Here is a 125,254-nt window from a genome sequence, read left to right on the forward strand (position 1 = left end):
TTAAAAAATATAAATAACCAGTATTATTTATTAATATATGTGTAATAATAATTAATATATTTAGTTTATTCGGTTACTTGTTCAGATTCTTAGCTACTTTTTGCAAAACGACAAAACATATTGATCTATTATATTGACGTTAATCTGATGACTTCGTCTCGTATAGACATCTTGTGCGAAACCTCTGGGTCGTCGACGCTACTTTAGACTGATGATATTTTATATACTAACGCTATATCGGGGGAGGGATGATACAGGTCCGGACGTTCCTGCAGCCACCTATCCGAGGTGTAGTGCTCCAAACATATGGAGCTGGAAATTTACCTGGAAACCGTTCCGATATCATGGCGGAGCTGAAGGATGCCACTGACAGAGGCGTCATCGTGTTCAACTGTAGTCAATGTTTCAAAGGATCGGTGACGGCCGTATACCAAACGGGGCATGTATGTTTATAAAATATTATTCATTTATTTTAATTTTTAGCTGATAGGCGCCCGTCATATTACAATAGTGAATTAGAAGATTAATTTGATACCTATAAAAAAAATTTTAAAACTGTAACTGATACCTGCTTTTTCATACATATATTAACAGGTGCTGAATCAGGTTGGCGTTATATCAGGCAATGACATCACGCCTGAGGCTGCACTCGCAAAGCTCTCGTACGTATTATCCAAGGACGACTGGGACCTGAGCACCAAACGAATGGTAAGTGTACACAAGCGTTCGTTCTTCATTTACATGCTTTGTAGGTGTTTCACAGCTTATACCAAGTCTTTCCAATGATTTTTGTCTTCTGAGTCCTCTATTCTTGCTGATTCATCAATATTTATTAAATAATTTGTCACGTGGTTCATCTCTGTTTCAGTCGGAACCGCGTGGTCTCTTTCCGCAACTGATTTATTGATTAAGGCATTATTTATGAGATCTTGTTTTGCTCTCCGTGCATATCTAGCATATTTGATTCTTTTAGATGTAAGGAAAATTTAGATATTTTGTCTATTGAATAGTTTCTAATATCTAAGTGTTTTTTCATCACCTTTCGTTGTTGATCATCTTTTGCATCCAGCAATTGGGGGGAGGTACGTAGCGTAGAATCTTATTTTAGATTCTTTTGATAGTAATCTTGACTTGAAAATCTTGTTCATGGCGAAATTGCCCCGATTTGCTGATAATATCTTAAGATTTATTTCATTGTGCATATTATTGTTAGTGTTTATATTTATACCCAGATATTTAAAGTTATCCATTTGTTAAAAAATATATTGACCTATATAAATATTTTATTTGTTGATCATCTGCCTGGACATAACTAAATACTTAGTTTTGGTTAATTTTCAGTTCTGTTCTTTGGCTTCTATTAGCTTAAACATACTTGAAATTCTCTTAGAACATATAAATATTAAATTTACATATAAATATGAAATGAGTTTTTTACTAATGGCTTTCAAAAACTACAAAACCGATTTCATTAAAGAAAGTAATTTTAGTTAATTTCGAAAATATACCAAATCCTTTATTTAATCCATTATAGGTGGATGCATATCTCCGTCGAATTAGTACACGAAAAAAAATTACATTGATGAAAGTACCTATTTTATATATGGTTATTTTTCCTTGGCCGAAGTTGGGTTATTCAGCTATAATATAATATATAATTACCATTACGATAATATTGTTAAATTATGTAGATGCTTGGGGCAAACCTGAGGGGTGAAATGAGCAGTGGACCACCAAAACCTCCACGAAAGAATCGCGCCGCGGACGAGTGGGATTTAGTAGACGCAGTGGCCCGCACGCTGTTACACGTGAACGGTTCACAAGAATTGACCGCGCTTGGGGGCGTCTTGTTTCCAGCCATGTTGGGAAACGCCGTCGCTCGTTCTGACTTGAACAAACTGGACGAACTCAAAGGCTTCGTAAGTATATAATATATATCTATGTATATATATATACACTTAGAATTCGGCCTTCCTTCATCGGTGATATCATATAACATCACCTATATTATAATTATAATATACAGAATGGCCCACCGTATTTTTTAATTTAATTAACTCATCAAAATGGAAAAATATAGTAACTCCCTGTATAAATGGATGTTTATTGATTTTAATATGTTTCATTATACGTTTTTTCAGGGAGCTGACTTTTCCGCACAAAATGCTGACGGCCGTACAGCCTTGCACCTGGCGTGCGCTTTGGGAGACGTTCGCATCGTCCGGTACTTATTGTTGAACGGATCTAGCGTACACATAAAAGACAAGTAAGTTAATTAAATACTAACCCTCAAATACAAAAAAAAAGATAATAAAAAATTCTATAATGTATCATAATTTGATAACTTTGAGCTCACAGCTTTGGTGTACGGTACAAATATCTATTTTATGCACCTATCCATAATCACCTTCAATCACCCTTATCAATTATATAATTCTAATGACATCATTAAAGTATGACAAAGCAATAATATTGCAAATATATTTACCGATATTTTTGTTTTCACTTGTGTTTTAGATTTGATAGGACGCCGTTAATCGATGCCGTCGAAAACGACCGAAAGGACGTGGTAGCGCTATTACGAAGGTGCGGTGCTCATTTAAACTCACCCGCTAAGCACGTCGGTCAACAGCTATGCAAGTGAGTAGTTGTTGAGAAATATTTACATAAACGGTTAAAGCTTTATAATAACTACTATGATTCCTGTCTAATATTTACTCCAAATTCCATAAAACATAAATGCTTTTAATGGTTCATTAAAATCTAATGGACCAATCGTGAGACACTAAATCCTGTCATTAAAGCTGCTCACTATTAAATATTAATTCATTAAATGTTTAATGATTTTGTTGATCGATATGCATTTGTTTAAAAATAATATATATTATATATATGTTATAATTTTGTGTATAAGCTGATTTTAAATTTGTATGCAGCTTTCAATCTAATCATAAAATACTAAAATAGATAAATAGATAAATATTTGCTTCCATAAAAATTCCAAACTGATCAAAAATTATTAATTTATATTTTAAATTCAAATTGAGGATTTTATAAATCTGTCCGGATAACATTTTAAAAGTATCATGGGTTTTTAATTGATATCTGGATGCAATATATGAATAGTCCAGGTAGTACTATTTTTATTAATCTCGTTTATTCTAATAGTGCTGCGGCCAAAGGAAACTTGCAGAGGTTGCGATCTTACGCGGCCGCTGGAGCCGATCCGATTTCTGCCAAGGACATGTATGGCAGAACGCCATTGCATGCAGTACGTATTGTATTATCTACAGTAAACTATTAATATTTGTCGTGTTTGTTGTGTATACCACGTATATATTAGTCATTTTAATTTTCAATATTAACATAACAGTGTTGTGTACTATATAATTTATACGGAGATTAGAATAATCCTAATTTGTACTTTCTGTCTATCTATAACTGTCGTCACTCGACAAAGTCCTTAAAATAATTCTTCTACTGTAGATTATAAATACTATCTAGGTAATAATTGTTGTTAAGATAGCTTTTTAAATGGTTATAGAAAGGTACTCATTTAATTAGATACTTTAACAGGTACTCTATACAAATATGATTTTAATTATTTTAAATCGTATAATTATAGCATTGCATACATCTAGTATCGTGAACATGAGTAGGTACTTACTTCAATACAAATGTATAACAATATTTATAAGTTATTGTTTGAATTTTATGTTCAATACGTTTATAATAACAAAAACAATACATTTGCCTTATTTAATTTATTCTAATAGAATATACTTTCTAAGGTTAGCTCATGAAGTCTGGAGACAAATAGGTTTTTTAATCAGGTACTTATAGCCTACAGGAAGCGCTTTGACAATAGATTGAAAACGAATACGAATATTATGTCATAGAAATGTTTTGTTCTCCAATCACGTGTTCTTAGATTTTGTATTAGAGTCAATTAAAGGAAAGTTAAGATCATTTTACTATATTTGTGTATGTTGAACTTTTTACGATAAAAATTAAAAATATGAGCTAATTCCTGCTAATTATGTGCTAAAGAATTTCATAAAAAAAAATTATTAATTTTTTGTAGCTGTCTAAGCTAGTGTTTTCAAACCTACAGTATGGGCCAACTGGTAAACTAGTAGAAGAAGTGTCTAATTTTTGCTCATTATTTAAAAAAAAATAGTGTTAAAAAACATTGGGCTCTATATGCAATATATTATTTCTTCGCAGGCCGCGCTCACAGATCAAACGGAAGTGGTCGAGTACTTATTGTCGTTACACACAGCTGTCTTCACGCTTGGACATGTGGACGCCGGTCTTCCGGCTGATCTACTTGGCGTTACTCCAGTGGACGTAGCCCGGGCAGCTGGTCACGCGGTTCTCGCCGAAAGACTTCAGCAGCATTTCAATAACTGCAGCGGACGTGGAAAAAAACAGTCACCGCAGCAGTGGAATGGTAATGGAGTGGAGATCAAGGAAAAGGCGTAGCCTAATTCCTATAACTAACGCGGGACCGCTAGATCGATATAATCACCTGTATGATTATTATTATTTTTATCATCATTATTATTATTATTATAACTCGTATCACTATATTATTATTATTATTATTTTGTAAAATTATGTCGTGTGTTATTTTATAATGTTTCCTGTATTAGGCAAATATTGTATTATCTCTGATATCGCATAATTGGCGCCCGTAGAAATTACTACCTAAGTTAGGTCTCGGACGATGGGCTTCTTTTGCTCATTTCGTACCATTTTTCTCTCACTCTCTTTCCTTTGATCGTATATTCTACGACCTTATTTTAGTCTCATATTTGTCGGACCTTCGCGTCAACGTTTGTACCGATGTAATATTATAATAAGTATTTAGTATATATACGTCTAATATTATATTTTCGATTTTTTGAATAAAAAATTATTTGTTTATATTCTAACGTACCTATTTGTTGTTTAATTTTTGTGTGAATAAAACAAATGACGTATTCTGGAGGCCTTTAAGTCATTTTCCGCAGTCAATGTGATCAGATCGAAAAATTGTTATTATATATATCTTGAGAATGGAATGGGCATCAAGCCATCAATACTCAATAAAATAAAATTGTCACCTTCAATTTTGTGTCAATATTGAACAAACTGATTTATGATTATATATCAAACGAATGTGAATTCACATGACCATAATAATCATAGATTATAAGTGAATAGAGGTTCAATGTATTGCATATGGTACAGATGATGAGTAAAAGTTATAAAATACGTAATTTTATTTATATTTCATTTATGCGTGTTATTTGTACATTTTAAATTTAATAAAATTACATTTTATATTATATATTATATTATTTAATAGTATAATGTCCACCCGCACGGTCAGAATTAATTTTAATTTGTCACCCAAGTTTTGTCTATATATATGATATATATAATATAATTATATAAATTCAAAACTAAATATCTTATCGTACAGACCGTACAGTGCTTCTAAACATTTACGGTTTTTTTTTTAACAAACATGGTAAATCAATTGTCATCTATAATACGTTATACTTATATTACTTGACATGTGTGATATTATAATATTAAGTATACAATTATGTAATATAATAGTTATATAATGTAGTATGTACATATAGATTATAAATAAATAACTACGTCATGTTCTCACGCAAGGTACGATATACTATGTACTTCGATCATCATTATACCTAGGTTAAGCGTATACCCAATGCACCGAGCATAGACATTACACACAGAGTGATCTATTTAACGTAAAACGTTGTCTAAGAATGTGTTTTATGATGAGTGTCTTACGTAAATGTATCGCCCCGTATATATAATACACCCAACGGCTGGACGTTACTAGATTAGCATAAATGTATATACACGAGTAAATATAATCAACAATTATTAAGATAATAATAAATCAATTATTTAGTGTACACATTACACATTTATTATCAGTGGCATATTTATCATAATATAATATTTCAGTTGACTTCCCGAACAAATGATCCGATAAATCGTAATATAGTACCATGCACGCATTTATATATAATGTTTCTTGTTATATTAATGGATAAGCGTTATGAATCATAATATATTATGTCAACCCTGTTTTCAACGATAGATACCTATAAATTCGTTTGACGAACATAGGCGGTAGGTGATCAAATATTTTAAGGAGGTTAGGTTAGGTTTAGGGCTGAAGCCCGAACATAAAAATATAAAATGTCAACGTACTATTTCGTGGTGGGCTCTGTCCAATTAATATTAATGACATTCATAAACCATTGTTAGAACTATTAAAAATTAAACAAACTATTTTAAATTTAATATTAAATTGACGAAATGTATTTATAGCATTAACAGTTAATAGAAAAAAATTTAAAAAATACCATAATCTAGATGAAAATAAGACATTTACTTTTTCTGACTGTAATTCCAAACGACTATTATTTTTGGAGTATTATATTATATTTGGATCAATATTATTTGAAAATATCTTTCAATATTTAGTATTGCTAAGGATGAAAAACGGCCTTGTGTTATAGTTTACCGTACATATACCACATATCGTATAATATGGTGTTTCTGAAATAAATGATGTCACTAGTATTATGCATATAGGTACTCACTATGAAATGAACGGTTTTTTAAATTGTTTTTCTATCTTCAAAATCTGGATTTATTTTAACTGTAAAAATAAACATTATAGTTGTATATTTTGCAAAATTCTCATACAAATCGAGGCACATCGTTTTTGCGCTTGTCGCGCGTTTTTCACGCCCAAATTGCCGACTAAAAGAAAAGTGGTGTGACACATCGATTTGTATAAGAACATTAAGAACACTATACAAAATAATGTGTAGTGATAGTTATTTATTGTCATTTAACATACAAGATTAATTAATACATTGTAAAATAATCATAATTAAATATATTTTATTTTGAAAATCAATTTTTATTTAAAAAAGTTGTTCAATGTCACCCCCGTTAACATCGATGCAATTTGACATACGACGATGTAATAAACTCCAAGTTTTTTTCAACAAATTTGGTGTTTGATGAATGATATCAGCTACATTGTTATTCTAAAAACTGTAATTACTGTGTTTTTAATTACACAAATAGTTAGGTAGTTTCTTTTATTTCCAACTTATAACATTAAGGATGAAAGTTATCATAGTTTATAACCTAATACATATTATAACATAAATGTTTGGCAATAAAGTTGATCATTTAAAACTCTATTACTCTAATACATTTTGTTATAAATTCATTATTTTTTTATTATTTGAAATGTAAAACAATGTGTTAATTAATTATATATTTTAAATGATAACAAATAACTATAGCCACTGTTTATCTTGTAGTGTTCTCATAATCTCATACAAATCGATGTATCACACCACTTTTTTTTTAGTTGGCGATTTGAGCATGAAAAAAGCACGACAAGCGCAAGAACCTTGCGACGCCTTGATGTTTATGAGAATTTAATACAACTAGATCATTTATTTTTACATTTAAGATCGTAATTTAAAAATAATTTCTATGTACACAGATTTTGAGGATAAACAAAAAAATTTCAAAAAAAATCTTCATTGGGCCATCACAGTGAGTAAGCATACATTTCAACATTTGTGACCTTATCCACTTCAGAAACACTATTTGTATGTATCAACATAAATAAAAAAGTTTAAATACATCAAGAAAAGTTGAAACTGTTATATAGTTTTTGAATACATTTTTTTGATATTTGTTCCGGTTCATTATTATAATGTTGAATACAATTTTTAGCAACCATAATTTCAGCTTAAAGTGAATTTACATCAGATTTTATTAAATCCTATATTAATCGGAGCACATTTTTTAAAACAACTCTAAATACATTAGTTTAATAATTTTTCACTAAAATGTATTTAGTTAATTACATTTTACATACCTCATATTGTTTAATAAAAAACCCAAATGTTCTGTCAATAGTAATTTAGTAATTTTATTGCCATTTGGCCCATAATGTGGCTGTATTTGATAAGATAATGATAGGATATCCGTTTGCTAACTTCCATCGGCCATAATATTACGGCCTGTATATTAAATATTATATCGCCTATAAATAATTACAAAATTTTAAATATTATATGTTTATTAAAATATTTTATATTATTAGGTATATTGCAAACAATTACGGAGAGAGTGACGATGGCTTGTAAAAAATAATATTATATTATAATGAGTATTGTTACTTGTTAGGTACCTATTTATCGACCTTCTATTTCTTACTTACCGGTCTTGCTGGTTTCGTGTAAGTACAAACATTAATAATAATATTTAGTGTAAGACTAATATTTTAATTATAATTAAAAATGATTTCTAAAATACAATTATGGCAACTATTAAAAATCACACTTAAGTAACTACATTTACCGGTTGCATCATTTCGGTTTTTCAGTAAGGAAACTCAATAAAAAGTACGTACGCGTTGACACAAAATTTACCTGAGTAATGCATATATATATATCATTTGGAAGAGAAATTAACCGATCGTTTAGGCAAATTTATAAATAACCTATTGAATAACAAGGAAATAACATACTTACCTATACAATAATTTTTATATTAGTATTTACTACAACGTCTTCAACTCAATACCATTATTATATCGTTTCGGCTAATTGGTGATAACTATTTTAAAGTGTCAAAACTAATTTACAAATATAGATAGTGAACAATAATTTGTTAAATTGTATTAAAACGTCTAAAACGGAGACAAAACGAGTATATATTTTAAAATATTTAGTGCTGCATATACTTTAGTGCTGGTATACTTTATAATATATTAATAAAATGTATAAAATGATAATAATTATATAATAATTCAAAATTAAAATGTATATTCTAATTAATACGTGTATGTGAATATTCTATAAAATGTATAGTCAAAATTGTATAAAATAATTTAACTAAATAAATATTTTTACAAAAAAAAGTTTTCATACCAGTTAGAGTTAACTGAGAGTCCTAAATCTCTAAAAATGAGAAGGCAAACGTGTATATAAAGTCTATATACATTTCATAAATATCTCGGCTCGCTCAAACGATGTATTAGATAAATTAGGGTTCCGTGTAAATTTCATCCAAATCATATATATGAATTCGTCCAAACGTTATGTTATTTTGGGTTATTCGCTCAAATGAAAGCCGTCCGTCGAAACAGAGGTCACGAAAGAATAACAAATAACGTTACGTACTTACGCCTAACACACATGTATAGTAAGTCGCTGCCCAACACTAGTAGTATATCGTCGTTTTTTTACCATTTCTTAAGTTGTTGCCCGTGGTTCTCGAAATTATTTTGCATATAATTATTATCCATACCAAAATGAAAATATTTATTTTTATTTGTACGGATTTGAAAACGAAAATGTAAACTAACTATTTTGTATTTTGTCAATAACTATATTACTCTTTTGGCTTATGTGTTTTCTGTAAATCAATTAATTACTTGTGCATTGTTTGGCAGTCTCGGTGGAGTTTCTGGGAGTTTTGAGAAAATCTTCGCAGACATTAGTAGTTCAATTCGTCAGTTTACGTATACGTCAATTCTGGAATATTCAACCTCAATTTTCAATATACGTTCGATTCATCTGTTGAATCTATGAAAAAAGTCATATGTGATTTGATTAAATTTAAAATGATTCATAGCCTTTTTTTACATTATATTATGATCTATTATGGTCATTTGCACCATGGGTTGCGATTTGTATTATGAGCTTCACGATGATCCAAATGAAACATATGCGGATATATATTATGTAAATCCCGAAAACATGTACACGTATTACAATAGACATTTTTGGTTTGTCATATATTACACTTGATTTTATCTAACGGTTTTCTAAATGTTTTATTGTCATTTGACATGTAGATTTATAAAACTAAATAAACGTATTAACACACTAATCAAATCTTATAAATAAAAAGTTTCATTACATTTTTTGTTTAGTATTTTTTTCAAAAAAATATAAGTAAAAGTTGACATAAAATAATATATATATATATACTTGTTTTTTTTCATTGGTCTGATTTTTTCTTAATTTTTTATGCTATTGATTAATATTTAAATATTATATGATGGTATATAGGTCGATGGTAATTTAATTATGTGTAAGTGTAATGGTTCTCACTAACAGAATATATTTTACTGATATGTCCATTTTTCATTTACATTCACTTATCTTCAGAGTTCCTGTAGTTTAGCAATAACAGGTATAGATTAGATATAGGTTAAATATATTGTGGGTAAATCTGTACCTAATTTAGTACTATCGTCACCACAAAAAGATGACTACGACCAGCTTAAATAGAAAAATCGAAGGTTTTTGTGTGTAGTCTTAGGACTAGACTGCCTACATGTAAATCGATTTGTAGTCATTTAAGTCTATGTGTGACGTTGGTAATTATTTATTAAGATTATACTTACTAGTGTTGTTTAAATGTGTGTACCTATACTCTATCATTCCTTAATTCAATATTGACTGCTGAATTGGACGCGTTACAACACAAGGCATTGCTAAATATTTTTTTTTAATATATTTACACACATATTGATGTTTACAATGTGTAATCTACTTATTATTAATAATAATATAAAATAATTATTGTAGGTTTTAAATAATATCATTAATAAGTTTAGTAACACATTTAAGTGGTGCAATGCTGGTATTAGTGAATCGTGAATTAAAATTACCAATATAACATAATACAATCATCATAACACATGGTGTATACGTATAGTAAATAATAATAGGTAATATCATATTAAATTATACAAAAATAATAAACATTATTTTTAATTACCTATATCACAAAACATAATATACAGAAAAAACAGCGGACCTGTATTAGTATAGTAGTTAATTAAACGTGCATAAATAATATTAATATTAATATTGTAATTTAAAATGTTAAATGTTAAATTAAACAACGCGTATATTATATTATATGACGTGTTGTGATCGGCGACGGCAGTGCGATTAATCAAACGCATTTTATAATAGTAGAAGAATAAGAGAGCATCCCGTGTTACTCGCTCCGAGTGAGTACCCAAGGTCGGAGACACGACTTGGGAGAAACTCTAGTAAGCAGTCTAGTGGTCGCGAGTTTAGTTTTTTGGTGAAGTGGGTGATAACGATATGTCTGTGACGTCGGTACCACTCATTTGGTGGCTCGATGCTTTTGACGGTCTTGTTTTAAATGTATACGATTTTATGAAAGCCGAGTCTGAGTTTCTAGCTGTCGGCCATCAACCGATGTAAATCGATACAGTTGTTAAATGTGTTTTTAATGTGTTCGTCTGCGAATGAATGTGTATATCATGTAACAACATTGTTGTATCAACATGTGTTTATTATTCGTTAAAAAACATGCGAAAATTACTACATTTATTCAAAAATAATACTCTTACACGATGTCTATAATGTTAGTATACATAATCTCGTGGTAGCTAATTAATACTATTGAATTTACACGATGTTTCGTATTACATATTATAAAAAAAAATTAATTATAGCAACGTCGAACATACGTACATATACAGTGCCGAATCCGGGACATTTGACGCCCGGGGCTAATAAAAATGCAGCACCTTTATATAGATGGGGGGGAGCTATGTTAACATCATCAAACAAATTTTCTACGAAAAAAAAAATGATTTAATTTATTGCACAGACTGTATTATTTTTTATCAAAGTACCACATTATCACATTTGTACGACATTTTTCCACGACGTCGATCCAAATAGGTATAGTTTTCCATCTATGTAGTATCATTTTTTTTTCATTTTCGTTAGTATTGGGAAGGGTACACATTTTATTTCATTGTACCTGCTCACTGGTATTTTGTTGAACATTTAAATTATTCTTATTTTTTTTTCACGGCCAAGTTATTCAAATAATAAAGTATTAAACGATCAATTAGAATAATGGGGTAATAAGTCAAGTAGGTATACCTACTATTACACTACAGTGTATTAGTGTACAGAAATATAATATACATATAATATACATATAGTATATACAACCTACATGATATCATGTGACTATAAGAGTGATTATGTCTCAATAACGTTCCAAATGATGTCATCAAATTAAAAAAAAAAAATGTATTTGTGATTTATATTTCATACAATAAGTGTAGTATCAGTGAAATGGTTACCGTTTGGTTAGGTTATTCTTATTTCTAAACAACTAAAGTTCCAAGACGAAATTTTTTTCTATACGATTTTTCCAACATTTGTTGTTTTGAAATTATTATTATTATAATAAAAATAAAAATTTCGTGCTTACTTTACAGTATAGATACTAATTATTATAATATTGTTATTGGTTTATTTGAATACTGATCATTAAAATATGTATACAATTTTGTATTTGAAACGGAATAATACACACATCACGTGTAATAACGATTTGAGAATTATCACTCTATAGTCCTAGTAGAATAATAGGTAAATCAACTGTCATAGAAACATCGCTTTATAAGTGGCTACCAGCTATCTAAAGTCCTGAAATGATAAAATATAGGTAAATAAAAGAGTCTTTACCAGTTTTAAATAAAATATATATACTTATCATATATGTGTAAAAATATTTAAATATAATACAACTACAATCGATTGAGTATTTTTTAATATAAAAGTAGTAATTTTACTGTTTTATTGCACATATTATAGTCTGAGTCAATCACATTCATTAATATTGTACTTACTAAAATAATCGTATTATATACACATATACGTGAAAACACCGTAGATATTAGTTTAACTATTATTATTATTACTATGCTAATTATGTAGGTAAAAATATTAACTTGTAATCTTTATTTTACAACATTAAATGCGTGTTACTTATTACTTAATAAATCACTTAATATAAGTGCCTACTAATCAGTTGAAAATCAAACATATATTTATAATATTAAAAAAAAAAAAGATAGTTGCCCATGTTTAAATTACCATTAAAACAAAAAAAAATCTTTTTACTAAGATATAAAATTAAAATTATAAATATTGGTAAATTTAACAATACAAATCAAAAAATCAACAATATAGTAACAGCTCAACTGCACAGTCGTGATATCGAAAGTACATCGAATTGGGTAAGCTAATATTGTAATGGACGCGTGTTTAATTTAAATTCAATGATAAGTCATTGCATACACACACAATGTTATGAACAAAGAATATCTGTCAGCCTACTTTGCCTATAGTACATAAAATTGACTATTATAATTATTATTATATCTATTGGTGTAATGTATTTATATATTGATGTTATAGACATTTTTTTTTACTATTAGTCATATACGGTAGATGGATTTTTTTTCCGAAAACAGCATTTATTTCAATTATATATTGTATTTAAAGCATATTAATATATTATATCAAGTATATATTGTTTTCAACTTTTAAGTCAATACCGACTTGTCATTGAACAGTATGAATAAGTCCATATTCCATGCATTTTTTGTCTTACTCGGTTAGTTTGAAAACTACTGGGAATTCGAAATTGTTACCTCTCTAAAGAACAAACTATATAAATCTAATTTTCTATCCAAATGGCTTTAAAAATGATTTGACTGTTCTTGAGCTTTTGTTACAAATTATTATATATTTAAAAATGTATATAATTTTTAATATATGTTCCTAACTCCCTAAGATTTTATAATTTAATACAATATTACTCAAAAAGAAGTTCATATAAGTATAGTTCTATAATTATTAATAACAAATTTTGATCTATCAAAAAGTTAGAAAATTTAATACAAAATGTCAAATAGGGTTTTCTTGTAGATATGTCTAAACGTTTAAAATATGTAGGGACAATTTATTTTTTAAATTATTTTAAGTTAAAATTTTGACAAAATTTGTAAAAATTTATAAAAACTGTGCAAATATTATAGTTAGTGCTAAGATTTAATACTAAGTTCTTTATAAGTAGTTCATACTGAAACAAAAAAAAAATCTTAAAATGTACAAGCATACCTACATTTTTATAGACATTTTAAGTTGAAATTTGGACGTAATTGTATTTTTAATCTGCATTAATAACTTCGTACATTCATTATTTTTTATAATTCAAAAACATTTGTAGTGTCGTAAAACTTTTACATAAGTATATAATTATATATTTTTAAATGCAAAGTTTTCAGCAAAAATTAATTCGATCTACTGTATTACCTACTAATAGTAAATTTAAAATTTCTTTAATAGCCATAACATAAAACATATGAGTATATGACATATATATATATTTAATTATTGATATAGGGCTGATAGACCATCTCCGCTCAGAACCGTTTTTCGTATATACAATATGAAATGTCATTGAATTTAAATTTAACACATACCCATTCGATACCTATACTGTGCAGCAAAACGGTGCTAAACGCCCATTTTTTTTTTTTTTTTTTTTTTAATCTTAAACATTCGGTACTCTGTTTTAATATAATGTGTATCGATACGGACGAAATATTGTTTACAGCGATTAGGTGGCGTCCAAAACGACCAAAAGCACTTTGGTATTCGGAGATTATAATATTTGTATTTTAATATATTATTATATAGTGACCTTTTCAGGGTCGAAACAACTTTAGAAAACGCACAATGTACATTGTACGAGTACATAATATTATAAGTATAACATTTATAACCATTACAAATTATGCTGTTTGTTAATATCTAATTTCCGTATCGTTTTCTACGATACAAAGTTTAATCGTACCATAAAATGCAATTAATGAATTACCATTATTATTGCGCTGTTGATATAATATTATCATTTCGTATGTTTTCTATAACATATTTTAAACAAACAGTAATATTGCGTGCTAGAGAAATCGAAAGGCTAACGTTTTAACAAATTAACCTCTACGGCTGTACACTATATATTATACGTATAAATGTATAATACACGATGTTACAACGATTTTCTCAGGCGTGTTAACGAACGGATAAAATATATCATAAAATGTAATTATAATCATATTATTGTAACCGTTTTATTAGTCTATTGTAAAATGATTGATTCGGAACAATTACAGATTGTGGCTGCAGACTCTGCCCGTATCTCAATACAACGCAGCAATAATAAGGTCACAATGGTGAACACAAAACATTTCGAAATGTCAAAAACTTCTCGATAATCATAGAATGTTATACTATGACGCGTATCTACCCACACGCCCGACGCCACGTGTGTTCTTTTGATAGGAAATTGATTTTATTGTTTCGATTAAAATAAAGCCCGTCGACATTTTGCGAGAGCGTTCTGAAATTGTGGTGTTGCTAAACACTATATGCTATTTGTAGATTTATTACTGTATCAATAGTAAGTCATAAATTCAAAATGTTCCAACTAATATATCAAATAAAAGATTATAAAATTGTGATAAAACACATAAATAACACAACCAAGTTTTAGAAATTAAAGTGCTTGATGATGCTAATGTCATTTTTTCTTCAAAAACAAATAGAATAGAATAAATAAAAAATAAAAATACACTACGGGAATAATGATTCTACCTTGTAGAACCAACCAACCAAAATTAATTATTTCTTTACCATAGAAAAAATTATTCTACAATCCGTATTTAACTCCGGTTTTATATATTTTAATTTATAACTATGATATGTCTAAAAAAAAAACAAGTTTAAACTATTTTTAAAAATTATGAAATAAATTTAAAATTGAAATTCAATGTGGGTTGTAGAAAATGTTCTGCTTTCAGATAAAATAAACCAGTTATCGCAATCCGACAATTTATTCTACAAAGTCTGAGAGTTTTTCCTGTAGTTATTTTCGTACCGTATTTCATTCCCACCACACTAATACAATATCGGGTACAGCAGATAAGTTGAAAAGTACTGTAATAATAATATTAAGGTGACAACTAAAATATATGATATAATATTCATAATTTATAGAATTCCAAAATACGTTGTAAATCGGCACCGCGTTCCTCCTAACAGTCTTTCCCGCAATATTAGCATCGCGACAAGACGTGTGCGGGCATATTATTATCATTATGACAATTATGTTTGTGGCTTGTGCTCTATGACTGGACGACAAAAATTTAAACGTTCAATCGGTATGTGTATTGTCGTGAGAACTGAAGGGCAATTGTATTATAATAGTATATAATACAACCACGTTATTATTGTTTATACTCATAATATCGATGTTAAATTTAATTTGTATGCAACAATAATATTTATTATAGGTATATAATGGCTTTCCATAGAGTTATTGATTCATGTGTTCTACGGACACTGTTTATGTCTAAGACTTGATGTCTTAAAATTACTTTGCTTACTAAGTAATGCGTTTCAAAAATATAATAATAATATACCACTATAATTAGTATACCGGTGGGCTCGTGGCTAAGTATCTAAGTAATAACTAGGTCGTGAATTTCTATGAGATAAAAAAGTAAAAATACGCAAATATATTTCATGTTGTTATTTTTCCAAAATATTAATACATAATATAGAATACGGTATACCGCGTATCGTAGACGCGCAAATGGACCAAATATTTTTGGGGCGATTAAATTTCAGAATCGTCATATCAGTTGTTTGATATAATTTTTACCAAATTATTATTAGGCCAAATAAATCATTAATCGGGATAATATAATGTACAGATTTCAGATTCAACACCTATAAAAAAAATAACTTGATTCACTCCTAACGTAACTTATTAGTATAGGTATTTAAAATTAACAAATTTTATCAAAACAGGTGTGTTTTAAATAGTTTTAATTGATCTGCTACTACTATTAAAATATTTAAAACCCACAAAATGTAAGTATTAGTATTATTCATGATATTTTAATATTCGAGAGATATTTTAGTCTTGACAAACACATTATTAATTAGTTTTATTTTATATATATATAATTTAAATGATAATAGTATAAATTACAATAGTCGAGATAAAAATATATATTTATTAAAATAATAGTAGAATTAATGTAAATTACGATGTAATGATGAGATAGATCATAGATATTCAGTACAGTAAATGAACTTGTTCGTAGGATGCCGAAATTATAGATACAGTTGAAACTGTATTTTTTATTAACCGTCACTGTTAACCGGGACTGTAAATAGACGGTTAACAGAAATTGTGCATAATAAACGTATATATTTAACAATGTGTGTATTTGTAAACAAAAATAATAAAATAATAATAATGTATAATAATAACACAAATAATACCATACTAAAAAAATACCAAGCTATATATAATATAGAGGTACATACTAAACATAATATATATAATATGTAATTAACTACATGAGTTTATCGAGTCTATCGCCCCGTTAATAACTATATTATAAAGGAGAGTGACGGTTTATCGAGTTTCTATAGTTTCTGTAGTCTGTAGTGAGTGTAGATAGAGATTATATATTTATATCTAGTTAGATACGCGTTTTTATCATTTTAAAATGTAAATATACACTTATAGGCCTATTTTATAATTATTAATTATACTGGTGTTTGGTTTTACTCGTGAATCGATAAACCAATGACGAATGAACCGCATTTACACTCTACAGAATTATAAATTACGACTTACACGCGTATAAAAGTTTACATTTAAAAATAAGAAACACGTGTCTTCGTAAAATATTCACTTTTACAAATAAATTATCCATAATTTGGTATAGGATTGGCTCGGCGAATCGGCATTTAACGCAGACCATAATTTCGGTCAGTAAAAACTTAGGTTCACATATAATATGCTACACCGCAAATTACGCCCTTAAATTGAACTTTCCATAATATCGATATGAAATTACATGAAAAAAAAAACGTGGCGCGTATAGGCCGTATAGCTCCCTCTTCTCCCAACTATATATATATATATATATAGCTGTCAGCTGACGTTATACAAATACAAATTATTATTTATAACATCATCATATTTTACATTCAATATTTATTCTACACGTATATCTGTCTATTAAACAAAATATGGATAAATACGAATAAATACACAACTGACAAACACACATTTATGGTGAAATATTATACGCTGTCAGCCGTCAGATCGCATAATCATTCTCTCACCACATTTTCTATATTAAGCGCCCAACAATCATTTTGTTGTATTTACATCGAACTTACCAGAAGTGGTTACATACTAGTAGGTATCTATACTCTTGCAGCCTACTATACAGCTAGTAGTGTATGAAAGTATGAAAGAATCGTTCATGCGACGGGCTCGGATAACATTTTCCTATTACACAGTATAATACCATACACCTTCCACCCGACGGTTGCATTATACGCAGTCGAGTCCCTAATTTATTAGTCGAAATGAATCCCCCGCAATATTTGATACCGTCGAATTGTAGCCAGCTTAGAAGTACTTATAATACATCTATATTCTTGTTCAATATAAGTGTTTGTTTTTAATGACAGTCTAAACAGTGTATATAATTATTAGATAAAACTCGTATCTTATCGACACAACGATGTATATGAAATTCGAATTATATTTGAAGTTCATATTTAATGTTCGTGTAAATGCGCTCTTTCGTATTATTCAGTTGTTCGAGTTTCGTATCGATTTTTGCCAATGAATAATAAATAATTAAATAATTATTTGATTATAAATATTTAACGCAAATATTTAAAAAGCCAAACTGTAACTAAATATAAAGTTTTCCTGACGTAGACATCTATTAACTTATTATTGATTTAAATAAATAATAAACAACGTATTTTTTATTCGTACCAATTACTATGTCGAATAAAAACGCAGTTATTGAATACTACATTTTAAATTAATTTTTTTCACTTAACTGTAAGGATTCTTTGAGGATTCGACTAATAAAAAAAAAAAAATAATAATATACGGATCGTGGAACTCAATGCTAGCCTCCCAACAACAAACTAATATATAGGAACTCGATTTATTACAATGTATAAAAAAATCTGTATTGTTTGTAGATATTATTACCCGTTTACCGCTGAATTCAATTTTTAAGTTATAATATTTTTTCACATTACATTACATTCTACTAACTTTACTGTGTTGCGATAAAATAATATTTTAGACTCTGAGCAAAGCGATGAATGTATTGATTTGTGTTATTTTATTTGTTTATTTTTATGTCTGGCGTAACTTTTTAGGACAGTCAAAATGCTTTGATTTTAAACTTCGGAGTGATTTCTGAAAGTAACTACTTCTTACTAAACCGTTAGAACTTTAGAGGGTCAAAATTAAAACATGTCCAGTACTTTTCAAAATAACAAGAGAATAAAAATAAAATATAAATATAAATGTTTACGCAAAACCAATAAATTGATTTTGGTTTTTATTTTTTAGTTACTTATTTTCCCCTTTTTTTTTAAATTTGAGATATGACTATTATTAAATTATTTCAATTAATAAAAAATTGAAGATCAATAAGTGTTATAAATCGAATGAACTTAAAAATTCAATAAACTAATATTATGCTATAAAATAATAGCGTTACCATTTAGAAAAAATACACTGTTAAAAATTTGAAAATTTCACAAAATGTGTATTTTAGTACCTCATAAGTCCCCCCCAAAAAATCTTTCCAATACAACACAATTTTGCCTAAATATTAAATGTTAAGTACATGATATCACTATATCGTACTAGGTAAATATTAATAATATAATACTAGCCATCTCCGCGCACTTCGTTACCAGCACTAAATGTATTCGCGTTAAACTTGATTGCCTAATGGCAACATTTAGAGTAACACATATGTACACACGTATGTAAATAATATTTTTGGTTTTCTGATTTGTCGCATAGATAATATTTTCGATTTATCAACATAAATATATTTACATAGCTGTCTTACTCAATGTTGGTTTTCAACTTAAAACCCGCTCCACGATGTACTCTTACATTAAAAAAAATGTAATCAAGATAATTAGAAGAGTATTTTTCAGAGAACATGCGCATGACAATTAAAAATTTCTATTTTCTGCACATCTATATTTATATATTGTATATAGTATAGAACCTGTGTTATTCTAATATACGTACATAGTGTACCTGTATAATACAAAATAGCTTTTATTATGAAATATAAAATAATATAATTATAGTTAATTATATATATATAGACGGGTCTTAAGTTCTCAACGTCGATAAATAATAAATTAATCATTAGATTCAGTACAACGTTGTGTTTAAACTTTAAACTTCACGACCTCGATCTTTAACATTTTTATAACCATTGAATTTTACAGGTAAGTCGTTACACGTGCGTTGTTTCACATACATTTCTTTTTAAAAGTAATTTCGTCGCAATAATTGCGTTAATCGTAATAAAACGTGTTTATCATTATCGAAATAGCATATTATATTGTTCATCTTCTTCAGCCCACCTTCATTGCTTAAATCAATCCAATTGATTCGTCTTGTATAATATAATAACAACATCAGTATGCTTCTAGTAATTGATCGAAGAAATGTTGAAATTTTTGAACAAAAGAGAGTAGGTGTTCCTTTGTTCAAAACCCACGAAAACATAATAAATAAAAAGAACTTTTAAAATTCAGTCAAATATATTTTTTCGCCGACCTATACTAAAGCTTCTAAACATTTTAAAAATGCATATTATTTTTAAGGATAGTAAACAGTAAAAATTATTTTCAGCTTTATAACTATAGTACAGACTACAGATCTATTAAAAAAAATTATTGGTCTTCTGCAATATTCAGGAGTACATTTTAAGTTGAATTATAGCAATTAGCATCGGTTACAATATAATATTCAATGAAAAAATCGTCTATAATCGACGTAATATTATGATGACAAAATTATTGACGAATTAGCTAAATCGGGCAACTAAAAAATAACTCACATTTTCCGCAAACCACAGTTAACTTATTTCACTACGTGAATATTTCAAATCAATAGAGAGAAATAATATATTGTCGGGTAAAGCTCACTGAAGCTAATACTGCTTGTGGACTTACATAATTTACAATCAAAATAAAATAACATTTTTTTTTTTAAATCTTTGAGAAGTCATACTCGTAATGGGACATCCCGAAAAAATAGAAATCAGGCCAACTTGACAGCCAGAAACTACAGACTTGTAAATAAATTATTTTTTTTATTTTTGTTGATGAACCACCCTATAATAACCCTAATCATTCACGAATATGTCACTAAGCACCTACCTGCAATCTGTATAATTTTATGTTTCCAGTTTTCATAATGTATTTTAACTGAGACCTAAATATAGTTTTCGAATTTTTCGAAGACCACTATCAAAAAATAACAAATATTTTCTCTTACATGAAAACCTATCGTTTCTCGTCTGCTTGTTGATTCTTAACCGAGTTCGTTTGAAGATTTGATTAATAATAATTACGGCAATGAGTGGCAAACAGTAGTAGTTACCACGTGAGACGCGCACTTCACTTTCCAATTTCGTGAAACGTCATTTCCAGTGATAGACTATAACGGTAGGATATAGGGTTTTTTCCAGTGGATTGCGGAAATGGTCAGTGGACTGTTCATAAAAATAATTATTAGCGGCGTTCTTGTGTATTGTGATTGCTAATTAGAGGGCAACATTTCTACAAGACTTCAAATAAATATACCCTAAAAAAAAAATCACTTAACATATCTAGGGCGAAACGAATTTAAAGGCTGTAAAATATAATTGTTTTTCTAGCCCGCACTATTTTCACAATCCGCCACTGGTTGTTTCCAACATGCGCAAATCAAACTTCAGTGAGCATTATGTGTAGATGATGATTATCTTGTACGAAGTCCAAACAATTGAATATGATTATATTAATATCATTATTAATTATCATGTATTTAAAATAGACTGATTATTTTTAATCGCAGGCAATGTATAAAAACTATGATTGTTGGCCGAAATTAAAGTGATATTGATAGTGCGTACTATATATGAGAATATAACTACAGTTGTTAAACATAATATTATTAGTAATATATATATTATTTATAGAGAGAGAAACACGAAACGCGCTGAGTAGACGGATTTTATAAATTATAATAATAATATTTTATTATTATTTTTTTTTTTTTTAATATAAACATGTGTGTAACCAAACCAATATACGTATTGATCTGAGGTGAATGATAATTCTTTTAAACGAATTTATACCTTTAACTCGATTTATTAAAAAATATTAACGATTTTAGAAATATTTTCTTATATAATTTGTAACAAGGTTCATAAATTATTTGAACGCTACGTGCTAAAAATTACCTTTTTTTTTCTTCGAACATACCATGAAAATATTATATATATTAATATATTCAGTACTGTAAGAAAATAATTATTGTATACAATCAATGTATTAATATAATAAACAATTTTTAATTTTTCGCGTACCGTAGATTTGCCATCCCTGCTATACAATATTTATAAATCACATAATTTACTAGAAATTCGTGCAATACAAAATTATACAGTGATAAAACAAAAATGTATATGAACGGTATAATATGTTATTATAATTGAATGTTTATTTAATGTGAAGTAACACATTATATGTACTTAATGTAAAACTCTTTTATATTTACTATCAGGAACAGGCGTAACAATAGTCCTTTATGTTTGGGCGTCAGTTGTTTCCACCAAGTACTTTTAGTAAAAAATTCGATTTTTATTTCCGATAAATGTATTTCTACTCACGTATCTAAATTTTAATTCGAGAACCATTCAGTTACTCAGGAGCCACCACGAGGAGTCGGTTCACATTGACATCCGTAAAATTGTTTAACTTGATTTTCGGATTAAAGTTCAAAAATTTGTATTTGAAATAAATTAAGCCGAATAAAATTAAATTTGTATATACATATTATATTATATTAAATTATATATTATATACTCTGATATTTTTGAAAATTCTGTAAATTATTTATTATTTCAATCAATAATTGTTACATACGTTTTATAAAAATGTCATTCTTGAAATTGTTATATTTTTGTATTCATCTATTGCGTTTCAGTGCGTTTGTTATATATTAATTAATCGCCTTTATCGATAACACAGGCACTATCTACACGTGATACAGGTTAGGTTGATTTATATTTTTTTGTATTTATAATAGGTAAGAATTATTACGCGCAAAATTAATTATCTCTTATTTATCTTTAATATCAAAAGGTTTATCATACATAGATTATCGAAAGCACTGCAGACAGACTACAAAGAGTACAAAATGTTTTTAAACATTTATACGGGTATATTCGAACTATCATAGTATAATAATATAATATTATGCATTTTCATATATATTACGTTATATTACCTACTTGACACGATGGATAGTATTACAATACCGCGTACAATACTATTATATAATATAATAATTGTGTAATGTACCTATACATCATATATAACTAACTAAACTCGATGTTCTCACACAAGGTTCAATATGTAATTACTAATTACTATATGTACCTACTTCGACCATCATTATACTTTGGCTAAGCGTATACCCGAGACACAAAGTATGTATAAAGAATGCACGCGGAGTGATCTATTTAAGGTGAAACATCGTCTAAGAATGTGTGTTTTATGATGAGTTATGTCGTCTTACGTTAAATGTATCACTCCGTATATTATTATATAATACAGCACCCAACGGCTGGACGTCACGAGACTAGCATAAATTTAGATACACATATACACGAGTAAAATATATATTATATAATCATTAATCAACAATCATATATAATAATAAATAAATTATATTAGTATGTACATAAGTATACTATTATCGGTGGCGTATTTATCATAATATATATTATAATATATTTCAGTCGACTTCTCGAACAAATGATCCGATAAATCATAATAGAGTACCCAGCGAATTTTTTTATTATGCTTCCCGATATACTGATGGAAATGGGTATAATGAATCATAATATATTATACCAATCTGGTTTTAACCTATATGTATAATATAGGTACCTATAAATTCGTTTGACGAACACGACGAAATCACCCATTATAAAATATAATAATATTATATGCGTTCAACCGCGTACACAATTTATTAATACAAAGAGCGCACCTACGTCATTTTCAAAACTTAATGGAAAGAATAAATTTAAAAAAATAACCAATTTTAAATATTATATGCATATAATACATGCAACCGATTACAAAGAGAATCATGGCAGGGTGACTATGTAATGGTTTGTAAAAAATAATATTATCATAATAATAGTTGTATGGTATTTCCCGACCTTCTATTTTCTCAATAAAAAATACTCGCGAATTGAATCTAGCGGGCGTCGCGAAATAATAATATAATAACAAAATACAAGCAACGTAACGCCACACACAGAAAGTCGCGACCAAAAAGGCAAAAACCGTCGTTGTTACTCGCGGTTCTCGATATTGCTTCGCGTATTATTAGTTTATTACCACACCAATACTACCAATAATCATAGTCGTAACTATACTCTATAGGGGGGAGCTTGGGTGGGCTTCAGCTTCAGGATTTCAGCAGATAAATATTAATAAATGCAGAAACGAAGGGCAATGGATGCATGGTCGATCGCTGTCTGATAGTTTTTATATCAGTCGAAATAAAATAGATCGAAATGCTTATCTACATAGACAACGTGTGAAATATTCAGATAGATTTTGCAATTCCCAAGCTTCTGCTATGTACATTTGCAGGGACGACACGATATTGTCACTTGACTGCTGACTTATAAAACAAAATAAACGTATTAACACAAATCAAATCTTATAAATATAAAGTTTCATTACATTTTTTGTTTTGTATTTTTTTCAGAAAATAAAAGTAAAAGTTGACATAAAATAATATATATACTTGTTTATTTCATTGGTCTGATTTTTTCTTAAATTTTTATGTTTTTGATTAACTGGTATTGATTGATGGCAATGTATAAAGCTATTGTAGGTAAAAACTAAAAACACCTAATTTTTAGTGCTGTAATTTTAATTTATAAAATTTTCATAAAAAAAAAAATTGTTTCCATCGCTATTAATTTTTCGAGTACCTAACAGTATACATTTATAACTTGATTCTCTGGAGCAGAATATTTTTCTGTGAATATAAGTGATAAATTAATTCACCCCAAAGTACCTACTAAATCAACTAAATTAAATTTGCCAACAGAAACTATCTTCGATATTTTTTTTTTACTTCCAAAGTCAGACACAAAAAAAAATAAGAGCAGCTTATTAATAGATTGCCAAACAAATTATTGTCAAATTTCAAGGACGCAAACTTTGAACGACCACAACACCTAAATGTGTATACTTATAAGTTATAACATATTATTTATATAGACGTTTAATATATTATTATTGACTAACACAATAATAAAATACAATTTATAAATACTGCACAAATCAAAAGTCAAACGATAGCATACTTATTGTATTTAAATCTAATTAATTATACAAAAATGGATTTTCTCAATTCGTTGCAATCAATTGACTTACTTATTCTAGCTATGAACCACAATATGGGACCACGCCGAACTTTTATTAAATATATTTATTATTTATCTATATTAAAATATTTTGACTTGTGAAATACCCAACGACACATAACACACTACAACTCGTCCTGACACTGTTTTAGTGTTTAGATTATTGTTTAAAAATAGGTTCATAAGTCATAACAATATATGGCATAATATTACGCGGTAATACCGTTACCGTACTATGCGTTTTCATATCATATCCATTCATTCATAAATAATAACGCGTTATCATTATGTAATGTATATAATATATACATAAATATATATATAGTATATTTTATGATATTATTACGTTTTAAATTTGAACAATTGTAAGTAAATCGATAAATATTATAACTTTATGTATAATAAATTCGTATCTTGTTCACATCATAACAACTCCAAAACAATATAAGAGAACATAATAAGCAATAACTATTATATAGTGACAGATTCGTTTAAACTTTAAAGTGTTTAGACTATTGTAGTATATTATTTCGGCAGACAATTAAACAATATTGTATTATACAATGATATTATTATCTAAAACCGTTTAACAATATAATTATTTTCACGGTAATAAAAACACAGTAATTTAACTTATTGACAGTAGTGATTGTAAGTGAAATACAAGTCGATATTGCCGCAATATATACCTATATCATATTATTATTATACGAAAATAACATAGTAATTACACATAATGGTCGTGGCAATAATTTCTATAATAGTTTATATTGTATAGAATTTACTATTTGACCAAAACATCCTATTTTAATATTATATAATTCAAATGTCGTTTTCAACCTATGATAATCATGAACAATATACAATAATATAATTACAGAATTTTATATTTATAAATATATAATATTATATTATTATTGTACTTATACTACAGGTGCTTTCCATTATAAACACTACTTATAATGTAATGCGTGTACCTAAACATAACTTAAGATAAACTTTATGTTTAGTGATATTATGAATTATGATTTATTAAATCTATAAATAGCTAAAAATAACTTATTGGTATTAAGTACCCGTAAAATAGACATATTTTATAAGAGATATATAACAACAGCGGGGCCGGATTTAATTCTAATAAGCAGCTATAGTGTTCGATATAAAACGATCTCTTCCGCGCGATTCGTGCAGAAAATATTATTGTCTATGGCCTATAGGTACATTTATGTATTTAAAAAGAAAAGCAACCGAGAAAAGAATCGACAATCGACATAAAGTGAGTCACAGGTATTTTTTGAAACGTCAATAATATTTATTTTTGGAACTATAGAACTTGTGGAGGGAGAGGGGCTAACAAATATAAACATTTTCCATCTCCCTCAAAATTCACACTACGCTTGTTATGGATATGGGAGTACCTACATAATATGTAATATATTTATAATTGTTTATAAAAATAATATATATATATATATTAAAAATAAAATCTGACCTACCTTATACCTACATGGCTACATGGTTATAACTTATAATATATAGCTAAGTATAAATATCATGTTCAAGCTAGTTAATTCAATTTTTTTTTAATGCGAACTATATTTTATTTACTTAACACCTAATAAAGCTTATGAATGGGGACTTTGGTTACGATGTTTAAAACTTTTACATATTTTTTCTATTAACTATGCACATATGACATATTGCAAAAAAAGCTTTAAATTCGTTGTGTATAAAGTTTAACGTATAGAAATACTTTTCGTCTTAATTAGCTGTTAGCTGCTGTGTATAACTTTTAAAATGATGGCCACATCAATACATCATTCATATTATAATATGTATACCTATATAGTATATGCACATAGTCGCGAAAATTCAAAAATTAAGTCACGAACGACTATAATCAAATAATATTATGAAATTGTAATTTAATGTCATAAATATAAATGTATTTACTAATATTTCTTATATTTGATTACCTGTTTAATAAATATTTATAATAGATATTTATGTATTATATAATATAAGTACTTACATATTTCGTAAGGTATATTAATTATTCAGCATTAAATGTTTGGTAATGACATTCTTAACAATTTAATTAACAATTCAATAGGTAATAACATAAAGGAATGCTTATTATATTAATAGGTGCATCCCTAATAGGTGTATTAACATATTATAATTTAATTATTCATCATAAAAACAAAATATACAATTAAATATGAAAACGATCTTATCACATGCGTATTATATAATATATTATTTATTTATTTGTACACTGCAGGTTATTATATCGTATAATTATTTACTAATAAGTCGTAGGTATCAATCATTACAATTTACATTTACGCATTATTATTTAAAAAAAAAGTATATGTATACTAATAGATAACATGATAATGTGTATATATTATAGCTGGAGTAAGTACGGATAAAATATAGAATATTTATTGAATAATTTAAAAAAAAAAAAAATTATAAATTTGTAATTGCTTATACCTGCACTATTTACAGTTAGTTTGCAATAAAGAAGAATAGTAGGATGTATTTTTAACAAAATAATGTTTAGAACCTAACTATTTTCAATTAACTTATTTTTTTGCTGAATTGAAGTAATCAATATTTTTGTCCACATTAATTTTAAACTTTAAGATACGTTGTTGGCTAACTATTAACTTATAACTTTAAATGTTTAACGTTGACTAACTCGATTAATTCAAGTTAATTTTATTCGTTGATCTTTTTACCTACCTTTGTTTTTAATAATTAAAATTATACGTAGAACATTTTTTTCTACAATAAAGCACGTAATAGTCGAAAAATGGCCATATTGATTTAAAACTTTTTTAAATTTAATTCCCGATGACATTTTAAATTACTATATATACACGTTTAATGTAATATAGATATACGTCTTACAAATAATAGACTGCCGGAGGACAAAATATTAATTTACTTACCGCATCCTGAAGATATTAAACGTTGTTAAATTAATATCCTCGAATTCAATATTAACAGTAAGTATTGTTTGGGTGGATTGCATTATTAACTCTCTCTCTCTCTCTCTCTCGGCGTATTTTAATATTATTATTATTATTGAGTGTATAATATTGTAAACATCTATTATTATTGAATCATTTTCAATTAAAATGTTTCGTCGAACAAAAATTATTTATAAGTAACAAATTAAAGCTTAAAAAAAATATTTATCCTCATTGAATATTGATTTTAATTTGAATTTTTAGCATGATAAGCGGTACCTATCATCATATTGTTCACGGTACTAAATCCAGCCACGAGAGATGTGGCAGTATATGTTAGTATATCGTATACGTGTAGGTACTACAAACCAAATTTAAAAAAAATTATTGTAGCATTGAAAAGAATTCACTGAATTGGGATAATAATATAATATAGTACTAATGTACTATATAAATATATATAATATCTATTGATTATTTTAAACCTCATTTTCTCAAAAAGTAAGTATTAATTTTATTTTTTAATATTTTTCTACATTAATTTGAAGTCATTACAAATAAATATTTTTTTAAATATATTATATATTTTATTACCTATTTTTATTGGTATCATTATTTTAAGTTATTTCGTTTTTAAATAATTAGGTATAACAATAACGGACTTATTCAATTTCAAATTTCGAATATTATTTAATTAGTTATATAGTTAACTACTAGTTCGAAATTTTCAGAAAAATGATCCGATTAGGAATGTGAAATAGGTAACAAAACGAGTATTTACTTTTAATTTATTTTAGCAGTGCTAGAATTTAGGGGGGCGTGACACGAGGGCACAGTGTTGTCTATCTTCTTTTTAATACCTTTCACTAAATATCAATAATATTTATTTCTGATTTTTATTCGATAATAATAATCGATTGTCATAACAATTAATAAATCAAGTCAACATATTATAATATTACGTAAATACGTATATATAGATGAATATATAACAATACAATTTTTACAAAAAAAAAAATGTGTAGCAGGTTACTCTAGTCTCTACTCTCTAGATATTATAGGATTATTATTATTATTATTTTTTACAAAGAATATTTACAATCTGTATTACATAGTACAATAATTAAATATAATAATTTATGTACATTTTAGCTTTGAATAATATGAGGAGGGAGGCCAACCAGTAATAGAACACAACGTGATATATTATAATTATTTTTTTTTTTTTTAGATTAGTAAATCTCTGCAATATTTTCTCTTGAGATATATAGGATTAATGAGTTGATTATTTGATGAGATTTAAGATACTAATGGGTTAGTGTGGTAATGTAATTTGGAGTAAAAAGATCTGTAATGTTTGGTGGCTAGTTGGTTAAACGAATTTGGTACGGTTTAGCACAGCCCCAAATTTGGATGGCATATGCCCATATTGGTCGCAAAAGGGAATTATACAGAATAAGTTTGATGTAGTTTTAATTTCAAGATTGGACGAAGTAGATGTAGTCCTTATGTTTAAGGTGGAGCCCCAAGTTAGTCTTTTATCAAGTGTAATGCCGAGATATTTGACGTTAGGAGATAGTAAAATTTGAGTACCCTTAAAGAGGGCCTGTTAAAATATAAAATAAATGGTACATAAACAGATTTGTGTGGATTTATTTTTAATCCGCCATTTTGTTGCCCAGTTGTCAATGAAGTGGATTTGAATCAAGGTCGGATGTTTTTTCGTGACAAAAATTTATTTGCCAATGCATCCCTGGTGGGGATCGAACCCACGACCTTTGGATTAGAAGTCCAACGCGCTATCCGCTGCGCTACAGGGACTGTGAAGAATATCGGAGTATGTATAACAATAAAACTATTGAGATTTTTTATCGCGTAGGTATTTATTTCTGACTTTATATACAGTCCCAGTATAACCACAACAGTAAAAAATGTCATTAGTTTATTTTAAGTGACTAATTACCTAGATATACGCTGATAGGTACAAACGGTCTAATCACTTAAAATATTTTAATTTTTTTTTTCAAGTCAGTAATAAATTTAGTACCTACCTATGTTTTATCTCTCCTTATCAAAATGCTTAAAAATTAAACTGATTAAAGACCGCCAACAATGGACTGGCAAAATATATATATATATAATATAAAGAAGTACTAGATTATTTTAATCTGGTGATTGAAAGTTATATCGCATTACTAAACACACTGAACATAGGTAGTATATATATATTATATATAAATATATAAGTACCACCTCGTTACCGCTTATTCGCATCCTTCGACACAAAAGTACCTATACATCATAATATAATTAATATATTATTATGTGCACCAAAGCTTTGCTTAACCTTTCCGCATTAAAATATCGAAATAAATAATAATAGTTATTTTCTAATATACCTATATCTTGTGTAGATATTATATAATAGGTAGGTAGGTAGGTAGGTATATGTATAATGTATATATTATATATATATATATATATTATAATTGGAAATACGACAATAAGCGATGCAATAATTATGTATAATAATGTGGTCAAGTAACCATAAACACGCCTTATAATATACGCTGCAGCCATTATACGGATATCTCATTCTGCATCTTACGCACATCACAATGGTTAGAAATCAGAATTATTATAATGCATGTACAATCTGTATTCTATATTTGAATATTTCTATATTATGTGTAATAGATGATGAATAATAATATTAAATGTATGAACAAACGGCGATTGCGCGACAATTACACACGCGGATTCACTAGATAAATAATTGTGGCTGTTCAACGATCGAACAGTGCAGTTTTTGGAAAAATTGAATTTCTCCACAATTTACAAAAATCGCTCATAATATTATAATATTATATAAAACAGGACCTTAACGAAAAACATCATCGATGCACCGCTCTATGCGTAATGCGTTACACGTTTTATTACTGCTGCTGCAGGTACGTACTATATTATATCGTAATATTTACACGTCTGCGGATGTCGATTCGACGCCGTTCATCCGAAACGAAACGGCTACGCGACTCCGTCCGTCTTGATCGAAGTCCACAGTCTCGGTCTCCTCCCGGGGCACGGCATGGTACACTGAAACATGCGTACAATTTAAACGGGACGGAAGTAAAAGAAAAACGAAGTAATAAATCATCAGGACGACCCACTTATTATAATTGATACTTCCTACCTATTTATATACATGCATATATACTCATAGACGCATTCTAATAAGAAGCGTCATCACTCATCCTGGTTTTGATTTTGAACTTTTATTCAAAAAATTGTTTATTTGCTTTAAACATACGAATATTTAAATAATAGATTTGCGTTATCAAATTTCTGATCGAAGTAGTAGATATCTGGCATGAGGTCGGATGGATTATGTTTATGCTCCAAGATTATAACATAAAGTAATACCAATTTAAATTAGCCCCTACTCATTAAAGTTTCAAGTTATTTCATGTTAATAATAAATTTGTATTAATTCTTACCTAAGTAGACATGAATAACGTAGTATTACGAAGTCGAAGTGGTTCACTTCTCTTATACCTCACTGCTTACCTAAGTTATAAGTCGGTGATACGCGATTGTAGACAGTTACAGGATAAAAACAAATATCTAAAAGACACGATTGCGAACAAATGTTAGGTACCACATTTATAAATAATATTTCGAGAATGAGAGAATTCTGTACGTATTAAATGTAAAAATTTATAGTAAGTAATTTCAGTTGAATACTTAAACAGTTAAGACCCAAAATGAATGTAAAATGAAATATTATAATTTTTAATTTATAAAATCACACTTATTAGTTATTTTTAATCTTAATTTATTAGAAATAAAATAGTAATAAAATTAGATACATACCTATATGTTTAAATTACAATTTATTTATATATTAAATTATTTTAATTATTTATATTAAAACTGTACACTACGCCAAAAATCTTCACTAAAAACCAAAAATAGAAAATCAAAATAATTTAACACAATTCTAAAGCAAATACCTATACAATTGTAATATATATATAATATATATTTCTTTTGTTAATTTCCATAAAATGTTTGTCTCTATTTCATAAAAATTCAATAAAAAAAGTTTTAAATTTAATCATCATATTATGATTAGGTACCTCTTGTTATTAATAATGTGAATTCGCCACTACTTATTTGAGACGCCTTGACGATAAATTAATTATAAAATTGATAATCTGTACCGCATGTGTCGCACAACTTGACAATATTACACTAAATGTTGTCCGTAATCGTGTGATATCTTGGGTATAAAATAATATCTTTTGTCACAAGCCTGTTGCGGCGAAAAAAAGGTAAAGCGTCCGTCGTCCGCAATCGTGTTTCACTCATATAAGTTAGTTCTAAGGCTCATATACATGTCGTATGAATTAATTTAAAACAAAAATGAGCATAATTGCTAAATTTTGTGTCATTTTCTGTTTTCACTTATAATTTAAATTATTTATTCTGTGCGAAATTACCCATCCGTAACGAATATAAAACGGTACTCAAGTCATAAAAGAGCATACAGAAGTACCTATTGGCTATTATGGTAGGTAACATTACCGCCAGGGCCCCCACATACAATCTCGGGCTCCTGTACTAAATGTTTGTCCGGGCCCATTTCAAAAATTACAAATAAATTTCAACGGACTCACGGGCCCCTGTACTCAAGGTACATCAGCCCTCCCCCTTGTGCAGGCCCTGATTAGCGCAACTAGGTCTAAAATATTAGGGGGACTGCAGGCCCACAAATTAAATACCTAATTTAATTTACTTACTTTCATGCTTCCAAAAAACTAGGAGGATCGTCTAGATTATTTTCATATCAATAGTAATAACTACATAAATACGGATAATGTTTTTGGTATATTAAAAATACTAAATAAGTTTTTTTGTCCATTTTTAATCACCAAAATAGAACTAAAATATATTTTGAGTGGACTAAGCCCCCAAAATCCTCCCCTAGTTGCGCCAATGTTAGGTAACCTAACTAAAACAATTTAAGATTAAAACTATATGTATAGGTTAACACAAGAATAATTTGAAAACCGAACAAAAAATTCGAATTCACTACACTGTCTAAAATTAGTAAAATTTTAGAAGGTAAAAATAAAAACGATCTCGTACATATCCACGTACAGAAAAATAACATTGTGTGAAACTATTTGATACATTTTGTTTATAAGTACCTATATTTTAAAATAAAATCTACTTATGTCCTTTACCAATTTTAAATAATGTAGGAATATAGATATCTTGAGAAGCATAAACAGATGAATATTTCAGTTTTTTGTGAATACCTAATCGATTCAATAGTAACAAGCAATAATCAATAACCTAGTCACTTACCTTATATATAAAGCATATTATAAAATATATTTATGTTTTATATATAAGCTACAATATTAAATGTTCATGTATTGTTTAATGACAACTATAAAAATACGTATTTATATGGTTTAAAGATGTATTAATAAGTAACCACTCACTCATAATTCATAGTGATGCTAATTAATATTTAATTAATTAACTGAAAAACATCGACAATTTAAAGAAAATTAATAAAATATTTTAGTTGCTTACTAGTAAGTCAATGTTATACAATTGTTCAATTTTAATACATAAAGTACCTCTATAAAATTAATATTTACACTGTTATTAATAAATGATTCACAATAATTGAGTATTGTTAAATTAAATAAATGTGGTTACACTTTAAAATATTTAAAACTGGATTTAGAACTATTTGAGATACTAAAATAAAAATAAAAACAAAAGTCACATTATTCTAAGTTTTATTTAATTTTCTAGATTTGATACACTGGCGTCAGTCATATTTCATAATATGGGGAATCTATATTTCTATTCAAATACTAAAACAAATACTACAATCTAACTACTATAACACAGTAAACATACTATCTATTATCTAACATAATTTTAAAGTTATATCCTAAAAAAAAATTATAAACACCCATTTTTGTAGTATGAGTGATAAATAACATCAACTATCATAAAATGTTGAAAAGTAATATGAAAATATTTAGCATGCTTAGTATATAAAATAAGATATTTTCTTCAATACATATTAAGTCAATAAATTCGTCGCGATGCATAAAAAAAAGTTTCAGTCCATGCCATTTAAACTGAAATGAAAAACATAAAATATACAATAATAATAATAATAGTAATGTAAATTAATTTATTAACATAAATATTATATTCTTAAATATTTAGTTTTTAAAAAAACTCATAGCATAAAATATAATATTATTTCCAAATGGGAAATACAAGGAGTTTTAATCCAACATATTTTTGTAATTATTTTATTTTACAAAATAAACTGCATTGTAAACTTACTTTATCCAACTCTCAATGTGTAAAATTAGTTAACATAATAATAATTTAGTGAATTAACAAAAATAACAAAACGTTATTACCTATATTGTTTATTAATTTATTATATTGTATTATAATGAATATTTAATTACAAAAAATATTTATAATACTTTTTTTAAATTAAAGGATATATTTAAAATTTATTTTTAAATTGGAATTTATTTATACTTGTATATAATTAATATGAAGCTAATACCTATAACAATAATTAAAAAATAAAACAAGTACTAAATTAATTTTTTTTGTACCATTTATTGATAATACGATAATTTTTACTAATAATTAATTAGACTGGATAACAATATTAAAAATTGTAAAAACAAGTGAGAATATTTATAAGCCATACTTAATATTTTGAAATAATGAAATTTCTTAATTAAATAAATACTTTGTGCTAAATATATTTTAGTAAATTAAAAATTTTTCTTTTTGCATTTCTTAGTTTTTGATAATTTTATTTCATTTTTGATGATTTTAAGTTACTTATAAATAAACTTTCAAAACAAATTAATATTTAGATAAGTGAATTATTTGACTGTATATTTTAGCTACAAAAAAAAAAGAAGAAAATAATAAAGTAAAATACTAATAATATATAAATTAAATAAAGCATACTAATTTTATATAAAATATAAAAACACTATTATAATACGTATTAGGTATTGGTGATTTTTTTGTACATACATTTTTGATAATTTCTGCCACAATAACAAATGAAATATTTTTTGTTCAACGTAAAAAATATAATAGAAACAGCTATCAATATTACTGCAATAATTCCTAAAACAAAATCAAATAGGAGTAGTAGTTAAATAAGACAATTTTTAATGTATTCATATAAAAACTTTCTTGAAGTCTACCATTTAAAAAATATTCCTATTACATACTAATTGTAATCTTGTACTCAAAAACTATGTTATGTTAATTCAAACAAATTTTTTATCATTTTGTTAAATATTAAAAGGTATTTTGAATTTTTGTTTAGGTGCCTATATATTATTTCATTTAATATATAGTATATCTAAACAAATTATGATTATATATTTTACATTATGCAATATTTTTTAAGTATTTTATTAAGCATATATAACGAGAAATTACATAAATAAATGTGAAATATTTAATATATTCATTAAAACCTTGAATCTATAGTAAGGAAAAAAAATAATTTTTCAATTACCACAAGTCAGATTTTATTAATTAAAAAAAAAAACATTTTGACTGTGTTAAATATGGAATATAATCATTATAATCATTAAAATTTATAATATTCCTACTAAAGCTGTTGACGTTTTTTTTTTTTACAAACTCTTGGTCAATTAATAACTGAAATTTTGGGAGATTTAATAAAAAGAACAAAATATTAACACAACATAACTACAATATATATATATATATAAAGTAAATAAATAAACAAAACTTCTTTAAAGTTTGTTTATAAATATTTTGAATTAAGATTTTAAAATACAGTATAGCGCCTTACCAAGATAAGCCAAAACATTATTTTCATCTGACTTATTACATTCTTTATACCAGTCTGTAAGTAGAATTGGATTTACAACATCAATAAACTGGTCTAGATCACATGCTATTGAATCACAACCCGGAACATGAAGCAAATAAGGATCATGAGTAGAAGTATTTCTGTATGATACCTTTAAAAGTAAATAATTTATTACTTCTTAGTTGATACATAATTTAAAATGTTAAATAATGTATTGACTTACAGTAACAACATAAGTATTATTTGGGTTTTTACTTTTTCTAAGTTCTAAAAATACTGCAGCAGCATAAGGTGGTAATTTATAATTGTACACATTTAAGGAATGCAATAACCCAGCAACATTGGTATCATGAGCTGAGTATACCCACAATTTATAGTTAGTTTTCATAGTTCCATTCCGTTTTTGTTTCATATTTTCAACAATTTCATTAAGCAATACACCTGAAAAAAATTAAATTAAACTATTATAAAAATTTATTGATTTTGTATAAATTACATAAAGAAAATATGTAAGCAATAATTTTAACTCGAGAAAAATAATAAATTTTAATTATCATTAAAAATCTACTAACAATAAATTAAATAATTTTGTAATGTACAAAATTATCATATAATGATTTTAGCTAAATGATGATTTATTACCAAACTATAAAATAAAATAAAATAAAGTAAATAATTATTTATATTATTTATTTTATCAAAGATTAATAGATAATATTGTTTATTATTATGTATTTATCTTAAAGCAATTATATAAAAACTATATTCACTTTTTTCAAACATTTACTAGAAGAACACAATTTATTATTTAAATAACATTTTAAAAATAGTATTTTTTATATACTTATTTGTTATAGAATTAAAGTCTAGATATTTGTTATTAATTGTTTGTGAATATTGAGTAAATATATTTTCCTGTATTATTGATTTATCAACAAAAATTTAAGTACATAAGTTACTAACTTATAATGCAATTTTCTTTATTAGTTAATATATATCATAAAATATTATGTATTATAATTTATTTTAAATATAATAATTATTGTTGCATTATCAGTAAAATGATAAGAAACAAGTATTACATCAACATATAAACATCAATCATACAAAATATTTATCATAAATGTAATACTCAACAGATAATTTACATTTTTAATATAGAATACATTTTTAAATATATATCTATGTTCAATAAAATACACAGTTTTGTAGTTATATGTTGTTTTGAGTATTTCATTAAATAATAAGAAATATACCTATTTATTTTTTATAATATAATAATTATTTCTAAGTTTTAATATTTTTTGATTGTTATCAATTGTTAAATTTACACATACCACAACTTAGTTTCTTCAATATAGGTGTATATGTTGGCAATAGAAATGCCAGTTCAGAAACTTCTCTTAACTTCTCAGGGAATACAGAATTGGTCCAATTGGGTAAAGTATAATTAAATTGTGTCTAAAAAATAAATAAATAATATAAATTAAATAACTATTGAAATAATATTTACATTATTAGGGTGAAGTGCCATGTAGGGTGAATTGACCCAACAATAACTTTGATGAGATCACCATGATTATTTTTCATGAATTCTTGTATTTATATTTTTGATTTATATTAAAAATATCATAAGACAATATTTCATTATATTGCTTTGTTGAGTACTATTAAACCATAATAAATTAATAAGTGTGTGGAGCTTATATACCCTACATGGCTTAAGTGGAATAAGTGGGTGATTAAACCCAATGTAACAAAAACTTATATACATATAACCTATACTAAGCAATGCTGTAACTTCTAGGTGTGAAAGGCGTACACCACACATAAACTCCAAGTTTTAAAGAGCCACTTTTGTGAGACAATTTTATTCTCAAATAAAAAAAATAAGTCATTTTTTAATAAAGAATAATCAGTATCAATACTGTATATGATATTTGTGTAGTTAAGAAATTAGTTTATAAATTATGACTTGGTGGTAGTTGGTTAAAATTCCGTTATACTATAGTTGATTGTAGTGCATGGGCAAACACATAGTTGCAGCACTAATATTAAATAATATTTTTATAATCCAAGTTTGATGATAACATTTTAAATTTGTATACATTATAATATCACTATGTAACAAAAAATCCAAAATAATTTAAAAGATATATATATATTAAAAGAATATTTTTTTTTTTAATCATTTTCAAACAAAAAATTTTTTTTGATTGATATTTTTATATTCAACTAAACAAAGTTTGACCACGCATATATTGAAATTGTGTATAAAAACTAATTAATTAAATTAATTAATTGATTTTGATTACTTTTTAAAAATTAAATTATTATTACCTCAACCAACAATATATCATATAAAGTTAATGTGTCATCAATTAAATTAGTAAAATTCATGCCACTGTTTTCTTTAAGGTAATTATATAATTTTTGATGATCTTCATTAAATCGTTGGATTTCTGGTAAGTTTTGAAGGTCATCAAAATTTTTTGTGAACCGAGGACAATTATTACCAAATGACAAAGACTGAAAAATAAATATATTTTGATTAATTATAAATAATCCAAAAATACAAAAAAAAAAAACAAATTTATAACAGCATAAAATTCAAGCAAAATTTACTTCATCAAGATCTCGTGGAATTGAATGAATAGGAATTGGTTGCCATAGAGTTCCCACATTGTTATTCCATATTTGATCTCTAGTTGGTGCATACAAACCAGCTAGATTAGCAGCAGCACTCATTAAAGCACGATCCACACTAGTACTACGAATATATATATCTGCACTTGAATATTCAACGGGCAAAAAATCACTATATCTATTTCTTATCCATTTCCCAAATTCATAATGCCTTTCTTTACCTTGCTAAAATTGAATACATTTAAATAATTATAATGTATGTCAAAATAAAAATATAGTAACCGATATAACCAATATTTGTAGAAATATTTACTATACTTAAAAAGTACCAATAACTTGAAATTAATAATTATAGCTTAATACTTATTACTTATTAATAATAAATTAATAAGTAATAAGTTATTATCATTGTTATTTTACTTAACATATTATATCATTCATAGTAAGGTATAATTTTAAAATATTATTTTAGTTAATAATGTGTCCAAAACACATTAAGTATAAAAATAGAAATATTTTCATGATGTATTGAATATCAAAATTAATACCTTGATAACCTTTTTTTTAAAAATATATCTTTTTTGTGTCACACAATTATTGAAAAAAAACTTACATTAGTCAATTGTCCAAAACCCATGGGCCAGTAAGATGTATTTCTATAAGGATCTTTAGGGTAAGATAAATCAGTTATTGCTCGATCACCGTGTCTATAAAGCTGAAATTAAAATTAAAAATTTATCAGATACCTAAACAAATAGGTAGTAATACAACTTTAAATTAAAATGTTGAGTTAGGTATACAGTATACACATATTATACTAATATAAGTATATTGCAGTATTCATGACTCAATCCATAGAAAGTCAAATAACAATAAATAAATATTATTAGGTACCTATTTTAAATTACATGTTCTAGTAATTTAAAATAATAAATGGAACCAGTTTTGAGATTTATAATTAAAAATAAAAATGTATTATGGTCATACTATTATAAAAGATTTATTATATTATTTTTCTGCAATATGTAGCCAATTACAGGAATATTATTATCTTCTAAATACTATACAATATATTTACTGCATACAGGTATACCATCATAATTATTGACTTATTGTTACTTATAAAAAATATAAAGTATAATAATTCCTACTGTTGGTTACTTTTTTACTATAACTGTAGGTAATCATCTACTACTTTTAGTTTTGTTTGTTGGCAGGAATGATTTCCTAGATGCCTTGTTTTGAAATTTTCTTTTATAAATACCAGAAATTCTGAATGTGCTAATAAGGATTGTCAATTGAATTTATTTTATAAGCTATTTTCTAGTTATTTGGCCATTACTCATTATCATTGAAAATAAAATCATTTAGATTACTGCTTTAGATGTGTCCCATTAACATGTAATCAATTAACTCAATTTATTTTTACATATGTATGATACATTTTTAATTTTTAGATGAATTTATTATCAATTTATTCAAATATTTACCTACATTATGAGACTCTACTGTGATATAGCTTTATGCTGTAATTTGTAGATAGATTACCTACTAGGTTGACCATAACGTCTATAACCAATTAAACTCCGTACCTAGACTCGCTTGGACATTATTATTTTTTCACCAAATCGCAATTGACTCAAACTATTTTGCATGAGTAAAAAAAATTTTTATAACTACTCACCAGAGATGAAAACACCAGTTCGCCATATTCTTCGGCCAGTGGATCGGTGGCCGAACAGACATCGGTCGTCACGAGCGAGATGGCCGTCAGTAATAACGTGAAACGCATCGTATTACGCAGGGCGATGGAGAAAATAAATACGATTATGATATCAGTGATGTAGTGTTGCCCGAATTCGAATAGGTAGGCAGTACCTATCGCAGTTTTTTATTTAATATTCATATTGTCGTGGCGGTGTGGCTTGTCCCACGTATTTGTGGCCTGTGTTTAACAAACATGTCATTGTTCCAATCATCGTTATTAAAACAGACGTATATATTCGCACGACTAAAAATTGGGTATGTAATGCATATGCGTGCCAAACAATAATTATTATACGTAAAACAAATAACAGAACCGCATAATAGAGGAGACTGTATAATGTGTAGCCTGTAACGGAATATTGAAATGTAAATATTTATTTAATTCTTTTTCGTTTTCATTTCGCGGGGCACTGACTGGATGCGGTGGCGGTCGGTGTCGCGAAAAACTTTTGCGCTCCGTGCGAAATAATATTTCCGATTGTTTATCGTCGGTGATACGTTAAAACATAATGTTGTTATTATTTCGTAATCGTTATCAACTATCGTGTGCCACATGCAGCTGTTGCTAAACACACGATTTAAGATAATATACCGTTTTGTCCATTATCTTGCATAGCAGTTGGCGCGCGCCAAACACCGCCAACAGTTTTGCCCAACTGCCAATTATTATTATTATTATTATTATTGCTATCGTCGGTAGTCGGTACGGCGGCGTCGGCTTTTAATCTAACACGCCGCCGCCGCCGCCGACGACGACGGTCGACGACAAAGTTACCTGTAGATTATTGTATTCACAGAGGTGGATTTCCGGATCGATGGTGGAGGGAGAGTCAAGGGTACTTGGACAATGTTAAAATGACGATATTGTGTTGAATACAAATATTATGTTTAATTATTATATTGTTTCGTAAAATATATAGATAGGCACAAGGTCGTAACTGAAAACAAATTTGGGGGGGTTAGACATTTTTTAAAATATAAATACTGAAAATTTTTAGTCAATAAACGGCCTTAGGTAAGTACCTAACTATAAATGTTCACTTTTATATATTTATCTAGATAATGCTATATAAATCGAAATATAGTCAATACTTTTATTTTTATTATTATAGAACAGTCTTTGAAATAAAGTATATATATATATGTATATATATATGTAAATTATTTTTCAAAACCGCTCGCCACGAAATAATATTTTGAAAATCCCGCCACTGACTGTATTTATATGTATTTTACGATAAAAGTATGAATTGTGAGAACGGAAATTTTAAATGATACAGACTGCTGCGGCGGCGTGTATAAAAAAAGAACACGGCGAGAGGATTATAATTATTCATGATGGATAGACCCCGCCCTCACTTCTTAGATCAAAACGTCTCTATAGAAATATAAATAAATAATAAGCCACTATTATTTTTAAATTTTTAAATTAATTCCGAACCACTCAATTATATATATTATTAACCGCATAATTGTGTGTACGGTATGTTATACCAATAATTACAATAATTACATAGGTAATATTACAATACATAATAATACTAAATACATTATTACTTATATATTATATATATATAGGCGTAACTACTAACTAGAGGGGGGCTTGGGTGGGCTTCAACCCTCCAGAATTTTTGGGTAAATGTATATGCTTATAAACATAATAGTATTAACTTTATTTTTGTCTACAATAAAAAAAATTATAATGTTTCATATAAACAAATAATCATTCAAGTCAGTTGTAAACACCAATAGAAACAATAAATAATAATGTAATTAAAACAAATTTGATATAAAACATTCTTAGGAATCTAGCCCCTCCTAACTCAAAGAATTAGTTACGCCTATATATATCTATATATATATCTATATATATTATATTTAATTTGGTGTAGAATTATAATAATATTATAATATGCGATCTCATTGATCACATTGTTCGTTTACCTCGATATTATTTTATAAGAAAAAATATTACGTACAAAGATGTAATAATATGATATTTTATGAAAATATAATATTATTATAGCGGCGTTCAGCAGTTTTATGGGTAGAGGTACTTGAGATATCGCGTCACAGTTCGCGGCGGACGGACTGAAATCCGAAAGCGGAAATGAGATTCCGTCACTGTGGAGGCTGAGAGACACGCCGAGACTGCAAACTATATCGCGACCGGGTCGGGTCGAACCGACTGATGACGACGACGGCGACGACGACGACGACGACGACGACGAGTGATAAATTGTAATGAAGCTGCGTGCGCGTGTACTCGCCGATAGATTATATCTACCGACGACGACGCCGCGTATAAAAAAAGAAAACGCTCTCTGGTGCTAAATTTGGTGTTGAATAACGAAAAATTATTGTTATGCGGTGGGTATTGGTCGGTGGCAACGCGAAGCAACGATAATTGTAATGCACATTATACAGGGCAGAGGACTTCTGGCATTTGCATATTTGTTTTGTAAGATAGTAAAAGCAGGCTATCTACGTAGAAACGAAATTTCGCGTAGGTAACGTCAAAAACGAATTTGTAATTTTATACGTTGCATATTTGTGTATTTTTGGTTTTTGATTAAGTAGGAGCTTATTACAATAATATATGGTTTTCGAGGTATATTACATTTTTTGAATCATTTCTACACGTCATTTTCCTTTAAATAAGGTCTTTCAAATTTCAATACGGCAATCAGTTCTAATACATACTATGATTATTATTGAAAGCCGCTTCAAGCCGGCTTTGTCGCAGTAGTATCGGAAATTAGAGTTAAGGTCATATACCTATCGATTTAAGAGTTTTCCGCGTCTTATTAACTTCGGTCTTATTTTAGACGCTTTTTTAATTAATTTATTAATTAAATTTTCTAAGAGAACATTTTTAATGCTTACATATTATTTTGTGTATATTTTTCAAAGAATTATAATATGTCCATTGCCCTAGTACCTATAATAAACCGTGTACAACAATAATCGAACATTATAATTGGTAATGTTATTAAGTACGTACGATGCGAATTACCTACCTAAACGAGTATTCCTCTGCAAAATATTGTTCCGATTAATTATCGTTAATTTATTCAACTGCAAACGGACGGTGAATGTATATACTGTGAAATACACAAATAACCCGCAATCGTCGACTAAAATAATATTATATAATCGTGTTTTATTGGCAGTTGTGGTGTACCGTGTACATAAACATAATACTTATGTAGGTAGATTGTAGATAATAATATACAGAGCCGTATTCATGAGAGGAACTGACTGTTGCCGCGGACGGCTAATTTTGAGGGGATGGACTTTTTTTTTTAAATTTTCATTGTTTTAATGCTCTCATAACTCCATTCACTTATTCCCTACAATTAGTGATATATTTTGATATTTTGATATTTGTTACCATAATTTATGATACCTATTATCATTATCATTAGCAAAAACTTGCTTTAGTCATATTAAACAACGAAAGTAATTTTCCTCCATCCATCAATTATGTATTATGATACTGCCATCAAAGAATTTTGTGTGTCACAATCCAGGAAGAACATTTAAATTTTTAATTATCATTTTTTTTTTTTTCTTATCACGCCACTTATAGTAATTAGTATTAATATAATAATAATAATAATAATAATAACAAAAAGTTCATAAGTTCATTGTATTACAAAAATTGTATTTTTAAAATTAATACTTACATTATTTGTTTTTTTAAATACAGGGCGTATTTAGAAATTTTCCACGCAGTTACAACTTGTAACAAACATAATCACCCAGGGCGGGTACCTACCCAGGTGCAGACATAATATTGCAGAAAGCTCATAAGTTTGATTTCAGTGTTATGCTAATATTAATTTTCCCGAAATTACATATAGGTTCTGCCGCTATTCTAGAGAAGAAAGAAGGGGTATTTTGAAGAAATACATTTTCATAAAGGAAAACATTATTTCTGGAACTACAAATTGTAGTCTACAACATCAGTGCTCTACAGATACTTGCGCTGTATTTCATATAAATTAACAGTATATTATTTACCTCCACGGCTTCGCGGGAGAAAAAGACCAACTAGACGATGGAATATAATTTAATTGAGGATATTATGATGTGGATGTTGTTTTTTTCATATTTTTTCATTAGATCACGTCATCCCCGCAGTGACCTTTATTTTTTTGTATGTTTGTTTTTGGAAATTAATGTGCAGTGTTTTAATTAATACGATACTTGGTAAGGTAGGTACTCGTATTATTCGTTATTATTGTGGTCGTGCTCGTGTCGAACGAAATCCGTAGTAAACTTTTCTAATTTAATATATTTATATTAAATATAATATACTATAAGTCACTCATAAGTGTATGCGCAGAATTTTACGCGATACTTAATAATTTATTATTAATCTTATCAATAATGATCAAGCATTAAAATATGAATTTGAGTATATTATTAGTTATAACTTTGTCCCTAATCTCTATCATAGTAGTTAACCAATATTTCCATATCTGTTTTTAATACGTTCGGGTTGATTTCCGATTATTTTCTTGGGCATCGAAAATTATATTAATGATATAATGAATATTTCAATAAATCAGTTTTTTATAATAATATGTTAGTGAAAAAAAATTATATTTGGTTATATTTTGAAATATGTAAAAATTGTATCATGACATAAATAAATAATATTCTTATGTCGGTCACGGCAATTTTTGATCAACGTGAAGTCATAAAGTTAAAGCGGTTTTCCTATATTATTTGAAAAACTATAATAGACATTGATGCTAGCAAATGACTTATATAGGTGCCTAATATGCATGCAAATCGATTTTTAATCTATAAAGGAGTCATATGGAAATTTCCCTCTAACCAAAAAACCGTTAACGCTTATACGAAAGAAAAAAAAAACCCCCTATTGAAAAACCAACACTATTTCACGATTCGATTAGCTGCGATTATGTTCTTCAATTTAAATGCAAAAATGCAATAACAATAATTTTATTCAAATTTACCATTTAATGAATTCAATCAAATATAGTTGTATGATGTGTATAGATAACACAATGGCACAGTATAATAACAGTTTAATACCAATTTATAAACATAAAAATATGTTACCTACGTGGCTACGTAATAGTGTAATAGTAATAAGTACCATTGATTATATAATATTCGATTTTACTAAATAATCAATAGTAGTACGTTACAATGTATACTACTACTAAGGTACTAATACTAGATGGGTACTTTTATAAGAAATATTGTTGTGTAATTGTGTTATTGTTGGACATCGCCTATCGACTATTCAATTAAAATTATTCTATATTATTTTAAACTTTGATTAGCTGTATTAAAATGTATTTATAGGTTTTAAAATATTTACTATAATAAGAATGAGATAAGCCGGAATATCATTAACTTGCAAAATCAGCGAGTATGATTCTATTGATTCTTGATTAATTACTCATAAGTCATAATATATTATCTGGAAAATCGGATATGATATTTCTATCTACCAGAAATCAGAATAATATAATATTATAAAGTAATTCAAAACAGAATCTCAAGTTGAAAAAAATATTATTTTTATAATTTTAAATTAATTTAGTTCTTAATAATAACTAGTTAAGTAATTTTCTAATCAACTAGTTAAATTTACTGCTGAAATAACTATTAAATTTTACAAATGATTCAAGCACATGCCAAAAAGTTAATATTAAAATTTTTTTTGACATTTTCGGTTTTAAATGATTTAATAATGATGGTTTCATAGTAAGTCATATCCACATAAATTACCTATACAGAATATACATTTCATTACATTCAACGACTTGCCAACCTTTGCCTATATTATATTGCTATGAATAATTAAAATATAGGTATGCAATTCACAGTAGGTACCTCCGTATAATATACACAATATTATTATACACATTTGATAATACTTGTTGTATTGAAGTTGTTGTTCGAATAGTTACAAAAGTCACGTAATACTATTATTATGATCTATGATACTTCATACTTATATACCTGCGCTGTACATGCTTATAGATATACATTAATATAATTATATATTGTATATATATATATTATATAACACGGGCATATTATGTATTTTATGTTTTGTTTAGATTTGTAAGTAATTATATACACATATAATACTTCGATTCATGACTATATTGAGTACATTATGTATGTATGACCCACATCAGTGGTGTAGGTTTATAGTCATTATTATCCCGTAAAAAGTTGTGGATTGTCGTCGCCGAGTAAACCTGTCCGTTGCTGATTCAATACGTGTATTATAGGTATATTGAAATGTGGAAACGGCCAACTTTTGGCATTTGGAAATACCAGCAATATTATTATTATTATAACTGTCATTATTTATATTTCTCTGGCTGTGGCCCATTAATCGTGGAAAATAAAAACGCTACAATTTCTTTATATTATTATAATATTATAATAATATGATAATATAATAATAATTGTAACAATAACAATTAGCGGCAATTGCCCATCGTACGATGGTACGGTAATGGACATTGAACATTCGAATAAATCAATCGAAGCTATTTTAACGTGTAATTATTGGCTGTAACTGTATTAACGAGGCATGTATTTTATCTAATTTCTGTCTAACTCTAGGTGCGCATTTAATTATTGTCTCATATTCTGACCTCTGCTGCTGTAATAAACGAGTTATATTTTTATTTAATCTGCCTGATGATTTTTTTTTATGTAATACACACCGAACTTGATCGTCTCCACCCATTGTAGGTATAAAAAGTAAAAACTAACAAAGTTGTATTTGGCACTCACTATACTATTATAATATACAGAGCGATGAGAGTTTTATCGTAATTTCGTTCTCTTCATTAGAATATCTTTTTTTTTTTCAAAAAGTTTTTTCTCAATTTAAATTTATAAAAATTAATACGATACATCGAATCGACTACAATTATATAGATTTGAAATAGAATACGGGTAACGAGGAAAAAAAATAATGACGTGGCGAACACTCGGTAACAAGACTATACTCTGGATACCTATATAATATTATATTATACTATACAGCGAGTTTTTTTGCGTATAAATGTATACATTATATTATAATCTTTAAAAATGTAATCTTATTTTTCATTTTTATCGTGATATTATGTATATAGATATAACGTCTAAGTGGTTCGATTAATTTTTATCTGAAGTTTAATCCAATTATTTTAATTCTAACTTTTTTTTCTGGCTTTATTAATTAATCTGCGGGTTGTGATCTATCATTAAGTGTTTTTTTTTCCTTTTTCTCTCGTTGAACATAAATAAAACTGATGAGATTTAGTGAAAGTTTACGAGACCACAAAAACTAATGAACGACAATACTATTAGGATTTTTCTTTTTATTAATTTAAAAAAAGAAGTTTTTCATTTTATTTGCCATGCACGTTTATAGATACATTAATTTATTATGCTAAGTTGTAGGTAATTACATTTTTTATAATACGATGTGCTTACATTATAATATACAAATTATATTTTATACAATAATTATTTTTTAAATTTAATTAAAAATTAGAAATTTAAAAAAAAATCAATTTATTATTTTTAATTTAAATCAGTTATAGTAATCAGTAATATCGATAATTGAAATTGAAATTAAAACTGACAAATTTAATTTCATACATGTATTTTTAAAAGCCTATATCGCGTTTTAGATGTTGTTGAATTGTAGACGACATGACTGGGCCTTAATAGGTATCTATGTGCAAATACTAAATTGAACTGTTGAAGTGAAGTGAACCTGTTGATTTTAAACGAAAACTTTCATTGAATACTGATAGGAAGTGATTTGCTTAATTATTAGTATACTATGCTATCGTTCTATTATTATAATCACTATATACGTATAGTATAGGTATATTTATTGGTTATTGATAAAGGTATTATTACTACTTTAGTCATATATCATAATATTGACTATACAAATACTCTGATACTCACTATTATAGGCACTGTTATAAAGTAATAATAGTATACATATAATTATGTAGTTTATATACCAGATGCCGGATTATCATATACAACTGTACGAGTATAAACACTATAAACCTACTTTACTTACAATATTGTAACAATAGTCAGCTGCAGTTGTTATTATACGATTAACATATTATACTCCCGAAACATTCTATAGAATTAAGTATGTAGGTAGGTAGCCACTTGTGTTACAGTTTTTGAAATAATTAACATATTATTAATTATTATAATATTATGTATAATAAATAGTAATACGACCTACTGGTCTTTATCTGTGTTATATTAAAATATGTTAATATACATGTTTTGGGTGCATTCAAATTTGTTCATTTACAACAGTGGTCGGCAATTGGAGGCCCACGCTACTATTCCATGCGGCTCGCTCCAAAATAACTACTAATTAAATTTAATATTTTTAGCTATTTCTTAAAATTTACATATTTTATATCTATAAATGATAATTTAATGATTGAATTGTATATTATTTATTAAATCTTGACCTTATGTTACATTAAGAGCTATACGATGTTTTGAAAGTAAAGGGAAAAAAAACGCTTCTATGTTTAAAAATGAAGTTTAAATTTCTGAAGTTGCGTTTTCTGTTAATATATTGATGTATATATGAATAAACTTAATATGAAATTACAAGGAAAAAAATTAACTTTTTCCTGATATGTGTCTCATATTATACCTTTTGAAGTAAAGTTGAAACTCCTACGATCTTATCTTAAAAAAGGGAATAAACACATTTTCCTGCATGAAAAAAACATTTTGAATTTTCAAAATTTTCATTTTAATCAGTTAAATTTGTTCAATCTATTTCGATACTTCAATACGAATTTAATGCCTAATAGCTCTCAATAATTCAAACGATGTTCACAGTATTTTCAATTATTCGCCAATCCATTAAATATTTATGTTGACGGTTGACGACGTTCCTGTTGAGCTTTGCTTTAAATGGAAATTATAGATTTTCAGTCACAAGGTGTTCTTATAAATGCAGTTAAATAATCGTTTTTACTTCATTATGCTGAACTTACTCCATCATTTTCAAAAATTAAAAATATAGCTGCAAAATATAATTGTAAGTTTGGATTTACATGTGTGTGCTAATAGACCTTTTTTTACATGAAAAAAATTATAAACCAACACCCGCGATCAAGTTTAACACGCAGATGATCATCTCAACCATGTGCAGCGTAGAGCGTGATGCATACTCGTAAGTAATTTTGATAGGGAAATCGAAAAAATAGTGAACAATATTCTCTAATTTTTAACTATTGAATTAATGAACTATTGAGCTGTAACATTTTTACATGATAATTAAACATTTTAAAATAAGAACATTTTTAATTTTTGTCCGACACGGCTCGCGAAACTTTAAATTACAAAAAAGGTTGCCGACCACCGATTCACAGTTTACACTAAGTCTATATAAATGTAATTCATGTATTTTGACATTTTTTTATTACATTAGTATTTCGTACGAACTCGTTGGTAGGGTATAAGATACATAGAACTGATAGAACTATTATACGACGCGTTGGTGTTGATTAATAATTTAATTTCGATCGTTTAAAGGGGTAATTTGATAATCGTAAAATTGTAAATAGTATTAACATCATTTTAATTTATTTAACGTACTGAAACGAATGAGCAGGGCCGGCGCTACCTTTTACAAAGCCTTGGGCAAAACTTATTTAACCTTAACCAATTACTATAGTCACCTATAGTCTATAGGACATAGGTGTAATTAAAGGCGCGAGACTCTGGACAAATGCTTCGGTTTTGCCTCCTCCTAACGTCGACCCTGCGAATGAGTGTTATTAAATGTGTAAATCTCTTGTTGTCTCTTGATTTTCTTACACACATCAGATTTTTGAAAAAAATGTGTTATATAATATATAGGTACCAACCTATACTTGATAAATAAGCTCATTGCACAACATACCTATAAGTCAATCATACGATACGTAATAATACGTACTAATTACCTAGGTGTAACATAAATAATTAACAAGTAATAACTATAGGTATTCAAACACAATCTACAGAAATAAACTAAATAATTATTAAATCTTATGAAATAGTTTTTTTTTTAAATCATAGATAAGAAAAATAACTTAGACCCGATCTCAGTAATTTATTGTACTAAGTATAATATATATAATATTGTTGTTTGATAAACCTACTGCCAAAATTAATTAACATAAAAACAGTGAACGACTATACGAGAACATTGATTAATACAAGTAATAAATAAGTAGATATAATTGGGATTCAGGTATAATTATTATTAATCTGAAATATTATAAAATAGCCAATAGGCACTAGTAAGTACGATTATAAATAATAGCTAAAAATTATCATGTTCAGTTTCCTACGTTAAGTATTACTACTATTACTTATCACCATTATTTACATTCATTAGTATTGGACTTGAGTATAAAAGTCAATATTATCTATTTTTATAAATCTACTTAAAATTATGATAAATAGGTAGGTATATATTTATTTATTTATCTAATATCATTAAACTGATTTATGCTAGTTAAACATTATTGAACACGTTGTATTTAGCATTTATTATTATTATAGTTTTTTTTGTTTATACAAATTTATAACACTATAAACTATAACTTTATTGATTATAAAGTTATCATATTTTTTTTTTATAAAAAAAATAACAATCAAGGGGCTATAAAAAAATATTAGACCATTTTATTTGTTCATAAATACTTTACTTTTTACTATCAAAAAAATAAATGTAATATAAGCAATTATATAATATTTATATATAGTATAGATAATTGTCACAATTGTCCGACACATCCGCTCGTTTATTAAATTACTGCTCTACATGCGATCTCTGTAGTATATAATATAATATATTAATAAAATTATATTATACTCTCTTATTCGCATCCTATATTTTAAAATTAATATATCGTTTATCTACTCAATTGAAACTTTAAAGAAATTAATAATAATTAATATCCGAACTTTTAAGTAATATTTATGTACCCACGAATTGAGTATTTTAGATTTTTTATCATTATACCATCGAAAAATATACAACATATATAAATATATATTGTATGCAAAGTAGATTCTTTGTCGAACGTCACTATTTCAAATTACATTAAAATCCTCTTGAAACTATCATTACACTTAATAGCGTTTTGTACTTGATAATTCGAAATAAAATTAATCGTTTTTCGTCATCTCGAATAAACAAATACTATTTTAATTATGGTAAGAACAAAAAATTAAGCAATAGATTGAGTATAGTGATTGTAATTTTACGCGTTTGTAGTAATTTATAATATGAATATATGTTAATTATACAATATACCTAACCTAAGCGTTAAATTACCTAAAAATCAGTTTTTACATTCTAAAAAAACAAAAGTAATACAAACTTTAATGATAGATTTCTATCAACACAAAAAATTAATTTTTTCATTATTGTAGTTTATTGATATGTATGTAGTATTAGTACTTTAAATATTCAAATTATTTACCAATTTTTTTTAAGAATTTTAATAAAACTCGATATCTTGAAGTTTTTCTGCTCTCCTCGAGTTTTGACATGACGAGAATCTACTGTACTTAGTTAATCGTATTTTCGTATAAGTATTTTTTGTCAAATAAAATAATTGATATAATAATAGTCATATTATTATTAGGTTTTTATTTTTATAAATTAATACATCTTCGTATAGTTAAGTAGGTATATTGCATCGGCAACAAGCGCGCGTCATTATTCGACATATTTTCAATATGAAATGAACAATTACATGTTTATTGCATGTTATAATATTATCATAAATAAATTTGACGATAACTGGCAAAAATGACAAATACTATTATTACTGTAACATTCGTTGCACCTTATATATAAATTACACCCTACTAAATACACACTATAGAACCATAAAATATACACTACACTTTTAGTCTCCCTCAAAATTATCATACATATAATAATATTATTAAAATGGCATACAAAGGTCGCAGTTCGATATTTATCATTAACACGAGTGAACTCAAGTATATAGTTTTATTAAGTATAGGTACTAATTCAAGTATAATAATGATTTTAGGGTCGTAAAAAACAAAACAATTTTAGACTATATTTTTATTTTATGATAAAAATAAAAAATATTGTTACCCACATTTGAGTAGGTAAATACCTATAATTTTCTAGCCAAAATTATTGTACTGTATATTTTTATGAACAACAGAAAACGTTAAATATAAAATTAATAAAAATAAAAATTATGATGATAGAAAAATATTTCTTTGTAATAATTTAGAACTATAATAACATAAAATATTGTAAGAGGCTCTCGATTCGCATAATAAGTTCGTTCACTAGTATGAACAATTGATTAGATATTTTTTAAAAACTATAACCTTCAAAAGGAAGGTTGTTGACCAATTTAAAATACTTCTAATTCATGAGAAGAGGAACGCGGATGTCTAACATCTGTCGATTAGAGTTGAAAGCTGATGCCGAATCTTGAGCATTTGACCCGTTGTAGAGTCGCAACGATTTCTTCATTAAATCTATGCAATTCTTATAATATTTTGTACCATATAATGAAACATAATCGCATAAAAATATATAATATATTCTTATTTAGTAATAATACTTATAAAATTAGTGTTTAAGTTTAACACATATACCTAAATATACCTACCACATTTCCACCTATAATATTATGTAAGTAACTAATTATAAATACTATTTTGTACACGCATTATATTATTTATTGTGTTAGTTTATACTTGCCGTCACGTTAAGATTAAAATATATTTAATAATTCATAGTTTGTCGTGGATTTTCGTATGTGCTGTATATATAAGTACAAAACAGAAATTCTATCAAATTGTTTTCTCTTATCCCGTCTACCGACTTATAATATATTCTATTGGTGTGCCGAGTTATTTTTTTTTTTTAACTTTTATTATATACGACCCTATACTCTAAATTATATCTATAAACGTGTGCGCTTTGTAAGTTTTAACATACCATAGTCCACAAAGGCTTAACTTACATAATCTTTGCTGTTCATACAAAGAAATTCCATAATATGTACATGCTAAAATTGTAGAATTTGACGTAACAGCTAGACTGTGCGTATTGTGCATACCATCATAGCTGTACATTTATTTTAGATAATAATAAAATTAATTATAATAAGTAGGTAAAATGGTGAAAGCCCTAACTACAAGCTTATTTAATACATTAATATTGATTCTAAGTGTAAGCAATAATATTTCTGAGAATTCGTGTAAATTGAAGACGTTTGGGAATTGACTCGAGGCTTTCATTTAATTATTGCAGAGAACACTAAACTATTAAGTTCAGGGCTGTTTATTATTAATAACATTTTGAAACGTAAAACAAGAACAATATTATACCGAAACAAATTATACACACACATATAAATATAAAAATCATGTTTCCCAACAAATAAATTATTCATAAAATTAGAGCTTGATTAAATTAATTAAAAATAACAAAATATGTTGTGAAGGAATGCGCTTGGTATGATATTAAAATGAAATAAAATGAATACCAATATTGTTGCGCCAAATGTTTTTAATATTCTGTCCATCCATATGAATCTGAAAATCAGTTTAAGTTTATTTAAATAAGAATTTATTAAATGAAAAATTCTGTAATAAATATTTCGGCGATAGAAATTAAAAAAAAAAACTATAAAGCAATTTATTCAAAATATTCAAATATATATATCTTACCGGTTTAATAGTTTTTTTGCAAACGGTAATTTTCTTTCGTCTACATTAAATAGATATTTTTGAGAGCCGATTGTGGCATTTTTTATAAATTCGGTGACATCTATATCTTTGAAGTCGTAGTCAAACTCTTTGCGGTCCACATCTGGTATCTTATCAATTAATCCCAAAAAATTTGAGTTGTCGAATTTCCAAGCTTTTGTAGTAAAATAAGATAAAGCCATCGTTACAACATAGATTTTTTGTTGTAAAGGTAACAAGCGTCTAAAATGGTAAAAAGAGATATCGGTAAGTGAAAGTTATCATTATTTAATAGAATATGCTATGGATATATAACAGCTTATAGACTATAGTAGATTATAACAAAATGACCAATGATACGATAATATATGAGAATATATTATAATTAAAATAGATATTTTAAATTTAAACTCAATGTTCATAAAATAATTTGTATTTTTTTTTTTTAAATGACTTATAAGACGAATTTTATTTTATTTTTCTAATTGTATTGGATTTTGTTAATAATATTTTCCTTTAATTATTTTCATTGCAGTGGAAAAATAAATGAATGTCAAAAAATTTTACTAGCCAAATAATGCCAATATAAATTGTAAAAGAATGCCAAGCTGTTATTACTCATTGTGTGTCTTATACTATAATATAGGCTATAGCTATGCGTTAATATATATACTTTTTTTTTAATGAACAAAATATACAAACGAAAGATTTTAATTTTTTTTTAATAAAACAAGCAACTGAAAACAGAATCGTATTGTATAATTTGTAAATAATTTTTTAGTGCACTAAAGGGTACAATTTAAAAATTGACATAATCATGTTTTTTTGCGTAACTACATTTAAAATTATCACGGATTTATGTCATATTAAATTATGTGTGCCTATATTTACGTATATCATATTAAAATAAACACATATCGTTTTTAACGGAACCTATATACAAATAATATATTGGCCACTCACATACGTATATTATATTATATGCACGTTTATTGGGTTGTGTTACTGTGTAAGAATGCATGTGACAATACTGACAATTTATTGGCCCAAGGACCCGGATAAAGCATATTATTGTAGCTTATGTACCTTATAAAGTCTAATCTACGATAAATACAAACCGAGATTGTCAAAATTCAAACAATTATTTTCGCGATAACAAAATAGATTTGGTAAGTCTAAAAATACACCGGAAACAAAATATTTTGTAGACTGCATTTACAGTAGGTATCGGTACAAATATTTGTTTGTTAAATAAAAACAACTAATATTGTCATTGAATTAGATAATGATTAGACGGTCGAAATGTGTACCACTAACTGATTTCATCGTTACGTGGTTACGTCATGAAATCTTTAAGTATTTATACATAAATTGTATTTTTTTTTCGCAAAGAAAAAATTATAATTTGTTGTTTACGATTTGTTCATTGAATCTCAAGACACATATTAAAGTAAGTGATTTTTTTTTTTTTTAAGAAATATAGCACTCATTTGGAGTAATGTTTATTAAACAGACTTATCTATATGTTACATACATTATCATTTATAGTAAGAATTATATAGTAAATTTATAACTATATGTAAATATTTAATTTCGAAACGTTTTTATACAATACAATGATTACGTACACTGAATTGTCTGAATTTGAAAATTCTAACAAAAGAAACACCGAAGTTTCTCGTGAAGTTTCTCACAAGTGTGTAAATAACGTATATTTATGAAAGTTATACTTGGAACAAACACCAAACAACATATTAATTATTTTCAGTTCTTAAGATGATAAACCAAATATTGTACTCAAAAATTGCACGGCGTCCAAAAAACCAATATACACGATGTACAAAAATGATCAACGATTATAATATAGCTTGATTATAAGGTACATAATATATAGGTACACATTTTATCAGTGTGGTCGATAAAACTCAAAATTAAAACACGATACCATAATTTCACAACTGGTGAACAAATGCCAGTTTAAAGGCTAATGCTGACAAATTGAAACTGAAGAGAATTTCAGTGTTTATAATATTTTCCAATATACCCAACATAGAAATAGTTGATAATATACACATTTTCATACTTGTGTGGTTTTCCAATCAGGTCCAATAATGCATCGAAAAATATTGCCGGCAAGACTTGCTCAATTATTGTGGAGATGTAATAGGAGTAAAAACAGGTAGTAAATTTAATCGTCGGACGCCACAACATTTCATCGAATGGGTATTGTTCAAGAGTTTTCATACCCAAATGTAATAGTTCTTCGTTGGATACAGATTTCGATACAGATGCACTGTTGTAAACAGGGACAGGGTTGTCCTCCTCCAATAAACTGTAAAAGATATAAAATAATTCGAGATTATGTCGCACCTTGCACCTATATACATATTATTATTTACTTTTTACGGTTATCTTATAAAATAAATAAGTACGATCGATAATACAATGAAAAATATATTGCTATAATATTTATCAAAAAATTTGTTTTAACCGAAACGGTTGCCGTAATATCTCAAAATAAATTAAGTATTAACTGCAGTGTTATCATAGGCGCAGTTGGGAGGGGGAGGGGTTGCTGGGTATGCTTAACACCCTCAATTTTAATCAAGATTTTAATAGTAATATGTATAACTATAGGATAACATGGAAAACAAATAGAGCGGCTCAACACATCCATTTTTTTTTATTCAAATTGTGTCCCTGGATGTCGCAAAGGTTCAAAACAATAATATAACAGTATAATGTACATTGTACACTAAGTGGTGGCTAATTCTGAATTCGGAATATTATTACCACAATTCAACGTAAGTTCTATCCTAGTTGAACTATGGCTGTTGCGATAGTGGTTTGGGAGAATATGATTTAAATATTTAACAAACCGAACAGATCAGCGTTCCGAGCACATTTGACTAGCAAATTATTCTATAAAGTATAAACCAAGCCCCAAATTCACCTAGAGGTTGATTTGTAATTCACAGATTCACAGAATTCTACAATTATAACGACAAATAATATTATGACAAATTATGTGTACTCTGAATTCGATCTGTGCCAAGCCGCTACGATCATTGATTTTATGGATACATCAACGGCCATATAATCGGGAACTATCGATTTTTCACCGTATGTTACTCGTACGATTCCTTTACCACATGCCATCATAAGTCCAATCGGTCCATTGAAATTATCTATCCATCCTTTGATAGGATCATTTACTGATGATATAACTGTAATAAATAACAAAATTTGCATATTAGGTGTATATATGATATTATTATACAATATACATTGACAAAGTAAGAGTAAATTCTGTAGTAATTATTTTTAATCTCAATATTATAGAAGCTAAATATTATAATAAGTTATTAGCTAATCATATAATATTAATACCTAAAGCTTATTAAAACTGCCAGCATCATATATATTTATACAAAACTATAAAAATTACTTAGAAAAATTTAAAGATATATGCTAGGTAATAAATAATAAATATCACATTGTTTTTATCAAACCCATGTTTTAAATTTTCAAGCTTTAGCTACAATTTTGTACAATTTTAATAAGAAAATAATTTTTTTTAAAGTAAAAATTGTTTTAGATTTATACATTACTTTAGAAAAAAAAATTCAGTATAAACTATTAATACTTTTGAGAAACCTTGCATACCATTTTCAAGACTTATTCAAAACTTTTCTTAATAAAAATTTCATATGTCTACAAATTAATTAGTTTTAGGCGTTTTAGCAAATCTAAAATAGTCAAAAAATTATTCCAATGTATAGAAAATTGCTATTGTATACGTATACATTTAGACGAAATTTCAAGTATCTACGATTATTTATTTTTGAATTATTCGTACAATAAAATAACAAAATTGATTATGACAAATACTGTTTTTTTTTTGTAAAAATTACCATTTTCCTTAATTTTAAATTCTGAGTGGAAGTGATGATTGTATTGATTTTACAGTGATTTTGTTGTAATTCAACAATAAACAAACGTAGATACTTAAAATGTTCACTTAATATTTACGTAATAAAGGTTATATTTTTTAGTAAATGTTGACTTTATTTGAGCTATTTTATAAAAATATACATAGACATTTTAAGTTAAAATCTTGTTAACATTATATATTTAAACAAAGAATTATGATATAAGTTATTTTTTTGTTGCGATTCAAAAATAAAATTTAGAAGGACTTGAAAATGTCCGTGCATATATTATTATATTTTACTATAAGCAATGACTTTTTTAAAATATTTAGATTAATTTTATGCTATTGACTATTTATATCATGAACCTATTTAAGCCGTTCTTCGATAATTTGGTATTGAATAAAAAGTTTAATTACAACAATAAATCATGTAAATATTATGTGATATTATAAAAATGAATAATTTAATATTGTCATCCAACCTACAGTATTACGAGTAGTAAAATAAATTACTATAATGGAAATACAAATATATAATAAAAAAAAAGTAATTAGAAGTACTTGCAAGCGATAATTTTTATCGTGTAGAATATGATTTATCATCAAATTTTATTATAATACATTTATTAGGTACCAACTCGATAAAAAAGTTCATTCAACACGTAATTTACAGCAGAGCGTAAATACCTACTTTCCCGTATTTTTATTTTCCTTACTTATTTCAGGACATTTTATTACACTTATTACATTAGTAAAATTTTATTTTAGGAGGGAGATTTTATTTTAAATTTTTAGACCTGTAATTCATATGGTTTATGAACTATACATAAAAGTTGCCAGCCATTCACATTATTTTTTTTCCAAATAATTATGAAAATTACTGAAAAATTATTAATTTTGATCTCTCAAAGTACTAACTAGATTCAGAATGATAAAAATATCGAAGTTGAAGAATGAAACATTTTTATAGCAAAAAACAACCAAGGCGTAAAATTATACTTTTTTATATTTATAAGTAAAAATATTTTATATTTCATACGCAACAATACCTGTATAATCTATCTTAATGCATATTATACTTGTATATAGTATAGTATTGTATTCGATTTCATATGAAGAGATTCAAGTAACTAGGTATGGACTTTTGATAAAAAATATGTATATACAAATAAAATAGTCTCTAATACGATATATAGCTAGTTAACAGTTGTATTATGCATATTATTACAACTATATTATATACGCACACTATTATTAACTATTATGTTTGATTTAATTACATTTTTTTTAACTACCGGATACAGTTACAAATGTACCAAGTCTGGTTTTGAAACTAAACCAATGCTATTTAGTAGATACTTGTCTAATTTGAACATACATGTTAAATAATACAACAATGAAAATGTATTACAAATTCGACCCCTGGTAAATAATCAGACAAAGGTTATATTTTATACGATTTTAATTCGGTCAACTTTTATAAAACCGAATTTACTTCACAAGAAGATTGAAAAATATTTTCTGAAATTCATTCTAGCTGGCTTTTGTAAATTTACATAATATGTTTGTCGTGTACACTGTCTATGTTTGGTTAGGATATTATTCAAATTCGTATCTCGTATGAAGTGATTTCTTTTTGTATTCATTATAGTCGGCGCAGGTACCTATAGATTACAAACACGGCACTGAAAATATATTTCTTCCTAGTCTGTTTTTTCGTAACCCGAGAAGATTGCCAGAGGAAATTATCACTAGTTTCGTTCCAAAAACAAATAAGTACAAAAAAAGTGTAATACTTATTACGTTCTGGATATTTTTTTTTTTTTTTTTTTAATATCCGTAATGCGTCCTAAAATATAAGATGGGCTTAAGGTATTTTATTAGTATGGCCATCTTCCATAGTGAAATGATGTCGATTTCATTTAGGTTAAAGCCGGTGGAATAAAATTTAAACAAATGGCTCAAAAGTAATGCTGAGTACAAAAAATATGAATAATAGCGACATAAGTAAAAATTGTAGATGAAATATTTTTTTCATATTATCTATCATATTTTCTATTCATATTGTATCTTAACGGCGCGAACAACTATTTACACAGACAACTTATTAGTGATTAGCGATTAAGCCGTTCGCGAAAAAGTGAACAAAATCATAGATTATAAAATATTAGAAACATACGTTGTATGGAATCAAGTTTTGACTTTCATTATGAGTCAAATTACGAGTATACCATCTACGAACTACTATGATGGGTACCTCCTAACCTAACCTAGGTATAGTTGAGAATTTTTCGATCTAAGTTGAACAACAAAATGTATCAACTTAAAATGCTAGGCAAACAATCGTCTGCATTAATAGATATTTAATATCAAAACTTGGAAATTAATGAATTAAAAGTTAAAGTAAAGTATAACTAAATATAACTTATAGTTACATTAATTTTAAAAAGAAAATTCAAATTTAACAAGTTAGTTTTTTTTCAGTGATATTATGCAATTAGGTACTAATCAATTGATAAATGTTTATAGTCATATTCAGTTAATTTTTGAACAATACAAATTCCATAGATTTTTATGTATAACATGTTGTTTTGTATTATTGTTTATAAATAATAATAAAAAAAATGATCGAAATAATTATTGCTTATAACTTTATAATGTAGTAATGAATGTAAATATTAAATCGTAAACTATCGGATTACTGAAGTAACTGTTTATGGACTTTAATTGGGATCAAATTAACGTACATATATTTTTACCTAAACACATTAGTTTCAAATACTAGATAACCTAGTTACTAGTTTAGAAATTCTCATAAATAACTTTTGTTATTAAATAGTTGGGTTCTATCATTTCTATCGTAGAATGATCGTTATTTCTATTATTTTTTCTGTCAATTCCTCTCATATAACTATGTATCATGTTGACTATGTAATTTTGGTTTTGTATATCTAGATGTGCATAGGTAAGGGCTAGTGGAGTTTTTTTTTTATGAAATTTGCTTATTGTACTTTAGAATATCATAGATTGTAAATATTCAGTTTGAAAAAAAATGTAACTAATTAAAAGCTATTGAAATTGTAGCTTTTGAGTTAAAAAAAAAAGAAAAGTAAATTACAGTTTTTAACTATACTTTTTTAATACTAACTCAAATAATAATAAAACAAAAGCAGTTAACTTGCTCGTCCTTGTCAATTACTCCTAAAAATACACAACGATTGTCAAATATCACATTTCAACTGATGAAATACCTACTAAGCTTTTCCTTATTATTTCCTCGGGCGTAAAAAAAGCTCACGTTTATATTATATATGTTTTATACTTGTGCTTGATATTCGTTTAAAACATTTTATGCGCGGTATATATTTTGAGAAAATATTGAAATATTTAGGGATTCAAGATGCTTTTAAAATGATAATTCCTATCAAATAAAATCTCAAGCAGTACAAATACTCGAGTTATATGCGTGTCTAAATAAACATGACTTGAATATTTGTTTTAACTTATTTTCGAATATTACAAAACCGATTACGGAGTAAAAATAAAACATAAATATATTGTATTATAACTGTCTACAGAATTTTTTTGACGAGGAACAGAAAAAAAGAATGGTTGGCATTTCGTGTAAAAAATATATGTGCTATATTGGTAGCTACGTGTACATATATATATATATATATATACAGCACGATAGATTGTTGTTGCACAATACCAAAGTCTCAATCAAATCAAATAAAATTATATTTATTTCAAGAATACTCACCGATCGATGGTCTGAATATTACTACCGGTATGTTATTCCGTTCTTCGTTAATTATTTGTTCAGCGAGTAATTTCGTTAGCGTGTATGTATTTGGAAACGATCCTAAAAACCTTCGTCGAAATAACACACGCGAATAATGAGATAATAATTTATTGACATTTTGATAATATAATTCATGTTATGTGTCGTAAATACAATACAATGATAGTGTCTAATGTGTTAATCTAAATGAACGTTATTACACTAAAGTACAATTATTATACTTCTTGATTGACATAATAATAATATAAGCCCATCGATTACATTATCGCTATTCACAACAATTTACCCATATTGTGCATAAGATGTCCTATTGTAATGAATCATGATATAGGTACGAATTGATATGCTAATAGAAAAGAGAAACGTTTTTGAGTAATTTTTATTTGGGAAATTGTAAGGTCAACCCTAAAAAAAAACTTAGGCATAAAATCCAAAATTATTTTCGTTTCTGTTTCGATATCGTTTTCCATTTTAAAAGATTTTTTACTGGTATTAAACATTAGTTTCAAGACACGAAAAAACTGTTATATAGGCCTGTTAAAAACTCGGCTCGGATTTTTTTTTTTTTTAGGTAAAATTGATTGATAAACTGGCCTCGAATTGAAAAAATACATTCCCTGATTTTATCATATCTAATAAGTAACTAGTAATATAATTTTAAAAAGTTTTTGAGAACCATTAATTATTATTCAGAGAACATTACGAAGAAAAAGAGATGATTCTTGTGTTGTATGAAACCACATCCGTATTTTAACGTTTGATCAAATAAAGACGCAAGCGCGATGGTTTAGTTTTTGGATATTGCTAATAATGATTGATGGTTTGAAATCACAATTTATAGCATTATACATTTTTCACCTCGCTTTAATTTAGTTTAATTAATGTTTTAATAATCGATAATAATACTAATAAACCAACCTTTAATATTATCAAATTACATTATAATACGGAGTTGATACTAAGCTATTGAAATTAAAACTATTGTGAAACAATAGGTATTGTTACAGCTCTATTCTAAAATATGGAATACTCACTTTTATATTCACATCGTTTGGTTTAAAAACAAGTTTTAATAAAATTTTATGTGTGCAACTTTTATTTAACGAGCAACGTGTAGTTCATATTTTGTTTTTTTTGTTACAATATTAAAACGCGTAATGTATTTTTTTTTTTGGGTGGGTAGGTACGGTTAATAGAATTATAAATTTTCAAAAACAAAAACGATAATATTAGATTATTATTCACATAGATAGGTAGGTGGGTACTTTATTTTTGTTTTGTTTTCATGATTTTAATCTACTTATTTTTGTACTATACGAGACCTACAACGATAATTGTTATTATCTAAAAATGTTAAGGGTAAATAATTGTGTATTTAAGTATTTATTATTTTTATTATTAATTTGGTTCTGCGGCAAGTTTTGCGCAAATAAATTCCAAATACATTATAATATAATACTGTTGTACATGAACATTTCAAACCAGCAGTAATATTTTATTGTTATATTGTGGTATATACGGTTGTGTAGGTACCTACGGATGTGGTTTTTAATATACATTATTAATTTTACTTTGTGCCATTTTAATATTATGAAGTATTCAACATTTTTTTTTTCATCTGAAAATGAGAGTTATGGATTTTATTTTTAAATTGTAAATTTTTTCCGAAAACCCGTTTCGTTAAATAACTTTATATTATTGCAAGAGTTAAAAAAAGATAATATAAAATACAACAATTATTAGTGAGTTGTCGCTTTTATCAAAACTCACATAATAATATACGTTTATGTACACGTATAAGTAATTATAATACATATTATAAGTTTGCACTGATATTAAAAGTATTATTTATAAAGTTTCACATAAGCTCTTACTTTTTAGTTAAAATACTGCTCATAGTCGGATCTAGATTTTCAGCGATCGATATTGCTTCTCGCCAACCTATTGGCGATTCGTAAACTTTTTCCTCGACATGTTCTCTTATACAGTTACAATACGCAGTCGACACGTGAAGCAATACCTACAACAAAATATACTTTTATGTCAGACGTCAGTACGTGATCCCTAATTATATATTGAATACTATTTATTCTTTTTTTCAATATTTGTTAAGGCTTTGATATTGATGGTCATGAGAACAATTTTGTTTAGAGGTAGGTATTGTACCTAATACAAACCATATAGTGTCTTCTAAATCTATTATTCGTTATTTTTTTTTTTTTTACATTTATGGCTTAATTTCGCCTTGTGAGAAAAATATGTACAGATGTTTCGGTATTTTCTTCAGCGCCTGTTTTGTTGTGTTGAGGATGAATTATTCATGATATCATGTGCTTCAGCTGATATCTATATTATAGTGTACCTACTTAAGACATCTTATAATTACAATATCACACATCATGTTTCATTCGAGGTTTTCTTTACATAGTGATGATTCTGGACCCGATTATTTACTGATAAGGTACAAAACGAGCAGTAGACGAGTGTGTATACTATTGTCACTTAAGTAGTATTTGGGATACGTATATTTATTAAATTCTTTCACTTGCAGGTCTTTTGCTTTATATTTGTTGTTATTTTATTATTGATTAATAATTATTGAAAGTAGCGTTTGCCGACCAAAACAAAAATATTAGACTTTCCAATGATGCATTAATATTTAAATATAGGTACGTAATAAAATTGAAAATCACAACTGTAATAATTTTTTTAATGGTTTAAATACAACCGATTAATCAAAATAATTAATTTTTATTCGGTTGTTGGTATTTTGAATTTGGTTCAATTAAATTCAACATACTTTTGACATTAATTAACGTTATTCCTAAGCGCATGCGCATGTCGTTATTGAAATCTTAATATTACGATTACGATATTTTCAAAACACATTCTGCAAGCATTGCGATGGTTTTAAGATATCTATAAGGAGGTACCTTATTAATACCTTATATAATATGCTATACACTTACTTTTAATTGTTTCATTTGTTTAGCCAATTGCACAACTTCACGTGTTCCCCTCACGTTCATAATCGTCGCATCTCGTATCGGCTCATCAAAACGGACACTGGCAGCTACGTGGAACACAATCGAAACATTTTCTACCAAAAAACTGTAATCCTCGTCCGATAGCCCAAGTCGCAGTTCAGTCATGTCACCTAGTACGGGAAAAAGTTTTTCTTCCATCAAACCAGGTTTTTGCTCTTTAATTGTATCGAATAGCTGCGAACAAAGTAAATCATACACATTGATACCATTCTCATCGTGACGACATTACAACTTAGGCAATATTGTACTTATCAATAGTATAATATATCATAACGAGTTTACTCTTCAAAAGACCGTATGTGTATAAGAATATATATTTTATTGATTTATAAAACCAAAATGCATTTTTATACTACATCATTATGGTGTATGTACATTTTTTATATATTTAATTTAAATAAAATTAACGATTTTAACGTATTGCTTATTAATATTTTTATGTACATTTTTTAAATAAGTTAAAGATTGATAAGATTAATATATTAAATAAGGTGTAATGCAACTATTCCATGGATATTTTTCGCATTAAACAATAGTAAATTAATTATTTTTATTTTCATGTTTTCAATATTATTACGTATTTCAAAATAATTAATTTCAAAATAAATTATTATTGCTAGCTTAACTATATGAACACCGCAGAACTAGATGTGAATCTATCTAAATACCTCATTTTTATAATTTAAAAACAGTTATTTTTAACACATTTTTTTCAATAACAATAATTTACTTATGTAAAACATCTTATTATTATAACGATAAAATTAATATTAAATAAAACAAATTTCAATACCTGGATAGGTTATGGTTATAATATAGTAATATATTTTTAATTACAGTAAATTAAAATATCGTCAATTTTATACACATAGTAATATACATAAAAATATTTAAATTAAAACATACTTTAACGTCCAAAATTTCTTTGATTCTGGAAGCTGAATCTTTTCCTTTTTTATGTCTCACCAACACACAAATTTTACCAATATCAGGACAGGACCGAACTAGTTTTTCAATTAAAACTTTGCCCATAAATCCGGTCGCACCGGTTACCAAGACATTACGCCCTCTAAAGAAATCTTGTATACTCATGTTCTGAAAAATTTAAATAATCGTTACTATATGTATTACAGTTTTTCCTATATATATTTTAGTATAACGTGTAATTGATTTCTTAATTAACGTATGTAATATTGTACATAAATATTTTGAGAAATTCCGTATTATAGGTACATAATGGATTATTAATCGTTACTATAACATTCCTATTTCGAGTTGTAAATCGAATAGGTGGCAGTTTCATATTATTCATATTACTACGAGTAATAAATACGTAGGTACAACAATAATATGGTTCGATATAGTTTATACACCGTAATAATAGCCTATGTACAATATGCAAAAAATGCGTTTAAAAGTGAATAATAATGTACGGTACACTGTAATAAACATAATATTATTAAATATTAACCATGCAAATAACATTGAGTAAATCCTTTACATTTTAAAATATCATATCTATTAAATTTATCCAAAGATAAAGGATTAATTAGTTACAGCTTAAAAGTAATTTTAATAATATTAAATTTTTTTTAACCTTTTTACTAAACTTGTAAGTTGTAAGTTCATTTTCTTATTAACTCAAGAACGCTTTAAGTTTAAGTGACTGTTGAAAAATGTTCAGTTAATTTGAAAATAATCCATAAAGTTAAAACTAAAAATATTTTTTGAACTATTGGCTTAACCTAATTATAGTAACTATGTGGTTTTCAATAAAAAATAATCTAATACTATAATATATTTTAGTAATAATACTAATATGTTATCAATGAAGTTCAGATTATAACTAAAAGAAGCAAATTTATTATTTTTAATCTGAGTTAAGTTCATTATTTATGAACTGTTAACTTCTAACTTAGTGATTTCGTGTTCACTAAACTTAATTATTTTCATTAACTACCTTACCGCCTTTACATTTTTATCAAATAAATTCGGCTTAAAAAACGTAGTTTCTCTACATAATATATTTACGGGTTCATTAGTCGATTAATTCATTTATAAATCCACAAATGAAGTCAGCAAACCTGAACTTAATGCTAAAATACCTATATTTTATCATCATTAATTAACTGTATATACGATGTACCTATAGTTCTGAATAATATATAAATTTGCAGTATCAAAAACATGTCAACATGCATGAAATATTATATTTCATATTGGTGCAATACATTCAGATACAACTATTATAGCCGTGTGTGAAACGTACGTCTGAAAATAATAAGTAATAATAATTATGGAGTCTTACCTTCTTGTGCGACTAACGAAAAACACGATTTAATAAAATATAAATACGTTTTATTCGAAACGTATCGTACAACGCGGCGATTTGTCGACTAATACACCGACGAACAAAAAATTACCGTCCGAACGCAGTGTAAAAATGGTTATGTAGGTCTGATAGTAAAAATAATGTTCGACGCAATGATAGGTATATCATTATACGACAACGATCTATTGTGTTAAACACAAGGTTTCCTTAATTAAAATGCAAGACACCGAATGTTTCTCCTAATGTGAGTCGCGCGGACACGACGTTTAATATGATTTACTTTTCGCAGTGTTGCTTGAAAATATAATAGAAATGTTTTATTGGGCGTTTCACGTTATGAAATGTCAACGAACACCGTGCACTGTGTTTATAGTATTCATTGAATAATAATAATAATAATAACAACAGTACGTCGATGTCCGCTATTTTTATGTATTCATCATGCATAATATTAAGGCAATTTATACATAATATTATTTAGTAATTCACCTTTAAAATGACAAATTTTAAGTTAAAACTCAAAATGCCAAATAATGTCACCAAAAAGAACACAAAACTTTCACAAGCCATTACCTGTTACTATTGTAATTTATGATTGCTGTGTATACGGGTGCTACACGGGAAATATACCACATTTATTTTTCTATAATTTATGTATTATATTATTTATATTACTGCAGTGAGGTTCAGCGTTTCGTAATTTACGAGAAAATTCGTGTATGCACTAATCGAAAAAACAAATAATTAAAATTAATGTTTTTTTGTTTTCAATAAAAATTATTTTAAAAGATTCCTTGGAATTTGAAGGGCGTTTATAGTTTATTTTTCAACTCATGCAAGTCGTTATAACTTATATAGTATGATTCACAAGAATCTAGTAATTTTTATTTATTTAAATAGTTGCCATTTGTAAAATAATTGTATTAAAATGCTTATTTAATTATTTTGAATATTTTTTATGTAAATACATAAAGACGAATACCAATTTTAAAGATATTGGACTTACGTTGGCTTTTAATCATTCGTTGAATTTACCTCCAGGTTTTTGTACTTACATAAATATTTCATATAATTAAGAAGTGTAAAATTAGAAATTTACTCATTTGTAATTGTGTTTGTATTAATATATATTTCAACTGAAGCAAAAAAAAAACGGAAAACGATAGAAAGATAGATTAATTTCAACCCAGGTGAAGTTGGGGAATATAAGTATAAAACTATATTATAAACTATATAATGCATGCAAATTAATGAACGTTTGTAGCTTATAAGTATACTTAAAAACTAGGTACTCTACTGAGTTTGAAGGAAATTTCTGAGATTATTCTTAGAGATGGTTTAGAGAGTAGTTTTAACTACGTTTAAAAGTATACGAAGTGCTATATCGAATATCCAATCCACCACTGTCAAATTGTTCATCTCGATCGATCTAGTTAACAAAGCGAAATGCATACCGACGCCCATTTGACTATAAATTGATAAATAAAATGTATTTATACATACATTTAAATTATTAATTGTATCGTTTTCCGGGGAGTATAAAAAGGTTTTTTATACAAGTACGAAAAAATAAAACTACCACGTTTTTTCTTATGATTTATTGAGATTTTAGAATAGATCCACACTTTTGATATGTTAAATCTATAATTAAAATAATTTCGAACAACATATTACAACGGTCATCAAAAGGATCATCAAAATTAAATAAAATTAAAAACATTATTCATTTATGACCCTCACCGCAGGACGGTAATCGGTAAAAAGACCAAGGAAAAAAAGATATACAACAAATTTAACAAATAAAAAAGAACAAATTTTAAATTTTTAAATATATTTATTGATTATAAAAATTAAAAAATTATCATTTACTACCTAGTATCTACGCACACATTTACATTGACACAACCCGCATACACCCACATCGAAATTGCCTACATTGAACTCCTTAATAACCGTCGGTATCTAATCTTTAAAAAAAATGTATAACATTTAATTTAATTTTAAAAATATTGAATTATAAATGTATTTCTTTTGAAAAATGTTGTTTTTTTTTATTGCATAATATTATATGAGGAAATTTAAACAAATATATCTTTTATTCTACATTTTTATATAGGTACCTAGTATATTTTTATATATTAAATACAATATAACTTAGTATATTATAGAGTAAGTTGCATTTTTATTACTGGAAATTCCCTATGTAGAAATTATAGTGCCATTATAGGTGACTTTTTTATACTTTATCATAAAATATAATTAGTGGTATAATATAAAATAACATTTTATTACTGAAAATTTCTCACGTAGTCATGTAAACTTTTCATGCTTTCTTTTATAATTAATAAATATATTTAAAATTCCTAAAAATTGTTCTTTTTTCCGGGATTCCCACCGGTCAACTCAAGAAAAACAAAAACTTCTATTAACAGAATACCAATTGGAAATAATTCAATAACCCATCATTGTCTGATGAAGACGATTATTTATGACATACCTGTTTCGCGATCAAACACATAACTAAATGTTTCCATTTAAACTGAGAGACAAGAAGGGGGAATATCTAACATTATATCAGAAGCCGTACAACTAAAAATCAGTGATATCCTTTACGATTAAATTAAATTAAATTAATAAATTGTAACTTAAATATATGCATAACCTAATGTAAGTCATGATAAAGTGTAACTATTATATGTTAATTTGCTATAGTCAATGGCCATAGTTTTATTTAATAATAAAAAAAAAACTGATATTTTATTAATTTAAATTTATAGAGAGTAAACTATTTTAAAATGTATATTTTGGATAGTCTCTCATACGTAATAAAAGTTCAGTAAAGAACTCGATTTTGAAATTTAGCTTAACATATATAAGTTATTTAATTTTTATTACCAGAGTAAATTTATACTTTTCAACGATAACCTACAAATAAGACACAAATATTTAACAACCCGTATTATACTATGTTAAATGTTTACCTAAATTATATTTTAAAGGATACATTATACTAATATCAGATTGAAATTTGTTCCTACTAAACAAACAGAGGCGTCCGTGTCCCTAGTCAGTTTTAAAGGGAGGGGAGTAAACCTATTTTTAAATCAATATAATAGTTATACTTATGTGTATTTTACAAAATTTCGGGAGAACTTAAGTCAATTACTGACTTATTTGTTTTATAATCAGACTTCAGACTATATTACAAATAAGCTCACATAAAAAAGTATTGTTTCATACATTTAACTTTAATGAAAAATCTTTATTTAAGTTTTAACATAGTTAAAATAATTAAGTATAATATATAATATAATAACAAATAAAATTATAAAATAATTATAATAATAATAAATAAGTAAAATTAATAATTATACAATGATATCTATTTTTCGTTTAGTTTTTGGAAACCGATCAATTAAATTATGTATGTCAGTCCTGCAATCTAGTTTGCTCTATTTGACTCCTTATATTTTTTAATTTTTAATTAATTGTTATGAGGAGGCGAACATCACTTTGCCCTTTCCTCGGGGACGCGCCTGTTTACAGATATTATTTGGTGAAAATAGCCAAATAAATAATTTAACTATTATGACATTTTAGATTTTTTTTAACTTAACAATATTTACAGTTGTTTTATTTTATTTTAATTTAATTTGTTAATAATTTATTCGAGTACGTTTTATATATTATCAATGATTTATTAAACAATCATTATGCCTGTATTGTCTACTGTCAAGATTTTTTAGGAACTCATTTGAATGTTACGATTTTTACGTATCGATTCAACCACTTTAAGCATCAAACCCAAGCGTACAAGACATTAAACTTGAAATATACCAGCGATACGTATCAAAACGTATCGGACTCATCGAACTTCGATGTGATTCTGGGATAAAAGCATGTAAATCATGGGCTCTATTTATTAGTGGATAACAAGGTTTATTTTGGTACTATTATTTGTTTCTGCGTTTATTGTCCTGCCATACAATTTATAAGCACGCTGACAATCCAAAAAAGCTTAAAATATTTAAGTATATTATTGTGAAAAATGTTGGAAAAATTTGAACTAGTGTTCTAATAAATGTATTTTATGTATGATAATGCATGATTTCAATAGGTTAAATAATCAATATTTTAATGAATTTAAGCAATTATAAAATTTGAAGTTAGAAATATCATTTGATATACATACCAATATACGAGTAATATAATACATATCTATAAATAATAAATATTATACATTTTATCCATAAGTATATTAAGCCAATATATTTACTACAAAAAAGAAAACGTGGCTTGATAATAAAAGAAAATTGGCTGGCTTAAAATGGGAAAAAACTCAAAAGCACCATTGGTTACAAATCGAATATGCTTAGAGCAAAAGTCAAACGAAACCATAATAATATTATTATTGCACACATTAAAAGATACATCAGTAATAATATGTAAACTGTAGTAGACACCGAAATAAATTTTTATTTATAAATATTAATAAATATTCGAAGAGTATTGGAAAAGTGTGATACTTTGATCTAATTAAACTTCTCAATAACTTTAACTATTACAACGTTTATTCATAAATTCATAATATTTATTATGGTGAATTTAATGGCGTATTTTTGATTATTTGTGTTCGTCAAACAATATTAGGTATTACCTTAATTATTGTTAATATTATCGAACATATCTACATATTGCATATTTATCAAATATATACGCACCAAATTACATTTATAATAAACAATACAAAAAATAAAAGCCATGTAAATATTACAGTGAACAATTTGTTGTTTATTTACACAATATAAATGGGCCGAAAATTGATCTAGAAAATTAATTATTTTTGATTTTTTCCTATTGGTTGATATATTTTGGGATGAGTTAAGACATTATATAACTAATGAAACATTATACGTCTTAAAAGTAGGTATTTAACTTAATTTCATAACTTTGTGAAAATTGTTTTACAGTATTTCCACGAGAATTATTTAACTAAGTATATGTCTTTCTAAAAATTATTACTGCATTAAAGAGCCATAAAACTGCAATTACGATATGATTTAATTTATACCGTTTTTAATTTACTTTTTCCTAAACTTAAAATGCAAAAGCGGGCATATTTGTTTTCTTGTTAGGTACTTGAAAATCAGGGATCAATAGAGCTAATTTATGTGAATATTTTTCAATTATTAATTATTTTTATCAAGTATTCAAACTGTTACGTCAGTTTAAGCAAGAGGCAGGCAGAGGGGTAAATAATTTAGTAGTAGTGAGAGCTCGCTACATAAAATTAAGTATTTAAATTAACACGTCGAATCCATTGAAAAAAGTAATTCTTTATGTAAAAAATAACAAAATACCCGAGTAACTATCGTCATGTAACTTAATTAAAATTTAATTGTCTTGGCCAAGTGTAATTTGTCACTGAATTTAATAACAAATGGAATTTATTCTCAGTTCATTGGTTAGGTTACCTATTCGCTTTTACGACGGTTAATTCGTTATACGCGGAGAACCCGCTAGATTGATTCTGAGGTCGAGCTTGGCCTTTAATAATTCGGTTCCGTGAATTCGATTAGAGAGACAAAGTACCTCAAATTCTATACCGAAAGTGATGTAATACTGATCATGTATACATAAATACACTAATTACATCGAGATAATAGAGTTTAACCAAAATTGATTTACTAAAACCCTAACCAAAATAAGCCTATTAAATCAATGCGTGCTGAAAATGATAAGAACAATATGTCCTTGTGATCGAATGTCCAATATTGAATATTTATTGTTTATTTTCTTATAGATAAACTACTGTAATAATATCTTTATTGTTGATTACAAATGTTGTACAATTATAAGAGTGAATAATAATGATAAATAATAATGATATTGCCATGTGAAAGCTATCAATGATTATTGGTATATACATAAAAAATAATTCACTAAATATAAGTGACTATTGGTAATTAAATGTATAACTTTGAAATGAATACAAAACAATTTCTAGTTATACATATAAAAATTAAAAAGAGGAAATTACAGGTAATAACCGTACTGTATAGTAAGATTCAAGTGTATCTCTTTATTAAGTATGCCTGTAATGGATGACTGTCATGTTAAATTTGTGTTCGTATAAGTCGTAAACAATTTTATGTCTCTATTTTAATAGCTATTTTTTGAATATTTAATTTTTGTTTATAAGTTTATTGTACAGTTTTTTTTTCATTTTTTCGATCAATTTTAAAATACCATTATTATTCAACTTGAATCAATAATATTTTTAACTTATTGGACATAATGTTACATGAACAAAACACGAATCAATAAAAATAAATTTACATGGATTACAAATTACATATTTTATGTATAAAAAGCTATACCTACGTGTTGTATTGACGGTGGTTGTCTAGTATACGTAAAACATTCCTAATACTGATGACCATGCAGCTTCAAAATCAAAATAATATATTTTTTTTCTATAAATTCAACATAAATATATCCATCTTAATTAAGTGATATTTCCTGCCTTATCATAACGATTGAACAATTAAAAATGGATAATGTAACGAAATAATTAATTTTTGTGAAAAGTAATAACAAAATAGTATTAACATATTCTTTTTACTGTTGTATGAAAAGTATATGGAGATTTCGCTCAACTTTTTAGAAAAGTTGTAAAACGCAAACAGAATATATTGTAAAAGCTGTTGACTTTTGACACTTTGCAGCTTTTCACTTTCCAAATTTGATTTTTCGTAGAACCGAAAACGGAATTAAATATGAAAAATGCAAAGGGAAGAAAAGTGGCAGTGTTTTGGTTAAATAGTCAACTGGTATTCAGATGCTTGTCACGTTTATCCAAATTTATTTATATGTAATATATTCAAATGTACCACCAGATAAGTGATTATTTGAATATTTGTATATATACATATTGTAATAGTATTAATTTTTCGATCGGTAAGTTAATTTAGTTTCCTAAACAGAGTACGATTTGAGGCGAGACAAGCGTTAAGTCGTTTATTTTTGTGTGTGGTATAAATAAATAAAACTTTCACCAAGTTACAATTTTATTATAATAACTAATATTAATTAAGAAACTCCAAATTTGAAATGGCAGTTTAATTGACAAATAACAAATAAGTTCTATAGTCTTAATTTTAACTTAAGATGAATTTGTATTCAGTTTAAGACGAGGATTTTTTACTTAAAATTGAGCGTGAAATATTATATTATATTCATATTGTATTATTAATTATTATAATAATAATTAGTCATTATTTGAACTGTTTAGTTCTATAATTTAACTAATTACTCTTGCAGTTATAGATTGAAAAATGTAAACATTCCATGGAGTTTAAATAATGTTAAAAACACAAAACGTGATTTGAAGTTATGGTAGCCACCAGATTATGGTTTTTTTTTTTTATATATTTAATATAAATATTTTTCAATTGTAAATTATTACACTTAATTAAATTGTTACAACAGATGACTGCATAAGATATTCTGACTTAAAAACTAATATTAAAAATTAACTTAAATATTTTGTATTCAAAATCTAAAGGGTGTAATTAAATATAAGCACCACGCAATAAAACTAAAAAACAGTGTTATTAAGACTCGATCAATCCAAACCAATCTGAAAATAAGAAAAAAAAAACATGAATTTTAGCTTATTTTTTTACCATAGTTGTATATTTGCATCTAAAACTAACTTTTTCAATTTATTTTTTGCTTGCTTTATTTTCTTGGGATTAGTATTGAATAAATATTTTTGCGTCCCAATAAGACAATTTTTGAAAATATCTTCTGTATTGATATTTTCGAAGTTGAAATCAAAATCATCTTTTTCGTCGTCCGGAATGTATGTAAGTAGACGTAAGAAATTTGTATTTACAAACGTCCATGTCTGTAAAGTGAAAGTTGACAACGCCATTGTTGCTAAATATATTTTTTGCTGCAATCTTACCAAGTTACTGAAAGCAATAATAATATATTATAACTTATTCATTATAATTTATCTAGATACGTTTTTAGTTAACCTTGTACGAAAATAAAAGTGTATTACATTATTGCATTGGAGTATTTGACAAATTAAAATATTATACACAATTCGCTATTAAATGTTGATAACAACTACATCGAACAAAAAAAAAAAAAAAAATCAGCAATTTTATGAACTAGTCGTCGATAAAAACACTTTTTCGCAATGATGTACATATTGTACAGTTTAGGGTCAATAAATGACCCGATTAATGTTTATCTGTAATTTTTTTTTTTTTGAAACAAAGATTTAAAAAGAATATTTCCTCGTGTGAAAAGCATTGTTCTAAGAATGTATTATATTTCAGTATGGGCGGTTACCAATACCGTTCGAGATAGAGCGAAAGTTTTCATGTCTCAAAAGGTTCAAAATGTATTTGAGATCTAATAAATAATATAGATGATTTTTCAAACCTTAAAATTGGAAAGAAACCGTCTTAATGTAATCATATTTAATTTATAAGCTAACTAGTTGTAATGTCTTATACATTTTTAAATGAATAAATAATAATAATTTGATTAATAATACATATTTATTTGTGAATCTTTTTAACTTGGGGGAAAAAAAGGTGGTAAACTTCCTTTCGATTATTGCTAGCGCAAAATTAGTGAAGTAACTTAGTCCATCGCTGTTTTATTTATACGTTATCCCGATAACCGAATACCATCAATAGTACATGGGAATAACCTCAAGATTGATTATATTGATAAAAAGTAAAAAATAATTAATAAGTAATTCAATGCAGCTTTTTTTTTTGTAGATTTAATTACAAAATTATTAATGATTGTCCATTACTTAATACTAAAGTACGCATATTTTAATTTAATATGACAGTCTCGATAATACGAGTATGTTCCTTAATTCCAGTCAAGTTAAACTACAAAGATTCGAAATTTGGATCTTTTTAAATATGTTAATAACTAAATAAGTTTAAAAATTAAGTATATTCCGCGTAACATAATACAGTAATTTATACGTCATTAAATCAAAAACGTAAAAACTTGTAGAAACCCTTAAAAAGCAATTTAATACAATACTGTTGTAAATATTTATGGACTTTAAAATGCCTATACATCAAAATCAAGGCACTATTTTTTTTGGCTGTACATTATAATTTATTATACCATCTAAATAATTAGTCGTTAATCGTTATTGAAAATAATGTTATGTAAAACCTATTTGAAAAAAACTTGAAAATGTATTACAGGATCTATATAATGTATCAATTATTTAATTCAAAAATAAATATACTTAAATATAATTTAAATTAAAAAATGTATGAAATTAATAATTATACATAATTTGTTTGTAATTAGGGTATGCATTTTAAATTTGAACAAAATTCGTTAAAATCACAAATATCACGAAAATTTTCAAATTATATTATAATTTAAATTCATTCTATTTTAAATTTGAATACCTAATATGCACAAAAATTTAACTTAGATTTTTCATATGTTATTCTTAAATCAAATAAAAAAACCAAAATTACATAATGCACACAACTTTTTTTTTATTGATTTTGTAAGTTTTTAAATAACAATTTTTCTTGTAACGATTTAAGTTTGATTAATTACTCAGAGCAACTCACAGTTAATATGAGAAATTCAAGGTAAACTATTCTCTAAATATAACATGCAATGTTATGATATCATAGATACGTCCTTTATACAGTGGTATATGATGGACATTCAAAACCACAAACATAGTTACAATATTAGAATATAGTTCATTCTAGATACTGGATGTTATTTGTTATTACTTATTTATATTTATATTATAATAAATATAATTAAAAAAAAAATAAATGTTTTTAGATTAGCTAATAGGTACAATCAAGTGCCAATTTTATCAATGATATATTTATATAATATATAGGTAGGTATACGAGTTATCTATATTATACTATGAAAATGTTGCATGAAAAAATTTGTAAAAATTGCATGACATCTTATAAATAAATTTAAGACGGATCAACATCAGCCAAAAAAAATTGATAGGTATAACTAAACATAATTATCTTTGTTATTATAATTATCTACGAGTTTGTTTACAACAAGCATAATATATAGTAATATTATTATTGTTTATTGATCGTTTGAACTATAACTTCGTAACTGTTACTACCGTTTGTTACCTTTGTATTAATTATATTGAACAGTAAGTTATGGTAATTTTATTATTTTTCATTTTTTAATTCGTGATGTTTAACAATACATGAATATTCCAATGACACAATACGAATATCGGACCCATAAATTATAATGACTATTGACCATATTATTATTATTATACGCATTAAATCATGGACGTTTTACGTAGACAACAACCATACATTTTAATATATGACATTCATAGCTTGGAACATTTATTACTAGAGCTAGCTATAAGTTTAATAAGCTCTAAAAATCCATAAAAAATGAATTGGAAATCTATAAAAATGGAGTGTAAAATGCACTTAAAAATCAAAATTGAAAAAGTATAAAAATAAATTAAGCTGTATTGAAGAGAAAAAAAAATATTTTAATTATTTTACAAAGCAAAAATTAAAGAATAATTTATTAAATATGTATAAATAGTTTAAACTTTAAATTGATGGAAGTTATTAGAACCATCAAATAAAATAACTAAAAAGAAAACATAACTAATAATTATCAAAAAATACCTAGAAAATCAAAATGTAAAAGTGATAAGAAATTTAAAAAAAAGTTTCAAAATTGAATTCATTGCTACTTAGTTACTTAATTCAAACATTTTGTTTGATAATGTATTAACTAAGATTTTTTTACAATGTGCTAAAAAGAATGCATTTGTTTATAAATTCATAGCCCCACTTATAAGTTTATAACCAATCAATGATTAGTAATCATACAAATTATTTTCTATTACTTTTAAGCGGTAATGCCTATAATATATACTATGATGTAAATGGTATCAGAAAAATATAATGTATTTTAGTAAAATAATTGTCAATCAACAGCCTCAGTCGTAGTTTCATGGATAATATTTTATGAGTTTCAAAACATTTTAACACCGTCACAGCTACACGAAACTTGACACTATATGTTTTATTATTTTGAATAATGGTAAAATACTCATCACTTAGTTCAACAGCACGATTCCTTTGTTATACTATACGTTACGATAATTAATAAAATTAATCAACTTATAATCATGATTATTTCTATGGAGGTATTAATGTGAAGTTTGGTAAACTATTGTACACTTATAATAATATCAAATAATTATCAAATGTGTAAATTACAGAAATTTGTTTTTCCAATTGTAAGTAAACCTATATACACCTATGGATATCCGTAGGTATACTTATCACCAAGGCTGTGAATTTAATGAACTTAAAAACTATTTAATATACATTCATATATGCACTAAAAACTGACAAAATATGCTCTCATTTTTCAAAAATATGCAAAAAAACTATTAAAATTTAACTTGTATTCTAATTTTTTATTAATTTTAGTTTAAATATTGGGAATATTACAAATTGGTATGCTTGCATGAGTATATGACTTATTGGGCTTGACTAGTCTTGATATTCATATAGTCATATACAAGATCTATAAGAGTACAAAATAATACACGTTAAATATCCGATTAAAAATAGAATAGTACGAAAAAAAGCATTTATACAAAAAAGTCGTTAAAACATGCATTTATATGCTCTAACCTATAAAATATGCAAAAATATGCAAAATAAGATTTGGTATTTGAACTATAAATAAGTCAAAACAAATTTTGGCCGAATCCATTTTTTTATACGGTGTAGCAAAAAAAAATATGCAAATGCATTAATTTCATAGCCTTGCTTATCTTTTTTTTCACGGTTACTTGTGGCGTAATAATTATTTTATTGGCCATAAAATTCGAAATACTGCACAATTAACCATTGGAGGCGATTAGTGAAAGCTATATGAATCATGAGTTCATTAGATATTTTGCTCTAAGATCATTCTTATGTCATTCATAACTAATATTTTATATTTTATTTCATTTATGGTGTTAAGTTCCTAAATTACAGACTAAAAATGTTTTACCTTACGGGCGTGAATGGGTAATACTTAGTCACAAGTACCATTTTTAAGAAAATACTTACACCTTTTGTTCTATACCAGTAGTCTTCAATACGAAATCGATAAGTATAGCTGGTAAAACTTGTTGAATAATAGTGAGATACTTATAAAGTATCTTGGAAGACGTGATAAAAAATCTCGGCCTCCATAAAATCTCATCAAACGGATGCAACATTAAATACTTTACTGAGTATTGTAATATTTGGTTGTTAGTAATTGACTTCTTGACTGATGACGAATTATACACGGTGAGTGGGCTGTCCGATGACGAGCTAAATAAGAAAAATCATATTACAAAACTACATAAAGATAAGCAATAACAATAAAATTATTATATAGATAAAAACAATTAAACTTCCAGCATAATATTAAGATTATTTTTATTTTTTGGGTAAATACCTACTAATTTTCTCGAAAAATATTAACATTTTCGAAAAAAAATGTTCTTTACGCAATTAGAAATATTTAACTACATTTTTTTTTTATTATTATTTTTGGTAAAAGTATACGTTTTTAACTTGATATTCCAAAACAAAATAATTTTCTAAGAATTAAAAATGTCAATGCATGAAAATTTAATTCAAACAAGTACCTAGATAGATAACTAGTTATGACTTATGCTTAGAATTTAAAGTATTGATGAGCTAATAAATGAATCACCATTTTTGGCATACCTATCCCTGTGCTACTCCAGTCTGTGTATTATAAATACTATTTTGTACAACAGAATATTTTTTAAAGAATTTCAAATGATTTGATGATCAGTTGTAGTTTTATAAACATTTACATTTTAAAGTTTTGATGAGTAAATTAGTGGACCGGTATTTTGCGAGATACCTTTTTGTCACGCTAATCTACTCATCTTAATTTTAAATACTTAGTACTTAGATATAATATTCCACCTCTTTATTCATTAAAACTTTAAAATGTAAATATGTAAATACTTATTAAGTTATAACTACTTGTTAACAACTCGTTTGAAATTGGATTTTAAATTCTGAGCAGAGTGACGAATGAAAATGTAATTATAATTTTACAATGATGTTTGATTTTTTGTTATGACAGTAACTGTCATAGCGTTTTGAAGCATATAAAATACTTTTGTACAACCTATACCTTCTTACTAATTAAAAACTAAATTATTAATAGTAATATTCATTCAAATCATAAAATATTTTTAGGAATAGAAACTGAAATACCTATCATTTTCGCTCAAATTCGTCTTTTGAATGCAATGACTTATCATTATAAACACAAATTTAACATATCTATCGTTACAATGACTTATATCAATGACTAGGTTCATTCAAAACTAAAAGTCTACTATACAGCAAAAGTACTTTTCTGTTTTTTTTATGTATTGAAATTCTCAAAAAAAATATTGTGTTTTGGAATACGAAATTAAAAACATAATATGCAGTAACTAATTCAAATATTCAAATTATATATTTACAAATTTAAAAAGTTATAACGATAAAAATATTTAAAAGATATTTAGTTTTTTTTTTAAATTTTCTTTATGACTTAAAATATATCTCTTATATCAGAGTTTTTGACGGAATAAGTGTTATATTTTTAAAAGAATGCCAAAAACAATTTATTGAAATTTATCTTTGTTCCTACAGCTGTAGTTTAATATTATTTAATTCCTCATTAAACCATAGAATGTGAATTTTTTTTAAAAAATTATTGGCTTAAAGACAGCCGTTTGTGCATAACAAGATTTACAAGCGACAAGTGTCGAACTATACGGTAACAGTACACAATTTGGATTAGGTACCTAATAGTATATTGTGTGAGACGATCAGTTGCAAAAGGTTACCTATAAAGTATTATAATAGTACAATACTATAATATGTCGAACCAAAAAACATAACGAAAAACGTGGACTAGAATCTAGACTATAATTAGGAGATCTTTAACAACTGAATTTAAAAAAAAAATTTAATTAGATTATTGTATACACAAGCTATACAATAAGTAAGTATAATGTCATAAACGTCGATTGTCTTATTGAATTTCTTTTGTTTGACATTAAATCGATGGATGAAGAAGCTATATTGTTTAATAAACGGTCTATTCCTATTGAATAGAAAACCACCACTTTTCACTCATATGCGGCTTGCATGCCACTTTATATCGTGTAAAATCTAGACACAGACTCAACAATGAAGCTATTGAAAAATATCGATTTTGTAAAAAGTACCTATCTAACAGGCATATTACCTTTAGCAACTGGTCGATTTATGCATTGTGCATTGGTACATAGTATATTGAGATAGTGGTTAGAAGTTCGTATTATTCAGATTTTAGACTATCCAATGATTTAATATTTGATCAGTACATATAATTTTAGTTTGTTTATTATAAAAATTAAGTGGAAAACTTATCACTTGCTAAACTTTTAAAATTGGATTCTGTTCATTATGTTTACAGCAATAATTAAAAAACGTAATTATAAATATTAACTTTTTGTTTAAATAAGGCATACAGCGTAATTTTTTTTATTTTACTATACTATAGATTTTTTCAACATATTTTTTAATTTGTTTTGTTAATTACATTTATGAACTTTAATTAGTTTATAAATACAAGATTACAAAATAATACCACGTGCCTATAATGCAATTATAAATTTCTATATTAATATTATATTTTGGATCTAAACGAGAACCAATGTTTTTGTTATATTTAGTATATATATTGTCTAAAATTTAAAAAAGTGAATAGATTGGTTCTAATTATATTATTTACTAAGATTGAAATATGTATAATGTATAAAAAAATGTTGGATTCTATGTGGAACGACGAATGTATTGATTTTATATTTTTTATTTTATAGTTTTCCTGTCATTATTTTTTGGGTAATGAAAATACTCGAAAATTACTTAATTTTTAACATTGAGGAATGTTTTTGGTAGAAAATGGATGTAGTTGATACTTTGGAGGTCAAAGGTATAAGTTATCCAGTTCGCTTTCGTTTTAATTCTTGAAAATTTAATACACAATTCCGCATAAGTTATTTTTATATGTATATGTATTATATATATGTATAAAATGATTCAAAATACATAATATGCACAATTTTATTTATATGGATTTAAAGTTCAAATTTTCACAAAATATTTGTATAATATAGTATTTTATAGTAAATAAAACCTTCTACTTCCTCACAAGTAGTCTATACTGTAACTAAAAAATCTAATATACAAACACAATTATTTTTCTTATAGATATTTAATTGTAGTACGAAATTACGTATTTTAACAATAAATACGATGTAAATTACCTTATTACAATTTAAAAATATTATTCGTGAGGACTTGAAACTTTTATGTGTATTATGAATTTTACTATACGCAATGACATTTAAAAAATATGTAGATTCATTTTTAAGATATGATCTATTAATATAATGAATCTATTCACACTGCTGTGTAGTTTTTATCATACATTGTTAGTAACTCAAAAGTAACTAACAATAATATAATATGGTATAAATATATATTATTATAATAATTAAATACCTACTAACTATATAACAAATGCAATGTTTTCGTCAAAAATTAGACCTACCTCTCGTAATTCTAATATTACTATAATAAAGTACTTTAACACACATACCATGGAATGTATAGTTAATGATATAGGCTGACAGACTGTCTCCGCGCTCGGAATCGTTTTGCCTAAGTATACAATGATATATCATCGAATTAAAATTTAACACACCCGTTACAGTGACCCACTCGGCACCTAATATGCGGAGCAGAGCGGTACCCACTTTTCTTTATGTTTCTTTATATTTTATCTATACACACGGAAGAAACAGTTTTAAACGTTTAAGAATAGGATTTAAATGCTGTTGGCGCGGCGAAACGTGACGGATATCACATTATATTTTACTATTTTAGCGTGTATACTATTCGATATAATACGTTAAGCAATGTTATGGGTGTTCTCTACGTCAGCAGTTGAGCAGCAACCACCCCTAACGCGGTATCCCGCGACTGTTTGACATTTTAGATTTGACATTTTATGCCGGGTAATCAACAATAAATATGTATATATATAGGTACTTGTGTGTGCCACGGTGATAAGCGGCCAGTATCATCGCCTTGATGGACAAGTCGACGGGCATAAAGTCTGGAGTTGAATCTTTATGAGCCAGCGTGACCAGCGATACGCCTTTCCCACACGCCACCATGAGGCCGATCGGTCCATTAACATTATCTATCCACCCGACTACGGGCTCGGCGGCCGAAGATAGTACTGCGAAACCATAATAACATCATAATATTACATACAAAGCCCATTAACATAATAATATCGTGGTACGCCGTACGCGTTATAATATAATATTTGACGCGCGGAACACGTTTGGACGGAAATCCGAATTTCAATCAAAAACAACCGCATCGGTTTATACCTACAGACGCGCGCGCGTCATATTGGTTAGAAAATAATAATTGTCATTCGTATCCTGTCATTTATTTCTGAACAGAAATACCTACGAGTATTCTACACGAATTTGCGTGTAATGTAAAACTAGTCTAGGAAGTTAAAATCGTGTTTTCGTCTTATTTTTGTAAATAAGACATCGGAAAAAATTTACTAATGATTTTTTATTTTCTTTCTCTGAAAATAAATAACTATATATTTTTGTTTTGTTGTGAACGCATCTAAGGACATAAGATTAATTAAATTACTAATAATATACGATAGATTCTTATTATGTCGAACATCGTTATCTCGAATTTTTCGTTATATCGAACTACATTGAAACCCCTCTGAAATTACCATTACACTTAATAGCTTATCACGGTAAGAATAAAAATGAAGTAGTATTTTCAGTATAGTGATTAAAAATTTAACGCATTGGTAGTCAATAACTGTAGTCATTCGTATACAATATAGTGAAATGGAAAATAAACGTAAATTTAATGCCCTTACAATTATTTTGTACATTCTTACAAAAAAAAGTGATATTAAACAAACTGTAATGACAAGTTTTAAAAAAAAAAATTTTTTATTCATTATTGTAGTTTATTGATATGTATATAGTATTAGTAATTTAAGTATTCAAACTATGCATTTTAAGCATTCAAATTATTTACCAATTTTTTAAATATTTTTAAAAATAAATTTTAATGAAACTCGATATCTAGAAATATTTAATATTTTGAACTTTTTTCTGTTCCTTTTAAGATTCGACATATCGAAAATCTACTGTACTATAAATAATATGTTTTATTATATATTTTTCTTCAAAAGTAATTTTTGTCCCCATGTGGGTGGTTCGTCATATTATATTATTGTTATTTTAGTAATATATCTGTAAAAGTCTATATATAGTCTATATTATGATGCATTAAGTGACTGTATAATATTACAAAAGTTATAAAGCTGGGTCTAAACGAGGGGGAAATGGTTAGGCAATTTTCTGACTCGTGCAGAACGGTTTGTTTACTCTTTCTGGACATGTTGACCAAATGACACAGTGTACAAAAAATCAATGCCAGAATTTAATCGTCGAATGGTGATATTATCGTACGCAGCACTAGGTATAGAACTATAGAACATTCATTTAAAAAAAAAAAATGTAAATAAACACATTCAAAGAGGTCTTCAATCCACGGCACGTCTTGTTTTTATATTATAATATGCATCTTTAATACATAATTTTTAGTCATTTAATATGCTATATTTTTTTGCCGAAAATGCGACCCGTGATATTTAAAATAAATAATAGGTGACCCGCTGCCTTAAAAAGTTGAAGACCTATAACATTATTACCACTCACGAAAGTTGGAACTTATATAAAATGTATATTGATTTAATATATAGATTTTATGATGTATTGTTTTTTCTAAAGTAAAAAAAATTCTTAAACATATATATATATATTTAATATTTTTGGTTATAGAATTTATTATTATAATAACGTTCAATTTTCATTTACGTTCATTGGAAAATTAATGCATTTTCTATCATAATTAATAGAGTACAAGTATAAATCTAATGTATACTCGGTGAATATATTCTTACGTGTACGTGTTCAATTGAATGCATTCAATCATTTCAATCCAATCCATAGTATTATGATTCATGGCTCATATTGAACGTATACCATAATAGACTTATAAGTGGACCGAGACAAGAGATCTATTTCACACCCATTAATAGTAAGAGCGAGAAAGAGAAAAGTTTAATAACAAAAATATAAAAAATTGTTAGAAGAAATAGATTATAGTAGACAATATTTAGGTTCTATCCATTTCTAACAATGTTATTGAAACAGCCCATATTATATTAATAATATTTTTATGAATATACATATATATATTTGTAATAATATAATAAATACTTACCTATCGAGGGTCTGAATATGACCATTGGCATATTATTGTTATGTCCCGATCTGTCCGATTTTTCGTTGATTATTTGCTCGGCCAATAATTTTGTAAATGTGTACGTGTTCGGAAATGATCCCAAAAACCTACGGTAATAGAATAAATTCAACGCATTATTCAGTTTGAATTTAATTTTTTTTTATATATATATATATATATATACAATATACATATAACATATATATTCAATATGGCTATTGATTAACTATGTTTATAGACTATAGTTGTATATACACGCAAACGCAGTCAATAAAGCTCTCGAGGGAGAACAAAGAAATAAAAAATTCTAGCCATCGATTATTTAATTTAATTCTCAAACAACAATACCATATGTAATACATAAACACAATACATTGTAAAATATATAATGTGCGAATTACTACATTTCAAGAGGATTTATTTTTTTTCGATGATTATTGTATAGGGCAATATACCACCTTACACTCGTTACTCGTACAGTGTAGTTGAACTTTTCATGAAATGGATTTCCGTTTTACGAACTTTGAACATGATGTTTAAGTCATTTTTAAATTTATGTAATGGTCATAAATTACATCTGTTCAGTGAAATGGAAATAATTATTTTAAATTCAGTGTGTAATTTTTTTTCTAATTTATATGATACAGATGATTTTTCGACAAACGGTTATCGGAAAATTTAAAATATCATTATGTAATTATAATAAAATAATATATTAATACTAAAGAGTAAATGTTATGTATAAAATAATATCACACACAATATGTATTTAATAATACATGTTAAAAATACTTATGTTTCAATTGCATTTTTGCATATTATGCAACACTATTCATTTATGATTTATACTTTATAAACATCCAAATAACGAAAATAAGTACTCATTTTATGCTTAAACATTAGTTTATTAGCTTGTTATAAATTATAATTAGGTAAACGTACTATTTTTTGATGACCATTTCATGAAAAGTTACTGATTTAGGTGGTATAAATTATTATAATAAAAACAATTGCATTAGGTGTAAATTAAAAGTTTCCATTACATAAATTGGATACAATTGGTGTCCATTACGTCCAAATAAAAACGTCTTGATTGCTATGAACAAAGTTTATAGACTATTATAGTATAATGGAGGATGCCCATTTCATGAAATGTTCGATTACACTATGTGGATACAACATATTATATCAACTATAAAACCTTGTATAATCTTACGAGTATATTGATATAAAATATTAGTTCATATGTTGGCGGACAGACATAAAAAGAATTTTGTTTCATATATGTATATCTAAAAATGAAACCTTTTCATTACTGCTGTTATTACATATAATAGTAATCTCAACATTCGTATATATTTTTTCAGATACATGTTAAGTCAAATTTCTTTAATAACCGTTAAATAGTACTAACATTATTTATATTTTTTAATAATAACAGTAAATAAATGAGCCGTGAGCAACTGATAACCATTATCGTATGTGTTATAATTAAAAAACTTTATGGAAAAGTAAGAATTTACAAATAAAATGAAAAAATATATCAATAAAATTTCGCTTTGAATAAAATCGACAGTATTCAATTTTGCGACGTATTTAATATAGATATAGATATATAGATCATACTACTTGTTTTTTAATTAAAAAAAAAACCATTAAAATTATTACTGTTATAATAATAATAAAAAATTTGAGAAAAGGTTTTTAGAGCACTGGCATTGTGATAATATTTTAAACTGTCAATTTAGATAAAAAAAATATAATAAATGATTGCTATGGCCTATAGCAGTAAAGTTGTTCAATTGTCCACCAACATATTTAAAAGGTAAACACTAATTTTATCCAAAAATATTAACGTTGTACGTATATGGTAAATATATATTTTTAATCATTTGTTTTCATTAAAAACATGTTTCGAAAGAAAATTGAGTTATTTTACTATTACTCGTATAATTTACTTTTCCGGTTTTTCATCATAGACGTTTTATTGTAATATTCAAAAGCAAAATATTTTTCTGAGAATAAATAAATATTACATTTGGAACTATCGCGATTTTACTCCGTTTATCTAAACTTTATGTTCCTACTTATAAGTTATAAAACAACTAATTAATAATTACTTGTTACTTTTATAATTCGAAGTCTTCAGATAAATATCGTCTTTTGTAACATTAAATTAAAAATGTATAATATTATGTACAGTTATCAAAAAAATAAAATAAAATAATAATAATAATAATAATAATAAAAATTGTAGTAAAAACTATTTTAAATTATATAAAAAAAATATTTTACAAAAAGCTTTAGCAGTAAGTAATGAGTGTTTACTAATAAAAAAAAATAACATAAAATTCAAATTATTTATTTTTATTCCATAAAAAGTGAATTTATTTCACATTTAAATTAATTTAAACAAAACGCCCCAAAGCAAAAATACGTTATTGCGTTTAATATAAGTAATTATTAATTTAAGTTATTCTGAAAATAATGATTAACAAATAAACTATGCAAAGAGATAAAACATTATTTATGAATATATTCCCTTTATTATATTATACATTTTAGTACTCGTTTCTTAAATCATTTTTACATTGTTATTATTACGGTTCCATACTAAATATTTTTTTTTAATATTAAAATGGTGTTATAATGGTGTTGAAGGTATTTCAGTTATTCGTCGAAATATTTTCCCGTTTTCAAACGTCTTCGTGATCTCGACATTCGATTATAATCCTATAGAGTATAGGAACATTGCAGTGAGCTATAATATACTATTTTTTTTCGTTGCATAAGTGATTGTTGTATTTTTAATGTACCTAATGGTATAAGCATTTTTTTTATCATTATAATTTACACGAGAAAAATAATCAAGATAAGCATGCCAAGTCATTAGTTATTTTTTTAAATTGTATTGTTTTATTTGTTATTTTTTTAAATAATTTTTTTTAAAACTTATCTTTGACTTATCATCGATTAGCACTCGTTTTTAAACGAAAGTTCAAACTTTGCGCCAATGTTTAGTTTTTGATTAATGTTTGTGTTTTTATGGTGATAATAATATTACAACAAAACGATTGACCGTCAAGTGAACTATATTATGTCCAGTACAATAGCGAATGGTTCTTTAGCAGCTCACGATTCGACGTTAAGGTTTGTTTTTCTATATGAATTTAATACGAGAAAATTTAACAAAATATTAAAAAAGATTTAATATCTTTAATACATTTTGAAAACGTTTTCAAAATAACAGAGAAAAAAAATATTCTTTCTATTTTTATAAAATTGTACATTTAAATAAGCTTACACTTTTACATATTATCCACTCTCGCCCTTTGATAATAATTTTTTTTCTTTATCATAAATATTGACTATTTATAATATAAATATGTACTAAATATTAAATAAATATTAAATTATATTTGAAAAATCAATCATAATAATACTACTATAACAGAAAAATAAATTTAATTAAATTATTATTTTTTAATTAAATTGTATACGGAATTTTTAGACAAGATTATCCTCCACACAATTTTGCTGAAAGTCGTTTTTTCTGTTAAATCCTTCGGAAGCCGTAATTCTTGGAACAGTCATGCCAAGTCTTATTATCTCTATGAAATGTTTTTATCCTCGGAATTAGACGATTTGGGTCAAATATCAAAATCATTGACTTAAACAATATACCAAAATGGAATTCAATGTACAAATATTTTTAAATTAATAACAAATCGTTCTGATATTAAAAGCTTCATTAAATAACAATACCTATCATAAACCAGTAAGCCAAATATTCTCCTTAGAGTTATGCCCATAAACTACGACGTCTATGACCTTCTAGTTGAAGATTTATAGGCGTATTGTTTAAAACTTTCATATAAGATAGATAATGACTTTTATCTGTGAAATTTAAACCCTCGGCTGATAAATACCTACTTGTTACTGTAATCTACAAAAAAATGTAAAATTACCTTTAAGTTATAAAAAATTAATAACGTTTCATCATCTTTAAATAATTAAAAAAATTTCCTGATTCAGTTGTTACCTTACTCGTATTATTATTACAACCAAATGTTCAAATTAGATCGGTGCTAATTGGAAAGGTTTCGAAATAAACTTGATAGCTTGCGGTTGACTTGGAAGGACACATTTTTATAACTATTTTTTATTACTTATGTCTGAACATTATAGTATCAAACATAGTATTCTTTCATTTTATAGTTTGATAGTTGATAATAATAAAAAAAAAGACTTTCAATTGTACTTTATAGTATATTTATATTTAAGTCTATAGACTGTAGTAGGTATTATTATTTATCTCCAATAAACACCTGTAGTAGACCTGTAGTTTGAAGAACAATTTACTTTATAGCTTCGATGCAGTAATTTTCATACATATTGTAACATTGTAACAATTATGCTTAATTACAGGTATCTAAACCTAGGTGCAACTAAATGAGAACTAGTGTGTGTTAAGTACCCTTAAATATTTTAATAGCACCCCAGGTGATTTTCTTGATTATGTATTTATACTAATGTAGTCATTTTTATAATGTGACAAATAATAATTAAAAACTTAAGATATTATTAATTAATCTACACCTGACGATATAAGGGTTGCTAATGTATTAAAAGTTATTGATTTTTTATCTTAAATATCACGAATTAGATAAAAAATTAGTAATTATTTGTATCGTAAAATTTTTATTATTTTGGAAACTCTATAATGTAAATTGTAAGGTATAGCTGCCCTTATAGTTAGGACTCGGGTTTTATTTAAAACAGTGCTTGAAAATAAATATTATAAGTGTAGATACATATAATATGAGTTTTTGGAAGACTAAAATATACACTTATGTCGTGCAACAATGATAAGGGATATGCATCATATTAATATCATATCATACTTTTTTATTGATATCTGATATTAGTTAATACTATACTAATTGATAATAATTGTGCAAAATCGTGATATTTGAATTTTCTATACACAATTACACTTAAATACAACATAATGCTAACGTAGGTTAGGTTAGGTAACCTAGAAACGAAATTAATTTCCCAATTTTTAATACTAAATATATTAAACTATAACCAACTATATAACTCAGAAAAATCTAAGGATTTTTTTTTTAGGATTAATTATACCTATTTCACTTACTGTTTTGTGCAAATTTCAGACAATTTGGGATCTAAATTTTCTGCAATCAAAATTGCATCCTGCCAACTGATCGGCGATTCGTACACTTTTTCTTCCACATAAATTCTGTTACAATTGCAGTAGGTCGTTGATACGTGTAAAAATACCTGCAGAATAAAATTTAATGAATTATGCAATTTTTATTATTCGTGTTATAGAATAATTCAATAATGTATATGGTAAACAACAAGATACAGTTATCGAATATAATTAAGTACCCCGCAGTGTTATGAAATTATGCGCTGTGAATCATGAATTACAATAATATATCGATTTATTATGCCAATAAACATGCGTATGATATCTAATGACATGTATACTAATTGAAGAGGTATATGTATTGGTTAATATATTTTATATACTAGCCAATGGCTAAAAAACCATCAGAGTTCAGTAGAATGTTATGTCTCTGATTAACCTCCGCAATTAGTTATTTAAACACTAACACTTGTGTGTGGTGAAAATAATAAGTATAGTCTAACGCGGTTCCATGGTGGCAAGGCTAGGGGTTTTACCTCTCCCCTTTTGGGAATGTCACATATTGCGACACATACTGGTGTGGTGAATGGCGAAGCTCAATTGTAGTGCACCTTATATTCACAGATTCACAAATGTATTAGTTGGCAGAAAAATCATTATAATAAATAATGTATGTGTATTGTGTACTATATTACAAGACAAAATGCAGATAAATACAATAATTTTGTTTTACTACGAAAAGTTAGTAATTCATGAGTAATTAACGTGTTACAAGTCTACTTAATAAAATACCAAGAAAATCGAATTTGATTTTAGAAATTTCAAACTTAGTTTAAAATATGAAGTATCATGATAAATATTGTATTATTTTATACTACTTACTATCTTAAAGGTGTACGCAGTTTTAAAGCAGGTGTAGCGATCACTTAGTTATACTTATAAGCTTATAACTTGTAATCTTTATGTATAGGTTACGTTAGGTAAATTAGTTAAATAAACTTAGTTAAACTATTATAAGTACTTATCATCGTTGGCGTAGAAGAAATTCAAATTCTTCGTATTTCGTACAAAATTTATTAAAAAATTATTTTATCGTTGCAGTCCACAGATGTATTATTTTAATTAGATATCCTAGTTTTTATATTATATTAACTGTGTAAATGTGTAATAAAATTAGTCCTTAAATTCATTAATAAAGAAGTTTATGTTTAAAAAATAATAATATGATAACACTATACTCACTTAAACCGCTATGTATATTGACAGTGTAATATGCCTACAGACAGTATATTGTATGATAAATTACCTATACATTCACTTCTTTGATAACACATTGTGTGCCTCAATGATAACAGTTATAACACGAAGATGGTTAGGTATATTTTTAGTATATTATATAAATTATGCATATATTTTACCTTTATCTAAACGTCATCACTTTTATCGGCATACATAATATGATATAGTTTCGTATTTTAAACTAATTCCAATACAATTACAACTAGTGACTGTATATCTTACATTTTGTGAATTAACAATAGGGTATGAATATAAATGGAATTCGAATTTTTTCCAAATGTTCCAAAACACTGCTTTTTAAACACGAAATTTATTTCATATATAACTACATCAAGTACTTAAAAATATAATTTATATTTTACATTTTTTAAACTTAATACACATTTTACGTGTATTGATTTTATAATAATGAATACAGTTTCATAAAAATTTACCATAAACCACGCCACTATTAGATAATAAAATGTTATTTATTTTTCTTTGTAATCTAATTTTTTACGTTTGGTTTACCTATGTAACAATCAAAAGCGTTTGACCAACGACATTTTCTTCATGTGCCATTAAATATGAGTAATATACGAGTATAGTTAGGTTATATGATTTACGACTTGTATCATTCACGATAACGCCAAATTACAATTATTTAATACCTCGTACAATCGTTCAAATAGATTTTTAATTAAATTATGCTAAAAAAAATGTATAAAGGCATTATTTTAAGTTTTATAATATTATAAGTTAGGGACGTACACAGGGAGGGGGGTGTTTTGGGTGTTCAAACACCCCCCCCCAAAATACTTGGGTTTTTGCATGGCTGTTTACTTATTCAATATTAATTTTGTTATATTAATGTTTGTATTTAAAAAAAGTATTTTAAGTACACCTAATTTTCATAAAAGTTTTTTGTATATTTATTAAAAAAAGTTCTATTTTTCAATAACTGATTTTCAAAAACACCTCCCAAAACTTTTTTCTGCGTACGTCTCTGTTATAAGTGCATCAAGTTGTATTTTTAAAAAGTATTTTTTGTTTTTTAGGACATTTATAAAATAAAATCCACTTCTTAATTATCAATAACGATTACACTACCTATTTTAACATTGTATTAGTGATTAGTAATTATTGTTGACAACTATCCTGATGAAATCGATAAAAATGTAATACAACTAGTCACTAATAGTAATAAACGGTAGAAAAATAATATTTCAGTTATAATCTGCAAAACTCGGAAGTTGTAGAACTAAAAAAGATACATTTTCAGAGCTTTAATATGCTCTTAAGAACATTAAAAAATATACAAAATAAAATAATCAACATATTTTTTTTTATAAAAGTATTTTTAGATTTTTTAATTTTATACTTTTCATAGATAAATGTGGTAGTGTAGTTAAGAACTATTTATACTTAAGTACTAGGTTCGTCTCTAAAATGTAAATACGACAAATCTAATAATTGCAATGCAATGCGTCTCACATAACTTTAAAAATAACCAAATTATTGATAAGTAATGGAATTTTGCAAGGAGATGGTATTTTCGCCAATTTTATTACCTGTAATTTGCGCCACCGATAGACATATTTAAGTACATTTTTATTTTACGCAAAATATAAAAAAATAAAATGTATTTTGCGTCACATCCAAAAATTAATTTTGGTAATTTGCGCCACGATAGTAAACGAAATACAATATGTAATCTGCACCACACTTAACTTCAATTGTTGGAAATGTTGGAATTTAAGTTTACTTATATACATTTATTTATAATTATAATATGATTGACTTTTATGTAAAAAAGCGTAAAAGTGGCGCAAGTAACATTTTGAATAAGATAGATAATGGTGCAAATTACAATTTTTGAAGGTACAAGGTGGCGCACATTATACATAATGCACTTTTATTTAGTTTTATTAAATTACCAAAACTTATTTTCATATGTGACGTGAATTACATAATTATTTTTTTCTTTAGGTTTTTTTTAGCGCAAATTATATTTTGCTATGTGATCGACGATAACAACCGACTACTACCTATTTGAAAATCAAAATACATGTTTTCATTTGCAATTTCATATAATTTATTAGAGTTATTCTGTTTATATTCATTATTATATGAAATATGCTTATGATAGCATTTAAAAAATTAAAACAATAAAGTGTTTTTATTATCATTTTCTATACATTAATTATTCAACTTAAAATTCTTGAAAATTAAATACAAAATTCCACTAAGCTGTTCTTATATTTGTACTCGTATAATAATAATACAAACACGCAACTACCGGCCAGGGTTAACCTCCAATCAAATATTTAATATCACTAACTTATTAAAGGATAGGTACTGAACTATTGAACTATATCACTTAATCTAAGCTAAAATTATACTGTTAAACAATATGTAAATATAATTTAAACTAATGGCCTTAGATGCAAATGTTTTAATGAGGAATATAACAATTTAAAATTCATAGGCACAATATTTTTTTAGCATTTAAAATTCATTTGACAAAATTTATAAAAAGTACAAGTATTTTGAAGTAAAAATTATAGTAAAATTTAATAGACTTTTCCTCATAAGTCATCCACACTGAAATCAAAAATTATTAAAAATATACAAACATATTATTTTTTATGGACATTTGAAGTTAAAACAAAATTCCATATTTTAACGAAAAATAACGAGAAGATCATTATTTTGCTATATTTCATCTTTTTGTATATTATGAATTTTACTGTACACAATGATATTTTAAATATATATATATATAAATTAATTTTAAATATTATCTATTTATAATTTTATATCAATATATCATGCATCGGTTCACTCTGTTTTACAATAAAGTTATATTAGATCAACAATTAATAAAGAGAATAAAAAAATAATAACAATAATATCATATTATTATAATAATTAAATACTAAAAATACAAGTATAATAAGTGTAGAATAAGAATATTTTTGAAAAAAATTAAATCAACCTCCATCAATACCAATAATAAAATAAATTACTTTAATAAGACTATCAATATAAGCATATCATGAAGAATAATATTAGTGGCTAACAGATAAGTCTTAATTAGGCTTTCATTCACTCGGAATTGTTTTTCTTACCTATACAATGGTCAATGATCAATGATATCAGTGTTGTGCAAAATTTTACCTGTCTAGAAAATTATTCGAATGAAAGTGTAAATGTGTAAGAAAAATATTCAATTAATTTTCAGTCATAATTCTAATACTAATGCATTATATTATAATTTACATTAATCATATAATATAAGTAAATAAAAAATTATTAAATTCTTCGGTACTTTTTTTGTAGTATAGATTGTATAAATTCTAGATTAAAAATAAAAAATAAAATTCTTCGTTACGAAGTAAGCCATACGTATGATAAGTATACCGCACTATGTATTATTACGGAATACGTTATTATTGCGTAGTCAATATTCTAAGTACTATAGTATTATCTAGTCATCAATAAGTTAATATTAAATATTGTTCTATCATACATTAAATTAAGAAATTGTTTTGATAATTTATTAATCGAACAGAATGTTGATTTTTACCGAATACATTTAATTCTCATATAATTATTGAATTGTGTAATTGTTATACCTAAAACTATGACTAACTTACCAAAATTCAACAAACTATCAGATGAAATTTATGAAGAAAAGGTTGTTTTGAAAATCTAATTTAAAAATTCTGTAATATGTATAATAATTGTGTAATAATATTTATTATAAATATATATTTTTCACTTTTGTTATTATTATTTAATAGTTACTACTATTTATTATTGTAGTAATTACCTATTATGAAATTATTATAACAAATACATAATTTGTTATTATAATAAACTTTCTTCTATAATATTATATAGGTATGCTTTGTTTATAATTTTTTTGCATTTATTCGGAATAAAATAAAATGTATATTAATCGTATGACTTAAAATACAAAGCTATAACTATTGTTTTTAATATTTTCATATTACAAATTATAATATATTATGTTAAATGTTTAATCAAATAAAATAATCGATAACTATTTGATTTATGTTTAATAATTATTTAAAGAGTTATGTTTAAAAATAATTGTATTTGAATAATGCTCTACTCTCGGTAGTATATCATTGAATTAAAATTGAACTCATTTATTACAGTAATACACACTCGACGCTTTATTATACAGTAGAGAGCAGTACCCACTTTTCCACCTTTTTTTTTTTTTAATACTAGACTGAGTCTTATAAATTAAATTATAAGAACTTTAATTTAATATTCTTAAAAAATATTTACGATTTTTAGCTATTCCTATTAGGAATTATATCAAACACTTCAAATATAAAAATTATATAATTATAACATTATGGTATATTATATACTATGTACGTAGAAGATAATATGGCCTACTAGATTCTTTGTTCATCATAAAGAAACATACCTAATAAGTTTATATGGTAATGAAATTATAATTTCAAATAATTCGTTTTTACAGTGGATAATAGAAATAATAGGGTAAAGAGATAAAAAAAACAATTTATATAGACAAAGATGGCCTATAGGAAAAATGGGTAGAATAGTATATACATTGACCAATTATCTCAAAAGAGGGGTTTTTCGTAATATAAAAGCAAGATTTTAATATGTACTATTTTTTAAATTTTTATAAATGGTTACTATATAATTATACTATTATATTATTGGGCAGAATATAATAATAGCAACGATACGTATTCGAATCAATAAGTGGGAGATAATTGCTTTCTTTGATAATAGATGAAGAAAATGAACAGTGGATGAATACGCGGTACTTATCTTATTAGGCAATTTCACGCTATCTGAGTGTGTTTATATGCATAAAGTTATTACTTATCAATAGTGATTATTATTAATGTTATAATTAAAATGTAATCTTTAGTTATATTTTACTATAAAAATCAAACGAAGAAAATGTATCAATACACCAAAAATGTTTAAAACTATACAAATTATATGATTATTGATTGTACACATGTATAGTACCTATATTATTTCCAAAACCACTCGCCCGGGCTTTGGTTCCGATTTCCGAACTTTGACTTGGTTAAATTCTTTTTACTACTTAGGTACGCAAGAATTTAAGTGTAAACATTTTCATTAAAATAGTTTTACTTACAATGAGGTTTTTCATTTGTTCAGATAATTTGACGACTTCTAGCGTTCCTCTTACATTTTTTATAATCGCTTCTCGAATTGGCTCGTCAAACCGAACTGTTGCAGCAACGTGAAAAACAATTGAAACATTACGAATCAACAAATCGTAATCGTCATCACTCATCCCGAGACGAATTTCGCTCAAGTCTCCAAATATAGGTTTTATTTTATTTTCTGCGACACCGGGACGCTCCGTTCTAACCTTGTCGAACAGCTGGGCAAACGCAAAAAGAAAATACCATATTAATATAATATAATGATTATAATTTATAATTAATATTGAATTTAATACGCATTTATTTTTGGGTTGAGAATAACTTTTTTTCTGATCAATTTTGTGTTACAATTATCTATGTTACCCTTATTAGAAACCGATTATATTATTTTATTTATTTATATATATTTTTTGTTTTAAGATACATTTTAATATTTTGTAGTAGAAAAAATTGTCAGTATTTTTTAAGATAATCGGAAATAAAATACGAACATTTGCTAAAATTTTAATATTATTATTCAAATACTTATTATGAATTTTGTTTAAAATCATATCTATGATATTATGTTTTTTAGTGCTGCGAAGAAAATATCAAATATTTATTATGATTTAGATATCATAAAATGTTTTAACGAACGCTTCAATAATGTATCGTTATTTTTTATTACCTATTATTATTAATTTATGAACTATGGTAATTTCGATTATTCAAAATAGGGAAAATATTATGTGTCCATGACATTGAAAATAAATATATGATTATTAAAATCATCTTATAAATCGCTTTTTCTAGTCCAATATTTATTTAAAAATTATAGCTATTCTTTGGAACATTATGCATAGTAACATCATCATGGAAATTATTTAAGTAAACAAGTTTATTGACCCTTTTGTATTGATACACCATTTAAGTGTTATCAATACAATTAAAACCGTTATTCAATCAGCTTAGAATTAATCACTGTGCAATATATACATAGTATTTATATTATATCTATTATAATATGACATAATATAACATTATGTATAAATTGAAACATTGTCATAACATTTTAATACAAGTAATACATGTAGAATATAAATTAATATTTTCTCCATTTTTCAGATAGCTTAGGAATATATATATATTTTTTAATCAGTCACATTTAATTAAAAAAATATTTTTATTAAAAATATTTATTTTGTTGTTCAGTGTAATTATAAAACCGAAGTTAAATTATGGTAAATTATTTAAAATTATTACATACAACGGTAGGTATGTTTGAATTATTTTGAGAAAATAAATCCAATGTCACCTACATAGCTAAACTTAATACCTATTATTCCTAATTGAAATTTAAAACAAAATAAAATATATTAATTCAATTTACTCGTAAAATAGAGTAACTTGTACCGATAATAAACGTAAATAGCATTAATCCAAACTCGTTTGTGTGTGTGAATTTCATCGTAAAATACTACAACTAATCTTTCAAACTTGGTAAATAATTGCATTTATTTATTTGTCGTGTTTTGTGTTTACGTCGTTTACGGTTTATTTGATATATATATTAGACATTTTTATATTATTTTCCCGACTTGTATAAACTATTAAATTGTAATTATTTAACCGTTTGTTTTATTTCAGTTTCATTTAAATGTAAGCACCTATTCAGACACGCATTCAGAGTAATTTACTATTTAGTCATTGTACATTTGGGGGTGAGACTGGTGATAGGTTATTAATACGATTAACGTGTACAATAAAAGTATTACGTTTAAAATATATTTCACACATTTTCCACGATTGGATAGCTGAATTTGTTAACTAAAAAAAAAAAACAAGTAATTTTAGCATAGTGGCAACTGGCAAGTGGTTTTTTTTTTATGTAATCGTGCAATGGAGACAATAATATGTAATATGGCATGTTTATTGAACTATAATATCATATACACTATATAATAAATATCATCCGAGTGATCTATTTTATATAAAACACTTATTATTTCAAAAACAATCAAACTTTATGAGAATTTTTTTTTTATAATATAATATTAAGTCGTTAAAAAATTATATTTTTTACTAATTTTTATCGTCATTGTTTAAAAAAAAGTCTTTTAACAACAATGTGTGGTTTTAATATTTTATTTCAAAGCAGAATATATTTGAAGACATTATAGACATACAAAAATCGAATTTTATACGAATTAAGTTAATGATTTATAATTATTTGAAGTTTAAATGATTGGAGTGGAGTGGTACCCATACAAATATTTGTTCACTGCTCGATTCATAAACACTTTAGTACCAATAAATTATAACTAATAAACTAATCAAAGAAAAAGTTGAGTTCCATCACCGGATGGCTTCCCTCCTCATATTATTCTGTAAATAAAAAATCCTACATTGTTAACATGTTTTCTTATTATGCACGTAACATATTCGTGGATTGTAAATTTTCTATATTACTAATAATAATAATAATAATAAAAACGAATTAACTATACTTGCGCAAAATTTGATTTTAATACGTGTAGATCAAAATACTCCAATTAATATTTTGCTACAGAATATTATATTATTAAAAATATATCTATTCATTAAAAATAACAAAAACTTAAAATATAATAACGATAAGAAATACATACAGAAATATATGTTGTTTTGTAACGATTTTAAATAATAATAATAGATATTTATTAAATCAAATCAATAAATAAAAAAAAGCAGTAGTATTTTAAAAAACGATATTATTTTATGAAATAACAAGTGCGCTTTACGTTCAATGGGTCACGACCGTGTAATAAAGTATTTTATCTTTAAAATACATATTTTATTATTACAAATTATCACAAAACCCGCCAAATATGGTTGGATAATAATAATAATTGTTCATTGAATTTGTTTTTTAATTATAGTTATATACATCCGTGACTCGTTCTAATACATATATCGTGAACTATAATATTGAACCATTAGTTCGAAGACGATAATATATTCGACAAGTGAATTAAATTTATTATCACCGAACTTATCGAACGTATCAAATGCATGAAAACCTAATATATTAGACATCACTCAAGTATATTTAAATGTATATTTCTCCGTACCGGTAACGCCAACATGTCTTCGATTCTGGCAGTTATACATTTATCTTTACGATGTCTCATCAAAACGTATATGTTTCTAATGCCCGGACATGATCGCAGTAGTTTTTCAATCAAAACTTTTCCCATGAATCCGGTCCCGCCAGTTATGAAAATATCACATCCAGTGTAAAATTCCTTTATGCTCATGATTGCCTGAAACAAAACAAAACAAATATTGAATAATATACTATTGAACGAAGTATAGTTTATTTGTTTTTTTAATATCGTATTAATTTATCCATGCAAGTTTGAAGTTAATTGATTTTTGTTTTTATTTGAACCACGAATACAATATTTTACGAATAATACGAATATTTTAACTGGTGTGACTATAAAGTGATTTTGAAAACCTAATGATATATTATATTTTTATTTTATTCGAACACGATTTTCTTTTCTTTTCTTTTTTTTTGTGGATACTTCGATACATTGGGGTAACATCCCAATCGGATTACATTAATCAATGTTTAAACATTTCACAACATATGGTAAAACTTAAGCTAATATTAATACAGTGTATAGATTAATGTTATTACTAGTAGGTATACATAGGACACGTTTTCTAGTTTATTTAACTCGTAGAAAGATTTTCACAAGCATGAATTTAGATTCTTGAGTCGTCACTGCAACTATAATATATTCATTTATAAATTATTAGTGAATACGGTTCTTAAATTCAGGACCAGTATTTTAACTGGAGACGTAAATCCTAATATTTAAATTAGAATTCCTTTTGATTAACTGAATTGTGCATAAAGTCAACCATATATATTCATTTATTTGTTAGTGACACCTCAAACTTATATTCGATAATAAATTTTAATTAACTACAAACAAATCTAAATTAAGTTTAACGAATTAATTATAATAATAATAAAAGATCTTTAATATAAAAAAGTTTTTTTCCAGAAATAAGACATTTATATAATATTATAATATTATATTTATATGATTTACAGTTATTTTTAAATATGTATAAGCAATTATAAATCACAAAATATTGTTAAATATGATTTAGTTATCAATTATCATAGGAATAATTAATCATAGAAGCAGTGGTATTTTTTTCATTTGTTTTATTTTTACGATTATTAAAAAAAAAAGCAGAATATTTTAATACGAATACATTATTTTGTCATAATAAATATCAATACTTAGGTATACGTAAAAAGCAGGGCCTAAAATAGCGTGCAGTTCGACACTGTTAGTGTAGCATGAAATTTGAATAGTTCAGTACAAAATGAAAAAGTGTGTTGATTATTTTAGTGTTATGTTTAGACTTTGATAATTCCGTCAATTAACCATATAGTTAAAACTTTTATTTTTAAATTTAAATGTTAATCTATGGTTATATTATTAATTTTGATATATTAATATACATATCTAATATGTGATAATACCATTGAAAAATACTGAAAATATCACGATGTATATTTAAGTAATGCTATAAGAAATAAAGGTTTATGATACTACAAATTCACTAGACCAAACCGCCAAACGGTGTAAATTTCCCCTTAAAAAGGCAGCCGGTGTGGTTTTAAGAAATTTGGTGTACTAAACCGATTTATAAATGCGTCAAACCGGTTTGGTTTTATTCGACCATCATAACGAGGTGGTCGAATAATACCGATCGAGATTTGTCCCCACCTTATTTAAATATTTCTCCTTTTTCAACTTATATTTTATTTTTAGACAGGGAAAACTTAGGATTAAATTAAGTGAAATTATAAAATAGTGTAATACAAAGTTTCATTTATTTTAGGCCCTGGTAAAAAGTATATAAACATTACCTTTTATAGAATAGCGAGTATCTTTAATTTACACTAATGTTACTGTCGTAAATAAGGTGAAAAATGTTGATGATCGTTCAGGTTTAAGTCAATAAACGTTATGTCTTAGTAGCATAATAGTTGAAGAAATGCGATGAGTAAATGAATTAATAACGAATACGACGTTTCTATTGTGTTGTATAATTGGATTCCTTAATTAAAATTCAATGTAAAGAATACATTATAGAATGATATTGTAATCGATTTTATATTGATGTACCTATAAATATTGCCTAATAAATATTAGGTACATGCTAAATATAGTTTATAACCGTGAATACTTTTTGCTTATTACTTAATGCGTAAAACCCAACCATTTTAATTGACTACCGATAACTCGAATCATGATATTGGAGACAATAAAGGTGTGCATGATTTATGTGTTAAGCCATTTAATTGTCTAAAAAAAATAATCGAGAACAATGTATTAAATTAACAAAAATAATTAACTAATATTAAATAAATTATTTTAAAATGTTAACACGAAATATACAATATGTATACTAATGTGTATAAATGTAAAAATGGAATTTTGATTTTTTTTAATGTAATCTTCATACATATTTAAAAATCAATAAATACATGCATGATTTTTTAAGATTTTGATAACTTAACATTTAGTCAAACTTTTTATTTCCTCGTGAACTTTGAGTTACCGAAATACCGAGAGTCGATTGTATTAATGTATTTACTATTCACATATATATAATTTGGATCGAATGGGGTGATTGTAATACCAGTTTTGAAATTATTACCCTCATAATTTATAAAATTTGTTGACTAACTGAAAAATAAAGGACATTGTAGCACCGCAAATATTTAAATTACGTCACTATCTTTATATGCACTTAAATAGCTAATGTGTATCTCCAAGACTTCGTTCTACAAGGTTATACTTAAAAAATATCAGAGTACTGACCCCACTAGTTCCAAGAATTTAGCCTATTTTAATTACCTACAACAGGTTAGAACGATTAATTTTCATAGACAAAATGGCTTTTAAATGTCAAGCTCATAGACATTTTAACGAAACCCACTCAAACAATATAGGATACCTATAAACTTAAAAACTTAAGAAGACGCCACACCACCTGAAATGTTTCTATGAACATTTTTTTGTAGAGAACAAATTACAAACACAATATTCACAGTAGCTTTACTATATTTTTACCATAAATTATGGTATAAATTATATAAAATTATGAGATATATTCTAGAGTTTTTATGTTTTTAATAACTTTAAGGTAGTTTAAATTTTTTATAAAAAGAGATTAATTTTTTTTACATTTTTTTGTTTATTAAAAATGATTGAGTATTGATATCAAATAAATGAAAAATGTATAATACAGATAAAATCATTTACTGTGTCGTGTGATAAAAATTTGGTAAATTTACTGTAAATAATGCACTCGTAATAGGATGCTCCATCCGCGTGTGTTGTCTCTGTCTTACAAACGTACAACATACTAAAAACCGTTTCATGCAGGCAAGAACCATCAGAGCTGTAGATAAAGTTAAATAGTCCAATTTTCACACTATAAAAAGGAAAGCATTGGCTGTGAAATATTATTTTTAATTTTTTTTATATCACTATAATGTCTAATACGAAAAAAGTTCTTATCGTTTCAAAATCTATTATTGTTATGTTTTTAAAACTTGAACAACTTTTTTTGTAGTTCTAATATAGAAATAATGAAAATTATTTTGTACAGTCCTAAACCTTCTCTTTCTAGTATGAAAATTTGGTTGCTTAACTCGAACTACAGCCAGAGTGGTGCTTGCTCGCGTGAAACAGTTTTTACTATGTTGTACGTTTGTAATACGGTGACAACGCACGCGGATAAAGCGTCCTTGTAAGTTTGATCTGTATAGTAATATACGTTTTTCTATATAATCTCATTATTAAGTTACAACCTTTGTTATTGGTACTTTTAAAATATTTTGAATTAATATTTATAAAAATATTTAAAACTAAACATTGAAATTCTTCTTAAAATTACATTAAAATTGCCAATATTAAACCCCTAAATTGGCGAACCTGTGACATCCTCTTAGTACGTTTCTACAAAATGTCTTCCCCCAAAGTCATATTGTTATACAAAACTTATAAAGACTATCAGAGGACTGTAGTCCATTATATCCATGGCTCTGAGAATTTTATCAATTTGCACTACCTATAATTGTTTAGAACAATTGATTTTTCTATCAAAACCACAACAGTATAGGTATATAAATATTCGCGGCGCAAAAGTAAAACAAAATAAACAATATATTATATATATCACATAACTTTACACATAATATGAACCTATTATAATTTATAATATCTTAAAATAAATACATGAAGGAGTATAATAATAATATTATTATTTGTTCGGTACCTATTCATTTTTGGTCAAACGTGTTTTAGTTAACAATTTTATAAGCAATAATAAAACAGCGTACAATGTTAAAATGTTAAAATCGATTATTGACGTAGTTGGTAATTTTTAAAAAAAACATCAGTTATAATATAATATTAATAGAATTTCGACGATTTCAGGAAAATAATAATATTGTTATTTCCGTTTATCACAATATACTATTTCAGATATTACAGGCATACAGGTTAAATTGTATTAAATAATAAAAACAATTATTATTATTGTATAAATTGTATTTTACAGTCGTTGAGTCTAAAAACTGCACACATTTAGTAGGTTAAAACTACATGCTATTTTTTAGGTCGTTATATCCAAAAACCGGAAACTTGTTATAATTAATTTACAATTACTTAAAATATATATATTTTTAATATATAATGTTTTATTTATTATTTATAATATGTATATGAATACATATGTATAAGATAAATTATTTTCAGCTAACTAGATACCTACTCATAAATAACCATAATAATTACAATCAATAATTGTTGACATGTAACAATAACAGTTTGTAATTTTTGAAAACAAAAGTAATTTATTAATTTTGAGTGATAAGAATATCACAATTTAAAAAGAATGGTATGTTTCTTCTAAACTTTTTAGTAAACTTAATAAAAGTTTTTGAGGTTCATGATATATTTGGTCTATATAGATTAAAAATAACGTGTAGTTTCAATCCAATAATTACAATCAACCAGATAAAGAGTACGGTTTTCGTTTGTCAAAGGGAAAACCTTTTTGAAGTCAAATCATGAGTGAACAATTTTTTGATGCAACTTTTACAATTTTTACCCAAATGGTGATATTAAATAGTAGCTGATATCATGAAAAAGGACTACACAATAATAATAATAATATATTATTTTTGTTCAATAAAATCATGGGGCAATATAATACAAAAGAATCCAACCGTCATTTACATATTATTATACTGTTGATGTTCGGACGAACATAAATTATGAACACGTCCGGTGAAGAACGCCTTTTTCCAATGTCTAATCGGCCTATGATAATATTATATTGATTTACCTATGTCGTTGCAATGGGCTATGGCGTTTAAGGTAGGTATATAAGCGCATATAAAAAAGACACGGACATCGAATGGAAAAACAACACACAAACGACCATTATCGTTGTATACGCTCGCGTATACATAAATGCATATTAATATCAATGTATTAATATTATAAATGTAGTGTATAATATAATATCGGCGGAATTCGAGTTTTTGACTTGTTACGAAATTACCAGTATAGAGAGGGCCTATATATATATTTCGGCTTTGTATATATTATATAATTAACATATTATACATCCTAAATTCTATATATATATATATATACTGACGACCGAGTGAATTCGTAAATGTTTATTTTTGTTTTTTTTTATGTATACTTTCTTTCAAAAAGCGTATAGTATGATATATATATACACAAGACAAACGCATTAAGTCGTTTAAAATATACAAGTTTATAGGCTTTTCGGAATGCGCGACGATCGGATGCGGTATATTCGTATAACAATATAGGTAATATATACACGGCGTGTGTTCAACGATCCAACGATAAAGATACCACAACATATTTACGTGCTTACGATACCACTGCAACTAATAGTTTTCAAAAAAAAAAATAAAAAAATCCAAATGAAATAATACGGAGCTTTGTAAGATCGTGTACAACCGTGGTAAAAAGATAAGTACGTTATACAATAACGATAAACAATATACGAGGACAAATCGAAGCTCAATAAGTCTATTTAAAACAGATAAAAATAATTTAATTCATAAAATACAACCAGAGGCTCTCTCTGTAAAAGCATAAGACCGAATCCACAAGATATAAAGAACATGATCCTATTTAAAAAAAAATCTTAATTGTACAATTTAATATAAAAATGTTTATTTATTTTATATAAAACAAAAAATATGTAACAAACCTAACCCAATGTAAATAACACAAATGTACATATTATATACTAATGGACAAGTCGTCGATGTATTTTAATATCAATAAAAAAAAAAACAACCAGAATATACCTATATGTATTTATTTATAGGCTTTCTAGGTCTTGTTTCGGCCCAAAGTCGTGTGACGGTATCGTATAATATATTATAGTATGTTATAATACCCCATACGAGTTTTATCTTGATTTTAGCTGGCCATAACTATATATTATATACCCATTGCTTATAATAGGCTGGCCACTTGGTCCGGTTCGGATGATTTAAAACATTAACTCGACGTGATTCGTTACGCCGCCGCCGTGTTTCGAACGACTGTTATACCTATATATACACATAGTTTATATATACCTACCTAGAATACGCGGCGAGATTAAATAGAAGAGTATAAAAAAAAAAAAAAACAAAAAATACAAAAATTAGAATATTATAATCGGTTGGTTAACAGTGTTTTGTAAGACTTACTAAAATGAGTTTTTATCTAGAAAAAAATAGCTTTTCGAACAACCGATAATATACTTACGTATAATTTTGTATATCGTTATATACAAGGTGATTTCACCAAGCATAATCACCTCATTTTCCTGAAAATGCGTTTTTATTCATATTCTGATCTTTGGAATATTCAAATATACCTATATTATGCTTGGATAAAGACTATTTTTTAAATACTTAGATTTTTCGAACCACATGCTCTACGGCCATTTACAAACAATAGATCGGCAAATGGAAAATGTTTCTTTGTATTTCCCTAAGATAATAGTTAAATGAAAAACGAAATTATCATTGAAGTAATGTTTTTATATTTATTTATAATTATTATAATTGTTTTAGGGGAATATATTCTCATAAATATGAATATAAGCCGTTTACGAGCTAATATATATAGGTATATTAGATTTTTGGATTCATTTTACCAGGACTTTCCATTCAGAAAGTTTCTCGGAAATACCAGTCTTCGGCAACCGAGGGTTTAATCGGGTTAGAAAGTGAGTGGAGGTTGCAGGAGATCAATGGATTTTAGAGGTTTGTTGTGGCTTTGTGTTTTGTCAGCTAAATATTTTTATTAGAGTTACCTTTAGATTGTTTTTCAGTTATGAAAAATTGAGTCACTCCTTTGAGTACATACTTTTAGTCAATTTACGACAACGTGTTTTTTTCAAATCTTTATTGCTGTATCAATTTGAATTCATGTTCCAAATGCATGGATAGTTTAGAACTTCTTAATTAATTGTTTCGTATCAAACATTATTGTACAGTTAGTTAAAGTAATTTTTTTTTATTTTGATTAAGATAATTAAAAAATAATTGTGTAAAAACATTTTTTTCAAAATTAAAAAAAAAAATGTTTTTATAAATCGGTGACCGAAGTTCCGCACAGTGCGATCGGTTGAATTGAAATATGTATACTTACTATATCGTACATGACTTCCAGAAGCCCAGATTTTATGCAATACATGCGTTAACGCGCTATTATATTATATGCAACTGTAATGCTACACAAAATATACCTAATGACCTTGTAGATGACTGCTGAAGAGAGACTCAATTGTATATTATTACACGCGTGTGAGTAAAATAAAAACTCGAAATAGCGGAAATACGATATGAATATAGTCGTTAAACGGTAAATAATTATATCCTTGGAACTACACGAACTGACTAAAAGTAATATCGCTATTGTAAAGAAATGTCAACAAGAAATGTCAACTATATAATATATTATTATATCGTCGTAATATTTCCATTTAATAATTTTTGAATTTAAATAACTTTTATTAAAATACACTTCCATGCCATAGAAGTGAAAAGATAAGTAAAGTGCAGCCAACGTCATGGCGAAAATAATATTGAAACATCTAATAGTCAAAAAAGTATTTTTGCTTAAATGTAAGCCATCATTTGTCAAGAATCAAGATGCTTAAATAGTTAATTTTGCTCATTTAATTAAAAATTACAACAAAATATCATACAATCTGTGTATTATAAAAAGCCAAGTCGAAAATCATCGTTTATAGGTACATACATAAGTATATAAAGATGATAAAACTACTCGTGATAAAATGGTTTAATTCCGTTAGTTCTAATTTATTATTATATAGTTTAATACGACTTTCAGTAAGCCCACGCAGTATGCTGTTTTGCAATGTCGCCGTTTTTGAAGTTTTATTTTTACATGAAAAAGAGCCGTCAGTATAGTTTGGCTATTGATGATAAATATTAGTATTTATAATCAATGGTTTGACCAATTCAACCATACGATATTATTCGTTAAAATTATGAAAAGTATATGATAGTCGTTAGATTTTTCCGAAAAGCGGTGTAATGAATGCATAACTATACAGTATAGTCAGTATCGCGATTCGCGGTACACAAAAAATTAAAATCGCACGAACGACATTTAAAAACTAATTAAATTCGTTCCTTTTAACGAATAATATTATTGCATTGAGGTATTGGCAACACTATAATAGATTCAAGAATCAGGGTTGTGTGTAAAATAAAAATTAACAACTATCAAAAAAGTAAAAAAATGTTTTTATTATGAAAAAAGATAATAAATTGAGTTGAATTGTTCAAATATGATAAGTGATTGCTAAATCATATCATATTCACAGTCATAACAAATACTATGGTCATGCTATAAATTATATCAACAGACTAGAATTTAACTGATTTAATATTGTCATCAGTTACACATTCTTCAAAATTATATCTATACATACCTACCTAATATACATAAATATTCGTGTGTAATTTCTCAAATCAGATGCTCTGTTTCTCCAATATAATATTATGTATTTCAGTTTAACAAATTATGCGTACAAATGGGCGTAGATGTTAAAAATATTTTAATTAGAATATTATATTAATTTTAAAATTTAATTGCTTCAAGTCCTCATAAATAATATTTTTAAATATTTTAGTAAGATAATGAATATTTTTATACGTCGTTTAAATATGTAATTTTGAACAAATTTGAACTTAAAATGTCTATAAAAAAAATTGTGCCTATGTTTTTTAAATATCTTAGCTATAATAAAAACTTATATAGAACCTTGCACTCGTTGCAGTATTAAATTTTAAACCTTTCTGACTAAGTGAACAATTTTTTATCGATAATATCTGAATGAAAAAATAAAACTTGAATATTTTTCTACTAATAATTTATAGATAGCTCAAAAAAAAAGTCAAAATATATTGAAAATTATACATATTTTGTATAGGAAATACTGTATTAACAAAAAGATACACACCGTCTAATCAGGACTAAAGTAACTATTATAATATATAATTGTTATTGTTGTTTATCTCCTAATTATATTATCGACATTAGCGAAAAAAAAATAATACTTATGGGCTATGGCTAAAATCGAGTTACACGTGTACGATATTAAATTTTAATGTTATTAACTTATTGCTATAAAATCTATACCACAACTACCACACACAGACACACAATTACATAATATTAATGGATTCGTACCTACCTCGTGATACCTTATATAGTCATATATATTATAAGCACACTGCTTAAAATTAGTCTTTTTTTTTGAAAAAGTACCAATTCTATATATTATATAGTTAATAATATAGTTATTAATATTTAATACAGTAAACTGCTTGCAATGGCAAAATTTTTCAAGTATCTCCTTGCGAATAAAATGCTATTTATTACAACAATTTAAGTATGCACAGTATGTCTGAAAATTTCCCAAGCCAAATTAAATAAAAACAGAGATTTAAAGATAAACGAATTTATTCACATCAACCCTCTGCATAAAGTTCTTGTCTAGTCATGCACCCGTTGCAGCGCCGGTAATTCAGTTCAAACGCTCATTTTGTGGAATTTCCTTTAACTGCGCTGTACAAACTCTTTGGATCACTGGAATGTCGTTAAAAAGTGACCTTTCATTTTCGACTTGAGTCTAGAATAAAAAATAATCGGCATATGCAAAATCGGATGAGTAGGGCGGATGAGTTAGAACAGTGATCTGATTTTTAGCGTAAAAACGCGTTAAAAATGTTGCTGTGTTAATTAAAGCATTGTCTTGCATGAGAGTCCAACTGCTCGGATTGTAGTATTCGGTTCGACGAGTACGATGCATTAAGAACTTCATCACTTCCATATAAACCTTATCATTTGCCGTCCAATTGGATCACAGGCCCTTTGAAACGAAAAATACGATCAACATTGTTTAGATTTTTGATTTTACTCTCGACAGTTTTTTAAACAGCTTCCGCCGTGTACACTATACGTTATAGTGCGAGATGTAGCTTTATCATCGAATGCTTACTGTATCATAAAATTAGTTTCTCTAAACGATTTTTAAAGTCGAACACAAAAATGTTAATGCAAGCTCGGACAAGGTACCTCGAACACACCGTACACAGCCGAATATAACTAGTGATTGAAGAAAGAAACCAAACGTGCTGATATTTTGTATATATATATAATACTCGTTAGACTTTATACTATATTATGATGCATTGGTTGTATGAGAGATAATGCTTTTTACATTCTATAAATACATTTGGTTTGGGAACTTTTCAGATATACTGTGTACAACTAAAGTTTTTATTTTATTTATTTTAATTTTGAATATTCTACAATTATGCATACAAATATTCAGAAAATAATACAGAATTAAAATATTTACATAAAAGTATATAAAGGTATAAATAACACAAAACTTGATTTTAATTTCATAATGAGAATCAATGCAAAATGTTTATTTAAATTTTCAAATTTAAAACTTCTATGGTTCAAGAAGCATTGTTTTATAATAAATTATTTCAAAAAGCTTTATTCCATATTATAAGGCACAATATTGGTGCATATTTTAAACAGGAAATGTTTTCAGATGATAAATTTGTAATATCTGTTATTAAAAATTTGATAGAATTAGAATATAATTTTTTATTGAGTTATTATTAAATTATTAAACATTTGAATTTATTTGTCATTAATTTGGTGGATTTATTGGAAACTTTTTTGCCAAACGAATAACAGTCACAAAGTAAAATAAAAATTATGTTTCATCGTATATAATCAGAAATCAAATTTTGTCGTATGATATACCATATACAGATTATATGTATAAATAATTAAATACACAAAATATAGGTTACATGTAAGCAATAATGGGCTACATTGCCTACATTCCTGTATAATATACTTGTATATGGCTTATGACTGGATAGTTTATCAACACTATAAGTCAATAAGATGACAATACAACTTACATAAGGCTCAAAATAATAGTTCGTTTGAATAAAAAAATGTAATCAAAATGTTAATTATTTTATTTAATATATTTCTAAAACACGGGACTTTTTATGAAATTATCTATAGAAATACGTAAAACATGTGTGCATTTTTAATAATATGCAAAGTATAAAATAAAACTTTTCTTACTGTAACATTTCGAAAAATAAACTTTACATTTCATCAAACTATTAAGTCAACGTGAAGAATTTTAACGACTGGTAAATATTTTATGTTGTTAAAATAACATTAAGATTACTCTACAGACGGAAAATAATCCGTACGATATACAGATATATGATGCTTAAAACCAATTAAAATATTTAAGTTTTAATGGATATATCTATAAGTATTAAACAGTCACATGTAAGTCTCGGCAGCTCAAAGACGAACGTTTCATTAAGCTGCACATAAAAATAATTGAACAAAATGTTCAACCACCAGCGTTCGCTTTAATAATATGTTTTTGTTGTAAATATACTTTAGAAAATAATTTTTAATCAAAGAAGAATACAATTATAAAAGTAATAATATATATATATACATTAAATATTTATTTAGAATTGTACAGGACCACAGCTTTTGATGATTATCTAATAGATTTTCCATACTTAAAAAGGAATAATACTATGCAATCTTAATAACAATTAATTATGATTACCTATCTGCGTTTGTGTAAAAAGGAATACAATTGCATTTGTTAGAATTCCTTAGTAGTGATGTGCGTAAAAATATGAAATCTACTTAATACGAATCCACATAATTTTAAAATCGATGCAATGTATAATATTCTTCACTAGTCCACTCTGGTCAAAATCTATGACAAAAAAATGCATTAATATTTTTATTCGCTTTACAGTATACGTACTTAAATGCGTTTATCAATCGAGAATATATAATATTCCATAAAGTCGTATATTTGGTGTGTATTATATTATCATGTGTTTTATTCAACAAAACAAAAATAAAAAATTTGTTCAGAAGAACTTACTATCTGATTATACAGATACGATCATAATAAATTGTGTAATATAATATTATACGATTGTCGTATTTAACCACCTCGTTCCCCACCGCGAATGAACTACACTACACAATATAACGGTCGCACAATATATAGCAAAGTAATCCGCCAAGCCACCCAGAACATGAAATTGACCAAAAACTGAGCATTGTCCGGCTATCGTCCGTGTACCGCCAGTCAGTTGTGTCACAACTATCGTTCAGAGTGTTACCGTCTTCCTTCCGTCGAAAGTTAGGTAATGTACACACGTCTATAACCACATTATAGTAATAAATATAATAACTAATATCGTATTTTTAATATTTATCTATAAATAATATATATATATATTATTTAAAAAAATCCTATTTAAATTTTAATTCGTTTTGTTTGTTTGTTTTTATTACAAGTTAAATATAATAATTTATATTCCATAAACAATTAATACAAAATTTTTTTGTTTGTCTGTTTCTAGTCTAAGATCAACATTTAAATTTCAGAAACACTCAACGATTTCGGCTTTTACAGTGAAACAGTTTCATTTTCAATAGAAAACTAACTAAAACGAAATGTAAGTATTACATACTAAACAATTTAACTGATCAGTCGAGTATCAAATAAAAAGTCTATAGCACTTATAGCACTCCATAGTGATCATTGTTTAGTAAATTAGATACCTATTAAAAATTTATATTTAATTATTATTGGAATTTATTTATTTTTTTTAACCGAAAATAAATTAACAAATATACACTGCATGTTAACCATAATCTACTATATTATACTGTACACTATTGGAGCAGCGGTTGTTTTAATTAATTATTTTTTTGTTTTCAATTTTAAAATCACACTTTAAATTGTTCAATAGTACATTTAAGGAATATATTAATATGGTTTGGTTAATTGTGTGATTAAATTTAAATCGAACAAATATATTTCTCCTTTTCAAAGCAATTTAATATTTATAATTTTAAAAATCATCAAATGATAATTTATTTAACAAAATATAGGCCCTTCAACAGTTTTTAACATTCAAAATTATCAATATGATGACAGCTTACACGAGTAGATATAAGAGCTTACACAAGAATTTATTATTTGTAATTTAATAGATATTTTATGGGACCTGTTATTTTATATTTTTTTTTATAAAATTATAAAAAAGAATCCAACTAAAAAAAATATTTATCGAGTTTCTGCCATTATTTTATTTAGACCACTAAAATATTGTATGAAATAAGACATTTAATCTGTATGCATACATAGAACAAACCTAACCTATTTTCACTAAAAGTGTACTTTCCCCTTTCCACCAATACCTCGTTCCCACTATAAATGAGATATTGACTTATTCCACGTTTCCACTAGATCAATTTCTATACTATGACAAGCTGTTACTTTTTATTTAAAATATGATAAAATATTGAAAAATCAGTACTTATATTTTACAATATATTATTAAATAAATTAAATAAAAATAAAAATAATTTTTATATTTTAAACCAAATTAAACATTTGTGTACAAATATCTTAAAAGTTTACTTACAATAATTACAAAAATTATTTTAAAAACTTATAAATAATATATTAATTATACATTTATAAATCTATTACCAGCTGTTTATAACTTTAATATTATTATTCTTAATTATTGTGCATAAAAACTTTTAATAGTATTAAATTTTTTTATGGTAACGTGAAGTCGGTAAATATTGAATTTGGTGGAAAACGCCAATGGGAAAGATAGACTTATGGCGGAACCCTGAAAACGTGTTATACACCTATTATTATAGTAGGTACTGCAAATAATCTCATAATCGTGGATTATAGAAATGTGTTGTACGTGTTTATCACATTAGATACGTTCTGTATTTGCACATAATATTGACGATTGATCGATAAATTAAATTGTGGCATTGTAATATTACGATAAATATTGTACAATAATGGTATCAGGCACCACATATAGATTCGATTCTAGTATAAATACATATACTTTTTGTTTACGTTCTAGCATGGACTAAATATTGAGGAATCATTTGCAATGAAATTATTACTTTTTTTTGGATGAGTTTAAGTTTTAAAAAATACTATTTAAAATACTCAACACTAAAATATTTTGATTTTTTGTTTTGTTTTTTTTTTAATAAAGTAATTGTAACTTGTAGTACTTGTATCTTTTATTGATATTATCATCTCCAAATTAACGTATAATATATTAAACGTTCAATAAACTATAAGTCAATATAAATAATATTGAATTTAAATTTTATCATACCATTTAATAAGTAATTTTTATTTCCTCGGGAAGATAGAGATCAGGTTGTTCGTTGTGCCAAGGCACGCATAAACTATTATTATATATATTATTATTACATGAAATCAAAGGAGTAGGATTTATTTTCGATGTTTGACAATTTAATTTTTAATTTAAACTCGCCTTAATACCAGCGACGTTTGAGTATTTCAACTTTGAAATGTTGACATGTGCAGACATATACTCAAATTAAAATCATATTTCATATAAAATAACTCGAAATCATTGCACAGCATTTTGAATATTTAGATTATAATTTATAGATAAATATCACTTGATAATATGTAATGTAGAAATAATATAAATATACCGATATAAATTACAATACGCTGCTATTTTTTTAACGTACGACATTCGTTCATATTAATAATATTATTTTTCAATTTATTTCAAATATTTGTCTAATTATATAATATTGGCAATATTGCATAATATATAAAAATTGAATTTTTAATAATTTGTGTCAAAAATACTTTTAGATTTTTTTCCATTCTAATGGCCACATTTATTTTTAATCTTATATTATATTAAAGTAAAACACTATTTTAGAAATATTGATGACACTTATGTCAAACATTATTCCAAATAATCCAAATAGTTAATAATTCCTACTATACTTAAATATTTGATATGTGGAAGTAAACTGGTGGACTGCTTGTCTAAAGCTTAAAAATAATATATTTAACTACTATATTATTATGAGTTATGACTTAAGTGTATGAAATTAAAAATATGAGGTAAAAATATATAAATACACTACAAATGATAATCCACCAATTCCATTATTTTCTTTTATAATGAATTTCAAATTCTTGGAATTTATAAGTATGCTAAAGGACCTTATTTTAAATTATTTAGATTTGTTTACCATTTAAGTTGTGTATTGTGTTGATGCAAACATTATTTTTTTTAAATAAGAACCAACCTTTCATTTCTGTAAATTATTAAATAGATTATTTTTTTGAAAATTTGCATATATCTAAATCAAAATTCGAATAAGATGTTGCTGAGCTATTACAATGAATATACTAAGGATAATAGGTTTACATAAATACAAAATATATGTAAATATGTAATAACTATTAATCTCAGAAAATACTTACAAATTATAAAATATTGTTAGATTATAAAAAAAATTAGTACAGTAAATTTTCAAATCATAATAACCCTCATATTGGTCCATAACTTTCAAACCTATTATGGACTTATATTATTCTTAGTACACAAAGTTAAATTAAGTTGAGCACATTATTGATGAATCAATCTGTACAAAAGGATACATTATTTTTTCAGTCATTTGTTGTACTTAAAATTGTATAATTTATAATTCTATTTATTCATCATTCAATTTGTATAGTTTATGTTAATTACTAATATTATACTAAATCTTATGTCATTCACTTCAACTGTATTTTCAAAAGGGTTTATCCTGTTTATATGTATATATAAATAAATAAATAATATAGTTCAAGACAACTACAATTTTATAAAAATATCCTCATTTTTTACTATATTTTTATCTTTTCAAATAATAAAACCAATTACTTTTCTAAAAGTTTGATTTACCTGTATAAAATATATCAAGCAAAGAGCAAATAACTATCTTTTCTTATAAACATTGACAATTTTTATTATGTATTAATTATGTATACGAAAATACGTATACACCGCTCAACAAAACTGATATTCAATACTTGAAGCTAAATGTTTAGAAAAACAAACAAAAATTAGATAAATAAAAATCATTACATTAAAAACTACATTTTTTTATTACAAAAATGTATAGTGTATTTAAAATTAGATAAAAACATTTTCAAAATCACAAAAATAGACATTAACTGAGAGTTATTGCAGTGGTGGTCAAATATTTATCGCTCCCGAGTATTTCTAAATACGTAAATTGGGTTGGTACAGTATAGGAGGGGGGTTGATATATTTTTCATAACCTTTTTTTTTCAATGAAAATATATTAGAATATTTAATTTACTTAAATATATAAAAAAAAAAAATTATGTAAAGATTTGAAAACCAACTCCCCCCCTTTAAATCATTATGAAATCATTATTTGATCGCTACTGGAAATATTATTATAATATATTATGTATGAATAAATGTAGTATTATTTGTTATTATATATTATATGCACTGCAGATGTCCGACCAGCAGGGAGACGACGGCAGCGAGTGGAGAAAATCGTTGCCCGGACTCTCTGGGTCGGATAATCCGCTGTGTACGCCAAAGCAGATCAAAAACTTAACTTTGGACGAATTGCGCCGGGACGAGAGACTTTGGATTGCGTACGAGAGGGGTTGGTGTGATTTGTTGCAGTCATTCATGAACATGCAGCTGATGCAGTCAGAAACGTCATATATGTTGCCTGAACTCACACGGCCTGGGATACTGGATCCCACAAATGCTGCAGCTTCCAGTGCAGCTGACGCAGCAGCGAATGCATCTAATCCGGAGAGTACTTTGAGTGACGATCCGGTGAATGCATTACCTGCATCAAATGTGATTACCAAGTCGAGTACATCAGGTACTGTGCATATATCGGGTGCAGTGGCAAGTGCAACTGTGCCCGAAAACGGTTCGCCTAAACGGATTGACGTTCGCGCTCTCGCGTCACGTATAAAGCGGACTTACAAATATGCTGATGTTCGTCTGTGCGAATTCCAAGGACTTGGGCCACATGATGTACAACAAGAGTTGTCAGAAAACGGTCCCCACGAATCCGGAGTGATTAGGGACTCAGGTGTGACTGAACAGCTGTCAGCGATCAGGATCAAAATTACGACACCGGAAGCAACAGAGTTCGAACTCACCGATATATTCGGCGACGACGAGAAACCAAACGCTGACAACGAGTAGTTTCTGTCTGCTAAAAAATCGATATTAAACAATATAATATTATAATAAATAGTTATTCTGTATTCATAAACATTATAATCAAGACTTGGAAGTTATAGCACCAAAATAGTTACTTTTTAGCACTTTAATATACATTTAGGACTTAAAAATGCCAAGATTAGGTTAGTTAAATATCACTTAAAATTGAGAAATATGATAAAATATTATGATAAAATACAAATTTATAAAAAACCCGAACCGATAAACATTTTTACTTATATTTTTTTTAAATACTCTTGTTCTCTTATCTCTTTTGTTTACTTTTAGTTTTATAATATTTTCATATATTTGTCCGTAATTATAAGATAGATTATAATATTGGTACTCACTACACAGAGACTGTAGTCTCTATAGTGGTTTCATTACTACTACTAGTTGTTCTATACATTTCCATTTATTTCAATTGTTTGTTTTAGACATGTTAAATGAGTAAATATTAAAAAAAATGTGTTTGATTTCTTTTTTATATGAGATGATACATAAAAATAAAACTTACAATAAATTCTCAATGGACAAAATTTTAAACAATAACGCATTATAGATGTTCTAAAAGTTAAGAATTTTCAAAAAAAAAAAAAAAAATACACAGATGCTATAACTTCCGAGCCCTGGATTTATTATATTATAATTATAACGAGTATAGAATATGTAGCTGTTCTTTTCGAAATCCCGGTGTCATTTCATTATTATTATTACAATACCTAGTGTCTTCGACGCTACAGAAATATATTATTAGTATTTGACAAACATATATTATATATCCAAATTCCAAAGCGTATTATTATTGTTATAATTATTATTAATTATATTATATTATTTTTATTTTTTATCGACATAATAATATTATATTACGCACAGTTCCACGTGCTGCAGCTCACACACGTATTATTAAGTGTAATAAGTATTATATGGTATTATATGTCGTGTACATTTTTCAAACTTTATTAAAAATAAACATAACAATATTACTAAAATGTATTTAATTGTATTTAACCTACGAATAAGTATTATATTGTTGTGTAACAACAGTGCGTCTGCAGTAAACATAGGACAAACAAATTGATAATAATCTATCAAATTTTGGTTATCAAAAACTAATCGTATAAAAAATATTTCAGTGTAATATAAGTACTTAACATTGTTGAATTTGGCAACGGGAAAAAATTATAGGTAAAGATGAAAATATGTTTTATGAAATAATTTTGTATATCTATAGGTACCCATAAGTATTTATAAAAGCGTTATATACTTACAAAATCAGATTCCAAGAAAATGTTTGCTCACTTTGGTGGATAAGTATGCCTGTTGGCTGTTATACAATAATAAATTCTTCGAATTCATTTTATGAACCTTGCAAAAGAAATATTTTTTATGAAATGTGAAATATTTTTCTTGTAGAAATTCTAAACAATTTTATTTTAATGTTTGGTAAAGGTAAATAGTTTAATTATTAAGAACAATTTCGCTATTATATTAGCATATTATAACTATATATTAACCGTTTATTCTTTTATTTATTCTGGCTAATATTATTTTATTTTGAAATAAAAATTCCTATAATTTAAAAAATTAAAATAATATAATATTCATTCTAAGTACTCTATATTAAGATTTAAATTAATTATAATTTTTGTTAATTGTTTGTGCTTTGGTTTATTTATCGAAAAATAAATAATAATATCATTATTATTGTAATAAGTTCTCAAGAAAAATAATGTTAACATTTATTGAGTTTTAGTTTATTTTTTGATCTATCGAATAAAATATTTTTAACGATTAGTATATATTATTTTACTTAGATCACTAATAATATACAAATAAGTCGTATTGATTTATAAATAATCACTCACAGAATTGCTTGTGTAAAAATATTAAATTATAGATATTTGATTTCTAAAAGATATTATTATTTCTAATTTTAGAAATTCAAATAAATTTCACAATAATTTTAGTATGGTAATTTTATTAGCTATACAAATTAATTACGCTGAGAAAACCTGCGATGCATCGTAATGGTCTGCTGTCTATTATATATTATGTGCATTTAATAACAATAAGTAATAATAAGTGAAATATCTCGTTACAAAATCATATTTTCGAGTCGATGAATCAGAATTGAGTCTCAAGACCAAATTTAATTAATTGAACGTTTGAAAATTAACTGCGACAATGTCGAATATTAATATATCGGTACAGTAGTGTTTGTATTTCTAAGTAATTGAAATAATTAATAAACGGTCCTGCTGTTTAATAATAATTATGCTCTTTGGCGTTTAATTTAATTTTTTAAAAGTTTGAAATTACTGTTTCTATAGAGTATATTATGTATGTTTATATAAATTAAACGTTTTATGACTATTAAGTAAGTTATTTTAAAGTTACTGACACAAGTGGGCCTTTTTTAGGAGGGAGGACTTCAGTAAAATATATGGGAATTTTCAATTAAAAAATACGTAGGTCGTAGACCCTCACACAATATCTGTGGTTAAATATTACACTGTCTAGTCATATAATTCTTCAGTCTTCTCTTGCAAAATGTTATATGGGATATGGGAAACTAAAATTCTTACCGCCTATATCACAAATCATAAATAAAATACTTACCACAAAAACAGAATTTAAAATAATTGTTTTTCCTATGATATTTATTATGGGATCGTCATCAAAATTGTAAGGAACAATGATATTATTTTAGTTCTTATTACGATTAATTTAAGTAACGTTACCTATGTGGCTATGTGGTGTTTCTAATGATTCCATATTACTTATACTCTATACCAAGTGCTTAATACTAGTTAAATATACATACTGCTATACTTATAGCGTTGTTTTGTATTACTTAGTAGTTAGTTATACTTAATAGAAATATTAATTCTTAACTCCACTTTTAATAATAATGCCTGTTAAATGTTTATAAATATAATAAAAAATATAGTGTAGCTTAAATAAATAGCAGTAATAGCACAACATTATTTTAAAATCTATTCCCCATAATACCTAACAATATATTATTTACATACATAAATTGAATTCAATAAAAAAGGGGTATGGGTAATAATAACATAGGCCTTGTGTGGCCCTCAATATTAAGGGAGCCAAATGCACGTATCTCAACTGCACCTGCCTTAATCTGACAAAACAACAAATAAAGATTTTCAAACATTTTTTTAAATTTATTATTTCGTTGTTTCTCAAAGAAAAATAATCGCAAAACATTTTAATTTGTATCATTATTCGAAGCTAAGTATTTTTAATTAAAATAATTTTTTGATATTTAAGTATGAAAAACCATTTTAAAATACTATAGTTTTTATTAAAAAAATAATAATATTTATAAGCAAATATTATATTCAACACTCGTACAAGTTATTATAGTAATAGCCAACATAATTAATTTTGGATTTAAACACTGAAAAGTATTAAGTGAAATAAAATTCAAGATTCAATCACAAATTAATTAAAAAATAAAATAAATTTTTTTTTCTTTATGTATTCAATTATTTGGATTTCTGTTTGTTTTCCATTTAATTTTTTTTTAAACTGGTTTATGTAAATTATTGCGTTATCGAATATGGTATGTGGAGAAGCAATATCTCGTATGTCAAAATATATTATTTTTCAGAAGCACAAAAATATGACTATATACAATCATCATTTTTATCGCTTACGTGAATTTCGATTATTTCATTATTTTATTATTTTGGAGACTTTATTTGTATTCATCGTTTGGGTTATGAGGTATTCTATTGAGAATTTATAAAATAAAATAATATACTAATATCGAGGTATTTTTAAATATTTGTATCATTACAATTATGAACTATTTTTTTTTTTTAATATAATACTTTGATATATTATAAGTTTTTAATGTTTTATATAAATAGCTTTTATAATTTAAAAAAAACTAAAGTTAAATCAAATTGTATGGTATAGGTATACCGAATATATTCAATATAATACAAATATTTCAAATTATTTATAATATTAATATATATTATGAATAAAATCGATGGTTCATATTCTTATCCAATTAAAATTAAATTATTATTAGACGTAACTAATTTAAGAATATTTGTATAATATATTTATAATATATATATATATATATTATATTTAAGTATAAGTAATATATGGATTTTTATGTCAAAATTATACCTATAATATTTTATTAAAAATATTATTTGAATAATAAACGAGTAACTAGCAGAGTTGAAAAAAATTAAAAACAATATACAAACAAAAGTAATAAAAATAAGTAATAATATATATATATAGAGGTACATATAAAACTAAACTTTTTTAATCAAATAATTTTATGCATGATTATATGATATTGTGTTTTAGAAATACTAAGCCCAATTTTGTAATAGTGGATTTCAAATATACAACTTAGAAATGGAAAATCTTATTCTAATATCTGAAACTTATTGTACTGAAATAATTCTCCAGACAGGAACATTCAACTAGAATTGAGATCTCTAGTACAGTGATTCACTGTTTCTCAATCTTTTTAGGACCACAACCAAAATTTTCTCCTAAAAATCTATCGTGGCTCACGTAGTTTCACTTTTATTAGAGTTTAGTACTCTAGTTACAAGAGTCTAGTAGGAACTTTAGGAGAAATGGTTATTACATAGGCTGTACTAAGTATGGTGGCATATATATATTGTATAAATTGGTATCTAAAAGTAAGTTATAATGGATGAACATTCTACTATCCCAAATTGATGATTTTTATTATAAAAAATTATATAACTTAACTTCAAATTTTAAAAACAAAGCTTATAGTTCATATTTTTAATAAACATATTATATTATCTTATAGTTTCTTGTTTTTTAAGACACAATACGTAACTACATATAATCATGAATTTCGAATTTACCAACCTTGATAAAAACAAACTCGAATCTGCAGAATCTATATCTAATAATAATTTCACAAATAAAATAACTAAACTACGGGGAAAGTCTTTAGTATTTCAAAAAAATCGAACAATGACTGAAACAGAATGTCGTATTTTCAGAGATAAGCCGAATATATTTGCCCCCTACTTGTACAAATTTCCAATTCCGATTATACTGATGAACCCAACTTTACCTATAACTCTATTTGAACTCAAATACACAAGACTCATCAGTCATCATACATACTTACTACTTAGTAGGTATTATAGGGAGAGAGTATACAGGCAAAGATGTATTAGAAAGACTTGAAGTATGTGTTTTAAATATAAACGAGTGCAATGGTGTGGCGAGCATATTTAAAACCCTAAGCAAAGTATTTAAACAATGACCCACCCACTATATCCCCTACTACATAAATACATAATATATAATCTAAAACTGTATATTAATTTACTATAGAATAATTTAAAATAAAAAAATACTATGTTAATTAACTATACATTCATCCACACAAATTTTAATTTTTAAGCTCAACATAAATTTTGTGGGTTAAGCAATTGCATTTGACAAACATCGTTCCTCACGCCACTGAACTAGTGTGATATATTTTTACATACATCTAACCGACATAGAAACAAAAAAAAAACAATAGGGACACTAGTGAAGTTTCTATCACAATTATGTATAGGTACTAGGTACTTACAATATTTGTTACAACTATTACGACAATCATACAATCTACTACATAAATAAATTACCTATACGAGTAATAACATCGAAATAGATTTTAATCGCATATTTTAACAAACACAAATACAACGAACATCGGGAATATATAGGTGTATAATTTTTTGTGTAATGATAGTAATATGTGTAATGAATATAAATATCTAATCTTTACAATATACTTCATATTATACAAGATCAATAGCCAGAGTAGACGCATACTCAGGATTTTTTTTTTGTAGAGAGTATGTGGACTTTTATCCTATTTTCCCTTACACTAAAAATATACTTAAATACATTTTTTATTTATTACTGCATCGTAATATCACCACTACCTAACATGCATGCGTATATTATATAATATTTATAGTTATAACTAATTTTAAATATTAATAGCAAAATGTATGTATTATAATATAAAAATAAAATAATATTTTTGGTTTAATACTTAAATAATTATAAATAGAGTGCCACTAATACCAGATTTGATTCGTTTTTGTCTCATTTGAGTTGCGACTGGTTCAACGATTATATTTTGATAATATTTATGTATTTGCTATAATGATTTACCCATTTATAAATAAATTAAATTAAATTATTTTTTCTACTCTTTTAGATACAATCAGAGAATCTATAGAAGAAATATTTACTAATTTTGAAAATCATAAGTAACCATGAGAGTTTCTGTACAATCTGGAAAAATTACCATCTCCTGTACATATTTTGGAATGCTGTAAAGATTTACATGGAGAAAGAAGATAATGCTGATATAAATGCCGTAGAACGATAAAGTGAACTTAAACATCTGAGT

At 26.1% G+C, this 125,254-nt stretch overlaps 5 protein-coding genes and 1 non-coding gene across 8 annotated transcripts in view; 2 read left to right on the plus strand and 4 right to left on the minus strand.

Moving 5' to 3' along the window:
* The window catches only part of LOC132924480 (L-asparaginase), a 15,543-nt gene extending 10,602 nt beyond the window's left edge, over positions 1-4,941 (plus strand). Inside the window, exons 8-14 of the mRNA XM_060988830.1 lie at positions 258-443; positions 595-708; positions 1,692-1,919; positions 2,142-2,266; positions 2,518-2,640; positions 3,169-3,271; positions 4,228-4,941. Of these exons, the coding sequence (XP_060844813.1) occupies positions 258-443; positions 595-708; positions 1,692-1,919; positions 2,142-2,266; positions 2,518-2,640; positions 3,169-3,271; positions 4,228-4,485 (1,137 nt within the window). The 3' untranslated portion in view covers positions 4,486-4,941. The remainder of the gene's footprint in view (positions 1-257; positions 444-594; positions 709-1,691; positions 1,920-2,141; positions 2,267-2,517; positions 2,641-3,168; positions 3,272-4,227) is intronic.
* A 25,319-nt stretch (positions 4,942-30,260) lies between these two features.
* Positions 30,261-30,333, minus strand: Trnar-ucu (transfer RNA arginine (anticodon UCU)). Its single transcript has one exon. It is a non-coding gene; the product is annotated as a tRNA-Arg (tRNA).
* Positions 30,334-31,171: 838 nt separating this feature from the next.
* LOC132924545 (prostatic acid phosphatase-like) lies at positions 31,172-43,091 on the minus strand. Of its 3 annotated transcripts, none has more exons than XM_060988915.1 (10): positions 42,832-43,091; positions 40,770-41,030; positions 39,699-39,800; positions 39,065-39,310; positions 38,780-38,968; positions 37,777-37,900; positions 36,663-36,880; positions 36,419-36,590; positions 35,620-35,715; positions 31,172-31,608 (listed from the first exon to the last, which is right to left on the minus strand). In XM_060988915.1, the coding sequence occupies exons 2-10, from the start codon at positions 40,875-40,877 to the stop codon at positions 31,490-31,492; spliced, it is 1,374 nt and encodes a 457-aa protein (XP_060844898.1). In that variant the 5' UTR covers positions 40,878-41,030; positions 42,832-43,091; the 3' UTR covers positions 31,172-31,489. The 3 variants fall into 3 exon arrangements, with proteins under 3 accessions (XP_060844898.1, XP_060844899.1, XP_060844900.1); XM_060988916.1 differs by having other exon boundaries at positions 42,797-43,091; XM_060988917.1 differs by lacking the exons at positions 31,172-31,608; positions 42,832-43,091 and adding an exon at positions 34,315-34,682 and having other exon boundaries at positions 40,770-41,527.
* An 11,139-nt stretch (positions 43,092-54,230) lies between these two features.
* LOC132926958 (fatty acyl-CoA reductase 1-like) lies at positions 54,231-68,060 on the minus strand. The gene is made up of 9 exons (XM_060991386.1): positions 67,750-68,060; positions 66,348-66,536; positions 65,364-65,615; positions 64,269-64,414; positions 62,353-62,462; positions 57,690-57,882; positions 56,739-56,987; positions 54,638-54,898; positions 54,231-54,502 (listed from the first exon to the last, which is right to left on the minus strand). The coding sequence occupies exons 2-9, from the start codon at positions 66,531-66,533 to the stop codon at positions 54,385-54,387; spliced, it is 1,515 nt and encodes a 504-aa protein (XP_060847369.1). The 5' UTR covers positions 66,534-66,536; positions 67,750-68,060; the 3' UTR covers positions 54,231-54,384.
* A 7,127-nt stretch (positions 68,061-75,187) lies between these two features.
* LOC132927340 (putative fatty acyl-CoA reductase CG5065) lies at positions 75,188-103,039 on the minus strand. The gene is made up of 9 exons (XM_060991853.1): positions 102,889-103,039; positions 101,060-101,251; positions 97,937-98,188; positions 91,459-91,604; positions 86,280-86,407; positions 83,988-84,180; positions 79,935-80,183; positions 75,492-75,752; positions 75,188-75,415 (listed from the first exon to the last, which is right to left on the minus strand). Exons 2-9 carry the CDS (start codon positions 101,243-101,245, stop codon positions 75,328-75,330), a joined length of 1,503 nt encoding a protein of 500 aa, XP_060847836.1. The 5' UTR covers positions 101,246-101,251; positions 102,889-103,039; the 3' UTR covers positions 75,188-75,327.
* Positions 103,040-113,744: 10,705 nt separating this feature from the next.
* On the plus strand, positions 113,745-119,840 carry LOC132927366 (uncharacterized). The gene is made up of 3 exons (XM_060991879.1): positions 113,745-113,844; positions 114,064-114,159; positions 118,057-119,840. Exon 3 carries the CDS (start codon positions 118,057-118,059, stop codon positions 118,771-118,773), a length of 717 nt encoding a protein of 238 aa, XP_060847862.1. The 5' UTR covers positions 113,745-113,844; positions 114,064-114,159; the 3' UTR covers positions 118,774-119,840.
* Positions 119,841-125,254: the final 5,414 nt, after the last annotated feature.

Source organism: Rhopalosiphum padi, chromosome 3, assembly GCF_020882245.1.
Source record: "Rhopalosiphum padi isolate XX-2018 chromosome 3, ASM2088224v1, whole genome shotgun sequence".
In the NCBI taxonomy this organism is placed as follows: Eukaryota; Metazoa; Arthropoda; class Insecta; order Hemiptera; family Aphididae; genus Rhopalosiphum; species Rhopalosiphum padi.

Coding starts and splice junctions, on each gene's coding strand:
- LOC132924545 (XM_060988915.1), bottom strand. CDS start 40,877: ATGCGTTTCACGTTATTACTGACGGCCATCTCGCTCGTGACGACCGAT. Junction 36,591..36,662: donor ATAATACTTATGTTGTTACT/GTAAGTCAATAC, acceptor TTACTTTTAAAG/GTATCATACAGAAATACTTC. Junction 31,609..35,619: donor TGGCAGAAATTATCAAAAAT/GTATGTACAAAA, acceptor CGCATGTTTCAG/TGTACCATGCCGTGCCCCGG.
- LOC132926958 (XM_060991386.1), bottom strand. CDS start 66,533: ATGAGTATACAAGATTTCTTTAGAGGGCGTAATGTCTTGGTAACCGGT. Junction 62,463..64,268: donor AGCAGTATTTTAACTAAAAA/GTAAGAGCTTAT, acceptor ATTTCGACGAAG/GTTTTTAGGATCGTTTCCAA. Junction 54,503..54,637: donor GCAAAAAAACTATTAAACCG/GTAAGATATATA, acceptor ACTGATTTTCAG/ATTCATATGGATGGACAGAA.
- LOC132927340 (XM_060991853.1), bottom strand. CDS start 101,245: ATGAGCATAAAGGAATTTTACACTGGATGTGATATTTTCATAACTGGC. Junction 91,605..97,936: donor AACAAATGAAAAACCTCATT/GTAAGTAAAACT, acceptor TTTATTCTGCAG/GTATTTTTACACGTATCAAC. Junction 84,181..86,279: donor CATATTCAGACCCTCGATAG/GTAAGTATTTAT, acceptor ATGGTTTCGCAG/TACTATCTTCGGCCGCCGAG.
- LOC132927366 (XM_060991879.1), top strand. CDS start 118,057: ATGTCCGACCAGCAGGGAGACGACGGCAGCGAGTGGAGAAAATCGTTG.